Source organism: Apus apus, chromosome 5 (genome assembly GCF_020740795.1).
Source record: "Apus apus isolate bApuApu2 chromosome 5, bApuApu2.pri.cur, whole genome shotgun sequence".
Lineage (NCBI taxonomy): Eukaryota > Metazoa > Chordata > Aves > Apodiformes > Apodidae > Apus > Apus apus.
The window spans coordinates 29,529,291-29,673,469 of record NC_067286.1 but is presented as its reverse complement, the minus strand read 5'-3'; the positions used below and the strand labels follow the sequence as shown (position 1 = coordinate 29,673,469).

General features: G+C 42.6%; 2 protein-coding genes across 3 annotated transcripts; one reads left to right on the top strand and one right to left on the bottom strand.

Moving 5' to 3' along the window:
- The first annotated feature begins 17,646 nt into the window (after positions 1–17,646).
- On the top strand, positions 17,647–46,883 carry TTC9 (tetratricopeptide repeat domain 9). Its single transcript, XM_051621243.1, has 3 exons — positions 17,647–18,007; positions 40,566–40,748; positions 45,749–46,883. Exons 1-3 carry the CDS (start codon positions 17,647–17,649, stop codon positions 45,826–45,828), a joined length of 624 nt encoding a protein of 207 aa, XP_051477203.1. The 3' UTR covers positions 45,829–46,883.
- Positions 46,884–74,750: 27,867 nt separating this feature from the next.
- On the bottom strand, positions 74,751–138,038 carry MAP3K9 (mitogen-activated protein kinase kinase kinase 9). 2 transcript variants are annotated; one of them, XM_051621292.1, is made up of 12 exons: positions 137,623–138,038; positions 131,870–132,283; positions 109,148–109,328; positions 101,637–101,785; positions 97,350–97,525; positions 94,660–94,900; positions 92,832–92,954; positions 91,945–92,098; positions 88,615–88,727; positions 86,386–87,201; positions 84,819–85,156; positions 74,751–80,564 (listed from the first exon to the last, which is right to left on the bottom strand). In XM_051621292.1, exons 1-12 carry the CDS (start codon positions 137,921–137,923, stop codon positions 80,535–80,537), a joined length of 3,036 nt encoding a protein of 1,011 aa, XP_051477252.1. In that variant the 5' UTR covers positions 137,924–138,038; the 3' UTR covers positions 74,751–80,534. The 2 variants fall into 2 exon arrangements, 1 of the variants encoding a protein (XP_051477252.1); XR_007889685.1 differs by having other exon boundaries at positions 80,531–80,564; positions 84,361–85,156.
- Between the last annotated feature and the right edge of the window lie 6,141 nt (positions 138,039–144,179).

The following is a 144,179-nucleotide window of genomic DNA, read 5'->3' as shown; positions in this document are numbered from 1 at the left end:
GCTCTCCTTTTCTTCTGGAAAAATGCCATGGGGAAGATCGAACTAAAGTGGCTGCAACGATGGCTGCAGCTGGTGCCCTCTTCCAAACTGGGTCCCCGCCCTCATTGCTTTCAGCTCTGTGCTGCAAAGAACAGAGAAACTGGGAGACAAAGAATGATGTTCCTGGCATCCTCAGAGCATCTCCTAGTGCTTTGTTAGAGTCACCTGTTTGAAAGGATGGGGTGGGAAAAAAAGATAAAATCTTGCTAATAGTCTAAAAGCTTCCTGAAAACAATTAATCTTCCAATAAACCCCAAAAGGCTATCTGTCAAGAAGCTAATAAAGATGAAATGTCAGGGTGCCACATGGCTGCTAACAACTGCAGGCAGGAGGGGAAATGAGCTCCCAAGCAAAGAAGCACCAGCTAGGTCATCCCGTTTGAACATCACCTGTTCAAACTCCACGGAGGCTCCCAATGCTGGTTTTTGTGTTTCTGCAGGCATGACCTTACTGACCTTAGTATCTCTGCTGCTGAATTGACATTATCAATGAAAAAGCCCACAACAGAGAAGGATCTGCAGGTGTTGGATCACCCAGAGGGAAGGGGTGGGAGAAGCAGAGCTGCTGCATGTCCTACAGCTGCACAGGTCAGATGCAGACCGAGCTGTCAGGTAACCCCAGAGCTCGGTCCTCATCCTGCATGATTCTACTTGTCTGCAGTTGTTTGCTGGACTGGGAGTCAACTGGTGTTTTATTTCCACCCAGTTTCCAAAGGGCAGACCAGGGCCCTTGGAGCAGAGCCCCAGCCCCACTTGCTGCCTGCAAGCAGGCAGGGAGTGACCACTTACAGCCAAGGCTTGCCTGGGAGAGGGGAGGGAAGAAAAGCAAAACCGTCGCCTTCCTGTGCATCCCCTCCATTGCACGTTCCTAACAATCTCATAATCCCAAACTCCTGACTGCACTACAGTCTTAGCATTTGTAAGAATACCTCTCAGTAAGCTTTGAATGCTGTCATTTTACCAAGCTTTATAAACCCTAATATGACCAAACTGCAAAGTCCTTGCTTTTTATGCCCTTAGTCAGGCACTTGGCTTATCCGAAAAAAAGGTTTTAATAAAATAAAGAGTATCTCTAGTCTGGTGAATGAAATCAGGATTTGCTTTCCTGGTTTACTGTATTTTCTATTAAAAAACAGGGCTTTGGTTTGGCAGAGAGCCCTGTGCTACCCAGATGGAGGATGCAAAACATGGCCAGGCTGACCAGATCAGGAAGTGAAAATAAATGCTTAATTTCAGTGTGTCAAGATTGGAAAGAGCTGCAAAATCAAACAAGCAGCAGCAGTGGCAGACCATGAAAGAAATCACAAAAAATCTCTCTACTTGAACAACCCCAGGCCTTATAATGCTTAAAATGCAGGATTTTGTTTCATTTCAGTGAAGAATTTTCATCTCTACTCTGTCCATTTAGTCACATATGTTTTTTTCCTGCACCCTCTGTCTACCTCAAACAGATTTCCTCACCTGCTATGAAATCTTAATGTGCTCACTCCATCACTGTCTCAGGTGCCTAATAACTGGTCAGGCAGGTCCTTGATTGGATCCTTTCTTCCCTGCTCTCATTTCACAATATTTTTTCCTAGTGGTGGTTGCCTGGTAACCCTAACACCTCTGCTTCCCTCCCAGGAATTCTACATTGTCCCCTCCAACAGGTGGAGATCAGACTCCAGTGTTTCCATCCTGACTGCTATGTCCCCTCTTCATCTGTGCCTCCACACTACACAGTGTTGAAGGCAGACAAGTCACCCCAGCGTTGACCCCAGGCTGAGCTGTCTCTGCACAGCCCCAGGCCCACAGGCAGAGAGAAGTAATGGTAACAACTGAGCTAACCTAAGGTTGGGAACTTGGCCCATTTGCTGGGCCTGTGAAAAATGAGCTACAGCAAAGTGTTCCTTCTCTGTCACATCACACTGCATTATCAAAGGCTTTTTGTGAGGTAACTGCAAACTGTTTTGGGCTGAGGAAAGTTCCAGTTTGCTAGAGGTGGCACAAGTTTTCAGCTCAACAGCTACATGGGGCTTTTCTCTGCTTAGTCTGCACAAGGTATTTTCAGATTTACTCATTCGTGGCAAATGTGCCTGAGAAGGTTTGGGTTTCTCTTCCTTTCAGTTTGGAAGCTGTTACAGAAAGTAAGGGTCCACCTTGTTACCCTATAGCCTCTAGGCTACAAGATCCTCTGTGGGATAGGAGATTTCTATTGAACTAGTGCTCAGCATGGGCTCTGAGAAGCAATACCGGGGCATAAATCTGCTCAGATAGTTCTGGACTGCAATTTGCAGAGGAGTCCTGTTCTCAGTAGCATCCATCCCTTCTGCAGGAATAGTAAAATTCCTATCACAGGCTTCATTAAAAAATGGTGGATTTTCCTCCCAAAAGATGGATTATCTCATCTTCAGCTTCAGTATGGTGCCAAAGAAGGAAAGTCAGTCCCTTGGGTATCAGAGCAATACCACACCATCATGGTGGTGCTGCACTCTCCATCATCAGAGACTGAGATTAGTTTTGTTATGGGACTTCACAGAAACTTGGAGGCTGTATTCATGACCCTGCCCTCACAATGTACAAAGCTGGAGACAGAACAGCTTGGCAAGAGGACACTTAACAGTACCTTTTGAACATAAGACAAACCTCCATCTGGGGATATTCTCTTGACCAGACCAGCCAGAAGTGGGCCACTTGTATTTTACATCAGGCTTTAACAGGAAAGAGTAGGTTAAGTTGATCAAGTTCACATCACAAGGATTCAGCATGTGCTCCAAACAAGTGACAAACCTGCTTTCATACCAGAGCTTCATCTATGTAACTGAAAGCACCATAGCATCTCTCTGCTCTGTACATCATACTGAAGTCAGTAGGTTTGTGGCAACTAACAGAATAGCCTGGGATGGGTGAACATCCAAAGAACAAGTCATGTTTTTCTATCAGTGCAATGGAGAGTGGAGCAAGGACACTTACAGATTAATAAGCAGAAGATCTTATTTGATCATTCCTCCCACTCTCTTCTCCCCAGTGTTTTAAATATCCACTTTGTTGAACAGGAAAAAATCAGGATAGCAAGGCAGGAGATACATGAATATAGCTGGTCTACTGGAGAGCAGCCAAAACAGCAAAGGCATGTGTTTCTATAGTACTTAGCACAGTGGGGCTCTACTGGGACTCAGAAGCTATCATCCAGTGATAAATAATGTTAATAGGAACATTAGAAGATTAACACAGGCAAGCTATATGGCCTACAGATCTGTCCAAAATTTACATTTACCATCAGCAATACACCACATGACTGACCTTCATAGCTGGATTCAGTGCAATGACGTATAGACTGTTGTCTGAGGGAACAGGAGGTAAGGCAGGGCCATGAGCACCTTCCATCAAGAGGGCTGTTTCTTCAGGACAGGCTTCCCTAGTATGGGACAAATCAGCAGCAAAGTGTTTCACTCCTCTATTTATCATCACATTTGTAAAAAAAGGCACCTCTAAGAAAAAAAAGAAAAAAAAAAAAATTGCATCTGTAAGAAATTGCACTTCTGCCCAACAGAAAATGCCCTCACATCATCAGCCTGGGCTCTGTACCGAAAAAAGGGCATCATGAGCCTCAGCAAGCTGTATGTTCTTTTTCATCCAGTCCCAAAATGTGTCATTAACCCTTGTTTACTCTCTGCCACTTCACCACATCTCTCAATCATGTTAAATGGCCTTTTTGATTCCAAGTTAAATTATTTGGATGTAAGGAAGGTTGAGCTAAATGAGTTTCCTTGCCTTCGTAAATTCACTGTGGCAAAAGCACTACCCTTCTGACATACTGCTCTTTGAGACAGATCCTTGGACTCCATTCCAGGCAGAATAACTGATTATTTCAAACTTTTTCTACTTTCTCATCCACAGTGGCTTTTAGGGAACATCAAACCTCTCCTCTGTCTTGAACATTTACAATAGTGGATGTAAATGTTCTGTATGAGTCTCATTTGTTAAAATTCCTGTCTGTGTCTTACAGCCATTATTTCTCAGATTTATCAGTATGGTTTACAATATCTTTCAGGCTGTCTACAGGAAAAATAAATATATTAAATGGTGTAAATTCTTGGTTTTCACCACAAAGTTCTCCGACTCTTCATGCCAGGAGACATTAACTTTCCCATTTGTGAATGCTACATTTCTGAAACCTGACTACATTTCACTGCTGACAGAGTGGAAGTGATTATATACAGCATTTGTTTTTCAGACATTAACTGTATCATCTCCCATACATAGGTCGGGGCAATCCCAAGCACCAGTACAGGCTGGGTGGAGAATGAATCAAAAACAGTCTGGAGGAGAAGGACTTGGGGGTGATGGTGGACGAGAAGCTCAACATGAGCTGGCAGTGTGCACTTGTAGCCCAGAAAGCCAAACATGTCCTGGGCTACATCAAAAGAAGCATGGCCAGCAGGGCCAGGGAGGTGATTCTCCCCCTTTACTCAGCTCTCATGAGACCCCACCTGGAGTACTGTGTCCAATTCTGGAGCCCCCAACATAAGAAGGACATGGAGCTCCTGGAGAGAGTTCAGAGGAGGGCTATGAAGATGATCAAAGGGCTGGAGCACCTCTCCTACGAAGACAGGCTGAGAGAGTTGGGGCTGTTCAGCCTGGAGAAGAGAAGGCTCTGGGGAGACCTCATAGTGGCCTTCCAGTACCTGAAGGGGCTACAGGAAAGCTGGGGAGGGACTCTTTACAAGGGGTTGTAGTGAGAGCACAAGGGGTAATGGATTGAAACTGGAGGAGAGGAGATGTAGGTTAGACAGTAGGAGGAAATTCTCTAGTATAAGGGTGGTGAGACACAGGAACAGGTTGCCCAGAGAAGTTGTGGCTGCCCCCTCCCTGGAAGTGTTCAAGCCCAGGTTGGATGGGGCTCTCTGAGCAACCTGGTCTAGTGACAGGTGTCCCTGCCAATGCAGAGCTATTGAAACTAGACCACAGAATCACAGAATCACAGAATATTAGGAGCTGGAAGCGACCACCGAAGATCATCGAGTCTAACCCCTCTGCCAGAGCCAAGCAACCAACCAAACAAAAAAACTACAAAAACAAAACAAACCACACAAACCCACCAATTAGAGCAGATCACTCAGAAAGGCATCCAGACAGGTCTTGAAATTCTCCAGAGAAGGAGACTCCACAACCTCTCTGGGCAGCCTGTTGCAGTGCTCTGTGACCCTCACAGTGAAGAAGTTCTTCTTCACGTTGAGGTGGAAATTCCTGTGCTTGAGTTTGAATCCACTGCCCCTCGTCCTATCACAGGGCACAAGTGAAAAGAGCTTGTCCCTGCCTTCTTGATTCCCAGCCCTTGTGTATTTATAGATATTAATTAGATCCCCCCTCAGTCTTCTCTTCTTTAGACTGAAAAGCCCCAGGTCGCTCAGCCTTTCCTCGTAAGGCAGGTGTTCCAGTCCCTTAATCATCCATGTAGCCCTGATCTTTAATGATCTTAGATGATCTTTAAGGTCCCTTCCAACTCTAATCATTCTGTGATTCTATGATAACAATTTCCAATGCAACAGCTTGCCTCAGTGATATCCAGAATCTAGGAACTCAATTATATCCTTTCTAGGAACTATGTCTCTTATTTCCGTAACCCTGAGATCTCAGTCAGTCAGGCAGATAAACACTGGATTTATGAGTGCAAGGTTATGTCAGAACATCACCTTTCAAACAGAAGAAATAATAATCTATAAAGCTACAAAGATGTTGCTTCTTGTCCCATCTGACTACACAAAAAAACTTATCATAAAATAATTCTGCAATATAGAAGTGACCTGCTCACAATCTACAGATGCTGAGTGTAATACAATGATCTGATTTGTAACGTGAGCATGACACTAAGGGATTACTTAAATTCCTGTGTCCCTAATGCAGCTCAAATATCTCATTTCAGCATCCATCCAAATGTTAGTGCACTCTTAGTGCATGTGGCAAATACTTAGAAGTGAGTTTTTAAGTCCTTTGTCCATGCCTGTCATCTCTTCATTCCCTTATTCACTAGAAAAATGCTGAAAACACATCAGACATTGGTAAGGTGGCTTCATACGTACACTGATATTGGCCCTAATCCCCAGCCCCCTGTCAGAAGTGCAGCTGAGAAGCTTCAACTCAGCAAGTGTTTCTGTGGGACATGTCAGAGGGTCTGGATCTTCTGGAAGACGTAGGAGAGACTCCAGTAAGAGAGGTGGGAAGGTAATTTGGCTGAGATGCACAAAGGTGTTGCTAAGAGGTTGGACTTAAACCTTGAGACCCTGTCATCTGTCCCAGATCACACTCCCAAAGGTTACTGCCCTGTCACACCACAGGGGTCAGTCTCTGAAAGCAGCTTTGAGAGCTGCTCATGAGTGTGTGTTTGCCTGCTTGGTGTTATCAGCTGGTGGGTTTGTGGCAGTGTCTCCTGTTCTCATGGGCACCTGTCTACAGACAGCATCACCTAAAAATAATTTGAGTAAACTGTGTGGCTTACACAGAGGCCTTCACATTTAGTAACATAAGTAATGTACTTACATATGTGAGTTAGTGGAGAAAGAACCCTTAAACACAGAGAAAAAGCAATAAACTAAACAAAACACTAAATGGGTTAGCAAGGAAACAACACAAGGGCAATTGTGACACACCCCATTACTCCCAGCAGACTGGCCCAATTCCCACCATCCCCAAAGCCTTCCAGTACAGAATGAAAGATCCTGCTAATAAGATCAAGCATAGCTTATTCCCTGGTGTTTGTGAGCCTAGCACTGTGATGAGAACAGTCAAATAATTGTGCAACTCCATAAAGGAAGGCAACAGCCCAGCGAGAGATTTTTCTTGGCTGGTGCTCTTGAGCAAACCATCCTTAATTGAAAACCAATGGACTACGAATGAAATGAAATCCGGATACTGAAGTCAGTGGGTAGTTGACAGGAGATGCAATCAGAGAAGCAAACAAAGGCATGGTCAGCAGGTCATTTCATAAATCTGTACCAATACAGATATTTTCATTTCAGAGGAAAAGTGTCATTTTTATTCAGTTCCGTCAGTGTTAGATTTGGTTCATAGAAATTATTACAATAATGAGGGAAAGAAAAGCCTGGTTCTGGATCAATTCCTTGTACACTGCACCTGACCTCAGCATCAGAAAATCCCACAGAGCTGCAAAGTTTGTTATCTACTGTAGATCTGGCAGGTTTGCAGACAGGCTCTCAGAAAGTCTGTCCCATAAGCCCACGTGCCTCATTGGCGTATGCACAGACCTGAATTTATGCAACAGGGATTTTGTGAGTCCATCTTGTAGAAGGGGTGTTGTACTGACTTCAGCTGGACCAGATCAAAGCTCTACAACCTTTTGCCCCTGTTTAGAAAATGAGTCTTCTCCTTAACCACCTTTCTCCACTGTGCTCCAAGTTTGGTTGCTCATTTGAGAACAGTTATCTCCTTTTTATTTGAAGAGAGCCACACCTTTGGAGTCTTGGCCACAATCCACCTCTGGTGGAATATGGAAAACAATCAATGCATGTCATTTCTCAGATGGGTCTGAAGAAAACAGTGAGTCAGGGCTCACACAAATTCTGCCTGCAAATCCTCTCACAGGATTACTTACAAAAAAAAAATAAAGAAAGCTAGCCATATTTTTAATTAATGTAGGATTAAATTGGCTTCTCCCAAGAACAGTCATCTAGACACTAAAAGCTACCTGGAGGCTGATGACAGATAAAAGGGTTCTGCACATTTTGCCTGTTTATGCCTTAACATGTATTTTTCACTGCCACTGACATTTATTTAGCTTTGCTTCCTCACTCCTGTGCTGCTGTGGCCTCTGTTTGTCTGTGCTCTAGAAATTCTGAATTGTACAGGTGTTCCAGCCAACAGCTCTTCTTTCCAGAAGCTGCACCAGATCCATTTTCAAACATCCATTGCTTCCTCACTGAAGTGCAAAGGTGCTGTTTTTATTGTAGTATTTTCCATCTTCTTTCTCAACCATGACACCCTTTTAGTTAATCTTTTCCTGTTTCCAGTCTGCCTTTGTCCTTTCATATTCTCACTACCTCTGATTTCAAAGCTCCTGCTCAGCTCTTTCACTGGAACATCCATCTGATTCTACATTTTTTAAATCCCTGATAGAAATACATTTTCTCCTTTCCCTAGCTAGCATTTAACTGCTATCTGCTTTAAAACAATGCAGTATTTTACGGAAACATTGGATTGGAATAAAAAATTATTTCCAGCCTCCACATCCAATATTAATCAGGACTATATCTATTTTTAGTAAATACTATATTGTCTATACATTTTTTAAAATACATTTTATGATTATATGATTAAGAAGGAGGAAACACATTATTGATGTATCAAGACAGGAAGCTCAGAGTTGCTTTCCAAGACAAAGGAATTCCCAGCTTTAGATGCTCAAAGTAGCAATTTCCCACAGTTCACTGACAACATGTGCTGTATTTTTAAATGATTTTCATTATCTGATCCTCTAAGGCAAGCACAGGATAGGGAAAGAGGTTCATTAATATAGCTTACCATAGCTCTCTTTTTTCAGAATTTTGGAAACATTGCATTGAAGCTTTATATATATATATATATATATATATATATATATATATATATATATATATATATATATATATGTGATATATATATGTGATATTTTATTTATTTATTTGTTTGTTTGTTACCAGGTATGTTCTGATGAAACAAGAAAATTCTGATCAGATATATTTTATATTGCCTAACACTATTTTGAACTTCGTGTCATTTAACCTTGTATTACCTGAGGGACACACTGCCTGTGTCTATACACACACACATACACATACAGGGCATGTGTAGTGTGGAAGGGTCTGGAGGGGATGACTTATGAGGAGCAGCTGAGGTCACTTGGATTATTCAGCTTGGGGAAGAGGAGGCTGAGGGGTGACCTCATTGCAGTCTATGGCTTCCTCAGGAGGGCCAGAGACAGGGCAGGAACCACCTCTTCACTCCTGTGACCAGGGACAGGACTCAGGAAATGGCAGCTGAATCAGGGGAGGTTTAGGTTGGATATCAGGAAAAGGTTTTTCACCCAGAGGGTGGCTGAGCACTGGAACAAGCTCCCCAGGGAAGTGGTCACAGCACCAAGCCTGCCTGAGTTCAAGAAGTGTTTGGATGATGCTCTCAGGCACATGGTGTGATTCTTGGGGTGCCCTACACAGGGACAGGAGTTGGACTCTGTGATCCTGATGGGTCCCTTCCAACTCAGTATATTCTATGATTCTATGGCTCTATACATAGATATATATACACACACATATAACATACATTTTAGATGGCCTAATTTAGAAAAAGCCCACATAGAGCTGCACAAGAGGAATGCTGAAAATTATACTTTGTGATGGCAACTGTTTATTTTAAGAATATAAGTCTTTGGATTGTATTCCCAGTGCTGCTGATTTAGCTAAGGATTCCTGTCTGTGTAAGTACACAGGTATGTATGAAGGACATGTATTTTTGCATTCACCAAGTACATTTCATTAAAAGTCTTCACAGATTGGCTGTCAATGATGTCTGGGAGCCAAGCCACCAGGCCAATGAACATTTCACCATCACACGAAATGCAGAAGTGACTTAGGAAATCAAAAAAGGCGCAGAAAAAGCCCAAGGCAGGCATGAACAAGGCAAAAAAAAAAAAATCTCCAAACTTTAGAGAAAACTCAAATGCCAAGACAGCAGCCAAAATTTGCTCAACACCAGCAAGTCTTCCCTTCCTGAGCTGCCAGGACAGTCCTGCTCAGGGCTAAGAAATTCTTGTGACAGCTGTGTGCAGACAAGTAGGGCCATAAAGGCTGCTGCTCTTCAGACTCTTCTCAGGGTGATCGTGTTAATATAAGCTGTGTATAACAGCTTATGGGGGAAGAAATACCTTTTCAAAGGATATAACAATGCAACAACAGTGTGTTGTTGTAGGAACCACTAAACAGATTTTCTGCAGTGGAATCCTCAGTGAGCTTTCATTAAATAGTCATAGTGGTAACCTCTACGTATCCACACTTGGGATCTTACATTTGCAGTATCATGTGGTTCCTCTAAAGGAGTTTGAAAGGCTTTCATAGATCAAGGTCCATTAGAATTTCTCTTCTCTTTGCAGGATGAAGCAATGATGTTTCCTCACTTAAGGTTCACTTAAGCTCCTGGTATACACAGAGTTATACTGTTATCACCCCATACTGGCCACCTTCCACCACTGCAGTGCCCTGGGAGATGAGGTCCGGCCTGGAAAGCTGCCTGGATGGGGGAACAGAACCATTTTTGCAACAAAAGAAGAAAGCCAAGAAGCTCACATGTGAACTGCAGGCCTGATGCTGCTAGGATCATGCCAAGATGGTGTGCCCACCTTGCCTGGAGCTTTGCACTCACCACACTTCACCAATTTGTTTCTAGCAAACCTGGGATAGCATGTCCTCAAGGAAAAGCCCACATGCTGCAGGATTATGAATGCTGGGGATGCAGTAAGAAGCATTCCTCTTGCAGAGCTTTTCTCCCTTTTTCTACCTTCTTGTGAGCAGATAACCCATACCTGTGGTAAATGGCCTTCAAGATCTCCAGTTTTCACTGCAGCTTTCACTGAAGCACTTCTTTAGACACAAGAATCCCCATGCTCAGAAATGGATCTGTCTCTAGGATCAAGCGAGCCACCTGCTTAGCTGTGCACTGCAGCACCCTCAGCACGTTAGGCTAGAGAGAAAAGCCAGCATAATGACTATATCTGACTGGAAAAGCAAGTGCAAATGCATTTAAACTGAAATTTGACCCTGGCCCTGCAGCTCACACTTCAAACTCAATAACAGCACAAGCATATTAAAGGTCAGGAGCACAAAACACCTTCATCTCACCCCTCTTCCAAAGATAGCACAGCTAACTGAGCTGCAGGGCCTGCCAGTCTGCCCATACAGTGGTTAAGTACTCTCTTAGGGGAGAGTACCATTTACTGCATCATCTGCCACACTTCCTGAAATAGCCTGTTTCTCCTTGGAGGCCACTCGTCTGATCACCATCTACAACTTGCAGGGCCTTTTGAGACCAGACAGTAAAGCAGTAGAAACTTTCCATTTGACATCAGCCCAGTCAGGGACATTTAGCACAGGAAGAGCCTTCCCAGAGGCCAGGGTTTGGTATCCATTGGGCACGACAGAGTTGGTAGCCATTCAACCTTCAACTCAGAGAATTTTGCCCCATAATATGTCAGTAAAAACAGATGCCACATGTGAGACAATTCATGTCAGTCCTGGCTTTCAAAGATGTAGCCAAAAGAGGAACTTTCCAGACAACTCTGCCTGTGAGTTCTTAACCCCTTTGCATGTCAGTGGGACAGATATTAAAAAGGCAGCCACTCCTCTAGAAGGTCTGCTTGCTCTGCAGAATTAGGGCTCACAGTTTTCCTCTTGCAGTTCAGCTGTAGGATGGGTTGGGAATAGCTGTGCCTTGCATTATCTGGCTGTCACAAAAAGCAAGCAATTTGAAGTACGGGTGTCCCCATTTGCTCCCATGCTTCATTTTTTGTCTCATAAACAGAGATTGAGGCACAAAACTGAGAGAGGGAGATATTTTTTCACGCTTAGGGATAGTTAGATGCACATTTGATGTGTGTCTATCAGTTACCAGGGAAGAATTCAGCTGAATGAGGATTCAACCCAATGGTGCTGGTGTTAGTTATGTAGGTTATGGGCAAGTCATGATCTGCAGATAGCCTGGAGTGCAGTTGCAATCATGACTTGATTCTGAAAGTATAAGCATGACTAGGTGATAGTCCTAATATGGACACATAAACTGAGCAGGTTTTAGTGCTGGTGATCACTGGATGGCGTTTCTCTTCTGAATGCCAGCAATTCATGGGGACTCAGTGCATTTTAGGATTCTTTTTATGCTGTTCAGTAATTCAGTTTCCAGTTACACTCACATGCTGTCTCATTGGACTCACACCCAAGTGACTTACTCCACACTCTGTACAGCTCTGAATGCCAAGTGTTGCTTGGTCCACCTCCTGGAGTTAAGTGATCTTTACTAACTTTGACCTACCTGCCATTCACCTGGGCAGTAAGAGGATGGCAGACACGAGCAGCCCTGCACTAACTGTGTCTGTTCAGTCTCTTATTCCCCACTAATGCTGCACAATATACAGTCTTTCGGTGTTACAGGAATGAGTGTTTTCAACTTCACAAAGGGACAGAGCAGGCACCCTGCCAGTCATGGTGGAGCAGCTGACACGCAGTAACTGGAGTCCATATAGAGCATGAAGCAGTTCTGCAGGTCCCCTTGGGGCAGTACTAAATGGGATGACAAAGTGAGGGTCTGCTTCCCTAGAGTCTCAGTAAAAGCATTATTCCTAAATCAGATTTAGGTTGCTGCTAACTCAAAAACCTCACACCATGCTCCTTCACCTGGTGTACGTATGCCTTCAGAATTAGGACAGCCTTGGATGCTGGTAGATAAGATAGAGCAAAAATGATAGCTGAAAGATATAGGAGTGCCTACTTTGCAGTTCTCACTGTCTGCCTGATAAGAGAGATGTGGGTCATTTCTTTCCCATATCTGCTCTTTTCACACACACGAGAGGACTCAACCTCGCTGTTCTACAGTCCAGTTCAAGTAAAGTGCAAGAGCTTTCATAGAACACCAAGGTTCACTTGACAGGCTGCAGCCTGCAGATGGGATGTCAACAACGAATATTAAGAGATTAAAAGTGTTTCTCAAACTTTTTCAGCAGCATTCTCAGCCCATCTGCAAATTGGAGTAGTCATTTTTAACTAAAGTGCAAAAAGAAACACTGAGAATAATGACAAATGGCTTTGATTTGGCCCATCCTGGCTCCTTCAGCCACCATGGCTAAGCCTCTTAGTTAGCAATTTGCTGTCATCTTTATGAAAAAGAAAGAAAGAATCCAGTATGTTAAAAACAGAATTTGAAACAGCTATTCTGTTTAACCATCTTCTTCTTAATATTCTTTATCAGCAAACATTTATGTGACAAAGATAGTTCTCATACACATGCTCAAGGAATGGCCTGTCACAGAGACAGTGCCTTATTTTGCAAACACTTCTGTTGACTGTTCTTCCTTGATTGCAGACTACTCCTGGTAAATTCACAGTAGTCCTGATTAACCATTCTCAACCAGGCAATTAGCAGGCATCAAACAGCCCAGCAGGATCAACTGACTGATCACATAACCAGGACTGAGGACGAAAACACAGGCACAATACCCTTTAAGTGAAGTGTCTTGCCATTTGATAAACACTTTTAAACAAAGGATCTCTTGTGCTAGAAGAAATTGCAGCTGCAACAAATCATATGGAGAGATGAAAGGAATTTGTACAAAGGTGGTAACATTTTCTTGCATATTATTTTATTTCCCTTTCCTCTCTTCCTTGGGTATAACTACATAAGACAATCTCCCAAGCAAAGAATTTCTCTGCTTTTGTTTTCCCACCTCTTTCAGAAGCTCTTCTTTTCCCTGTACATGGACTAAAGGCTATGGTGCAGAGCTTTACATACAATTTGGAAATAAATAATGGATGATTGACTAAGCTGGTGACAGACTGTAGCAGCAGCAGCTGTGTATGCTTGAAACTCACTGCAGCTTGGGAGTTCTCTTTCCAGCTGAATGAAGGCAGTGAGGGATCTCTTCTCCTGTCCACAAGGGCTTGACACCATTTTCATCACAATCTGGTTTTGGCCCATTTAGAAAGACGTGAGGCTTCTGGTTTGCCTCTAGGAGTACTCATGAAGGACTTAAAACAATTCTCACATGGCCAAAGGTCCCACCAATGCCAATGAATGCACAAGCAGAGCTGGACTGAAGCCGTACAGCCTACACAACTTTCCAGATACATATCTGGTTTTCAGTGTATACAGACTTGGGTCCTCACAGTGGCCCTTAAAGTTTCAATTTCTAAAAATCTCACCCAACAGCATAAATGCTGCAGCTAATTCACATCTAGCTAGAAAAATGCATCACCAGTGCCCAGCCTCCTTCACTCCCCTCAGAAACCTCTCCAGCTTCCTTATAACACTGTCCTGAAATGAGAGGAATCTGTCCCACATCTGTCTGTAAAATAATCACCCCGGCGCGCAGACACAAATGACCGTGGGTAGAGGAAGGTCTGAAGATCTCACAGATACGTGTCTGGTATCTTTCTCAATATTTACAGCTTCACCCAAGACCACATCCCCACGGCGAACAGGACCCCACAGAAACCATTTTCTTTAGGTAAGCCATGATCAGGGAAATACGGTTTAGTGAGTCACAGATCCTAAAATATCGCTCTGAAGAGTGTGTGACAGCTGTACAGTAGTAATAACAATTGAGCAATGCAAGGAAACACTTTGGGAACGTGCTAAGGAAACCTCAGTGTGGAGGAGGAGAGACAGGCATACCCAGGCAGTTTTAGACACTCATGGCACCTAGGGGCATCCAGACAGAGAGGTACATCTGTTATGGAATGAGACAGGTAAGCACATCCTGCTTCTTCAGACAAAAAACCTCACCACTGGACAACGACAGGCACATTTAATACTGACCAATACCATGATGTCATCTCATAGATAAGGACTGCAAACTGGCTTAATTTTATCTGAATGTATGCCTTATTTCACATCCTGGTCTCTATATGCAATAGATAAACCTGCTCTTTCTGATGCTTGCATATTCCTGTCAGGTGTTCAAGTTGGATATCATTACAGGTGTCCACCATCTGCAAGGCTGCATGGGAGTCTAGTGGGTCCAGGCAGCTGAAATCTGAATCTGGAAGTCACATCATCATACATTAAATGAAATATGAGGCATTTTCAAGTACAAATCTTGTCTGACTTGGGAAGGCAATAGCTTCTCATGTTTTACCTCACAGACCACATTCCTTTGAAAAAACAAAATCAGTTCCTTACAAGAACAGTCTATGTGGTGATCTGATGAGTGACACTGTGATGCTTCTCATATATACAGCGCTTAGCTCCTCTCTGGGAGGAAGAAACCAATGGGTTAAACCCTTGCCAGTCATCCTGCACAAATCTTATGGCAGCTTTAAATTTTCTGGCTGAGAGATCCACCTCTACACTGAGGGATATTGTTTGATATCAACACAGATTCTAAGTTGGCCAACAAATGACAATCATTCAGACACTTCTGTTATCATCTATTTTGGGATTTACACAGTTGTGACTTTCCTCTTCATGTTCACCAGCAATCTGTCAGGAAGAGAGCTTGGACATTTCTGGAAGAACTGCAAGATGTAAAACTCACTTGGATGCTAAGGCAGTATTTGGAACAAAACCACAGCCCAGCATATTCAGTACGGTTAAGAAAGCAAGGAACACTCAGTTTTGTCAATATTTTTTTACCTTTTATGACCAGATCTGCACCCATGTTTTATTCTTCTGTAAGAAAACTTCATCTTTGCAGAGCTTGTTTCAGTCATCCACTGATGACCAGTAACCAAAGGAAGAAATCTCCAAGACTCCTGTAAGGCTAATGCACAGGGGAGGAGAGAAGGGTAAGTGACCTGTGTCTCAGTGCCCCCTGTGACATGTACATCCGTGGGCTCAGGCAAACTCACCATGAGGGAAGCAACATCACCTCCCAATCTCACTTTGCCACACCACCCTCCAAGAGACCAGTCTCTTACTCAATTGCTTCTGCAGCTGTTCAGATCTGATAAATTAATCCTCTGTGGCAATCTCCTTTCCTCTGGCAAAGTCAATGTTCCAGCACAGGAGACATACATTGTCCTTGTGAATGCTCCTGAACAGCAATCAATAACGGTACAACAAAACCTCTCGAGTTGCTTGAACTTACTTTGTACAATATGACTAGCAGACATTAAAAAATGACCCAGCAGGAATTTTCCTTCCTTAATTTTTATATTCCACACATCAATTCCACTCTAGCTTCTGTGACTAATATCCACCACCACCACCCACGCCCCCCAGGATTTCCTGATTTCTAGATCATGTATACTTAGAGCAAGACTTGTGCATAAGTCATCTTACTCTTAGCTTGAGGTACCTGAAAATGCTGGGCATCCATTGTCCATTTTCATAAAGTAAGATTTCATGAAGATGTGCTTAGTTGGGCACTGGGAAATCAAAGCACTTGAAATCATATAATCGTTGCTGATTATCTTTGCTTTAATTTTTCTCACACAAGTAGTTTCAAAATTATACTTCTATCACAAGTATGAGACTATCTGCTTCTCCTTGAGGCTCTGGCTCTCAAATTCAAGTGAGTAGATGTATGTCTGTACCACATTGTGACCACCACCTCAGCGAGGTCCAGAAGCCCAGCAGTGACAGAATCACATTTCCAACACATGAAGCCCAACTTATCAGTCCTGCCAACAAGGAATTACCCAGGCACCAGTTTCAGACCAACATGAATGCCTTTACGTGGAGCTGTGCTGCACAGCTATCCCAGTTTGCTCAACACTGCACCACCTCATGCCACCACACTAGGCTGGACATAACTCAAAGATAAACTCAAGTCTCCATTTTAAAATGTCCCTCTGGTTGCAGAGGGAACTTGAATACATTGTACCACAGCTGCAGCTTTACCAGGTAAAAATGACATAGGTAATGAAAAGGCACCTCCCAATGTATTATTGAGAGAAAAAAAAATCCCACTATATTTTCATCCATCTTTTAATTTTTAAGCATGAGGTATGACCTACAAAATATCTTGGAACAACAGTGTACCCAAAATACATCAAACTGCTCTAACGCACAATGCAGAGGTGGTGCTTGGCCTGGTAAAGCACAGGCTGGTGCTGACAGCAGTGCTGTCTGTCTGCAAGAGGAGAGCCACTCCCTGCCGATACCCCCAAACCAGGCAACGTTCCAGGCAGCTGTGAGCATCGACCCATTTTTCAGCAGCAGACAGGAAAACCTGATTCAGGAAAGTCGAAGTCCCCGAGTGGCTGGTGCCAGGTAGTTGTCCGGCCTTCGCTTTTGCTGCCCTGATGCGAAGGACAGAGCAGGCTGCTTTGCCAGGCACGCTGACTTGTCCCGTGACACGGAGTACACAGAGCAAGACACCTTGAGGGGCCAGGTGGGGGTGGCGGGTGGCCACTGGTGGGATCTGGAAGAGGTGAGGGAGCAGGGAAATGGGGGTGAGGAGGGGAAAAGGAGGAGAAGGAGGTGGGATCCCAGCCTGCAGGCAGGGACGTGAGACCCTAAGGTGCAGGAGGGCAAGGCGGAGGGAGGGGAAGGGGCTCAGCTCCCTGGGGCTGGAGGGAGCCCACTCTGAGGGAGAGCGGGAGGGCGAGGGGTGGTCGGTGGGGACGGCCAGTGCGGGGAGCAGGGCAGGCGGGCACGCACCCGCCCGGAGCGCGGGGAGCAGAGCCGGTGCAGCCGCGCAGCCCGGCCTCGCCCCCGCTCGGCGCTGCGCGGGGCAGGGCTGGCGGCGGCGAGGGGGCGGCGGTGGCCGCGGCGGGCGGCGGGGGCGGGCGGGGGCGGGGGCGCGGCGGCCGCCGGAGGATGGGAGCGGGCGGCGGGGCCGGGGCGCGGCGCGGGGGCCAGGCCGGGAGCGCGGCGGCGGGCGCCGCGGCATCGCCCGCGTAGGGCGGCGCGGGAGGCGGGCGGCGCCGCGGCCATGGAGAGGGCGAGCCCGGCGGCGGGGAAGCTGAACGCCGGCGGCCGCGGGGCGGGCGATGGGCACGGCCCCGCGGGGGGAGCCCAGCCGCGGGCGGCGGCGACGGGCAGCGCCGAGCCGGGCGAGCTGATCGGGCGGGCGCTGGATTTCAAGAGCGAAGGGGCGCAGTGCTACAAGGACAAGAAATTCCGGGAGGCCATCGGCAAGTACCACCGCGCCCTGCTGGAGCTGAAGGCGCTGCTGCTGAGCCAGGAGCCGGCCGGGCAGCGCCCTGCCGCCGCCGCCGCCGCCGCGGGGCTGAGCGAGGAGCAGCGGCGGGCGGTGGAGGCCATCGAGGTTGACTGCTACAACAGCCTGGCAGGTCAGCGGGGCCGCGGGGCGCGGGGCGGCGGGGACCCCCCACCTTCGCCGCCCACACCTCCCTTCCCCTGCTGCCTGGCTTCTCTGCCCGCCTCATCTCCTTTCCTTTCCGTCGCCTTCCATTTTTGTTTCCGTTCTCCCGTTGGGCACAGAGGTGCTGCCGATGCGGGGCTCGGTGCCCAGCGCTCCCCGACTGCCGCGGGCAGCGCTGAGGAAGGGGGAGCGCAGCCAGGGGCTCCTTGCTCCAGGCTTCCTCTGCATCCCAGCCGCCCCCAAGCCCTTCCCCAGCCGCCACCGGTCAAGCCCCGCGTCCTCTTCCCCCGGGAGACAGGTGCGGAGGCAGCGGCGCGTACGTGGGATGCTCAGACTTAGAGACATTGAGGCTCACGAACCAGCCAAGATTGCGTGCTGCGTTTTTCCCTCAGCCCGAGGTGTCCTTCGCTCCCTTCGCCACAGCTCCGGTTCTGGAGCCCGTACTTAACGCTATCACAGAGAGGGACTCCTTCTACCACATTTGATGTAAGGAACGGGAAGGGTTTGGGTGCTGCTGCAGTAGCTACAAATGGTACTAGCTATATTCATAATGTTGGGGTTTCTTAGCTAGGGAAGTTGGAAACAAATATTTTACTGGCTTCTTGTAACGGCCACTGTGGTCAGTAGACATTCAATCCTCACTCCCTTTGCTCCCTGCCATCTGTTTGGAAGTGCTGCAGAAGGATGGAGGGGAGGGGTGGGGGGGTTTAACTACTTTATAGGCTGATTCTGAAGTCCGTACAGAGGCAGAACCCCTGTTGACTTCAAGGAGCTTTTACCCAAGCAAGAACTGCAGGATCTGAGGTTATTTTCTGTCCTTAGCAGCGCATGGATTTTTGCTCTCCAAGCCTGAAAGCATCTCTCAGACAAAAAACTTGTGCCTAGGTACATCCTGGGAAGTGAGTGTTCTTAGCCTGAGCAGGGTGCACAGAATGACTGCATTAATAAAGCTCTGCTGGTTTTCAGCAGGGTGAAGGGACACTCGTTATCCTTTATATTCTCGTGGAGAAAAATGATGAAAAACAGGACCTTAGTGTGTCAGTTGTCACCATGACTTGGTTTTTGGCTTTCTAGACAGAGTTGGTTATCTTTGTTTCCTATAGTCTAGTGCTAAAAAATATGCCGAATAAAGCAAATGGTTTGAAACACGGAGACAGAATCTTCACTTGTCTTGAATCCATGCCAATCTGTTAGACTCAGTATGGCTTTTGGGATGTAATGGGGGGCACAGTTTAGCCCCCTTTCATCATGTTTTCAAATGCTCTTCCTTCAGAAGCATGTTGAAATCACAGAAAGGGAAAGGCAGATGAGATTCTAGAGCGATACCATAATTGCACAGCTGTAATTTTGTCTCTTTCTATATTTCTGTTCACAGGTTTATTAAAATTCATTGTATTTGGCAAGAACCCTTTAGACTGGCAGTGGTATAAAAAGAGCCCCTAGTACTCTGAACAATATACCACGGCGAGTTCTTGGGCTTGAAAAAGCACTCATAGGCACCATCTCTGCTAGATACAAATGAGATGTGGTAGGTAGAAGGTAAACGAAGTGGGAGGGATGCAATTTGCTTCTGTGGCACTTTCTGCTGAATACACAAGTTCCACTTGCTAAAAGTGCTGCTGACGGAGTTGTCCTGTCCAATGGTCATTGCCCAGCTCATGTATTTACTGTTTCAGGTTTTTGTGGGGAATTTTTTTCACTGTTGGTTGTATTTGATCTTGTCAGCAGTAGCAATCAGACAGTGTGAGAAACATGCTCCAACTTTAACCTGGGTTTGAACAGATTTTTTTTCTAAATTTAACCAGTGTGAACATGGGAGGAGATGAGTTGCAAGCAGTGCTTTTCCTGGGATAACCTCACAGCAGGTCAAGGTGTCATTTTGCACAGCCGGTTGTCACATCTTTTCAGTAGGTGGCATGCACAGAGCAGAAAACAGCATTTGTCTTAGAAATGTGTAGCTTTGTGCATGTCTGCTGGGCTGTCTGCAAGCAATTTTAAAGAAAAGCCCTGCATGTTGGAGAGGGGAGTGTGCAGTTAAACTGGAATGGTGGTGGTGCTACTCCTAGCCCAGTCCCAGAGCTCCCATTCTAGCAAGAGCATCTGTGAATTCATGTCTGAATGGAAGACTAGGGAAAGACTTTCCCCGAAACTATCCTAATAATTAATATACCTTTCTAATAGCAACTTCAAGAGGCGCAGCAGCAGGAATTTATTTTCTAAGTGTGGTGCAGCAGAAGCCACCAGTTTCTTTACACAGTGGGCTCTAGCAGAGGCACCAGCAGCATACTGCTGGAGTTGAAGTCAGTGCTCTTCAACATGGGGAGGAGAGCAGATGCAGGGAGTTTTGCTTCTGAGCACTGAATGGGTGCCTAGAGCTGTTCTTTAAGATAAATAAATCTGCATAGTGCAGGAAGCATATCAACAGTACATCTTAGTTCTGGAGAAGGCAGTTTTTCACTTGTCTCTGATTTATACCCAGTAGCATTAGCAGCTGTCATCTGAGTGTCCTTATTATCAAGTTTTTTTAGCACCTCCGCTTACTCCCTAAGCTTAGCATTTAAGAAGCCCACCTTGCTTCTGCAGTGTCATTTTTCATGTGGCCACCACACATCCACCTGTCAGAGATGCTTTGCATCACAAATAGAGATGCACGCGCCCACAATCACTTGTTTAGATGCAGCATACCAGTCAGAGGAGGGCATCAACTACAGATAAATATGCACTTAGACAAATAAGCAGATGAGAAATAGATATCCAAAGGGGATGTGGGACAATGTCATGGGTAAAGGGTGGGGTTGTTTGTGGGGTTTTTTAATCCAACTGATCATGGGAATAAGTACCCTGTTGTGGAGCTGTGTGGCACCTCCATAACCTAAACTATTTAGCCTGTTTCAAAGGATCTCAAATCTGCTGGGTTTTAAATTCTTGTGGTTTGTTTTATTTTGTTTTAAATCAGCCTAGGATTTTTACTGCTTGCCTTTGGCTGTGCTGCTCACGTTTCTTTTACTAAGCTCCTAGCTGGGCTTCAGTTTAAGCTCCAAGAGTTTTGCCTTAAAGGGACTCCCCCTCACATCTGCAAAATCCAGTGCTGCCATGTTCTTGCATGGGCCTGCTGATACCCCTTCATTTTACCACAAGTCTCTCTGATAAATGTCACGAGATGCCAGAGCAGCAGCGTGGTTGGGGCTCTCAGAAGCTGCTGGAGTAAGCAAAGAAAAAGCCTCCCAACAACACAGAGCCTTGCAGAATGAATGCAGGGCTGTAAGGCAAACAGTCCTCTCTTTATGACTCACTGACGGTCTCTGACCTTGAGGAAGTCACTTGACCTCTTTTTTCCTCTCTCAGCCCTATTGAAAAGTAAAGAACAATCTCATCCTGATGATGCATTCATCTTGGTTTCCCCCAAGTCAGTGGTTTATGTTCTTTTAAAAAAAGCTGAGTGTCTGAAGAATGCCTGCGGGAAGGCAAACTGTCCTAATATCCCACAGGTCTTGGTCTCCTTTCCACTCCTATAGCATCTTTGATCTTGAAGAAGCTTAAATGCTTTATGTACTGCAGGTAGGTAGGGATCATTTACCTACTACAATGCAACCATTACTCTCATTAAATGCTACAACCATTTTATTCCAGCATTACTGCCTAAAAGTTTACAGGATCAAAGGACTGTGTCTCCTCTGCAGAGAAAAACAAGTCCTGGTCGTTCCACAGCAGCAGAATGCTAAGGCTAAGCATAGTTTTAAGCTGTTCTGGTGAGAGAATGTTGCAGTGCGATAAGCAAACCTTTGTTGGTTTTTTCCAAAGCATGCAGAAATGCTAGAGCTAATCCTGGCAGGACAAATGGAACCAGAGGGAGAACTGGGGACAAGGAGTGGCACTGGGGGAGCTGGGTTTGTAATCCTTCCTCTCTGTGCTAACCAGCTGTATTACCTTCACCAAATCTTTTCTTCCTTTGAATCTCAGTTTATCCATCTGTGTTTATGACTTCTTGGGAGTACAAGAATGTTAATGACATGAATGTAAATTAAGTGTAATGCATTTATATACCTGTTCATTTATGCTTATTTTAGTGTTGGAGTCCCGACAGGAGGGCACGTTACCTGCACAATGTATTACAAAATGTAGCCATCCAAGATACATCTCAGCTTGGATAATGAGGTTTGGCCTCCTACACTGGCAGAAACCTGCCCTAATACTATTCATGATCATTTGAAGGTCACAAAAGTTCCACAAAACATGGCACGTCCAGCAGTGTAGGAAACTCCTAGCACCCTCAGGCTTCTGGCCCCCAACGTGTCGGTACTAATCCCAACCATCACCTGTTGCCCAGACATTGGTGAATAGTCCCAATGAGAAATCCAAGTAAAAATAATTATCCCAAGTAAAAATATAAGTAAACATGAGAAAAGCTGGAAAAAATTGTCTCCACTGACCACCCACTGGGACTCCTCACAAGGAGTCCCTGCTAAAATCCCATCCCAGTATATAGCCGTTGACAAGTACAGACTCTACCAGGACACATGGTGCTGTGGGTGTTAAAGCTGTCTTGGGTTGTTACTTGACGTGAAGCTTTTTTGTATGTGCTGCATCAACAAAAAATGCCCTTTGTAAGCATGCCATGCAATGGAAAAGAGAGACAGCAGCAAACAGAGCAGGATGTGGTCTGCACTTTCACTGATTGAGGTGAGAGTTTCCTGGTGCTCTTGGTTTAGATGCATCTGCCCAGCCAGAGTGCATGGGAATATCTTGTTTTCCAGGCCTGATGCAATTACTGCTCCAGGTAGGTGCAATTGCAGCAGCGACTAAAAGAGACGGCTTGTGGTTTTTTAGTGATAGGCCCAAACCCTGACATGTACTTAAGAAAAAAGTGGGATTTGATGCCATTGTCATGAATTACTCTTTAGAAATACTCTGTGTTTACCTATTCCCGTTTATTTTGCATGTTAAAATTGTCCCTCTTCAGGGAGGAGTTCCTAGTTCATTGAGAGAATGGGATGGAAATTCATCCAGATGCTGGGGGCAGGGGGGCGGGAGGGAGGAAGAGAAAGTATTGCAAGCTGCCTCCAAACCTACTTTGTGCTACGTGTCTGCAGCATCTCTCTTGCTGAGGCAGGAGATGCATTTTCCTCTACAAATGTCACTGTTCTTCCCAAGCCTTTTCAAAACCTGAGCCTCTGATGGAGATTTTTTTTGCAGCCACTTCTACTCTGTGTTTAATTCCCTTTGCATGAGAAGAAGCCAGTGCTGGCTGACCTTGTCGTCACTTGCCTGAAACATAGACTATTGGGAAGGTAGAGAGCCCCTTCTCAGACTGCCCCAAGGAGCTGCAGTCTTGGTGAGCTGAGATCCATCCAGGTCTAGCTACAGCTTACCATGGGAGAGGAAGCAGGAGATGTCAAAAATCAAAAAGCTTCCTCAAGAACAGAGTGGTAGTTAATTTGTTTACCTAAAGAGTGCTGGTTGTTCTCCACCGTGAGAACACTGGTATGTTTTCTGAGAGTTCTGTAGTAGCATGTCCTGCCAGCTTTACTCCATCCTCTTCTGAAACACTGTCCCAAAGTTCCCTCTGGTAAAAGTCTCACAATAAGTCACAGCCCCTTATACCTCCTCAGGTTTCCAGCAGTGTTGTGCTGAAGATGGTTCAGCTGGTTCAATAAAATCAAAGCCGGTTCCCGGTCTGTTGCTAAATACATCTATGAGCTCCATGGTTACCTCCTTTTCTGGGAGCTGGGCCACCTCTGCATGGTTCAGCAGGTGGAGCATCCTTCTCTTGTTCACTTAGGCTCAGACCCAGAAATGTCTAGTCAGACGTGTTTCTCCTAGAACTGCTTATCAGTTCAGCAGCACCTCCCCAGTTCCTCATCAGTGTCCTCTGAGCAGTGCAACTGATGCTCCAAGAATGGAAGGTCTTTAGAAGTTTTCACATTAGAATTTTAGGATGGGATCTAATGCAGACCTGTTAAGGAGGTTGCTGTGAGGAAAGGAGCAGTAAAAGTAAACAGAACAAATAAAAGGGGAGGTCTAAATATTGCCAGGGCCCAGTTTCTTTTTGACATTGTGCCATCTTATGGAAAATATCATACGAAGGACTGTGAAGCTGAGGAAACAAAAGGAAGAAAGGGAGAAAATATGTAATGAGAATTTGAGAAAATTTATTGGCTATATATTTTCTGCTTTGTTCTTTCACTTAATGGATGAGAAACGGATATAGAAGGAAGACAACTCTTTATTAATCTTGTTTTCAGCTTAGTCAGGTGACCATACCAGTGACTACTACTGAGGGTTAAAAATGCTTTGAAGAAGAATTGATATGAACTGTCATTAACTAGAAAGTTGTTACTAATGGCTGTTCAGGAACCTCTCTCCTTTTGTTCATTTCTGCACTGCATCTTGGATGGGAAACAACAAGCTTAGGACATTGACTGATGAATGCAGGCGACTCTTCTTGTGGTGGTTCTGTCCTCTTTAAAAGAGGTTATAGAGTCTCATACAGTTTCTGGCAACTTTGCTGGGGTTGCTGAAGGTAGCTTCGGCTGCGGTGCACTCCCTTGGGTGAGGCTGGGAGGTAGTGGTAGGACACTGTAGCTTGCCCTGTTCTTACATGCTTGCCTTGGCATTGGCAGCCACTGAAGGTGGGGTTGGAGCAGAAAGTGTGTCTCAGTACAGCCGTTTGGAGTTCAGGACATTGCTGGAAACAATACTAAGGCAATTTATGAAAATTAAGTAGTCACAGTCACGTTTTCTGTCTGTGATAACCCATGGTAGAAGTGACAGCTGGGAGCAATGATCTTTAGCTGTCATGGCTTGACATGCCAGAGCTCATCTGTTACTATCCATGGGCAATAGCTAATGTCATGATCTTTGCATCAAAATCCACTCCATTCTCCCCACTCTCCAAAATTCTTGACACGCCATTGCCCTGAGGCTCATAAGCTGCATAGCACCATCTGCTTCTCCTTGGCTTTGTCCTGTGTACCCAGTTCTCCCATCCCATCTCTCAGCTCAGGACCTGAAACTGCTTTTGCAGTCCGTGTCTTTTCCTGTCTGAATTCCTCTACTTACTCTCCCAGTTGCAACTCGGCCACGTCACACTTTTTGACCTCCCAGGCAAAGTTTTGTCCACTTGCAGGCTTCCCCATCTCTGTTCTGCCAGTGAGGACCTCTCATCCCCTTTGTTCTCGTACTCAGCCCCACAGCACCTTGGTGTGCCTGATTCCTTTGAGCTAATTTTGCCGGCAGTGTGTTAGTTCAGGCTGGACCTTCTCTCACTTCCTGGCGCTCCTCAAGGCCCATCTCTGCCATGACACCTAAGTGTCCTTTGGTGCTGGTTACCTATCTAGTATAACAAGGAGGAGCACCTCTCCACAACAATGTGTACGTGTGCAAGCATGTGACTGTATTCCATACTTTCACATTGTTTGCCATTCACCTTTACAGATTACCAACTCTTCCAATCAGGGACAGGAATTTTAACAAATGCTTGTCCTGTGTAGCCATGATCACAACTTTGCCTGTTGCAGAACCGTGTCCTCATTTTTAAAGCCCTAGGCTGTGTAAATCACCATCCCAGAATGGTTCTGCAACAACCTCCCAATGGGAGTCAGGGGAAAAAGCTGTCTCATGCTGTTTGCAACTCTAGAAGTTGTGAATCTCTTTGCCAAAGTACCCCCAATTGCCTGACAAGTCCTATGTCCCAGGCTCCTGACTTTATCATGACATCTCCATCATATTCACTCAGATGTACCACCAATGAGGCAGGAACTGCAACTCTGTAGACATCCCTAGGTGGAGAGAACAACCATCCTTAGGTTGCTGCATGAGCCTTTTAGGATGCAGGACACCAATCACTGGTTGCAAAGCTACAGCACTTTTCCTTCTCCACTACATCCACATGTGACGAGTCAAATTCCTGCCCTATTAAACTGAACACTTTTCTAACCACTGCTCAGTATTGCCTTTCTTTCTTCAGCAGGAGCAATGCCCATTGCATTTACTTGCTTCCAGTTTAGGGGGCTGTCAAGTAGATTGTTCTGTGTCGATGGCAACAGCAAATCCTTTCATATCAGAGTGGCAGGCAGCAAAACTCTGCTAGTCTAGCCGTCCGTCTAGTTGCCTGGGAGCTGCTGGAAAGGAGCAGCTGGGTCAGCCAGCAAAGAGCCACCAAACTACTGTGCCTCAAATTTTGATTCCAGAGCTCCTGTGATGCCCTGATCACAACTGTCAGTTTGCACATTTCTGGTGTTACTGTGGCCTGGCAACACCAGGGACAACTAAACAGCTCATTTCCTACTTGAGAAAACTCAAGTGAGTGGTATCAACCTCCCTTTGGCTATTCTTGGGCTGACATGACTAACTGCCTCCTTCCAGGGTGCTGTGCTATCCCTACAGTCACCATCTGATCCACAAACTCACCCTGATATGAAAAGCATCTTTATGATACAAAGAACAATCTTTCAACCAAATGCAGGGACGAAGCTATGAGAATTTGCATTCCTCTGCTCCACTCCAGCTCCCAGAGAGGAAGAGGGCAGAAATATTTATGTTTCATCCACTCTTTCAGAGAATAAATGGACCCAATGGAATGGCCGTAGCTTCTCCTGAACATGAGGTGCCTGGGGATGTTATCACCCTACCCAGTTGACATTGCAGAAGCAGAACCATGAAAGGAGGAGTCTTTCATGATACTCTGGAAAATCATAAGTCAGTCCTGGCCATTGCTCTGCAAAGGAACCTTTTTTCTTGTCTAGTGCTTCAGAAAGAATCAAATCAGCATCTCTGCCCCATGTCTGTAGCAATGATTTTCTCATCAAACAGTGTGGTGCAAAGTTAAACCTCAACTCCTTAATACGAGAATAGTTCAAATCCTAGATTACTGTCCTTTTGAGTGCTTTGCAGTGATTAATTACTTAAGACACAGTAGTGTGTTCAAGTTGCAGGGAAACCAGAGCAGCATAATATCCTCACCTATATAGGAAGTACAACAAAAATGTATTAGTTTTCCTTTTTTTTCTTCTCTAACTACTGTGATGGAACTCAAATTGAGGCAGCTCAGGAGCTTTGCTCATGGGGTGGTGAGGAAATTAAATTAATAGATTAATAGAAAATAATTTTTAAAACCCAGGGCTGATTAACTTGGAGTACAGTGCCAGAAGGTATCATGGAGTTAAAGAACCTAATAAGGTTAGAAAAGAAGGCTTAGACACACAACTAATCAGAATATTCACTGCTGTATTAGATAGGATAAAAACTGTAAAGCAAATATTACATTTTCATGCTTGAGAACCACTGCTAACTGGTTTGGATTTATGAATAAACTTATCTGAAATTTTCATTTCCCTGTCCATGGCCATGTCACATAAATGACACAGTCATCCTGTGATCAGCTAGCATATTCACATACTTTTCCTCTTTGGTTGTTTCCAGCTCATGAGCTCACAGATTCAACCAGAAATTCCTATTAGTCCCAAAGAGCATAGTCTTTTATTTTCTATTCTCAACTTCCACCCCAAATAAATCTACTGCTGTCCACCAGGTCTTATTCTTTTTATATGACATTTCTATGTCATCCCCATCCCTTTTATCAGTGCCCTCCAACTTCACACTCAGTCGGGCTTTTGCATCAGGGACTTTTAACAAAACCACTAAACAAACTGAATTATGAAATTAATTACTGAGGTACTGTACTAGTGATCTCTACTTACAGACTAATATGCTCCTCAGCAGAACTCTTTTCAGCTTCTTAAACCACCACATAATTCCTTCACTGTATCCTTATCTTCCCTAGCTTAACTGAAAAGGCACCATCAAGGCAGAGATTTGTATTGCTGACCTGACCCAGTACAATCACAGAATCACAGAATGGTTTGTGTTGGAAGGGACCTTAAAGATCATCTAGTTCCAACCTCCCTGCATGGGCAGGGAGACCTCCCACTAGGCCAGGCTGCTCAGAGCCCCATCCAGCCTGGTCTTGAACACTTCCAAGGATGGGGCTTCCACAGCTTCTCTGTGGAAGCTTCCTGTGCCAGTGTCTCACCACCCTCATAGTGAAGAATTTCCTTTTAATGTCTAAGGAAATGGAAGGGAAAGAGGGCAAGAGGGAGAAAGAAGGGAAAGGAGAGGAAAGCAAGGGCAAGGAAAAGCAAGGAAGGGCAATGAAGGGAAAGGAGGGCAAAGAAAAGTCAAGGAGGGTCAAAGAAAGTCAAGGAAGGTCAAAGAAGGTCAAGGAGGGGACAAGGAAGGGAAAGGAAGGGAAACAAATAGGCTCAATTTCACGCATTTCAAAGGTACAGAAGCAAAGATGACTGAAGGGACCTGAGCAGTGCCACCAGGCAACTGGGGTGGGAAAAGAGGCACAAGCAGCAACATCTGTGACTTTGGTCTCTGGATGTTTGTGGTGCCTGAAAACAAGCTCCCTAGTCAGGGTGAAAGTTAACCCTCCATATGCTCCAAATCAGACACACACTCCTACCTTGGTCCTCCACTACCAGCCAAGCACTGCACAGATGTGGTCTATGAAGGGCTTGGGAATGATTGGAGATCTTTACCTGAAATGCTTTGCCACAGTTTATGTTAAAGAAAAGACATCTTATTAGAGACCTGGTTTATATGCTCCTTCACAGTTCAAACCTTGACTTTTTCAAGCAAATAAATACAATGAAACATGCCTCTGGTCTTTAGTTTTTCTTTTTCAGACTGATTTCCAAAGGAAATGAGTTATAAGCAGATATGTTTTCTGTGGTCTGCCTGTCAGTCCTCTCTGAATACCTTTCAAACCTGTCAGCCAGCTAGATTTGATGGAGGGACAGAAGTACTAAGTTTGATATAAATGGAAAGCAGGGAAGAGGCAAGGACACTAGAGACCCAGCTCACAAAAGGGTGATGCTTAAGCTCACTTTACATGGCCTATCAAAGCTCAGCCAGGTGACACAGCCTGACACAGCCAAAGTTAGCTGACTGTTGCTGACAAACAGTCCTGTGTAAGTTTTAGTGCATTTTTAAGGAAAATATGATTTCAGGAGCTGTGTTTTGTACTTCTCTCTCTGCAATTAGAAAACAGTTGATGTGGGCATCCTCTGCCTCTTTGATTCTGTCTCGTTCTTCTCTCCATCCCATCCACAGAGGCCATAAAGGTTTATCTGTGTTTCAAAACATTGTTAAAATGGAAAGGCTTTGGGCTACCCTGGACCTGGATCAAACAGTGCATGGGTTATTTTTTTTCCTTGAACTCTTCCTACTTGACCTCTCTGTCTTGCCAGATGAGTCTTTTCAGCTAGGGAGAGTTCAAGGAAAAACCAAAAGCATTTCAGTCCCTATCAGTTATACCTGGCATGAATACACAAGGAGGTGGCCACAGTCAGCCTGCTGTCCACCCCTTAGCAGACTCTGCAGTTGTCAGCTCCTTCTCATGTCCTGTGAGGTGAAGTGTGAGCCCCCGCAGGGCACAGCACGCAGATGTTGGGCAGCTGCATCACCCTGCTCTGTGTGCGGGACAGGATCGAGCACTGGCTTTCATCCCACATGGAACATGCTGCAGTAAGCCAGGCTTGAGGCAATTGTGGTGTGCACAACTGTCAGTGGCTTCATTTAAGAGCCTTCAAGCTGTTCAAGCTACATTTCACAGTACTGCTGTCAGTTGTTTCAACCACTGTGAGCAAAGGATGCTTTACTCTTCAGTAGAGAAGGCAGCTTGAAATCCATTGCTTCCTCCAAATTGTCTCCCTACTTACAGAAATCCTCTCCTTGTCTCAGATAGGTTAAAAAAAAAAAAACACACACACACAAAAAAAACACCAAAAAACATCATTCCATTAAGACCTTAATTTCAGTATGTAATACACTCTGGTAATAATAATAATAAAATGTATAGCACTTGTTAGAGTTGGATAGCTGTTGAACTCCAGGCGCTTAGCATATGGTTGTCACCATCTGAAGTTGCTGATCTCTGATAAAATTATACATACTTTTCCCTTGTGAAAATGACTCAAGAGACCTGATTCCTCAGTGGGTGTCAATAGCAACAGGAGGCCAGAGGAGGAAAAGGTACAACATAGAGAAGGCGCGACAGTGGGAGAGTAAAGCAACACAAGGTGAAGAAGAACAAACAGCAAGGAAGGGGTGGTGGAGTAAATAGCAACTGGAAGAGTAGATCTGAAGGTCAAACATATCTAAAGTCATATCAACTGGACTAAACTGGACTAGATGAGTAGTGATTTTAAAAGATAGAAACAGGTCAAAGATTACTGGGTAAAATCAGAGAAGAGGAAACCTCCAGGGTATTTAACCTTCCAACCTTAACCATTCCATGATTCTGTGATTCTAACCTGGCAGATCAACCATAATAACAGCCTTGGCAAAAACAAACAGAAAGGAGTTCCATCTCTTCTAATGTGGCTGCAGGAGGAACTAGCATTTATGGATATTATACAAATTGATCCAGCAGTTGAAAGCTGACTGAAGCTCTTGCTTTGCTAGGACTTTGCTCCTACCTCTCCTGGCTGGGAAAATCAAAGGCATGGAGTTTAGAACATGCAGTATGAAGATCATCTCCACCTTAAGCTCTTTATTTTGGTAGAACAAATATTTGCTGGTATACAGCTCAGGGCAGATTTTGGCTTCAGGAAACAATTCTTGTTTGCTTGATATCTAGGTTTTAACTACTTCTTTAATATTACTACTGCTAAGAATTTTCAGTAAGCCCCTGGTTTTTATTTGAAAGACCAGTAACTGCAGGAACTGGTAGATCAAAATACTCCTTCAAAACAGAAGCTAAGAGGATCAGATTAAAAGTTTGATGGAATTTCTTGCTTCTCAAAGCTTTGGCCCTTTGAGGGAGAACTGCAATATTATATCACTAGCTTTGTGACAAAAAAGAAGCATAAATCACCACAAACCTGCCTTAAAGTAGATGAAGAATCATTTAGAAATAACACTTCTGAAGAACTGCCCTCTTGACAATTAGAAAAGTCTGAAATACGGGGAGATAAACAGCAAAGGTAGAAATCACCCATGTGTGCTCTTACTTAAGTGCTTACATATTCACATGTCTGGCTGGGATGTTGCTCTGACAACTTCCAATAGGACCTTCTGATAGCAATTAGCACTAAGTGACAGCCATTGAGGATCGTTTGAGCTCTGAGAGTTAACAAGATGATCAGTAATGGGACTGCAGAGCTCAAGAGCAATTCAAGAGCCTTTTATCCATACACATGCATGGTACAAAGATACAGATGAGATGTATCCCAGGTAACACTTGCTTAAGCTGTTCTTAAACACTTCCAAAGCTAGGATGCTGCACAACTTCCCCAAGCAGTCTCTTTCAATGCTTCGCCCTCTTCACTGCTAGAAAGTTCTTCCTATCTGAAACGTAAGCCCTCCTCTTACTTCCCAAGTGCAAGAAGTACAGTTTGTATCCTGATTATACTCTGCATTACAGGTTGTTGTTGTTGCTTTTTACACATATGAATGCTGTTAGGCTATCTTCCCTCATGGTCTTGTTGAGGGCTTATATTCTGTATTCTCTGGACCACTTATTATTGTCAGGGTCCTCTTGTGGTTTACACCCACATTTTTTTTTCTCAAGACTGGCATCCAAAATGACACACAGTACTTTCACATGTCTTGCAAACTGCCAGTGTGCATTTTTCTTCATCAATAGTATAGCCTTGTTGACTTCAGATAGTGATCTACTTCACACTCCAGATCCTTTTCAGCAGAATTGCAGAATTGCTCTCCAACCAACTGCTCCCCTGCTGTACTTGGGTTTTTCCTGTCTAATTGTAAGACTTTTCACTTGCCCTATTGCATCCTATTTTTATCAGGACACCACCAGCTTATGGGAATTATCTGGAATTCTGCCCCTGTCTTCCAGCATACACCAGCTCCTCACATCTTGGTTTTATCTGCAAATTGACCAGGGAGTCTGTCACTTAGGTCTTTATTGACAATAGCAAATACCATGGGGCCTAGGGCAGATCAGTGCAGTACCCTACTTGATATTGTGTTTCACTTTGTTAACAGTTACATCTATTCATTTAGACTGTTCTCCTTATATTTGCTTGAGAAAATGTCACTAGAATTTGTCATTTAGCTAGTGTAAAAGCCAAGATACATAACATCTACTGTTTTCCCTTTCTCTTCAAGATTGATTACCCTGTCACAGACTGAGGTTAAACAGATTTGTTCTGACAGCTCACATTAGCTGTTACTTATCTCATTATCAGCCCTGTGCACTCCAAGGGATGGCAGTAGGCAGGGTCCTAGGGTGGGCTGCCAGCCACAAAAAGCCTGACACACAGGCTTAGGAGCTCCTCTGAGAACTGCTAGGTGCCTCTTAACATGCATGGTGGTGGAAATACCAGCATTACTTCAGTCACTACTACTGTCTCTCTCTCCTAGAAAAAATAATTGGGACTCAGGGAAATCAGGGTCTTTCTTCTGGAAAGGATGAAGGATGCAAGAGCAGCAGAGAACCAAAGGAGGTCATGCTATGTATTGGGAGGAAGGCATGGCCAAGAAGGCAGGAAAGGAAGAAGCAGGGGAGGGCAGCTTGGAAGAGGTGGCTATCTTTTGGTTCTCCAAACATTTGTGGATCCACACCTCATTTAGCATTAATCCCTCCCTACAGAGAGAGACAACCTGTCATGCAGCTTGAATTTTAATTTTCCACACTTTCCCTGCAAGCAGAAACATACGGGCATATTTAGGCCTTTTTGGTACCTGGAGAGGAATAAATGAGAAGCACTGGCTGGGAAGTTGTACTCTCATTCTCATACTCCCTCTTGATACCATTAAGGTTGTATGGGAACTGGAATCAGCTGATCAGATTATTGCCAGACATTATCATGCTGTCTATAATTAGCTTTTTATTGGTGAGAAGCCAGAAAATGCTCTTTGTTTGCAAGCTTGTACTATAGAGAAAGAAAAGAAATATTTCATGGAAGAGATTGTTTGGAAACTGCAGATCCTAATTAGTGTCTCAGACTTGTAGTGAAACTGCACGTGGCATTTCTCTGGGGGAAAAAAAAAAAAAAAGCACTTTAAAAATGCTTTAAAATCCTCTTTTGAGGAATGCTGGGTTGCATTCTGAAAGGAACAGCACACATGGGGCTTGGTGCAGATACGGAGGCTTTACCCCCTCTGCCCTGTGCCTGTGGTGCAGGCTTCTTACATCCCAGCATGTTACGTGGCTCCTTTTAGTGCCGATCCAGGCGGAAAATTGAACACAGGCTCAAACATAGGTTAAAATCTGGACTGTGCTACCCACATGTAACCTGTGCAGTCTGCACACTCAGGGTAATAACTTCAGAGAAATTTGGATAATCATTCCAATAGTCCAGATCTTTTAATGCTGTATATTGAAATTACAGTATTTTAAGTCCAAGGTGACTTTTATTCTAAGGTAACCCTTCACATTTTACATTAACCCTTTTCTGCCTTCCAGTATGTGAAGAGGCCTACAGGAAAGCTGGGAAGGGACTTTTTATAAGGTCATCTAGTGCTAGGACAAGGGGTAATGGCTTTAAACTGGAAGAGGGGAGATTCAGGTTAGACATTAGGAAAAAACTCTTTACTGTGAGGGTGGTGAGACACTGGCACAGGTTGCCCAGGGAAGCTGTGGATACCCCCCCTCCCTGGAGGTGTTCAAGGCCAGGCTGGATGGGGCTTTGAGCAACCTGATCTAGTGGGAGGTGTCTCTGCCCTTGCAGGGGGATTGGAACTAGATGATGTTTAAGGTTCCTTCTGACCCAAACCATTCTATGATCTCATGAAATGTTTTACCCTATTCATGTTAAAAGTTAGTTACTATGTAAATTACTAACATATGACTGAAATTTTCCACATCAGGTAGTAAAAGGAGGAGTTAGGAGTTTGGAACAGGATGCTATGGACATAGAGACACAGTGCAGCTAGCCTGATGACCAAGAGGAGCATTTGTAGCCATAAAATCCTCATGCTCTTTTTCTCTGCTGGGTGTACTCACCAAGGGACACTCACCTGCAGTGCTTAAAGCCAGCCCTTGCAATATCCCCTGGAGACTGGAGCAGGTGTCCTATGCAAGAGCTAACAGTAAGTCCTGTGGTTGAACCACTCTCATATACCCATGCCAAAGGGTCTGAATCCAAATGATTGGATCCATCACTGGATATGAATTCTCCCTTTAATTCCTCCACTGGACACCATAAGCTCCATGTGCTTGTAAACATCATTTACACAAGCTGCAGCACAGAGATTAGTGATACATCCATTGGTGTCATGGTTAGAAGATCACTGTCTATTGCAAGACAAACGTTTTTCCTTTTTTAATCTTTTTTGTTGTTGTTATATCCCAATAATTTTTCTTCCCAAACACTTAAATCAAACCAGAACTTATGGCTATCATGTTTTCTCTTTTCTGAGAAAGAGCGTCACCATGAAGGCTGCCAAGCCTTTTGAAGTAACAGAATTATGAGACTCTTCTAGTCTGCCCTATTATTTTAAGCCTGAAAGAGATAGGAGACAAAGCCTGTTCTATGATATATAAAGGTCTTAATCAAATGTCTGAGTAAAACCCTGAAGCAGTTATAGCAAAGCATCAATCAAGTGTTTTCTAAAATAGAACCAGAGCAAGAATATGCACCATCTTCCTGCAACTTAGTGAGCTGCTGTCTGCTATACTTAGGGTGAAATCATATCAGAAAGCAAGGTATTTTGCAGAGCTTAATTGTGGTTATTTCTGGGAATGACACTGCTGGTTTGTGAAATACACTTTTGAGTTTGTAGTGCTTGGACTACCTGGCACTTACTAAGGAGTAATAATCCACATGGGCTGTTAAACTCCAGTGGTAGAGTCAAGAATAAATACAGTAAAGAGGGAATATCCACATCAGGTTTAAGCAGTAGAGGGTTTAGCTACTTCCCTCTGGTTTGCAACAAAACAAAATCAAACAGGCTGTTGGTTTTTTTAAACCACTGGCTGTCTGGAAGAGTCTTATTAGCCTTGCTCACCTCGTGGAGAACTCCTCAGTGAAACTGGGCCAAATGCACTAATACATTTTTGGAAGGCAAGTCTAATATTGCCTAGATTTTCTGGCTAGGTGGTGGAAAGCAAAGGTCATTTGGATTCAGACCCTTTGGCATGGGTATATGAGAGTGGTTCAGCCACAGGACTTACTGTTAGCTCTTGCATAGGACACCTGCTCCAGTCTCCAGGGGATATTGCAAGGGCTGGCTTTAAGCACTGCAGGTGAGTGTCCCTTGGTGAGTACACTCAGCAGAGAAAAAGAGGATTCAGAGCAGGAATGTGATTGTGGTTAAGTGATCTGCTAGAGGTGCTGCTCTCATACGCACCCTAGGGAGACTAGTTTCCTTTGCTTGGATTTCACAGGCTAGCTGCACCCTCTGTGTCCTTAGCACCTTGTCCCAAATTCTTAACTCCACTTTTTGCCCCAGACTTTTCTTCCTCCATAGACCTCAACTCCCCACTCATAAACCCCTTTCACCACCCCAACAGTTCTGTGCCTCTGTCCCTACGTGTGTTTCAGCCCCAGCCTTTACCCCCTTGTAGACATCTCTCTCCCTGTCTTTCTTACCTATCTAAAACAACCCCTCTCAGCTTGGTGTTTACTTTCTGCTCTTCTTTCCTCTTGTGACCAGTGACCCACTAAGATAATTTTCTTGCTCTCTAAGTTTACAAATCTACATTTTCTCCTAGATCAGATTGTGCCCAGGGTGGACCAAATATTCAGTGCTTTTGGGTACCAAATTCTAAGGCATCTCTACTGAGTGCAGTGCTATATGCAGTACTATAGTGGTTTTATTTTCAGAAGGTTATCAGTTGGCCAGCTATAGATTACTCTGGGGATAACAGAAGGCACCTGCTTGACACAAACGATACCTGCCAGATTTCAGTTCACAAAGCCAAACAATGAGAGGGCATGAGACAAATCCAAAGAGACAGTCATCTTTAACAAGAGAAAAGTAAGATATGTTTCCTTAGCCCGTTTTTCAAAAATACCTGAATGGTCTTGGCCGACATTTTCCAAAAGCAGACATCAAAGCCAGCCATGGCACATTGCATATTTTAGTCCAAAAACTTAAAAGACCAGTCAAGTTATAAGCAGCTGACTCTCTCTCCTACAGTGGAAGGCATAAGGCAGCACTACCAGCTTACCTGGGTGATAACAAGGTGCAAACACAACGGGAGTATGTGAAATACCAACTTGCAACCCAAGATATTCCTGTAGGGCAAGGGCATTTTCATCACCCAGAACAACAGCAAATGGAATTCCTGTTATGACTAACACAATTGCTGAGCCCAGAGAACATGCCACAGGGTATTGATATGCCAGTGCTGTTTGCAGAGTAATTTGGCTCACTCTCTGTAAGTGTTCTGGGCCTTGCCTACAGTGGGAATTCAGCCACTGGTATAAGCTGTGTCTGGAGGATTGTTCTGGCATGGAGAAAGCCACCAGGTAAGCCAAATTCCCCATATTCAAAATCTCCATGTTAAAACCCGTACATCCTACTTCCTGACTTAGTTCTTAGCTCAGCCAAAACTAGAAGCCAAAAGTTGGGGCTAAAATGAGCTATTTGCATAACCTGCAGGGGTGGGTATTCACACAGAAGAGGTTTCTCTGGTAAGATGCTATCTGACAGCACTTTCAGTTGAACTTCATTCTAAAGGCTCAGAGAACAGCTATAAAAGTGAGAAAAACTGAAAAACACAGGTTTTTAGTAAGAGACTCCAGGCAGTTCTTTATGCAGGCTATTAAAGAGAAGATGAAGGACTGACTTGACCAGAGTCTCAGAGGCAACAAGCAAGCAGAAGCTTTTCAGGGTAGCAAAGGCTGTGGCTAGTTATTGCACTAGTGTCTAATAATTACAGCTGAACAAAAAAATATGTAGAGAAACATAATGAAGTTTCTTAAACAATGAAAGTAATTAACCTTTGGGATAAAAGGACTGTCATGGATTCTTTCTCCCTGGCACCTGTCAAACCTAGATATCTTCCTGAAAGATACTCTGGAATTCAAAATTAAGTCAGGATACAGTAAAGTATAATCCAAAACCCACAACTGGTGTGGTTTTAGTTACAACTTCCCACCATTGCTAACCACAGCTACTGGTAAAGGCTAAAGGTGTAGATGTATTTTTTCTCTACAGGTGCTTTAATATTAGTTTTGCATAACTTGGTGCCAAGCAGGGTCACATAAGTCAGTTCTAAAAGTACAGTTATCTACTGGTACCAGTTCAGTACTGCACCTCTCAAATTGTTACATCTCATGGAACTGCCTGACATGGGTTGAGTATGCAAATGAAAATATAGAAATCTATGCTTAACATTCCTCTTACGAATAAAAAACAGCCAAACTTCCTATTTCCTTGCATAAACATCAACAGTCAGTTGGGAAGCAAGATGGACAGGGTCCCTTCCATTGGAGCTAATAGCATTAACCTTCTCCTCATCCCCGTTGCACATTTCACTCTGTCATTTCAAAACAGCTTATTTTACAGCAGATGGAGACTCTTCATCACCATGTGACATACATGGTTTTTAAAATTAGGAGTTACTGATTGGTTAAGCTGACACAGATCAGCTGCCAAACTGAGAATGATAACCATCACAGCTGCAGGGAAGCAGGACAGCCTACATTCTGAGCAGGGGTGGAATGTAGACACCAGATGCTTTATTACAGTGACAATGAGACCTGCAGTGAATGGGTGACTGTAAGTTGGCATCTGCAAGTAAAGGGCACCCTTCCCGTCACCAAAGAGATACCAGAGATGGTAGCAAAGAAAGCAGGAGGAGGAGGTGGATAAACCTCCCAGTTTGGTCTGTTTGAGACAGCTCTGTTCTTCAGAAGGATTCTCTGGGCGCCTGTTAGGAACCAAGAAGGAAGGTGATGAGGTGTTTGATGTGGTAAACAAACACTCCCAGCCAGAGATACACGTCGGTTAGGAAAGCAACATGTTTTCAAAACAGTTCCCCCTGAAAGCTGAATTACTAACAGCCTCAGTATTTACATTGAATCACAGTCCATTAAGATCATTTTGGTCCACCAAGAACTGAAAGCACACACCTCTAAATATTTATAAGGGAGATGCTCCCTCTAGGCTCAGTGCTGGCTCTCCAAATGGCCAGCTCTTCCAGCAGGACTGTTTCCTGCACATCCATCTGCTCGCTTTGGTCAGATCAACACGTGTCTCTCCCGCCAGCCATGTGGTGCTGGCTCCTCTGCTGCCTGCACAGCTACCGGGGATGCCCCTGCTGCATCTTCACTGTGAGGGTGACTCACCAAAAAGAACCCAGCTGCATATCTGGAAGCCCATTTGGGCTTATGAATTAGCAGGATGTGGGAGAGTTTTTCTTTTAAACCAATCCATGAAGCAAGTCTGATATGGAATTACTGAGTTAATATCCATGAACAGACTGCCTGTCATTTTCCATAGCATCATTTCTATTACTCTAACTGGAAATACCAACTAGTAAATGAACAGAGAGACTGAGATCCAACCCCTCACCCCCACCCCCAGTTGCTCTGAAAGGCAGTTTCACAGAATGTGAAAGGCTGGATCAGATTGGCAGCCTGCAGAAAGCTACTGCCACTGCTCTACATGCTCCTGGCCAGCAGGTAAACAAAGCAATCCCATTTCCAGGGCTGTGAAGCCAGCAGGAAATTTACACAGCCATTTTTAATACCTTTGAAAAATAAAAACACAGCACAATCATCTCAAGCACCATTAGAAACAGAGTGAGAAAAATGAATGTTTGACAAAGCAGAAGGGACAAATTCTGAATAAGGAAAAGCTGCTAAGGTTTTCAAAACATCTATGGGTTTTAACTGGCAATCAAATAGTGAGTGACCAGATGCCTTTGAAATACCTGTGCACTTTAATGAAAGGATCTGTTAAAATATATTCAGAGTCCATCATTAAAGCAAATGGGACAAAGTTTTGGTTAGTAATTAGTGTGTCATTTGAACAAACATACCAGCAGTGGGGCTAGTTCTGCAGTCCTTGCTCAACTCATCCATATCATCAGTTTTCTACTGGTAAAAGCCTATTCATGATCGGTCCCAATTAGCTATTTAAGTTTTAAATGTGTATTTGAATTAAGAATGTATTCTGTCCATGTTAACTCGTCTTAGACTAATTTCAGTTGGAAGGAATCTCTGGAAGTAATCTAGCTTACCTCCTGCTCATGAAATGTAGAAGTGGGATAGAGAAAAGGTACAGGGCTTACTTTAGAGGTGTAGGGGAAGGGCATCAAGAACTGTGTCATATTCCTAACCCAGCCTCATATCCTCTCAGCTGCAGGCTGCAGTTACCATGCAAAAAATGAAGTCTGGCTGTTCATTGGTTACACCTGAACTGTGACAAATCGGATTTCCAAGAGCAGTGAGTCTCCTCCTTGCCAGAGACACACTGAGTAACACCACCTGCCATGGGAAATTTCTCTCCATGCCCTGGCACTTGTCATTGCCAGCCTCTGAACTGATCCTTGCAGTGGCATCTTGCCTTCCTTCCCTCTCCCCCAGGCCATGCCATTCCCAAAGCTGCCTTGAGTTGCAGCCCCTGGTGTGCTTGTGGACAGCATGACTTTTGTCATTTCCCCAGAGCCTGTGACTGCGCCATTCTTGTCAGCATTCCTCAAACCATTCTTAATACCCAATACACCCACCAGAGTAAGCACTACAGTAGATCACCATTGGGGCTCTAGAGCATGTCTCAAGGATCTTGCCCTTTCTTCATTTCACTCCTACATGTGGGAAACTCACTATGGGGATTTTCTTCAGCTCTTTGACATTTATGCAACAGTTGTCTTTCAGCACAGAGTCCTCAGCATGCTGTTTCTTCTTTGTATTTACCTTTTCCTTTAGGAAGTCAGCAGAACTGACCTCTTGGGCTGAGCCTGTGTTACCATGCCTTGGAGAAAGCATAAAGCCTAGCACATCCATTCCCTGTGCTACAGCTCCAGGTGCCTCTGCTTTGCTAGCAGCACACTCGAACCGAGCAGAGCACCTTCTTAATTCCTATAGCAAAACTCCATGCAGGACCTCCTGGATAAAAGGCAGTTACATATCATTTGTAAATCTAACAGCCTTGGTTTAAGACAAAGGCAAAATGTGATCCAATTTAATCCCTTCTTTCCGTGTCAGATGGCTGTTGGACTGCCTTTTTGTACTTTGCTGAGCTCCAGCCCCCAGTCTGGGAAGCAATTTTACTACAAACTGAGCCAGTGCTGCCATGAGACCGTACATTCCTGCTCTGCGGAGGGATGTTCGTGTTCCCCCACTTTCCCCTCAGAGCAAACACAATCCCTTTGCTTTGCAGTGTCAAAAATAGAAGTGTTGGTATTTAAATTGCGAACAATCGGGTTTGGCAAACAATGCGTACAACTGCTCCCTTTCTGAATCATGGGACTGAGTCATTTCCCTCACCTCAGCTGCTCTCTTCCCCCGTACAGAATGCAGGAGCAGGGACACGGATGGCAATAACGTTCCTCTCTCTGTCTGTTGGTCTGTCTCTCTCCCCATCCCCATCCCCTGCAGCCTGCCTGCTCCAGGCCGAGCTGGTGAATTACGAGCGAGTCAAGGAGTACTGCCTCAAAGTGCTCCAGAAGGAAGGCGAGAACTTCAAGGCGCTCTATCGCTCGGGAGTGGCCTTTTACCACCTGGGTGACTTCAACAAGGCCCTCTACTACCTGAAAGAGGCAAGATCCCGCCAGCCAACAGGTATGGGGGAGCAGGGACAGGGCTTTGCATTGAGCACCTTTGCTCTTCTTTTCATGAGACCTAGCCTGGCCGGCTCTGATTTCCACAGGGATGAGCATGACTCACTCTATCCTAGCCGTACTCCCTGTAGTGCAGCAAGGTTGTGGTGCCCAAAGATTAACCACTGCTGAGGCTGCAGCACAACCTGGAAGACGACAGTACTGCTGGGATGCTGGCTGTGTGGAGGGGATCCTGCCTGTCTGTCCCCCCTCAAGTATTTTTGAAGAAGAAAGCAGGATGGGAAAGAGTGGCCTGCATTTTCTGACTCTTTCAAAACAAGCTTTTTCCCCACAGTAAAGTTAGGGGACTATTTGTAATCTCCAACTGCCTTCCACCATCCCAGTAAAGGGTTAGAATTGTAATCTGATCAGAGACACAGACATTCACTCACAGAGTATTCATAAGGATGCTTCAGCTTTTGCCCTGACATCAGCCTAGTATTTGTCATCCACGTGTCAAAATCCAACAATTAATTCTAGGTCAGCAAAGATGTTATGTATTCAAACAACTTAGCCTTGCCTGAGCAACCACTTTTATGTTAAGCTACCCAACCTCAGAAAGCAAGTAGAAGGCCACGATACAGAGATGGTGCTTTTATTTTTCAAAGAACCACCTAATAGAGAGGTAAACCCACACTATTGTTTAAACTCTTTCAGCTAAAAGAAAGAAATTCATAATACTCAAAGAAAAATTAAAGACTCATGAGAAAGCAAGACGGAGGCCATGTGCAAAGAAAACCCTACAGGGCAGCTCTTCCACCTGAACATGAGAGGAAAGAGTTGAGAACTGGGCATAAAACAGGGTGAGCCTGGGCCCTGGCAAAGCACACCAGAGATGATGTGCATGGAACCAGAGGAGGCAAGGGAGGCTGAGCAGGCCCTGCTTGGTGTCCAGCAGGCGCTGGGTCCCTGTGGGGGCTGTGCCCTGGGGTAGCACCAGAGAGGGTGCACTTAAGGGTGTGCTTGGATCTCCTTCCTCTTCCACCTCCCAGAAGGGTGCCTGGTCTCATCTGTCACGCTTGGCCATGGGCTCTGGGCAGTCAGACAGCACAGCTGTGCACCCCACACTCCCTCAGCAAATGTGCTTAAAAGTTCAGTTTAGCCTGTTTTAGTTTACAGCGTGCCCTTCTGCTTTCAGCCCTTGCCAGAACCAGGAAATGGAGAAGCCTATGCAAGAGAAAAAAGAGTGGAAAATAAGTTATCCTAACCTTGAAGTTCTGACTAGGCTCAGATATGAAAACGTTCTTTTAGCTGAATGACTTTGCTTCCTTTTTAAAATATGTATTTCTGTGCTTCCCCCTCCCCCCACGATACTATTTATTTGGTATCCCTTATTGCTCCTTGAAATAAATACTAATTTATTCAACAGCAACAGCTTCAAATACCACAGATTGCTGCAAAAACATACCAGAAAGTGTCCCCAGAGGCCATTAATGTATACAAAAGCCAGTTCTGGCCCTCAGCTCTGCATCAGAGACTCTTCCCTGTTATTGTTCGACCATTCAAGGCTATTGTTCTACTGTTTTATTTATGATTATGGAAAACTTGAAGGGTATTCAGGGGGAAAGAAGTGAATACATACAGTAAGAAAGGATGTGGCTGTTAAAACACAGCAGTAGGAATCAGGTAACACTATGAAGAATTATGAGACCTGGAAAAAGTCAGTGTCTCCACTTCAGTGTCTCCATCTGCAAAATAGGATTCTTTTCCTTTATCTGAGGTTTCACTAGGCTCCCTGTAAAAGCACTTAATTGCTGCTTTTTTTTCCCCTTTTTTCTTTTTCTAATAAGGTATGTTTTGGCACAAATCACTGGCAGTTTCTTCTCTTTGGTAGGGGAGATTTTAAATCGTAAAGTGGAATGAGCTAGCAAAGGGTTTTGCTGTTCTAAAGGGCTGTCAGCAGAGCAAATCCCTTATGGCTATATACTGCCTGTCTAGGGTGAAGGTTGGGTTTGGCCTGATTTCTTATGTGACCTCCAAACAAAAATCACAAAAGCAGAAGGAGATAACACACGATAATTGTATAACCCTCCTTACTAAGGGAGAGGGAAGCTGCTGTTAAGTTGTGCAAAGCAGACATGCTGCCTCCATGAACTCCATGTCCAGAGCAGCCAAATGTACATGTGACCTTCAAGGCTTGCTCAGCTCTTTCCCACTGGTGGGGCCACGTTTTCGAGATAGGGACTGACTGATGTTAAGATGGGACCATCAGCTGGCCTGGTAATGTCAAACACCTGCAGTTAGTGTCTGCTGGCCCTGTGCTGAAAGCTCACGTGTGCAGACTGCACAGCCAAGGCAGATTTCCCGTGCTGCCATGGAGCGGGCTCGCGGCAGAGCTCATGAGCGGCCGTCCAGAACACCTGCGATTCACAAGTCCTGGCAGCAAAACCAGGCCACAGTGTCTGCCCAGCAGGTAAGCAACTGGGCTCTGAAGATACAGGAAGATCAGAAATTACCTGTAAAATGGTAGGAGGTCACTCTGAACCAGGCCACTGGCATGGTCCTAAAGTGCCCAGAAGCCTGTTCCCATTGCAGCTTTGCCAGCATCTCTTTGTATGGGTCTGACACCTCATCTGAGTTGTCCTGTAATTCCCACATCAGCATCTCTTCCTCCTCACTGAAAGGTGAGAGCCATCTCTTCATTAACATTTACATTTAGCTTTTAAATACTTCTGCAGGCAGAGCTAGTATGCTGCAGTATTTGATGGAAAAAACCTGACAAAGACGGGGTTCCACTTCTGAAAATAAAGTACTGCTGTCGTTATTTCTCTTTGGTAAAACCTCAAAAAGGAAGCCCTCAAAGAGGAAGCAAAACATGCCAAAACCTGCCCAGGAGATTTATGACTAGCTTACAATGGGAATATCTCCTATCCTCTCTCAGGCTACACCTTATTTTGCCCCTGGCTTCCCAGACACATGGAAATCTGCCAGGTGAGAGAATCTGTGCCATGGGCAGCTACCTTACCCACCAGCCAAGGGGCCCAGTTATGCACTGAAACCAGCTCCACCCCTCAGCCAGGTGCCGAGTCCCTGCAGGCCCAGGCAGGTGTAATTCCCTAGCACACCGACATGGTTGTCACCTGCACTGGGCAGAAGTTCAAAGAGGGAAGCTCAGCAGCAGGGACATTCTCCCAGGCTGCAGCCCATCAAAGCCTAGCAGGGCACAGAGCAGAGAGACTGCAGGGAGGGACAGGCAGCAGGACCCTGGCTGGTGTGAGCCCTGCCTTTGCTCTGCTGGGCATTAGCCACCTGCCTGCCATGTCTGCTGGTTTTATTTTAGGCCTAAAAGTCAGGGCTACCCCACCCCCTCCCAATGAATTTCTTTGCTCCAGGAGACTGCACAACTAAAACCAATTATGATTTTTTGAAAAGTTGCTTCATGATTTGCTAGTCTAGTATGAAATGCTCATGAACAGCCCAGGATGCTGGTGAACCTTGTCTAACTCTGGTGGAATAGCAGAACTTCTTGGCTCAATAAGAATGCTCCAAATGGGGCAAGTTACTTAATCACCGAATCCCAGCCTCTGGACTGACTAGGATGATGAACCCATGGAAGACTCAGCAGAGAGACCTACCTCACCAGATACCACTTGAGAAGTCACAACTGCATTGCCACAGCCCACTGCTACCCCATGGCATGTTTGTGGAAAGCTCTGTGTGATGGGAAACCAAGTCATCTGCCACTGTTTCAGTTCTGACTGAGGGCACAACAGAGATGTCCCCTGCTCATGTTTAAAGGGCACTTTGCACCCACAACTGCTTTGGTGGGTGCAATACTCACACCGGTTAGTGCCGGACATGTTACCAGTAATTTGCTCATCTCTTTGAAAGCTCAGGTATTTGTCATTTCCCTAGCTGGTGTGGGGCACATTTCTGTTTGGATGATGAGGAGACAAAATTATCCTCTGACTGTGAACTGCAGTGCACTTCATGTTGGTTTCTCAGGATCTAGTAACTGAAATGGACTAAGCTGGCCCTGGTTGGCTGGCTGAGTAAGGCTGTCAGCAAAGAACCATTTTTCAATCAGTATATAAGTGAAATAGGCCATTTTTTTGCATGCTTGCTTCTGATAGCACATGGCTTTTGCCAGTAGGTGGGTGCCGTGTGTGCGGGGAACTCACTCTTGTGATAATAAATCAACAAGATTTGAGAAAAGTCTGGCCATGACTGCCCATCTCTCTGGGGATTCATCTGTGCTTCAGGGTGAACATGTTCCCTCACTGCTGAGGCCAGGAGGTAAAACAAAATTCACATGTTTTGTGTGCTGGAAGTGCTGGAAGGAAGAAGAGGGCTCAGCTTACCACCTGCAGAGTACTGGAATCTCACAGCTCTTCACAGGAACGAAGTGCTGGTTCTCTGGCCATAGGAACTTCATTAGATAGGGTAGACAAGACAGTATGTAGCCTGTCACATAGGACAAAAATGCAGCTAGAGTGTCATGGTGGAAAGACTTCCAAATACAAAATTTAAGGAAAGCAAGTGTACAAAGTTAATGTGAATGATGTTCTTCCCAATTCAACTCATGGAACAATGTGAGAAGAGTGAAATGGGCTGTAAAGGGGATAGGAGGGTCAAAAAGTAGAGCATAACTGTACACAAGATATCTTTAGGGGCTTGCATGCATGCACAGAAGCTAGGGAAGCCAACGGAGGTGCCATTCCACAAGAACAGGCAGGGATGACCTGGAAATTTTCAACTGTGTGAATTCAACTGTGCTAACCAAGAGTAATCAGAGAGAAGGTAAAAAATAGCTGAGGCAAGATTGTGAGCAACAGGGAGGGTAAGTACAAATCAGACCAGGTTCTCCCAAACTAAAGCAGGAGAGTTGGTTCAGATGCAGTTCCCGCAGGCAGCGCTGGAGCCATGTTGCTCCTTGATGATGCGCTAAGGTTGAAGGTGAAGTGTGTCTGTCTTTCACAGAGAGTTGTAACCCCTGTATGTGTGTGTGCTTTTTCTCTGCAGACACCAATGTCATACGATATATCCAGCTGACAGAGATGAAGCTCAGCAGATGTTCCCAGAGAGAGAAAGAAGCCTTGTGAAAATGAAGACACTTCAGCTGAAGTGCCCAAGGGGGAACATTTCCTTCCTAGAAGCCCATTTGGTGGATTTTCCTGTTTGCTCTGCCTCATCCTCATCTCCTCATCTATCCACTCTCCCTTGCTCTTCATTGAATCCCAGTTTTGAAAAAAAGAGACTCAGATGCTGGATATGGCTGCTTGCCAACCATGGTAACACCCCTTCCCTGTGGCAGGAGAGCACAATGGCTACAGCCAGCCTTGTTCCAAGACAGTGTCACACACCTGGAGTAAGCAATGCAGGGGGACCTTTCTAGTCCTGAGCTGCCTGCCTATTGCCCTTAGGGAAGCAACCCCCAGGAAAAACAACTTCCTGACCAGGCAAGTTGGAGACAGTTTCTGCTCTGAGAGGTCACTGGAGCTTGGAAGAGCTGAGAAACCAAGAGAGCCGCTGGTCTTTTCACAGGGGACAGCAAATGCCTTTTTACCATCAGTTCCCTCTGCCTGCTTCTCCAGTGTGTGTTATCAGTCTCCAGTGAGAGCTCACATGCTCCCAGGCTAATGCCAGTGAAAACTGTTTCTAAACATCCTCTTAATGAAAGCACAGAGCACCCTACAAACCCCCTGCAGAGCTGTCCTGGTGCTGGAGGAGAAGGCTGTGGGCTACCACAGAATGCTGGATGGACTGTAAAAGCATGGTGTACAGAAGGAAAAACTGAAATAATTCATTAAAAGCAAATAAAAATTATTAATAGGCAACAAGTCCAGGCATTGCTTTTCAAAGGCACCTCTTGGGTTCCCCGTGTCCATATGGGCAACATTGTCTAGTGGGGGGCAGCATGGCTGGGGGGGCATCTCCATTCTTATCTTGGCTCTGCCAATGCCTTGCTGTGTGGTCTTGGGCAGGTCACTTAGCCTCTCTGTGCCTCACTTTCCCCACCTGTATCCAGGGATAATAATACTTCCCTACCTCGCAGGGGTGTTGTGAGGATTTATTAGTTAATGTTTGTAAGTAACAGTACAGTGATGTACAGTGCTAGTATTATTAGTACATTGGATTGAGGTCTTGATTCTCCCACCTTGTGTCAATGCTTCCTCTGTCCTTTTTTTCCTTTTGTAGGAGAACATGTTGCTGACAAACAGGGCAGGACCAACAGCTTTAGAGCCTATTTCAGCAGCCCTTAAGGCTTGTTTGGACCCCCTACAGCAGTCTGATCACTTCTAAGAGCTCAGGCTCCTTGGCTGAAGGGTGATTTTCTGAAACTACCAGTAACGGGATCAGTAGGTGCCACAAACACATTTCCAGTGTTACTGCCCCATCAGTGGCCCACAGGCACCTGCTCCCAGTTACAGGATGTACACGACTGGTCTTATCCCATGGTGGTCAGTGTGAAGTAAGTGTACCCAGATCTACTTTACCTGGCCTTCAGCTGAAACATGGAAACTGAAACACAGAAAGGTGAACAAAGTTCAGCCAAGTGTGGCATGCTGTGGTCCCAGCAGACGTGGGGAGTGCAGACAGTTGGCTATAGCATCCCACATTCCAGCTGTGGTATCTTGCCACATTTTTCTCTAGCCAAAATTTGAAAGAGTTGATAGACAAACATCAAGAGAAAAGGAAAATCTCTGTCATTGGCTCTAAAAAACCTTAAGAAGTATTCATTAGTTCAGGGGCACATCCAGCCCACACTGGGGCCAGTGGTTAAGAGATCACGATAAAGAGGCACATAAGTCTCAAGGATAAGGGCCTCCATCATCTGTGTGAAATTTTTATTACCTGGGATGGCACCAGAAGTTTATGCTCCTCAGGTGGCTGGTGGAAAACAGCTGTTTCCCAAAACTGGGAACACCGTGTATAGCTACAGTGAAGGAAGGGGCTGTGTCCTGGAGGCAGCACAGTCACATTCTTCAGATGGCCCACATTTCATGCATTTGTGCTAGAAGTAGCAAGCACCTCTGCCCACCACTATGCATGTCTAAGCAATAAATGAGGCTACAGCTGCTGCTAGGACAACAATAGAGTTAAAGACAAAGAGGACAAATGAAGGAGATTCTGTAGGTGATTGTTAACTAGACCAGAAAAAAAGGTTCAGCAGAGCTGTGCTTGGGTGTATGTAAGGTGTTCCTGGTACTGTAAAAAACACAGAGCTAATAAGATTCCAGTTGTCAGGCAAATGCTATCCTTCATTTCCTAAATAGATCACAGCAGGCAGCAAATTCAACTAGAGGTGAAGCCCTCATACTTCATATTGCCCATGACAGTTCATCCCACAGCTGCGTGTCTCTTCACTAGGAGTGAAATGAGAATTCATCCTGCAGGCCATGCAGGAGGAGAGGACACCACCTACACAAACAGTCTCTGCCCCGGGAAAGCTCAGACAAGCAGAGGCAGGCTTGTTACTCATGACCGTAATGTAAGAGAAAGGGCATTTTCCAGTCACTGGATATATAGGTCCATGGACTGTCACTTTGTCTGGAAACAATTTTAGCCCTCACAATGGCTTCACTGACATCCTGTCACTGCATCAGTCCCATGTATACATTAGTATAAAAAGGGCACAGCAGACTCCAAAACACAGTCTCCTCAGTTCTCAGTCTCTTTCCCTCCAGGAGCACTGCAAAGTGTGGGGGAAAGTGGGAAGTTTATGAATGTGCATATGAAAAAGATATCAGAGAGCCTCCAGGTGATACACAGCAACCTACTTGCTGCAGAAAATGGTTGTCCTTACATACTTTGATACTCATGGTACCTGCAAGCAGTGCACATTCACACCAGGAGCTGGAGGAAGGAAGTCACCAAAGAGAAAACAGTCAAGGATCATTTTGCCAGCTATGTAGCAGCTGTATGTTTCCACAGTGGCACAAAGCTTGAGCAAAACATGGACAAAACTCCAGGTGGGAGCCCTCCACATGTCAAGAAGAAAGACAGCAGCAATGCCACCAAAGCCAACAGAGCTCCTATGAATTGCACTCTCCCCATGGTAGCCAACTCTGCCTTGCAGTATCAAACATCCCAGCACAGTTTACTGTCTAGTTGGAAAGATGTATAGACACATCACCACTTCTACTGCATGCATCAGGGGAGTAGAGAAGGGGCTTGGAAACTTCCTAAAAGGCTTTGTCTTCTGCAGAAAGAAAGAAAAGGCATATTTGACATCCAATCTATCATTAACATCAATGAGCTTTTCAGCTCCTGAGGAGCAAGGTCCTGATAGACCATGGGCAAGCTCATCTCCTGCCACTACTAAATTTAAGAATACCCAAGGGAGAAAACTGGGAGTTTGTCCAAGAACTGCCTTAACAGGAAACAGAAAAGTGAAATAAGGATTGACCATGAAGGGGAGAACCTAGTATCGAGCCCCCAAGAAAGAGGTCTATGTATACAACAGGGCTCTCCAGATTCCCTAGTTAAATAGACTTTTCCAGTGAGCAGTCCTTAGCAGTCAGATGTAGAGGTGTGGACAGAGGCCACCCAGTCCCACCCAAGTTACCCAGCAATTGCTACAGGGAGTTGGAAAGACAAAGAAGGACACTGTTGGAGGTGGTCACATCCGCTGCAAGAGAAGGTATGTTTTCTGTGGAGCAGTCAAATGGCAATGTGAGAATACACATCCTGGAAGCCAAACCAAGCAAACCAGGCTTTAGCTCAGCCAGGTGACGTATGTGTATGTCCTCAACGTGCATACACAGGGGAATGACCGCAGGCCCCCTTCAGGTACCCAGCAGGGCTGAAATGTCTCCAGCCCAAAGGGTTGTGAGCCCATTTGCCCATCACAGCAGGAACAAAATTACATGGCAGATGCCAGGCAGAGCAGTAGGAAAGCTGACAGCAAGCAAGAACTGAGGCTGAAATAAGAGAGGGATGAGCTGATCATAGGATGCAAAATACAAGCCAAACCCAAGCCACACACCTCAGTTTAGCTTTCCCAGAAAGAGAACTGAACCAGAAAAACAGTGACCACAGGCTTAGCCACATTAGTTGCAGTTCATAACAAAGCCCAGTTTTAATTGGCAGGATACATAGCAGGAAAAAGGCCAGTAAGATTAGAGGTGATTTTCCAGCTGGGGAGGGCAAAGGAGGGGGAGGTTTCCTTCCTCCAGCACAATCATTTTTTAAAGTGTGAGGAGAAGACAAACACATGCTGGCTGCAGGATTTTTCCAAATATGTGTTAACCATTGCAGTTGGTAAAAGTGGCCAGGACAGGGTGGAGAAGTCTTTGTTTAAATTAAGAGGGTATGACTGGTTTCCAGAACTGACAGGAAGGCTATTCTTGCTTGCTAGTGAACCCAGAAACCCATAAGATGAAGAGGAAGACCTTGAGTGCAGAGCAACCCCCTTAGCCATTCATCTCCGTTCACCTTTCTCTGCAAGTTTCATCTGTGTAAATGTTCTCCCCAAACTACAGCCCAGCAGGCCCAGGGGTGCTTCATGTGAGATAGAATAATAGAATGTCTTGGGTTGGAAAGGACCTCTAAAGGTCATCTACTCCACCCCCCCTACAATAAGCAGGGACATCTCCAACTAGACCAGATTGCTCAGAGCCCCATCAAGCCTGACCTTGAATGTCTCCAGGGATGGGGCCTCCACCACCTCTCTAGGCAACCCATTCCAGTGATCCACCACCCTCATATTAAAGAACTTTTTCCTAATGTCCAACCTAAATCTACTCTTCTTTAACTTGAAACCATTATCCCTTGTCCTGTCGTTACATGCTCTTGTGAACAGTTCTTCCCCAGCCTTCTTGTAGGCCCCTTTCAGGTATTGGAAGGTTGCTATAAGGTTCCCCTGGAACCTTCTCTTCTTCAGGCTGAACAACCCCAACTCCCTCAGCATGTCTTCATAAGAGAGGTGCTCCAGCTGTCTGATAATTTCCGTTGCCCTCCTCTGGACTTGCTCCAACAGGGCCATATCCCACTAAGGACTTCACCTGACTGCCATGACTTTTCAAATATCATGGAGAGTGGCTTGGCAACTACATCAGCCAATTCCTTCAGGACTCTGCGATGCATCTCATCGTGTCCCGTGGACTTGTGTATCTACCTCTCCAGAGGTTTTGTCTGTATTGTTTTCTTTAAGCTCAATCCCTTGATTATACCTTTTCTCTCATCTTTTTCCAAGGGACAGGAGAAGGGAAGGGGAAGGGCAATGGGAAAATCAAACCAAATTCACACAGGACCAGCTGACTACCCCTCTTCTCTGCTCATTTATTCATCTTTTCTTCTGCAATCTGAAGCACACTGATGCTCTTCCCAAGTTTCTACTGGGAAACTCCTTGCTCTGCACAGTAGTTGGGTAGAGGCTTGGGCATGGGTTACTTAAATAAGGAGGACAGTGGTGGGTCAATGTGCCACCCAGATGGGATGCTTGGGAGGGTGCAGTAAATGATCAGGGTCCTTAATACTATTGGTGGGTTTGCATAACCAATTAGTAGGACTTTGTATTGCTGCAGCTGGTACAAAATGGTTTCCAGAGATTGTTCTGAGTTGATCTTCTTATGAGTTCCTCAGTTACTAAATGCTGCAGACTGTGCTACCACACCAGCAACAGCCTCGATGCTGCCTCAGTGAAGGTGATGAAAAGCCAAGACACCCTCCTGGCTCCTGTCACAACTACAGTTTAAGGAAGGTAAATTCATACTTGCTAAGAAGATGAGAGGAAACCTGTGGCAATAAACAACTTTGGCAGCCTGCAAGATGGAAGGAGGTGTAAGTGGTACACCATAGATGTAGGGAAGGGAAGAAAATCTCACTTTTGCTTTCCAGAGACAGATGCTCCTTCTGCCTCAGCAGCAAGGGGCCAGCTCAAACTCTGCTCAGCCAGGAGAGCTCTACCTACAGCAGCTGTTTCCAGCAGTGGTCGTGGTGGGGAATCAGGAAATTACTTGTTACCCTGCTTTCGTGCTCATTCCTTAACCTCTGGCAAGTATCTGTTGTTACAGGGACATTGAAACGGCACGTGCAGCACTACTCAGTCACAGCCGTGGTGAACGAAGCTGCTCTCCAAGACAGGCTGACTTCACAGGCCCTACCCACAGCCTCTCTTTCCTTTATCGCCAGCCAAGTCTTATAAATAGCAGCAGCTCTGCAACAACTAACTTCCACAACTTTTGTTTCCTTCCAGAGGGCTATCCTTCACTCCACTTTGCCTGCCAGGGTGTGTGAGCCTGTGCCAGCTCGTAGCTGCCTGTGGCAGCTCCCCATCACTGGCGAGGAAACAACCTATAACTTAGCCAGGTGGAACTGGCAAGGGAATTGGGGAATAAGAAGAGGAATTTGGCTGGGGCTCTGGAGCCAATACAGATCCTCATACAATTAGTACCACCAGATCTGCAGTGCTAAGGTGTGCCCAGATGCCTGTTACACACCACACTTACAGCAGCTCCCTGTTGCCCACTACAGCCCGCAAGGGTGTTGGGAATGAGCTCAGAGGAAGGGTGTATCACCAGCGTGCTCTCTTCCTTATACTATTTTCTCCTGAGAGCTGAGTTAACAGAAGCATATGGGCATATGTTCTCATGTCTGTTGTCAGAGCTACAAATCAAGACTGTCATTCATATGAAACTGTACATTTTCTGTATTGGACTCCAGCTTACCTCAGTACTGTAAAGGTTTGGTGTTAACTACTGTGAAATACCAACATCCAAAATGCAAAATATAAGCACTGAAAATGACAGAAAAGCTTTATACAAAGAGCTCTGCCAAGAAAAAAAAAAAAAAAAAGAGTCACTTTGAAATGAAAAAGACCTGGCTACTAGTAAAAGAAATTAGATTTAATATTAAATAATCTCAACCAGTGACTTTGTCTGCAGCATTTACAGAGTCATTCCTCTGTCTGTGCATGTGTGAGTGTGTGTGCATGCAGGTGCATGTGGGGTGCAGCTCTGGGAGCAGAAATGTACGAGACAGAAGTGGACCAGACCTTGTTCTGCTGTCCAGTCCACCCCACAGTAGGACCTGCTCTAGCTCCACCAGTCCTGACATCTTTTTACTGACCATTTCACCCTCTTGAAATGAGGAACAGAGGAGAAAGAGACACAGATACCCACAAGGCCTGGCAGAAGCTCTGACTCCATGGTGGAGGGAGGCTTTTTGCAATGGGAGTGACAACAAAGTGAAGCAGAAGAGAAAGAGGAAACAGAGGAATGGAATATGGTAGAGAAATGTAAAAAAAATAATTTGAACTGGTAGCAAGTATTTCCATCTGTGACAGAAGTAGGACTTGTGCCAAGTAGGATGTGCCAGCAACATGGAGGAGGGTGGGGGGACAAGGACAACATGCATAGGAAGATAATTTTAAGACCTGTATTAGTTGGAAGTAGTAACCCACCTTCATTATGTGTTCTGGGGACAGAGTTGTTTTGAGGCCTGAAACAAAGCAAATGAGAGTTTTTTTTCCAAGTCTGATATGAGCATTTGATTTTCTTGATGACTTCACATTCCATCCCTTCTGCCAAAGTTTTCCATAAAGCAGGCTGCTCTTCCACTCGGGGCGGGGGGGGGGAATTTTTGCTGTCAATCACAGAATAATAGAATGGTTTGAAGATCAGCAATTCAAATTCAGATGCAGTCACACTGTGTTTCTTTTGCAGCAGCATCTTAAACTCTTGTTCTAGACAGAAACTGTTGCTAACCACATGATACTACAATTAAAATGTATTTTAATAGCTGATAGGAAAAAGAAGTACATACTCAGAATGAATAGAGATGGACTAAGTATTTCGCTTAGCAAAGACAGCTGGGGGATTTACAGTTGGGGACACGAAGATTTTTACTGTCTTACCCAACAATGAATGGTTTTTTGCAGGTCTGACTGTCAGTGTTATTCTCATTTTGTGATGGCAGCCCAAATAAAGTAGCTTAGTATGGCCTGGAACAGCCTCAGGGGGAAGTCACATGCTGGATGAACTGTGGTATCAGCTCCCTGAAAAGGACTGGTGATAAAGCTAGAGAATTTGCAGATTTCCTCCACTTCACACAGCAGCAGCACTTGGTTACAGCACATCTTTTGGCATCAAATAAAACCCAGCTGTTTCATATTTCCTCATACAAACTTCTGGTTAGAAATATGGCCACATGCAAATGGCATATTCCTTCATGCAGAGCTGGTCTCCTGCCTCTTGCTGGGGCTGAATCAGATCCAACTGACAGCTTGCTGAATTCAGTAGGTTACCTCTGAGGCTCGGCTGCCTGCTGGCAAGCTCTGAGCATTGACTCACTACATAAGTCCATTCCCTGAAATAGGCTTAGCAAGCCAAGATGCAAGCCCTTTCACAGGGTCCTTTAGATTCTGCCTAGGCGAGATAGAGGGGCTGAGCCAGGATGCTCACAAAAAGTGAGGGCTTGGCAATGGCCAGGCATAACAGACATGTGACCCATTTGTGGTCCAGAGGCCAGGCTCTGACATCTGCTCCTCAAGCTATGGGGGTGGCTCATTAAGCCAGGGCTGACTTCAGACTGGCATATACCCATTGCTAACAACTCTCGTGGTTTTTGATTCTCCCAGTCTTGGGTGCTGGGGCTGCACTGTCATGCTGAGGCACAGGCAGGTCCCTGATTCTAAAAGCCCTTTAAAACCTGAGTAGTAAGGGCTCCAAACTTCAACAAGCAAACTGTAAAAAGCCTCGAGGTTTTTTTTAAGCTTTCATGACTCAGAGGGGCTCAGCCTACCACTTCTTCATGTTTGTGCAGGCAATGCTGCCTGCTGGTGTGTCACACAGGCCTGAGCTTCCATTTAAGCACAGGAAAATAGCTATCTGGTTAGTGGCTTCCTACACTTGTCCCCAGCCCAGCAAGATGGAAGGGCTGAGCAAAAGAAAAGCCTACCCTGAACATCACCAAAGCAACATGTCATGGCAGCACCCCGAAGTTAAGTTTTCACTTCAACCTGGCAAGCTCCAGCTACTGTTCAGCAGACTGGGAGATTTGTCTCTTGACATCAGGTTGGCAACGTTGAGGGGCTCATACAGCTTGCTCACAAAGTCCAGCATCATCCCCATAGGGAAAACCAGTAAGAGAGATCACTGTCACACCTATTTGCTCAAGGAAGAAAAGTAACATTTTACCTTTGGAGTCCCTATTAGCTGTGTTGGGCTACCATAGCAAAGGGAGTCAAGCTTTACTCTGTCTTAGCTGGTTTCTGGAAGATTACTTCCATATGAGTGATGATGAAAAGCTGTACACAAGAGCAGGGTCTAAATCTGCAGATTACAGGTAAGTGCACAGCTTGACTCTCAGATCAGTGGCTGGGAATACAACACTGTCAGTTAGGAAAATCCTATAATTTATAGCATACACAGCCAGAATTCAAATCAACAGAAAAATCAGGAACTCCACAGTGGCAATGCTATGGGTTCCCATTATAAAATGAGCTCAGTTTTTCTTTGCAAGCAATGCATCTTCTATGAAGAAACATGCTGCTGTTGAGAGACCTCTCATTTTCAGTGTTCTGCAGCAGCCATTTCCCACCCCACCTGTTACTAGTCTAGAGACTGACGTGGAGCTCTAGGGATCCCAGAAGTTTACATCTCCATGATCCAATGTGAGGTGGACTTAGTTAACTAACAAAAGATGGCTGTCTAATAAAAGATGGGATCTCTCCTTTTCACTCATCACCAGTACAAATATGGATTTCCTGGAGGAACTGCACAGCTCTGTTCACAATGAGCAAGGCAAGCTATGTCATCTCATGCCATAAATCCAGGTAAGTAACAACTCTGAAAACAGAACTGGATAAGATCCTTAAGAGAGCATCTGCATTACCCCATTGCCTTAAGGCAATTAGGTCAGATTAAGTTAAACTGCTTCTGAGAGATGTTTATCGAACCTGTTCTTAAAAGCCTCCTATGACAGAACACCACAGCCTTCCTAGATGGAAAGTTAAGAGACTTTTAACTAAAGCTCAAACTAAGTCACCTTTACAGAGATTTAAACCAATTACCTCTTCTTTCAACTACAGCAGAGATGACAAAAATTTATTCTCTTACTTTGCAGCAATTCCTGATCTTTGTGAAAGGCTCTTCTCCAGGACTATGATCTTTTAGCTTCTATCAACATTTCTGCAACTCAGCAACTTCTCTGGCTCCTTTGCTGTTCTCCTCATTCTCCTCTGGATTTCTTCCAGGTGGTTTACATCTTTACTGGAGTGCAATGCTGAAAGCAGGACAGTTTTCCAGGTGTGGCCTTCCAGTGCAAGACAGAGCAGAGGCATTATTTCAGAAGTCCTATATACGATAGGTCTACTTATATATTCGTTGGACTAGCAAGACATCATTGACTCATGTTCAAGTCTCACCCCACACTGCTTTCACTCATCCCAGTTTTTATTCTGCTGTGTCACCATCAAATCATTTTGTATCCGTGCACATCAACACTCCTTACTGAGTTGCATCGTATTTGATGGACAAATGATTAGATTCCAGGAAATATGAAGTCACAATTCTTTTTCCACAGAAAGAACAGATCTGAATCTCTCTGCTTTTTAAATTATGCACGTGGTCAAATTTTAAGACAAACAAAAGTAAGATTCTGCACGAAGTCCCAGCTTTTGGGTGCAGGTAAATCAATATATCTGTTCTACTTTTGTAGTATTGCTAACAAGTTCCACAGCTGCCCAAGCTCTGCAGTGCTTTAGAGGCCAAAAAACCCACTACCTGACAGTTGAGAATCACAGGCTGTTGTAAACATCACTCACACTTTTGTTTTGCCTGGCAAAGCAACTCCTTCTGCTCTTTCAGATTACCTTGCAGAGTCAGGCACAGGCAGATAATCCAAAACAAGTAGGATTAATAACACCTGAGCAAGATGGGAGTATTAATGAACAATGGAACAAATATCAAGAGCAAGTGTGGTGTTCACCATATCCTGCAAGTTTTTTCCTCAGTATCCCCCAGTCAGGCAGAAGATGGGTATTTCTTTCAAAACCTTCTAAGCAGAGGTCACAGGCAATGCAACCCACAGATTTGGATCCCCAGCTCTCCTAAGAGTTTTGGTTTTTTTAGCAGCTCATGCACCTGACCATGAAAAGAAAACCAGAAGATGCTCAACAGAAATAAGAAAAAGGGCAATCGTTAATCTGTGTCCAGTTTTCAGTGAAGATAATGTTTTGGATACTTTTCTTCATGGATTTTTATGTTGTACTTACAGGAAGTGAGTTGCTCAGTGTCCTCCAGAAAGACATTTGTTAGCTGTTTGCTCTTTCCCAACCGGAGGAAGCATGTGCAACAGAGGACTTGGTTTGATTGGTCATGGGATTTTGAATGCACACATTCCAGTGCTTCCTGAAGAAACGTGTCCCACACAAGTCGCAAGAAGTATGAAGTTACTGAAAGCATTGAAGTGATGTTAGTGATCTCCTAATATCCCTGAACATCTAATTCCAGGGCAAAAACAGCTTTGAATTGGATCTGATACTCTATGGGTGACCTGGGGCAAGAGCAGAATCAAATCTGTAGCTGCTTGGTTCCATCAAACAAGGCTGTAGGATGCTGCTAGAACTCACTACCCATTGCAGGCTCCAAGCCCAGGTTTGTATTAAAAGGCGTTAATTGGTGAGACCAGATTATTGCTTGCAGAGTAGGTAGGTCCCTCGCTCTCCAAGACCATCAGTGATGGCATAAAGCCTGTGATGCGTGCTGTTACGAGAGAGCTTCAGGCAAGCACAGGTTTCAAGTGTACCTTTGAAGTGCAGGTGAAGTGGCCAGGCACAAATATGTAGCATCCACCTTCACTAAATAGTATGTTGCATATACAAATTCAGCCTGTCCTCATAACCCAGCTGGGTGGGGCTCAGCTTCTACCGAAGGAGGAAACAATCCACGCACTCACCACTCCTTGATGGCAGCAGTGAGTTTAGACATCTAAAATAATGTTAAGAGCCCATGGGAAGTCCATGGGAATTTAGCCTGAAGATGTGGGCTGGATCCAGACAAAGGCTGGCATCTCCCCAAGGCAGTGAAGGAAATCATGCTGATTAAAGTAGCTGAGGATGTGGCATGTTGCTACATTTCTGAAAAGTACCTCAGTGGGGAAGAAAAGTTGAGTAGAGCAGTGGAAGCTCAACATCTATGTCTGCAGCTCCCTGTTTTACTTGGCCCATGTCAGAGAGCTGTACTGAGCCTCATTCCTCCTTGCATTGATCTAGCCCCATCTTTGACTGCTGGATGTGGAAGAACTGAGCAAGTAATGTTTCCAGCACACTTCTGAAGGGGCTCTATGAGCATGAAGTATTGCTGCTGCTGTTAGAAACAAGAACACAATCTGCTGCTGAATAATTCATTTGATGTGAAAAACAGCCAGCGAGTTGTTGAACAAAAATGCTGTGCAATGAGACATAATTACAGAGTGGTTCTGGGGAGTGGGACAGAGATTGAGCTCTCAGGTTGGCTGGCAGTGATGTCAGGCCACACAGACAGGCACGGGTGTGGGTCAGATTGCATATTTAACTTTCTGAATTATTAGAACACTTCGCTTTCAACCTCTGAGGTATCAAGGGACTATATGATTTGGAGGGATCACCTCTGGTGGATAAAAGGAATTCACTGTCCCCAGTTTTTTTGCTATTTGACCCTTCTGGTAAGAGTGTAGAAGCAGTAACTAGTGCCAACTGGGAGGAACTGACCTGTCACAGCAATTGCATTCTTCTTGACAGGAGGAATGTGAAGAGCTGTTCATTCCCAACAATTGTGCCATATTGTGAACACCAAAGCTTTGTGTGGCAGTTTTTTAAAATGCCAAGGGGATTCTCTACCTCAGAGGGCTATTTAAGAAAAGATACCAGGAAGCGCAGGGACCATCCTGTAGCATGGGAGCTCTGGAGGCAAGTCTGTTTTCTTCATCAAAACACACAGAAAACCTCCGTCTGCTCTGGCTTGGGAAGAAAACCCATACCTTTCCTTAAGGTTATATCCTTTCCTCACACATGATCAACCACTGGCTTGAAAATGGATATGAGACTTCAAAAACGGCTGCAAAACTGTATTGTCATTTACATGCACAGAGCTGCAGTGCCCCGATTCTCATCCAGGGACTGTGAAAGCTTTTAGTGTTCCAGGAAAAAACAGGCACTAAATCAAAAACTAAACCAGAAATGGCCCCACACAAGACCTACTTCAGCTCACTTATCATCAGAGTAAACAAAACACACTCCAGATACTACTGATGGATTCAAGCCTGGCTTAAGACACTGAAAGACAAAAGTCCCTACTGCATCCCAGGTCTCTGGTTAATTCTGGCCTGTGAGCCAGATTCAAGGGATGGGGAGCCTGGAAGTTGTGGGTGGCTTGGAGCAAGGGAGAGAAAGTGGAATGGGAGAAGAGGCTTTATCATGCATTTTTCCTTCAATAGCCAAAATACCCTTCTGGTCTTTCTCATATATCCTAGAGAGAGCACAACTGAAGTGCAAAGAACTGTTTAATGGATTTAGTAATAGTATTGATCTTCTGTCACTTAAGAAGGGACTTGGAGCTTAATCAGATCTGCAGAAGTGTCTCACAATTTACTTTGCCAAAGTAAAGGATTAGATATCAGAGAAAGAAAAGGCCCTTCAGTTTGCTCTGCAGGATGGAAACCCACCCCTTTCCTCTTACCATGTATTTAAATGGGAAAGAATCCAAAACAACTTGCCATGAGATTCTGCCTGGAGGAACTAATTCAGCAGCAACAAACAGAGGTAGACTCAGCAATGTGGCAAGACAGCCCTTAACCTTTTTAACAGCCTGATTTGGCTCTGTAATCTGGTCACTTAAGCATTAACAGTAGAAATTACATTGCTGGTAAGTCAGAGACAGACTGAGCAAGTTTTCACCTTCTGAGATGTCTTCCTGCCACTGAGATGCAAAGCAATGTTTACATGCAAGCTGAACACAACTGACTTGGAGGCAACACTGAGAAACAATGAACCAGAAACCCTCTGATGCTGTTTTTATAGCCACCTCTGAGACAACAGAAAATGGGGCTCATCAAACCATTGCCCATAACGCTGCCTCAGGAGACACTGAGATAGTTTCATTTCTTTGACACCTGAAGCCATAACTCCCTGAACCATCTTTCAGGGTGGCTGCAGATCATAGAAAGCCAGGTTGGAGGGGACCTCAAGGATCATCTGATCCAACCTTTCTAGGTACTACTATAGTTTATATGAGATGGCTCAGCACCCTGTCAAGCTGAGACTTAAAACTGTCCAATGTGTGGGAATCTACCACTTCCCTTGGGAGACTATTCCAGTGTTTGACCGTTCTCATGGGAAAAAATTCACCTCTTGTGTCCAACTGGAATCTCCCCAGGAGCAACTTGTGCCCATTACCCCTTGTCTTTTCCATGTGATTCCTTGTAAACAGGGAATCTCCATCTTCTTAGCAGCCACCCTGTGAGTACTGGAACATGGTCATAAGGTCTTCCTGAAGCCTTCTCTTCTCAAGACTGAACAAACCCAGTTTTCTCAGCCTCTCCTCATATGGCAGGTCCTCCAGTCCTCTGATCATCCTTATGGCCCTTCTCTGGACCCTCTCCAGCCTGTCTCCATCCTTTTTGTAGAGCAGGGACCAAAACTGAATGCAATATCCCAGGTGTGGTCTGACCAGCACCACGTAGAGCGGGATGATGACTTCTTGATCTCTGCTGGTGATGCCCTGGTTGATGCAGCCCAGCATCCCATTGGCTTTCTTTGCTGCTGCAGCATGCAGATGAGACAACTGATTTGTGTATCAGTGTTGTGGCACCACTGAAGCCGTGCTGGCATGGGGCAGAGGCTGGAGAATTGGCTACTCAACGTGACTCTACCAGAAGTGAGCAAGGTATTTCAGGTTCAACCTTAACAGTGACTTTGCAGTGAGAAATTTCTTGTTAACATCTCAGAAACTCTGACTATATGCTGGGACAGGCACACACAAACATATACTTGCATGATAACTACGATGAATAATCTGGTTTGATTTGGCTTGCATGAGATACTTTAAACAGCTAATCCAATTCCACACAAACTCTATACCAGTTCCTACTACTGAATCCCACCAACAACAGAGGGAATTCAAGAGCCTCTGCTTCCCATCATGGAAAAGATTTCTCATTAGTTTTCTTTCATGTACTTCTTTTTGGAAACTTTTACTTAAAACACTTCACTATTTCATAGAGAAAGCTTGCAGGTGACTTGCTTTCTTGGATCAGTATTGATCTACCTTGATCAGCACTGCTGGATGTTATTCATCCTGATCCACAATTGCACTTATGTCTTGGGTTTGCTATTGTCCTAGCAGGTTTGCAGAGATAATAGAATGTTATTTGGGACCTGTAGTTCCCCTGTCTCCCCAGCATGTATGTGAGGAAAGGAAGGTGCACAAAACCAAATTACCAGGAAGGGTCAAGCCTTTCGTTTTCCAACAATAAGGAACCTTCTTCCAGAGCAGAGGTGGCTTAGCAGGTAGCAGGGAATCTGCCTGGAACAGCACAAGCAATCCTAACATGGCCTTCAAATCATGGGAACATCACTCTCTGAATCTGAGACAACTTCAGTGTGGCAGGAAGAGCCACTGCCAAACTTAAACAGAAGCTTGAAAGCAACTGTCAAGCCCACAGCCCATGCCAAAGTGTCAGAGGGCAGCAGTGGATGTAGGGCTCAGCCACAGGAAGTTCTGGCTTTGAGAGATGTCCCCCCAGGCCAGTGGCATGTCCACAGGGTGAAAGGAAAACAGGCTGGGGAGGTGGAGGGTGAGGAGGAAGGAAGGGATGGTGAGAGTGAGTTCTCACTCCTTGCATAACCAGGGGATTTCAGCCAGCAGCCACTGATGGATGACAAATTTAGCAGAAAAGGAACAGCATTTTTTTTACTGTTCCTATTAAGAAGGTGACAGCATTGGAAAGGCCCTATTTATTATTTACCTACACTGCAGAATGTTCAATATTTTAGTCTGACATTAGAGTCCAGCATCTCAGAGATATTTTAAGAAGCCTGTACCTTTGAAATTCTGATGGAGATCCAAAAAGCTGGCATAGGCAGCTACAAATACATTTTCTGATTACAGGAGTCCCAAGTGAAGAGCAGCTTTGTCTAAAAAGAGAACTTTCCCCTTATGCTCAACCATCTATTTCGTACAATAATTGAATGTCTACTGAAAAAACTGTCTTGTCATCTGTTGCAATAAAAATGTTTCATCATCACTTGGCTGTGCTTACTGAAATGCTGTAACCCACAGCCTCAAGGGCAGAAAGCCTGACAACTCCCTTTAAAGAACACCCCTTGTTCACACACATAGGTTTTTGATCCTCTTGCACATTTTGGCTACAGTGTCAGAGCCCTTCCCTTCCTAAGGCAAAAACATCTTCAAGCTCTGCTTCCACTGTCTGAGTATTTCTTAACAGGGTTCCCTGAGCCTTCTAACAGATTTGTGACTTCCTCCCCATATTTCATGCTCTGTATTGTATCCAGAGCCAATTACAAAAATAGACGGCAACTTCCAGAGCTCAGTGTGAACCCTACTGACTTAGCAGGAGTGGGGAGATGTGGTGAATTTGTACCATCCCTGCACTGCACCTTTTTGTCTGTAGGAGTACCTGCCATTTTATGAAAGCAAACTACTGCAGCAGGATCCAGAAAGCTGCTAAATGCTTTACTTCTAATTTTTTTCATTTGGCATCACATTTGATCTAAATCAAGTCTTAAAGCCTGAAAATTATTCCCTAGCAGTGTAGAAAAATCAGCAAAATTAAACTGCCTTTTTTAGAATTGTATTCTATAATAAGCAAGTGTTATTAGGAGTGCTAATATCATTAGGAGTGAGGAGAGGATTTTGGTTTGGTTTTAATTCGTTACTTCGTTGTGCTGAGAAGAGCACCACAATTGTTCTGGATTGTTCTCTAGCAGCTGCTGTGACACCAGCTATTAACTCCCTCTTGGGCACAGTAAAGAAGGTATGCTCTGAGCTGGCTGCAGATGCCTCCCCTAACACACATGTGCTTGGATGCATGTGTGTGAAAGATGTGAATGCATAGGCACATACACATTTTAGAGGTCATTTATATTTCCATCAACCTTATCCCATCGGTAAAAGGAGACTGCTGAACCCTGGCCTCTCAAGCTCAGTGCACAACTGGTACAGACTATCTTGGGTTATTTCCTCTCTCACTTAAACCAATTCTAGTTCTACATCAGACTTCCCCTCACGTACATGAAGTTCATCAATTTTCATTTTGACCTGGGGGACCCAGCAACAACAGCAGATCCCTGGTCTCTGGCATGGCCCCTGCTCTCCATCTCAGATGTGTGTTTCTCCTCAGCCATTTTTCACCAGCTCACCTATTCCCACTCTGCCCTCAGTCCTACCCCTAGGCAATACAAATGCAGTGACAAGCCTTTTACATTTTCTTATTCTTTGGAATGAGCCCAAGGTCATTGATTGGAGTGATGCTCAGAATATCATCTATCTTTTTTGAAGGCACATAGGTAAGAAAGGGCAAGAGCAAAGGGAGAGAAGGACATGCCAAAGAAATCAGAGGTTCTCTTCATACCCTTGCCATTCAAGGCGAGATAAGTCTCCTTTCCTTTAATTTAAAGTTGTTCCAGGGTCTTGACTTGCCTCTCTCTTTCTTACCTATAGGAGAGAACGTTATTTAGCATGCCAACCATCTGTTAGGGGAGGTCAGAAATAATTTTCCTCTCCTTGTCCTCAGCTGGAGCTTGTACAGCAAAAAGACTGGGTACAAGAAGGATGCATACACCCCATAAAGCCAATCAGAGGGGTATTAAATGTGATCAAGACTTAGAAATCAGCACAGAGTAGCTGCTTGGAACACCTGGTACTTCACAAAGTGAAAGCCCATCTACAGAGCACCAAAGACCAGCTTCCAGGGAAAGGACAGTTTCAGGACATACTGTGCACAAAGACAAAAGCATCTTTTGTTCCCTGGGCTCCTGTCCCCTCACTCATTTGCCCTTCAGTGGAGGACATTAACTTACATTTACAGCTTGCAATTTAAGTCCATCTGTCGCGTATAATTCACCTCCTTTAGCTGCTCTGCTGAGCCCTAAGTGGTGTTGAGCTGTAAGGCCGAGCAGAACTTTTCTTCCCCAGATGATGAGGAGAACTCTGCCCCTTTCTCCACCAAATAGTACTTTGCCATTTCCCCTTTTATGTTAGCATTCAATGTTAATCCAGAGGCAACTCTCTTTCCAGCCTCAGATCCTTTTCTGAGGTTCTGCTTCTCAACCAGCATATCCCTGCTCCTTTCATGTCTGTAAAGCTTATTCCTTTCCTTTGAATCAATACAGCTTTATTTTACAATGGCATCTTTCATAGAAACTGCATCCTCAAATGCCTGTGAATAACTCCAGGCCTTGACCTGTATCTGGGACAAATTACTGCAACCAGTAAATATTGCATGGATTGAAAACATTCAATCACTATATTTGTTTTGCTAAACCTCATGTTACTGATCTCTTACCTTTTTTGCAGCTCATAGTTTTCATATCTGCATACTTTTCCTCTCCCCTCAAATGCTGGTGTTACCCAGCTTTGTGCTTTGTGCAGGTCTGATTACAGCTACATAAAATCCTGAGGAAGGAAGAAGCTTTTAATTAAAATATGTGTCCAGGCTATGTTTTCATTGGGCATTTGAGATGCCCAGCTAGATAGCTCTCTACCCCCCAGTATATCCAATCTCATTAGTTCCACCTAATTTATCCAAAGATTGCTTTTTCAATAGAGGTTCTGAGCATCAACCCAAAGATATCAACCAGCACTGCAGTGCATAACATGCTACTTCAGATCCATCTATATCCTCTCTCTATACATCTTATGGCAACTTTCCAGCCCCTGCCAGGCCAGGTTGGATGGGCTCTGAGACCTGGTCTAGTGGGTCCCTGCCCATGCAGGGGGGCTGGAACTAGATGATCTTTAAGGTCCCTTCCAACCCAAACCATTCTATGATTCATTCTACGATCCTATTAAGAGGTACCAATACTGACTTTTCCAGAGGCATCTCCTGTATGCTGAGGATTGTTCCCCTGAAATGCGAGCAAAATAAAGGGCAAAATGGGAAGAAGAGCATTTGAAACTAAGAATCAGTTAATTTATATGACAGAGTATGTGAGAACAAGGGTTTAAAAGTATTAGCACATGCAGAGAAAACTAGAAGCAAAGACCCCACAACTCTGATCGCAAAATAATCTGGGTCCCCTCAGGACTCACCAATGTTAAGGACAGGTCGCTTGCCCTGCCCACCAGATTGTGTGGCAAAAAACCACCACCTGCCACAAATTACCAGCACCTGCCACGAATTACCAGCACCTGCCTGAATCCCTGGGTCTGGCAGGCTCAGAAGGCCCAATGCACTTCTCCAAAGGGCAAGGAGACACTGCCATCCCCAACATGGGGAGGGGGACAGAAAACACAGCACAGAGGTAATCTCTGGTGGCATGCAGAAGGGCTCAGATGGGCTCTGCACTCCAGCATAGAGATGCTTCATGCAATGTACAGCACTGCTGAGGGATGCTGACACTTGCTGGATATTTTAAGCTCTGACCAAGAGACATGTTTTATCATCCTGCACTCACACACCTGTCTGTAACTTCCCTCTTATTAGCTAAATCCCACACAGCTCACAGCAAAACATTTGACTGATTCTTTGGGTAGAAAGCAACATTTTCTTAGGAAACAACTATCAAAACCCCAAAATAGCCTAAATTTCTGTATGCCATTTTTCTTCTTAATGGGCCATTAAAAGGCTGGTTCTTGTGCTACATTACACAGTACCTAGTTACCTCATTCACCACGTTCCTGGTAGTGCTGCTTTTACTGGAGCATCCTGCAATTCCCTGTAGACCTCTAGAGATGTCCAGCCATTTTGTTTTAATATCATTATCCTTGCTAACAACTGAATGTAATTGTCCAAGGGAGCAAGCTAATGCATACCTCAAGCAAAAAACCACTTGTAGAAAATCAAAGAGAGCTGTGGACAGAAAAGGGAATTAAGAGGCAGGACTCCTGGGGTGTACTTCCTAGTCCTGCTTAGAGCTTGCACATTGGGAAAGATTTTTTTAACCTCTTTTTGCCTCAGTTTCTGAATTATATGATGACCCATGAAAGAGGCTTGTTTGGAATATTAAAAGTGTTTGCAAAGATCCTGGATTTAAGGTGCTAAGTGCACACGCAAAAAAGTCACTCTGCACTTTCTATGCCCCTTAATCACAACACTTTCATGCCAAAAATGGCAATTCCACCCATTTCCTTCTTCCACCCTCCATCCTCAATTTTTTCTTGTTATGAGTTTTTCCTCCTTATTGGTTATTATGTACACTCATTTAAATTGCAGCCAGAGACATGTGTAGTGGGTGTTAGGAAAGCAGTTCCAACAGGAAAGACAGCGAGGTGATGATAATTTTCCCCAGGAAATAAGCATGTAGACATGCTTGCCCCACAATTATCCTGCGTGATTATCAAGTGCTCCTGCTCCTCAGGCCACATGGCTGTCAGAGTTGCTTCACTTCTGTCTCTCAGCCTTCCTGCCTGCAGCATATGCCAGTTATCTCTTATCCATCAGCACATGGCTTTTCTTGGCCTCCACCAGCTCCTGTACCCGAGGCCAGGAATGATGACACGCTGCTTGACCTTGCTGAATCAGAGACACCATCCTCATGTAGACGTGTGGGTGCAGTTCCCTTCCGTGGAGGAATGCTACTTGTTTCCGCAGTCTGCACTTATCTTGGTCATTCCTTGCATCTAGAGAACACTAAAGTTCTTGGTTTTGAGATGGGTTATGGCTTTAACCACCTTTTGAGGTTACATTGATGTATAAGGGTAGCCAAAACACCATTCACAGCTCTCCAAGGTAATTTAGCAGTCAACAGCCTACAGAAACCAGAAGGGCCAGGAAGACTTTTTGGATAACTGGAAGCACATAATTTGTACATAATTTTGCATTTGAATAATGATGCTCACTGCCAGACAAAATCAGTAGAAACCTTAGCCTGTGCCTGGGACAAAACTGACAAAAGGATGAGTGTTGATAGGGAGAAAAAGAAGTAAATAAGAAGAAAAGCCATTACTGAATGAGATGTAAGCAGTTGCAAGAGCAAAGCTCAGCTCTGTGATCGTCATTTGGTCATCATGGTTATTATTTTGTACCTAGTTACCAGCCTGTGATCAGTGCCTATAAATACAAAAAGTCATCTCAGCTGGAAAAGGATGTGATCTACCTCAATTAGCATCTCATCCATTCAAAAACACAGAAAAAGGCATAGCCACATCAGCTGCAAAACAGAATGCTAGCAGATGAGGCTCTGGAAACGCAACCAAGAAAGTTGAGTGGTAATCAGGAAACAGAATGGGTATGCACAGCAGCAAGAGGAGGATAGAAAGAGTACAGAGGGAGCAAGTGGGGAGGTTGTAGCTCCCAGGGTTAGCAACCGAGCATAGGGTTTCACGGTGGCCAGTCACCAGACCAGGATGTGCAGGCACCCTTTTGTCTGACCACTCACTCTTGACCTCCATGTAAGGCTGCTTTGGATGTGAGAACAGGGAACATCAAAAGCCTGGTGGCACTTGAGAGAGGTCATTTTTCAGCTCTTCCAAGGCAGTAGGTGTGTGCCAAAAAGTCGCTGAACACCTACTGTAAAATTCAAGCCCTCAGTGAAATGCAATTTCCATACAAGTTCCATGCTGCAGCATGAGAGGGCAGCAGGGTGCAGGGACTGAGCACACACCCACTCCCTGCCCACCAGCAGCTCCCCACCCTGCCCAGGCCACACAGGCCAGAGCCCTGCTGATTCGTCCCACAGATCCTTTATGACATTCTCTCTTCTCTGTGAAGCCCCACTCCGGTGTGGTGCCAGCTGCAAAACCCAGGCAGCAGCTCTGGATGTTTTCCTTTCTATGTACAGAAGCCCTTTTATCTTTCAGCTGCCAAAGAGGCAAGTGGATCCTGACAGGAAAACAATCAGCAAGTCTCTTTATCAGCCACAGCCATGAGGGACACAGGCATGTTGAAGCCTCACTCCTGGTCCCAGCCCGTATTGCCCCACATGCAGCTGTGTGACTCTTGGAGAGCCCAGGCTGCTCCCTCACCCTGCACTGTGGGCAGGGTTGGGATCAGTGAACTGCCCAGATCCACTGTGAGACTAATGAACAGCCCTGCCTTTTCACCAACCACCTTGAACAAGTGACAAGGGGTGTTGTTGAACAGAGTTGTGACACCCAAGGGGCCCCTTGCGACTTGTCACCTGCTAGTGCAGTTCTTCCCACTTCTCCTTCACCTGCACTGAACTGGCACCAAGTGAGCCACATCAGAGACTGGGTTTTGGCTGATAATCATGCCAGAGACCTTTTATCTGTTTTTAAAATAAAGGCTGAGTCCTCTGAAAGAGGAGGGACTAGGGCAAGGAATATAATGAAAAATTTAAATCAGGAAAGAAAATACACACATTTCCAGGATGTTCCAATACAAGGTCCAGAAAAGTTAAGCAAGATGGACACTACAGTGTTCATATCCACTTTCTGCTGCTGTTCAGAGCTACTGCACAGTCCTGGAGATAAGGAGCTTTCTGCCTTGGGACAGATGCCTTCAGCCTGTTCTGCCCAGGAGTGAGGCAACTAGCAATAAAAAGAGCATATAATCAGCTGTAATTAAAACCCACCAGCACCACCACATGTACCAACAAAGGGAAAGGCTTCAGAGACAAGAAGTCCCCTGCTCCCCCAGAGAAGTCTCTATGCTCGTAAGACTCCTGGGAGGGAGCAGGAGTCCTCTGCTTGCAGGGAGGAAAACTGAAGGTCCTGTGGGTTACCAAGCAACTGAGTGGCTGGGCTGGGAGCCATTCCCCACATGTAACACCCAGATAAAACATCCTGTCCAACAAGCCTTGAACAGAGCAGTGGCTTCTGCGCTGTGGCTGACTAGTGGACCCAAAATCTATGTAGCACAGAGTCACCCAGTGCTTGGTGGCTAAGAATGGCTGCTGGTTGCCACCTGACCTGACAAAATTGAACCAAATTATCTGTCTGAGCACAGCTGCTTTGCCAAGATGTCTAGTGCCACGCAATAAAAGAAACTGTTTTATTTTTGGCCTGTCCTTGACACAGCCTAGCGTTGAGAGGCAGATGTGGTAAATTTTCTTGGGCATCAACGTGTTGAAATGAAACAGTCATTACAGCAAATTTTGTCCTTCAAGTTCTTAAGCAGGACACAGACCATCACAGCATGAGTCATCCAGCCTCACAACAGCACAAACTTGCTGTCTATACCCTGGGTTGCCTTTTTACAATAAATCCATCCCCTTACCAGCCTGGCGTGGCACAAAGCATTTAGCAATTAATAATATTTCTGCACTGGTTTGAAGATGCAAAGAGGTTCTTCCTGGCAATCTACAGTGCAGCTAGCAGAGGCTACCAGTCTGAGCCAGAGTCTGGGTATTATTTTAAGCACTGTTCCCAGCTGCAGCAGCACTGTGTTCACCAAAACCCTTCCTAACCCTTCCTTCTAGAAAGGAAGACAATTAGCCAAGCCATATAATAACTTTCAGGGAGACCAAGGGTTAACTCTTTCCAAGCATGTCATGAGGATAAAATTAATCCATGCTTTAGCACAGCAGGTGAAGATACACAAGCTTGGTCATGTGCACACATACTAAGAAGTATGTGTATTATAAACATCCCCATTGTAAAAGGGGTGTAATGACCCATAGAAGAAACATCAGGGAGATGAATTTGAGCTGTCAACCAGCTTTCAGGTCTCCCAGCTTCAGTCTGCTTTCTTATGGTGTATCTCAGCAGTTAATACTAGCAAACTGATGAAGAAAATGGTGGTATGAGTTCTAGGACGAGAGATGCTGATGATGTTGCTGACCAGTGTGCTTTGCTCTCTGATGGCAACACACACTCAAACCTTTGGAGAAGAATAAGTTTAAGAAGATTCTATCACAAGGTTAAGGCTGTCAGTCTGAGACCGAGCTCAAAGCAGTAAGAACTGCAGTTCAGACATGTCATACAGTCCTGAGAGGAATATTCTGTTGGATGAGAGAAAACAGAAGTTGCCAAGTTGGTCAGGTTCTCTGATTTCCTTAGCCACATGGTCTCAATGCTCTGCTCTTATTCTAGAAAGCTTGTGTGCAAACTTGCCAACTGTTACCCAACCACTGCACAGTTTAGATAAGGAAAGGAAAACCTTCTCCAACATGCTTACCAGTTGCTCATGCAATACTTAACATCATCACTGTTCAAAAGGCTCCCATGGCAACTTCTGCCTTGTCTCTCCCTAGTTCCAAAAACCCTGTTGTTCTGGAAAGATATTAGATAGCACTTATATCCTGAAGACTCTGTAGATACAAGTCCAGAAAGGATTTGCATAAGAAGCAGGTTATTACAGTAAAATTCCTAGGCTTTCCTGACACTTTCAGTTTTTCATTGTCCAACTTGTTTGTTTGTTTTTAAATCTATTCCAGGTTTAGTTGGATGGGAAAGAATTTGTGATCAAGAGATAGACAACAGATTTTGTGATGGCTGTTTCAGTCGAGGTACCCCAAAGACTAAATTGGTGTGATGCTGTTTCAGAATTAAGAATGGACAATGTTGATTTCTCCTCATCCATGCTTCTAAGCAGGAGGATTATGGACATAGCTGGAAATAGCACTGCTCAAAGATATGTGTATAATCAGGGAGAAAAAAAGTGGCTGCCCTACCTTGCATGTGATTTGTGAAGGGAAAAATACTTCAGGCTAACAAGAAGAGCTGACATGTGGCTGCAAGAACAGCATGGTCCTAATGTCAAAATTGTATATAGGTGAGAAATCAGTTGGCAAACACCATTACGACAGGTTGCTCCAGAGAAAGCTTTCTGATTGCAGAAATGGAACTTGGATTATAAAGATGGAAAATTGCACAGAGGAGTAGAAAGCCAGCTGAGAATGGTTTTTAATCTCAGCTGTTTATACTGGAGACACTAAGCACTGAGGCTGCAGGAGTTGCTTCTTCCAACAGACTCGGCAAAAACAGGTTCTGAAAACCCCAGCAGTACTGACAGCTCCTGGGTCCTGCCCCTCCTCTTTTCCTCTAACTGCACTCAATTACAATGGTGAACTACAGAACTAAACAAATACAAACCAAGATAATAATGAACAATAGTGGATTTGTCACTGAATAGGTGTCTCCCCCCTGAGTAGCCAACAGCCTCTGTAACTTCTTTTCCCCCTTCTACAGATTTGGCTACTTAGGCTTACATACAGCTCTGAGAGATGCAATTTAATTCAGGAAACCAAAATGTTACAGATATAACCTTGATACCACTGAAGATAGTTGCCATAGCAGTTATGGCATAACCAGACTCTTCAGAAAACCTTCACTTGCTGTGTGACTATACAGATAGTGTTACTAGCTGAGTAGAATGAATTTTTTAAAATTAATAAAGCTATTTATGTACACCTGGAAGTTCTGCTCATGATTTAGCAACACTACTAGTCCAATACCTGCTAAAGAGGGAATGTAGTTTTGCCTTGGGCAGGTCTGAATTTAAAACCCTTTCATTGTTGATGAGATAGTCCTGAAACCACTCCAAAACAAACAAACAAACAAACCAACCAATAAATGCAGAAGTAGCTGAAAGTACAGCTGTGTTACAGAGCCTGCTAGATAGGCTCTTCCTGCCCAGCGACACCACTGACATTTGCTTGTTTGGAACATGCAGTAAGAGAGCTGGCTCTATAGAGACCAAGTTCTCACTCAGTTTGGCTGGAGCGGAATCTGATGCTGGAACATCTCTCTCTGCTGCTGTACTTGTTCCTTGTTATTCTAGTAATTTACCCTGGCCTTTCTAACCTCCAAAACAGATGAAAATTCTACCTCTCTCACACCAGGTAAGATGTTGAAAACACTCAGATTGGTCTTCCTTGGAAACCTCCTTTGTCTGGCTTCAAAATCACCCTGAGCAGACCAGTACTTCAGAGTTGGCTTGCATTTGTATTCCAGCAGAGGGAGAAGTGGACTTCTCTCTACAGATGCTGCAACAGAGAGCAGGTACCTCACCATAAGGAGACAATGGCATGGCAACAGAGGCAAGTTCAGACACTTTAAGGCAAAGGACCCAGAAGGCTCGTTTAAAAGGGCTCTGGGAACAAAAGCTTGAGACAGGGCAGAAGGCAGGATATTTGAACTGAGTGAGTGAGGATAGTCCTGGAGAAGGACAGAGAAGCAGACCTTGCAGAGTGAGGGCTCCCTCTTAGGATAAAGAAGGACATTGTACTGAATCAGGAGGTCTTCAAGACAAGAGTAATTGGAAGTTAGGACCCCAAATTCTGTTTTGCTGGCAGAAACCAGCTGCATGATCAGATTTCAGCCAGGTTCTCTCCTCTTCTGTAACATTGCTGGTTTCTCCTTATTTCCTGTAGCATCCCAGCAAAGCTCTGACCGACATTCTCCTTGGTGCTGGTTCCTGTTCCACCCAACCCTTCCCTCCCATGGGCAGATAGTGAAAAAACCTCCTGTCTTTTGCCTCCTTCCTCATCCCCTAGTCTGAGACCTCTTCCCTTTGCTCCAGCTTCTCCAGTTACACATCATCATCATCACAAGCCATTTCAAGAACAATTTTCTTTGAACACACACAACCTTATAAGAGTCTCTTACCTCTGACTGGATCCTGCAAGATCTGGGGGTATCTGTAGAAGAAACTGAAGAGTCAGCTACAACTGCAGGAAGATCACCAAAACAGAAATACCAGACTGCTGCAAAAAGAGTAAGTTCTTAGTACAATGATAAATTGTACAATTCTTTGACTGCTGGCTCAGGGTCCCACTGGAGAACACGATGGCATAAGATGTTCACATCCATCAGAGCTGGTTCTTTAATATTAGCTGCAATCTGTGACAGGTAACCCTATGAACGCTTTCACATTCCAACCCATGTTTTATTACTAAAGTTAAGATGCTAAAGCATGATTTTGGGAAAAAGAAATACATTTCTGAGCAAATTTTGTAGGCAGTGTACTGGCTTTGGTTATATTTAGTAATGCAATTATGGTTTTGTTCTACTTTTTGTTGGAGTGGTATCAGTTGAGCCTGCTTCTTTTCATTCCACTTGGATTTGTTCTTTTTCAAATAATGAGGACTTAACAGAAAGTAAATCACATGCCATTTAATAAGATTTCAGATTAAGCAGTAAAGAGCCACAAAGCATGCTGGAGTCTAGTCAAAAGCCTCAGAGCTTTGCTTATCCTTAATCACAATTGTTTCCTCTTTCCTTACCAGAGCAAACTGTAATGTTAATTGTGTCCAGGCATGAAGATAAAGCTTCTTAACCCTTGTGAAGTTTCTCTGATGTTTGTTGTTGCTGCATTCCCTTTAGCATTTTTTCTAAAGCCTTGTCTGCTTGAGCCCAATATCAATATACCTGCAAACTTTGCATGTTACAATTAATTAGGTTCTTGCCTAGCTTTAGGACAGCTTCTCCCTTTTCTTCTGTGTGAAAAGGACCAAGCATGTCAACATTTCTCTAGAAATAGCTTAATTTATCATATGAGCTGCAGCTGCATAGGAAAACCTGCCCTCTTTCCCCTCAATTTGCTTAGCTTTGACAGCTACTAGAAGTTTCATCAAGGTATTGCAAGGGGCTTCCAGAGCACCACTTACATGGACTGTTCCAGCACATGTCATCTGAGGAACACAATGTAATACATTATTATTTCCTCACTTGAGCATATTTACAGCTAAATATGTAGAATTTGCACTGTAGAATTTCTATGCCCAGCCCTTGCCTACACATCAACAAAACAAAAACTAAGCCGCTCAGCCTAAAGCATCTGCTGGTGTGTTCATTCTGCCTCCATGACCCCAGCAGCTTTCATTTAGGATTCTCCTCCTCTGCTGGAAGTTGTTAGATTCTCCTGCTTATAAAAACTACTAGTTTTATTTTTGTGCTCTTCCCCAGTGCTTTCTGTTTCTGCTATTTTCTGCAAAAGCTACATTTGCTGGCAGAAATGAATCTGTTACGATGCATCTAGATTTTCCTTCCGGATGAGGCCAGCTTAAACATCATGGTAACCTTGTGGTTGTGACAGGTGATTAAACTCAGTTAGGAAATCTGATTTTTTTTAGGACAGAATCCTACTCTGCAAAACATTACAAAAGATATTAGTACTGGTTTAGTCTAAGGCAGTCAGGATCTGGGCAGAAGGAGTGAAAAGATAAAGCATCAGACATCTTTTGGTAAACAAGTGAAAGGGTGATTTTCTGCACGTACCCACATTAGAGAAAAGTCTCTTTTCAAAGGAAATTACGAGACCTAAGCTCTTGTAGTGCACAGTCCTTCATCAGCGCAGCTACAGTTCTTAGGAGAAATGAGCAATGATGGCTTGGTGGCAGAGAAGTGCAAAGCCACAACCTAGGAACCAAACACAACCTTGGAATTAAAATCACATTGTTCTGGCTTTGACACTGAAGCAGATGAAAGACAGCTTGGAAAGATCTTTGTTCAAGCAATTGTGTCTCTCTGAATGATGTGGCAGGGACAAAGGCACAACATCAGAAATGAATTTAAGCCATCTGTTAAATGTCATCATGCACAAAACGTGTTACTGCATTAACTCCAGATGTAGGCATTCAGATTCCCATTCTGGCTGGGATACTAAATAAATAGTAGAAAAATCTTAAGATAACAGAACAGTAACCTTAATAAAATTTGTATGCAATTAATTACCCTGTTCGGAGAAAAACCAGAAGGGAGTTAACAGACAGGTACTGTGTGCAAAGTCTGATACTACGCTTTCTGGGGTTTTGCACAAACAGATGTCAAAACCTCTATGGACTACCCAGAGCTGGATTAGCTGATGGGGACCAAGATGCTCAGTAAAGAAGAAAAAACTTCTGGTAGCACTGGGAAAAATTCTTACTTCCTCGGAGCAAGGTAACTCCACTGCTATTCTAAATAGCTGCTCAAAATTATTTGAAGAACAAAACCAAGAACTCAAGGCCTAAAGATGATCACTTTTATAACAGTTTTATTCAAGTCTGTGTGCTCTAGTGTTGAGACAAGGCCTAGATCAGCATTACACTGTAATACAATAATTTTAGCCATTGAACCAAGCCTGCTTGGCATCCTTGGTTTACAATTTACAGTACATCCAAAAAAAGAGCAAAGAGAAAACAAATCCCCAAACGCCAACAACTTTCATTAGCTCTTTGCTTTGCTTAAATATTGTTCTATAACATAAAATAATTTAATACAAAAAAGAACTGTAATCCAAATACACATAATACATTGACACAGAACAGAGGAAAGATACAGTAGATTATGCACAAGAGTATTCAGTTGATGTGTTACCTACAGTGAAACAAACTGGACATTAATATAATTTAACTATTTAAGCCCAAGAGGGTCAGAGGCAACAAGTCCAGGTCACAAATAAAGCTTTAAAAAATAATGCAATCTTCTTTTCCTCTAAGCTTACTGCTGGTACAGAAGTTAAAGGAAGGCTCCAACAAACCACTTAATTTGACAACATTTCATCACACAAACAAGAAAAACTTGGTGGCCTCTGTCATTTTACGTAACTCTGGGGTACATTGCCATTTGCTAATGTAACTGCTTCATTGCAGGTTCTTCGGGCACTACACACCTTCGGGTGCTTCTTCCATAGCAACAGACTTTTGAACACCTTGACTAGACGACACACAGAGGTCTCCAAAAACAGACTGAAATGCCTAAGTTGTAAGATGAATCCCAGTTCTGCAGAGTTTGGAGTTCCTTACAAAGTAATCAACACCCTCCACACAGTGATTTCAACACAAGCAGGAACTATCCCATATCTTAAAAGAACAGACATGGGGGCATTGATCTTACACTAGAGTAATCTACTCACCTGGTTCTTCAGATTTGCAAGACTGTACCTAGGAAAGTCAGGTCACTGATTTTTGCATCTGGCTTTAAATAGAAGCAGTAGCAGATCCGCAATTAATAAGGCAAAAGAAAGAAGTAGCTTATAAAAAGAGGGAGGAAATACATTCTCTGGCTGAGAAATTCTTGGACTTTCAAAGCCACAGAAGAGACATTGTTAAAAGCACAGGTATTTTCCCTGATTTTTCCACCACTGTTGCCCTGCCCACTCCATATAAGCCTCTCAACTTCAGTCAGGCAAAAGATCTCAGATATTTCCAGCTTGTTCTGAATTTATGACAAAGAATTCATATAAACCAGCATGAAGTGCTCTGCCAACAGCTGACAAACAAGAACTCTAGTAACAGTGATGGATGTTGATCACTGCTGAACTCGCCAGGTTTGTCCACCTGTGTGGAGGGCTGCGTTTTTGAAATGAGGAAAAAACCACCTGACAAAAGGCCTCAGGTTAAACTGACAGATACCGCCCCACACCACTTACTGCCCCTCTAAAGCTAGCAATCTGCTAATGCAGAAGTCATTGCGCTTTCCTCCTCTGTCAATAAACATTCTCAAAGCTCACCCTGTTTATGGTAAGAATCAGCAGTCAAACAGGCATGGCATGTGCAGTCATGGAAAGGCCACAAGAGTCAGCAATCAAACCAGGATTTACCTAGAGGCTTGTGAACAAACTCTTCCCTCACGTAAAATGACTCTTTCCTCCAAGAATCAAAATTAATTAATCATGGACAACCCTGCAATTTAGATTAAAACAGTTTGTTGAATTGAGGTCTTGTGCATTTTGACCCAGAGATACATTCCACTGACTTTAGTAATGCTTAAGTATGTAATGAAGAGCTTTCTTGGACTGAAGTCTCATCCCTTTTAACTTGAAAGTTTATTACCCTAAATATGAACTTGTACTACTAAATGTTCTTAGCTTTATGTGATTTCTTATTCTAAGGGCAATGAAGGGCAATGGTGCCTACTGACTTTTGGTGGATCTAAGGGTATTCTCCAATTAGAATTTAGTCATCCTCCAAAGAGACCTATGTTGCACAAAAATGGATATTACTTTCTGCAAAGACCACTGGCCAAACTCAACCATTGCACTGGCAAACACTGGTAGGCTTTCTTTTTTTCCTGTCCCCATGCACCCCCCCGCCGTTGCTGTTGTGGGTTTTCTGTTTGGTTTGTTTTTTTCCTTCCTGTGGCTTTGTTCTTTATAGTCTAGGATTTCGCATGTTATGGTTGTCACATAACCTTGAAAACAGAGCAATGGCAGAACTGATGCAGTAACATCTGCTTGAGATGCAGTGTGAAAAGTCAGGTCAGAGGTATAGAGGCCATATTCAGATACAAATGATAACCCTGTTGGCATTAAAAGCTACTCACTGAAGAATGCAAGACAGAAAAACAAGCCTACTATGAATATCTGGGCAATCAGTTGAGGGTGACAACTCATTTCATGACACAGACGGCCTGGGAGAAAACATTTGAGAAGTGGCCATATTCACAAATTCCAGAAAAACCCAAGGAAGAGGCTCAGTTCCCCCTCCAGGTGTAGTTAAAACTCAAGAAGCTCAGTGGTCAGGTTTGCTCTGAAACTCAGTGAGGAGAAACCAAGTACAAGGGTTCCCACAGAATTTGATCATTTATACACTGAAATCTGCTGTTAACTGCATTCCTATCAGTGAAGCTTGGGAAAACACCAGCATGTCTTCCTGTTCCATTATAACCTCTGCTGCTAAGACAGCGAGAGACAATGGCATCAGGACAAGGCTAGAACAATCTGTTCTTGAGAAAATACTAAGCTGGAACAATCAAGGTAAAGCAGGAGACAGTGGCAATCACTCTTAAATAGCATATATAAAACGCATTATTCTTATGTTGGGGTTTCAGCCAACAACCTCTGAACAAAATGTAGGTTCTCACTGGCTACCCTGGAAGCTAAAATTTGAATATGGACAAGATCCTATAATAGTATTTCTGAATAATGAAGAGCCCTTCCCCTCTCCTCCATGATTATTTTTTGAATAATTTATTTTAAGCAATTAAAACTTTGGCATTCCTCCTGCAGATTAGTTCTAAGCCCCTTTTTGCTTGCTAACTCTGCATCCATCTGACCCATCAGCTACAGGCCTAAGAGTAGCCCATTTCAAGCTGAGCTTATCCACTACACATTTAAAAATGTCATGTTTTCTTAATATTAGCTGTATTGGGCTGTCTGCACATTATTAGCATTCAGATACAATAAGGACTGCATTAGGATCCCTTAAGTTAGGAAAACAGTACTGCAAAGACAGGGAAACAATCAGGATTGTGTGTAGGTCCACTTTAAGAGCACACAAAATTATTTTTTAAAAATCTGTTTTCAAAAATCAGACCTTCACAGCAGTAGTGACCTGTATGAAATCACTACTTTTCAGTCTGTGGACAATCAGCTTGTCCACAAGTCAGAAACCACCAAGAAAAATGCCCTGCTTTGTCATTTATTCTTTATTTTGGAGACTTACGTAGTAAAGGCAAGTATAATCTTAATTTATAAAACTGAATTGCTGGTTTTATTTTTCCATCAGGAATTTGCACGTCAAAGAGCCAAATACAAGTGTTTGCCTCTGTCCTTTCACCAGTCCAGCCTCAAGTGCCTACCTAGAGCCAAAACCTGTGCTTTCTTCCCACTCCATTTCTATAAATGAGGTAGCTCAGAGTAAAATAAATCAAACCAACCAGAACTTAGGTAACTACACATTCCTCATTCTTCTTTAGGACCCCATTTACCTATGATGCCAATAGATTATCAAGCAGCTGGTGTCCCTGTCCTTTGACTGCTTACTACATTAAGAAGGATGATTTTGGTCTTTTATTCACTATTTCCTGCCAACCTCCTCTTTCACTTCTCCCAGTTGAGCCTTATGCTTCTAGCTTGGAAACATTTTAGGTCAAAGCACACCTAAAACATGTTTGTTTTCTGTCTTTGGTCTCCAAATACTATGGTAACAAGCATTAATAACTGATAAAGTTGGGATAGAGGCAGAATGGTAATCAAGAGATAAGGAGAGCCAGCGATAGCACTTTTTTCTGCAGGGTTGTACGCACATCAATAAATGGAAGGGCATGAAGTGTTTACTGTGCTGGTATTTGGCTTGATGTGTGATGAAGTAAGTACACTACAGTACTGAAAGCTACAACCAGGAGTTCCCTCCAAAAAACAAACTCAGGCCCTAGCAAGGAGGCATGTGATATAGAAGGCACCTAGGAATACAGGATGCACCTAACACATACCCCTAAGTATTTCACATGCGTAAAAAAATCAAACAAAAAAACCCCAAAATTCAAACAGTCCAAGAAGCCATTCTCAGAACAAAAATTATGTTTCTGGTTATTTAGAATCAAAGACAAAAGTTTTTTTCTCTCATGTACAGAAGGAGATGAAATGTTTTTCTTGTATACAAACACTGATGAAATAAATGCTGAAGACCCACCAGTTGCCCCCCCCCCCAAAAAAAAAATATCCTTGTCAGAGAGGAGCAATAATAATTCTGGTAGCTGTATCAGACCCACCACCCAGGCATCAATGAGAAACTGCATTTTAATCAAGCACACAGACCTCTTAGTCTGGGAGTGACTTTTTTTAACATACAAAAATAAAGCTGATGTAGGCCATTTCAGAAGCTGTATTCATCGTGGACCAATGGCAAAACTACTTTAAAAAGCTGAGCATGAGAAAAGAACCAAAAGCAAATGCACATTTTAACTGCAGCATGTGACTTACTACTAGAGCATTCAATAGAGGGAGCAGCAGAATAAGCCATAAATGCATTTCCATACTGCCTTGCAATACTGGGAAAGCAGGGCTGAGAAAACAATAAATGGAAGTTCTTCTTAAGACTCTCTTGTGAACCACAAAATAAGGAAAACCTAAATCACAAACTGGATTGAAAATCAAAACAAAAAAGATAAAAATTTGATTGAAGATCCTTTCTGTCCAGCTAGATACAATGCAACTGGCTGTGCAAACCACTGTATTCTAAACTTACAACAGGAAACTTTAAACAAAAACACACAAAGGAATTCTTTACTAAAGGTATCTTAACTGCATGATCAACTGAAGGTTTATTAAGTCTGAAAGTTATCCTCTGTGACAGCATGAGTATGTTTTGGTTCTCTTTGCACATATATGCTGTATTTATTGCTTGCTGAAAAATACGTTCTAACACGTGCCTCTCTTCTCACTCACTCTTAATGTCCATTTTTACCTAAATTATAGCCTTAAGTGAGTTGTAAATAATTAAGCTAAGAAACTGTTCTGCAGCAACAGGATAAGGATCAGAAATCTTAATTTCCAAATATAGGCATTCTTGTTTCATATTGAAAAAAGTGAAGCCAAAAGGAGGACCTGTATCACCATGTAAGATATAAGCCTCCTTATTTGCCACAGGGTTGGTGTTCTTGAGAATATTTTAAAAAATGCATGGAAAATGTTAGAAAGCAATAAGCACTTTTTCCAAGAAGAAAATTCAAAAATCTCAAAAGAAACAAACCCAATATTATTAGCTTAAAATTACTACAAAGTACCAAGCAATCACTGAATTTGGGATACAGTATCAGGTTTTGTACCATACATCTTATGGAACTCCAGCTCTCATATTCATCCTACAGAGATGAATTAAGTTTCAAATGAAAGTTAAGCTCAAAATAGAAAGGTGTCTCAAGATGGGAGGTTTCCTTTCATTTTTAATTTAACAGAATACTCCAAATGGCAAAGATCTTTTTCTTTACTTGACCATTACTTCCTCACCTTCAACAGAATGAGAGGCATCCAGTTTCCTGACAAATCGAAGTAACATCTCTATGCAGTATTGTCCATAAATTCTTAAGACAACAGCATGCTATGAAGAGGAACGCAAATACTCCCATTCCTAGAGGTACAGAAAAATATTTTATCATAAAAGCATGCCAAACCAGAACAGGTCTTTCCACACCAATAATGAAGTTTTCACTTTGAAAAGTTCTCATTTTGTTAGGAAACCATTACAAAAAGAATATTTTCACTGAGGTTCCCTGCCCCATACTGAGTATCAACCCACTGCAATAATATTCTGAAGGGGAAAAAAAACAACAAACCTACAAAAAGTTACACTTGCACCTCTGAAAAGGACTGAAAGGAGATAAGACCTACTTGCTGGTAAAACCACTGTGCAGTCCACAGGAAGCAACAGTATTAGAAAAAAATTCTTTAATATTTTGACACAAGATTTTCATCTCTCTATCTGTCCCACACCTAATTTCTGTGAAACCAGTAGAAGTTTATACCAAAATTTGTCATTTTTACACTGGTTGCTATGCCTGCGCTTTCCCCCCAGTTTTACAGGCTACAAGAACAGAAAGAATATTCTGAAGGGCTGGCAATTTATTTTTCTATCTGCTCAATCAGCACATCAGTTTCATAAATTAGTGATACATCTGCCAATACATACTGCCAACCAGCTTTTTAAAAGAATATATATACGTCCAGACCAGAAATATTTCTCTCAGCAACAACCTTATTACTATTACTATCAGTTACAAACTTTGTCACTTCCACTTTGGGGGCCCTGTAATTACCTTAACACATTTAACCCCATTCTTTTGCCATTATGTTTTAGACTGCTGAGTGATTTTGTGCTCTCATTTTATCTTTTTCTTTACTAAGAAAAAAAAAGGAAAAGTGCAACTTTTCCAGCTATTTAGGAAACAAGGCATTTATTAGAAATTTTTTATAGGAAGATTTCCACCATCCTCCTCAAGAAAAAAGGTATGTAAAAAATATTCTGTAACTTTTGTTTCCCTGAGAAATGGGAACAGTGATAGCCAGTAGAAAAAAAAATAAATCTGTGAGCTGATGGGGCTTGTATCTTCTCAGTATCTAGTGGACTACAGTGAAGAACTCCTTTGGAAATTTGGAGCACCTCAGCTCCCACAGCTGGGAAGAAAATAACCCAACAGATTAAGAAAGGAAGAAAATCAAGTCAAGATGGGATAGATGGATATAGGGAGAGGTTAAGAGCTAGCTTAAACACACATAAAGCCCCTGGGCCTCAGGACACCACTTCCAGCAGCTTTTGGTATACATAAGGTAAAACACCAGACAGCTCTGCCTTGAGAGCCCCCTCTGCCTGTCAGAGAATACTCCACCACCTGCTAAAGCAAATAGCTTTGTTTCTACAACTGACTCCTCTTGCCTGATCCCTCATGGTTAGTCACAGGGCTCTCACCTGGAAGACAGTTATGAGTTGATGCTCAAAGGCTACCTCATTTTATTTCACATGTTCAATTCAATGAAGATAATTGCATCCAAGAAGTGTTTTAAAAAAAAAAAAAAGATGCCAAACATTATGCTTCTACCTAGTCTTTCTGGCAGCTATGTAAAAGAGAATAGCTAAGTTGGAAACAGAGTATCTAGTTTGGAAACACTGATCTGGATCCTTGACTCCTTGTAAAAGGAGCAACTGGCCAAATATCAGAAAGTTTAGTGGGCTGAGTTAAAACAATTTGATCTAGACAGGTAATCTCCCATTCCAAGCAATTTAATTAAAGATTTTTTTTCAAATTGAGCTATTCCAGGTGATATCTTTGCAGAGCAGACAATACTTCCTACGACATTTGTAATTATATGTTTTGGACAGAAAACATTGTATTTCAGAACAGCTGATCCAGTTTTGTTTCAGACTTCTTTTTTAAATGGTAAGGGAGGCTAACAAAAATAGATACTTTTAGTCTCCTGTTTTTAGGTCCCTCAACACAGACTCTGACTGGCCCTGGAGTTTCTTTCTATAGCACGATTAAAATTAACCATCTGTTTGGACAGGTTTTGCCTGGTTTTTGTTATCTGGATCATAAAAGGAGTTTCCAGAAACGTAAAGCAAAAGGACAAAAGCTTAATAATCTACACATCTACAATTAATGTAAGTGTCAGAAATGTAAGTTTTCTTTTTAAAGTATCTAGTCCCACATCAGAATACCTTTCCTGCACAGTGACAGTCCATCCAGCTTCAGCAGCTAGTGCAGCATCATTAAGGCTGTCTCTGGAGCTTTTAATGGGGAAGGGAGCAAAAAGTAATTCTGCCATTAAACATGTTTAATAGAATGTGATAAACAGGAAATGTGTCATCTTTCTACACAAAAACATACTGTAATTGCTTGAAAAAAATGGTGCACTTGACTACTGGCAACATACTGGTTTTAGCCCTCAAACAGAACTAAAAAGCCCTAAGTACAGTCCTTCCCCACATGTGCTGGTTTTTATCATCACATTACAAACCTAAACACACAGGTTTTCTGTGCTGACAGCTGCGAGAAAGTACTCAGCTGCACTGCCTTCACAACAGGACTGGTCTGCCCTGACAAGCCGAGCACTGCATCAGCAGCACTGCCAAATCAGCTACAATGGTCAGCAGACTACCAAAATCAGCACAGGTCTGTACAAAGAGTGAACAGATATGCTGTACCCTGCATTAAAGCAGACTACCCTATTACACTCATATAAAGGCCACATCCCTTATTTAAATAATGCCAAAACTGGGGAAGAGTGAAACTCTCTTTAGAGCCAGTAAGATAATCCTGCAGAGGCACAGACACACTTGCAGCCTCTGTACAAAAAATTGTGAGCATAGGCACACTCTGTTTGTGTCACTTCTTCAAGACAGGGGTCTGTTCTTGCTCCAGAGTTAGGAGTTTTTACATATTTGAAAAGGAGTAATATTTTACATGTCTATAGTGCCTTTCACTCAAAGATCTCAAAGGACTTTACACCTAATACACATTCCAACCCCTCCCCCTGTGAGGTAGGTATTAACCCTATTATTTACAGATGGCAAAATTCAGGCACAGAGGTTATATTATTTGCCCAGGGTCACACAGTGAGTCAGTGACAGCATAAAACAGAATCCAGAGGTTCTGATTCCTGTTTGCACTATCCAACTACTAACAACACAAGCCTCAGTTTCAAAAGAGCCTTAAACAAGTATCAGTGCATGCAAGAACAGTCTTGGGTTTCAACAGCCACTCCTAAAAAAGCGTAAAAAAAGAGGAAAAACAGGAAGGGAAAAAAAAGAGAAGGAGGGATATGTAACTTCTGCAAGCCAACACAGCTTTAAAGAAAGAGTTCCTGCTAATCCCCTTTCCAAAGCTGTGGCAGCTTCACTATAAGCCTGGGAGACAGGGGGTGGGAAAAGAAGGCTGATGGAATCAAAGTTTGAAACAAAAAAGCAAGCTAGAGTAAACTGCCATACCATAAGCCTTCATCTGTTTGAAAGCACAGGGTCAAAGAAAAACAGGGCTGAGAGGGACCTTAAGAAATTGTTGAAGTCTATCCAAGCTGCCCTGAAGCCAGGATCAACTACACCTACTTGTTCATAACAGTCTGGTTAGCCTGTTCTCAAAGACCTCCATCAGTGGAGATGCCATGCCCTTCCTCTGCAATCTGTTCCACCTTCCACTATCACATGAGCAAAAGAGGACGAGAGTCTAAGCTACTTCTGTTTCTTCAGTGGGGGTACCGTGATTCCCAGGCCTATTTAATGATCTGAACACATTTCAGAGAATGTAGTCTCCAGATATTTACTTTTTTCTGTCCTGGATTCCTTGGGAAAGCCTCAAACACTGATGTTTTCTGTAGTGCAATATTTGAGTTTTGAAACTACTGATTAACGCCAGGATAGATACCAATATACTTACTGCAAGTGCCAAATCCTACAAGGTCAGTAACAAGATCTTTTATATGATAATTTGAGCTGACTGCAGATTCAAACTGAAATAACAGGGCAGGGAAGACTACAGAAAAACTCCACAGCAAAAGTCAGCAGCTCTGAATTGCCAAGTTACATTCAACCGCAGACAAAAATCAGGCAGTTGAACAACGTATCTCCAGCAGAGGCAGCACCATATGATCTCTGTAGCATCCCTCCATCTCATCTGTCTTCAAAGTGCATTCTCAGTGCAAAAAGTAGAACTGAATTTAGAGGGGCTCAATGTCCCCAGTGGATTTCATACTAAGACCAGAATTCTTGCTTGAGTTCATATGCTGCAGCTTTGTGTGTGTTAAGTTCACTTCTGCATAGCGGAATGGTGCTGTCCTGGCTCTGCCCCTCAGCATCTATGTCCAATAGTGTCCGCTCCTCTACAGGAAGACCCACCTGGAAAGGAAGCAGTGCAGGCAGTCCAGGTCTCTCTTCTACAGTGCTGCTGCTACTAGCAAAACAAGAGTCCAGATTGCTTGGAGTATCAGTACTTGAACTGTTTGCAGAAGATTCACCCTTGGCATTGCTGGGTGACACAAACCACCAGGGATCAAGTCGCTGCCGACTGGCTGCAGGACGTGGCCGTGGCAGGAACTCCAATGTCTTGGGTCTTTCCAGTGTGGGGTCCTGCTGAGCATTCCATCGTCTTGGGGTTGGAGGATAAACAAGGTTGGGGTCTGGCAGGCGAGGGACCTCACTGGGATCTCTACTTGGACTAGGTGTTTTTAGTACACCTATCAAAAACAGGGAATGCAAGAGAAGAAGGGAAACAACAGATCTTAGTTTATTGTATGTACACTCTAAAAGCATTTTCAAAGCAGAAAGCCTCCATTCAAAATCTACCAACTCTGTATGTATCTTCAAGATTTCACCAGTCTGAAGGGAATAACTGGCTTCTTTATCCCTACACTGTTCTCAACACAATGTAAGACACCTGTTTCACTGACAGGCAGAAAGTTTTCTTCATTCGCTCATTTGCTTTCTTCCACTTTCAGACTGCAGAGCAGAGATTTGACCTCCTACCAGAAGTGAGGATTCTCCAAATCCTTTAGAGGGCACATTACCCATTAACAGCTTGCATAGATTGGGGAGACACTTGCACAGCAGAATGTGACACCTGTTTGCAACAAGCAGGACCAACTTTCTGGAACAAGACATTTAACACTAACCACCATGGATGTTTTTCTGGGTTTGTTTTCTTTTGGGCATAGAATGGGGAATTATGTTTGGGATTTTTGTTTTGTTTTTTTATAAAAACAACATAGCTTTACATTTTCATCAATACCACTTTAATGAGTATTCTCAGCTGCATTAACCCACATTTCTATTTCAGACTGCCATTCAACAGACAACTTCACATCTTGCTTTACCATTGGGAAAACTCTAATTAAATCAGAATTTAGAATTCTAGTCCTTTTTTTCCCCCTGAGTTACTAGGGCAAGAAAACAGGAAAGCAGTTTATCAAGTCACAGTCAATCCTAAAGACTGCAACAGTAAGAACACTGCCTAGCCAGGAAGATCCTTCTTGCTTGCAAAGGAGTAAGAGCAACAGTGGCACAGCCCCAAACTGTTTCAGAGATCCAATTTTCTCTACCTTAAAGACCAGATTTTACTTTGAAAACGTAACAGTAATAAACACAAGTGTGTAAAGTCAATGGAGACGGAACCCCAGAAACTGCTAAATATTTGCAATATTTGTACTTTGGTACCATCTGTCTCTAAGAAACAATGCTATGCTCTGCCTCACAGCACAGGGGAGAAGAGAGAGTTCCTTAGCACAGAGATACTGGAACAGAAGCCATTACTGTTCATTATTTGTGTACAGAAAGCATCCATACGCTCTTCTCGTGGGCTGGCCATCACAACGGATCCTGTATAAGCAATATATTTACTTCCTAAAAAGCAATTACACTGTTTGGGTCTTTATTCTGAAGAGGAAAAAGAAGATAGCTGAAAACCCACCTGCTCCTAGTGCTCCAGTTAAACAGCTACTGGAAGGGCATCCACTGGTTGGGCACCCATTGACAACTAGTCCACTCCCTTTGATGGCCCCATCAGAAGGTGTGCGCCTGTGCCCACTTTGCTGGGTGTGAGAAGAGACCGTCACATGCGTGGGAGTCAGGGACTGGTTGGGGTCTTGTTTGAACCTCTCAATCTGGACATTGACTAGTGGGTTGGTAATGGCTGGCAAGGGAGCCTTTACTGTCACTGGGCTGACAGGCATTTCATACACCACAATCTCATCACTGTCTGAGCGCAGCAGGGACCGGGTGGAATTACATTCGGAAATGGAAGACAGGGAAAGAAGGGTGAGGGATGTGGATGGCTCGCCTAGCAACAACATGGGATCCTCTTTCTTGAAGATCTTTCGGGAGGGTGGACTAGTGCTCCTGCGTGGGCGTCCTGCTCGCTGGAAAATACTGTCACGCTTCTTCTTCTCTTCCTTGGGTGCCTCTGGCTCCTCCTCAATTAGCAGCTGACACTTTCCTGCTTCTAACAGATCAAAACCCAGGCCTGCAGCAGCCAGCACAGCTCCACAGCCAAGCAATGCAACCTCGCACCGCTTGTGGTGGGAGCTGCTACGTTTGAGGCTGTTGGTGGGTGTCAGCTGTGGGGTACTAGTAGCAGAGTTCACAGGGGTGGCCTCCTCATTAGCATCACTAGAAGGGCCATCCCAGTCTTCATTCTTCTGAAATGGGATGCAGAGGTATGACTGATTGTGCCCAGGTGAAGGGTGCACTTTTCCCTCTCCATTAAGACATTCACTGTCTTCATCATCTGGAAAGTGAATGAAAACAGACAGCATGGATGTAACATTTGCACTGGCAAATTTCACTCTCCTACAAATATACATGAAAACTAAGCTTGTCCTCAGAAGATGCAACTGTCCTTCTCATTGCAAGCATTGTTCATCAATTGCAAAATATTCACAGGCTATTGTCTCTAAGCAGACATGCCAAAACAAGTAACTGGAAACACTATCAAAGTGCAAGAAATTCAAGAGACGTGTTCATCTGTTTGGGATCAATTGCAGAACAGCTTTTCAGTAGCAATCTTCACCTCAGTTAGGTCTAGAGTAAATACTTATGTTTGGGAGTGAAGAGCAAAAGATAGGAAAGTAAGGATCTCTCACGGAATCACAGAACTGTCAAGAGTTGGAAGGGACCTCTAGAGATCATCTAGTCCACCTCCCCCCTGCTAAAGCAGGAACACCTAAACCACATTACTCAGGACTGCATCCAGGCGGGTTTGGAATATCTCCGGAGAAGGGGACTCCACAACTTCCCTAGGCAGCCTGTTCCAGTGCTCTGTCACCCTCACCATAAATAAGTTTTTCCTGATGTTCAGATGAAACCTTCTGTGTTCTAGCTTGTGCCCTTTGCCCCTTGCCCTGTCACTGGGCACTACTGACAAGAGTCTGGCTCCATCTTTGTTACATCCACCCTTTAGATATTTATAGACATTGATAAGGCCTCCTCTCCAGGCTAAACAGTACCAGCTTTCTCAACCTTTCCTCATAAGGGAGATGCTCCAATCCCCCAGTAATCTTTGTTGCCCTCCGCTGGACTCTCTCTAGTAGTTCCCTGTCTCTCTTGAACTGGGGAGCCCAGAACTGGACACAGTTCTCCAGATGTGGCCTCACTAGGGCAGAGTAGAGGGGGAGGATATCCTCCATTGATATACTGGCCACACTCTTCCTAATGCATCACAGAATACCACTCGCCCTCCTAGCCACAAGGGCACATTGCTGGCTCATGGTTAACTTCCTGTCTACCAGGACTCCAAGGTCCTTCTCCTCAGCGCTGCTTTCCAGCAGGTCAACCCCTAACCTATACTGATGCATGGGCTTGCTTCTCCTCAAGTGAAGGTGCTCCTCTCCTCACAAGTGAAGGTGTAACCATGCTGCATGTATGAATATCAATAACAGGAAAGGAGTTAAGAGATAGCATGGAGCTAGAGGGGAATTAAGAGAAGCTTAATAGCATGACAGATAAGAAACACAAGCAGGTATGTAAGCAAAAAGAAAAGCCAAGATTAGGAAGTAGTTACTTCACAAAAATAAAAGAAAAAGAAATACCACCAAAATGAGAACATTGTTATAAGGTACCAGGTGAAGCTCAGGAAAGGACAGTTTCATTCAAATGTGCATTGAAGTGGGGATGAAATATAAAGTCCAGGGAATTTCTTTACCCATCTCTGCTAAGCTGGTGAATCCTGGAAAAGCCGGTGCAGTTCTCTGGATCTTCCCAAGGTTTGGTGCACTGGATGACCATTGTTTGTATCCTTCTACCAGAGCTTTCAGACTGAAACAGGAGAAAGATGGGAGAAAATGTACCATGCTCACAATCAAGTTTCATTCTCCCCTTCTTAAATGTCTATCGCTCTACTTAGGGTATGCACGTATCCATCGTAGTTACATAGATTTGAAGTCCTCCCATAGAAAGACATTTTGCAACATCTTTACAGCACCTTAATATTAAAAAAAAAAGTCAACAAGTTCCTCCCTCATTTGTTAGACCACTGCAGTCAGAAGACCTCTGCTGATAACCAACAGCTAGGAATGCAGCATAAGAGAAAACACTACATAAAAAAATCAGATGAAACATTTACTTTTTAAACAAAGGCAAACGTACCATGACATGTAAAAAAATAAAGTGTTCAGCAAGAGGAGGGAGAAATATCTCCAAAAACATTTCTGTGTGAAATACAAATAAACAATGAAAGCCAAAGATCACTCACTGGGACAGTAATATGCTAAAGTCATTGTAGTAGCAAAGTCATGCCTCTATATTATAAGCCCTGATGTCTCTCCTGTACAGAAAACACTGCACTGAAATCTACACAATTAAAAGTGTAAGTTCTAGATTATGGAAAAATAAGTAACTAAAATAATAAGTCACGTCATTGTTTCTTTTAGTTACAGACTAAAAAGCCCAAACAATACAAGTGAAAAACCCAAAACCAAATCCCTACTTTGATGTGACCTTCACTTAAAGGTACGTCACTTGGCATGTTGTTATTATTATTAGTTTCCCTATTCACAGGTATTCATCACCATCATCCTGTTTGTTCCCTGCAGTAATTTCATTACATCAGAAACAGCTTTAGTAACTGGCATAATTTTCCAACATATCAACACTCACCAAAGTTTTATTTTTAGTTATCAATATTGTCTGAACTGGGAGATTTGTGGTGCCTTTCTCCAAAACATAAAACACATGGTAGTGTTGGTGAAAAGCTAATAGGTACTTACGACAGTCAGAAATTGAATGGAAGGAGGAAAAATATCTGTGGATAGTCTGAACGATCTCAACTGGACAAAAAAGAGCATCTACTTGTTATTGAAAGGAAATTTAAGAGGTGAGACCTTTTCCAGCTCCATTAGTAACTTGCACATTTCTTTGATCAAAGACACATACCTTCGGTAAGGTCCTATCATTCCTTACAGAGAAGGGAAGGATTCTAATGAATTAACTGTCATTATTCCCGTTTTCCACCAGAATTATTCTCCATTTCTAGGAAGGCTTCCATTACCAGATTTCAAAACTCAAAGTTTTATTATATCGGGGGGGTTTTCTTGGTAGGTGTTTTCCCTCTATTCTCTATCTAACTGGCAGGCTCTATTTGTCACCAAACTATACTGCTATAGCAAGGTCACACGGTCTGACCTTGATTCAGCACATGTTCAGCTGGTTGATGACCACACACGCTACAGACATTACACTGAAAGCATCCAAGACAGTTCTCAGCTGTCTTGAGAGTTCATCTTTTTCCCCTCATTAACCATTCTGGCAAATGCAGAACCCTGCTATGAACTTGACTCTTGAGAGCACAGTGCTGAATACTACTTGTCAAGGCAGACAACCAAAGGGTTTTACAATAGACATGTAAATCAATGCGTGGGTCTCTGTCCTGATTTACTCCCTCCATCCTTTTACTCAGCTATGTAACACAATCCACCAGGTAATATAGGTTATATCTAAATTATTCATGTGTACAACATGCATAGTTAGGATAAATACTATAAAAAGAGCAGTATATTAAGGGAAAGCTGCTAAGTGAAATCAAACCATGTCAGCAGTGTGATCACCTCCAGAAGTAAATGTCAAAGCTCTTACAATATGGGCAGAATTAAAAATTACTGAAACGAGTCCCTGATGTTTGCTGCAACTCTGCTCCTTTAAATAAGTCTGCAGTCTGGCATAATTGCAGCAAAAAGCAGTAATTCATTGTATGTTAACCATACTGCCCTCTCAGCAACATCACTGTATTTCAGACACTCTGCAAAATGCCATAGTTGTAGAGTTTCCCTGGAAAAGGTGAATACAACATCTAAGTAGTAGAGAGAACAGGATCATTTTAAGAGCAACTATGGCTAGCAAGCAGATCCCTTCCAGCTGTCCGTGCCCAAAAGCAGTTCAGTGCTTCAGACTGTACAATAATGAACGGAAAACTGAAGAATTTTATTCCCAGACTTCCAAGAACATGATTTCAAGGTAGAAGTGCTTTTAGTGAGCTCCCACCCTTTTATATAATTGATGATTGTAAAATGTGACACCTGTTTTAATTCTGTGGAATGTTATACTTCATCTGTGGAATACGTAATGCATAGGAAGCAGCTGAAGAAGTTCCTCCACATTTGCCCTGTTAACATGTGATGAGGATCTTTGTAGGAGAACATATTTTTATGTCAATAGAATATTCAGTTCCAGGCCCTCCTGCAGAGGGCTGCAATAGTGATAAATTATGAAACATCTGTTTTTCAGGAATTTCACACCTGCACACATAATATTAAAGATAAATTATAACCAGTTATTTTGTTTTCCCTGCAAAAAATATGGCAAGAGTAAAACTATAAATTTAGCAGAGGAAAAAGCTTCAAACTCCACTAAAAATCACAAGGCATTCAAACACTTCATTAGATCAAAATACTCCTATGCTTAAAGAAGCATTTCAGCAATGATTCATTTGAGTCCTAGTATAAATATTCATACACATTAAAAAAAAAGAATCTATAGAAATAGAGGTACAACCTGTATCTCTGCAAAAATCCCTTTCAATATGTACTCACTGAAGATTCATGTCCTTTGCAAAAGCTTAAAGAGAAGATTATTTGCCTGGCTCTAACACACACTTTTTGAACAGCATTTAAGACAAGAAAAAGCATAGCTGAGAACTGTAAAAGGGAAGTATTTTCAGGTATTATATGATATTACAGGAAGCTGAACCTGAAAATAAAGAGGAGCTTTGAGAAAAACATTTTTGCACAGCAAAGAAGTTCTGCTTACAAATGCACATTACAAGGTAACAGCAGACTATGGAAGCACCAGGTCACTGCTGGACCTCTAGCAAGTGTTTGAATGCAATGTAGTTTTGTAATCTGATCTGAATCTCTAATATCTCTGGTACAGCAAATAAGTTTGGAAAAGCATTTGCAAGAGGACAGGCAAATCTCCTGTGAGCAAGCTCATAACCAGTTTTAGAACCTGGAAAGTAATCTGGTTCCAGGCCCTCCCTTACCCATCTTCTCCTGCACCTAACTCCTTGTGACAAAGTGAGCTCGGTCCCCAAGTCCGTCCTTTTTTCTTCTGGCCTCTCTTCTCTTCTTCATCTCCTTCCTCCTTTGGAAGGACTGAGCTTCGTCCCCACGTTTTACTGCTTTCAGCAGGAGTTACTTCACAAGTGGGAAGAACAGTGGAAAATGGGAAAGAAAAAGAGATTGATAAGAATTGGTTCCAGAGCAACATAAAGAATAAAACATAAGAGTGGAACCGAAACAGTAATGAGAACACCCACTCAGGCTTCTTTCCTTCAATTCCAGCCACTTATCAACACAGATCTAACCAGATCCCTTCAAAATCAGTATAGACAGGCTTTACAGCTTTATTCCACCACTGATTTCCCTGTTAGAACTATCAGTTTGATACCAGACACACAGTATCATGATATCCATTACAAGCACTACACATTAACATCCTTTTCACACTTCTAATACATGCTTGTCTGCCTAATTCTGTTTTGTTATGGGAACACTATTTTCATTACAAGTGCCCTTGTTTTCTCTCCTTCCAACAGTAACTTAATCCACTTTGGTAATGTTTCATAGATCTACTCTGCAAATTAGTATTTTAAAAAAATAGTGTTATCAACTAAGGAATGCCTTTTCTACAAAAGCAAACAGCAGTATTTCAAGAACTTCTGTAAGTAAGGTTTGGACTCCAAAGAAGGTGACACTGCCCCCATCACCAACACACTCAATTTGTCTCACTAAATGCATATATGCAGGGCACAAGACAAATATTTTAGAACATTTTTTTACAGTCCTGTCCTAGATATAGAATCTTGGCATCTTACCACGCTGACAGACTGCAAATTTCCCAAATTCAATACTATATTGAGCTCCTTACACTGTATGGCCCTGAGTCTGGGAATAATGGTAGGACTTGCAGGAGGGCTGGAGCAGCTACTGATCAAGCTTTTCCTTTTATCCATCGTTGGAGAAGCCTGCACAGTGAATTTATGCTGGAAATCTGTTTACCAAAAGAAGAAAAATCAAAACAAAAGCAGAAAGACACAGTTAAAACTATTTTTTTAATATAAGAAAAAAGAAATAATTTATAGTAACTTTCCAAGAGTGTAATTTACATTAGCCATGTAGAAACGAAGGTTTACAGCTAATTGCTATCCCCATCATACAGCAGCTACTTCAGAACAAAGATGTGGGCTCACACTCATGAAGACAGATCTTCTTACTGTATGTGTGAGATACATACACACATAGATTCTTATGTGTTGACTGACATTTATGCCAAAGTATATCCCTGTATTAATTCCTTTCACCTTATCTCTCAGTTTCTTAAGATAAGCAAAACCACCAGCAATAGCTGTTTATAGACCTAAAGCAAGGCATAGTCAACATGCACGCTTTAGCATCACTGCTCTTCTGAGCAGCCAGTCTCTCTCAGAAAATAATGTAGTGTAAGCCATCATCCTTGTGTCAGCCATGAGACTCAGGCGATCTACAAAATCCATGCCTTTACAAATTGGAATCTCCATACAGAATTCTCAGCAGAAATGCTAAGGATTCACAGAATCACAGGATGGTTTGGGTTGGGACTTTAAAGACCACCTAGTTCCAACCCTCATGCTATGGGCAGGGACACCTCCCACTAGATCATGACACTCAAAGCTTCATCCAACCTGTCCTTGAACACCTCCAGGGAGAGGGCACCACAACTTCCCTGGACAACCTGTGCCAGTGTTTCAACACTCTCAGAGTAAAGAATTTCATCCTACTGACTAATCTAAATCTCCTCTCTTCCAGTTTAAAGACATTACCCCTTGTCCTACTGCTACAAGCCCTTGTAAAAAGTCCCTCCCCAGCTTTCCTGTAGGCCCCTTCAGGTACTGGAAGGCCACTATGAGATCTCCCTGGAGCCTTCTCTTCTGCAGGCTGACCAAACCCTGCTCCCTCAGCCTGTCTTCATAGGAAAGGTGCCCCCTGATCATCTTTGTGGCCCTCCTCTGGACTTCCTCCAGGAGCTCCATGTCCTCCTTATGTTGGGGTCTCCAGAACTGGACACAGTACTCCAGGTGGGGTCTCATGAGAGCAGAATAGAGAGGGAGCATCACCTCACTTGACCTGCTGATCACTATTCTTGTGATTCACTCATTCACTCTTAAGAGTGACTTCCCTGATACCTCACCAATATTTAGCATTTCTTCCAGAAGGGTGGTAGTAGAACTCCCTTGTTAAAATGAGTTCACATATGAATATTAGCAATGTAGGGCTCTAATATCACAGCTATCAATGTATTTTTGATGGTTTTTAGATTCCTGCACCAAGAAGTCCAGTAGATTATGGGTTCTGCTGCAGCATTATGTAAAATATTTCCAGAGCAAGAACCTCCATCATTTTTATGTATATCCTTTATTAAACTGATCATTTTGAGTATTAGACTGCAACACCAACATGTTTACCATGAGCCATATACAGTCACTGACTAACAAACATGTGACATCTCAAATTTATTTTTGGCCTTCATACTTGGAACTTTGGGGAATGCTAGCCACAAGAGCATCAAATTTAGCTTCTTGATCCCAAAGAGGCATTTTTTTTTTCCCCAGAGTACATCCAGTACTTTCTAATGCATAGGTATCAGTAGAAAGGAGCTACCAAAGCTACAGGTTCATCTGTTCCTCCCATTTCACCTGACACAGCCAACCATCACCAACCTGAAGGCAGGCTGATATGGTTGCCATCTTTTAACTTGAGCCGGTTTCTCTTGAACTTCCCCATGCGTTTCTTCACCCGAGGCTTCTCCTGACACAGCTGGTGGATGATGATGTTGAGCTCCCTTTCCAGGATGTCAATCTCACGTTCAGCCAGTTCCTGCTCCCGCCTTCGTAGCAACTCCTCATGGTTCTTCTGTTCAACAGCAGCACGAGTCAGCTCTTCTTCCCATGTGCGCAGCTCCTGCAGGGAGATGAGAAAGGAGAAAGTGAAAGCTATTTTGTGACTTGTGGGTTAAGACTAACATTATCTATTCTGAAAGTAGAGAAGCAATGAATCATTCTCACAGCACTGCTAGTGCCACTGTTTAAAGGCACAGTTGAAAGCCAAAAACCTAAAACACTCCTCAAGAATTTCTGTGCTTGTCATTCAAGTCCCTTCATATTAGGATTAAAATTTGGTCATTGGCACTTGTGAGGTCACACCTGGAATTGTGTGAACAGTTCTGGGCTCTCCACTCCAAGACAAACAAGGACATAGTGGACAGACTACAACAAAGGTCCTAGGAGATGATTAAGATAATGGAGCACCTCTCCTGTGAGGAAGAGCTGAGGGAGATGGGACTGTTTATCCTTGGAAAGAGATGGCTCAAGTGGAGGGAACAGGGATCTTCTGTTTTTTTAAAAAAAACAGAAGTAAAGGTGCAAAGAAGATGGAGCCAAGCTCTTTTCAGCAATGCTTGGTGATAGGACAGGAAGCAATAGACATACACTGTAACATAGGAAATTGCCTTTAAACACTTTTTTACTGTGGGCATTACTGAGCACTGGCACAAGTTGCCCAGAGAGGCTGTGGAGTCTCCCTCCTTGGAGATACTCAAAAGCCACCTGCACACAGCTGTGGGCAACTGGTTCTAGGTGACCTTGCTTCAGTAAGTGGTTTGGACCACACGACCTCCAGAGGTCCCTCCAACTTCAACCATTCTGTGAGTCGGTGAAAAGACACTGGATCCTAAATTCAGTGTCAAAACATGCTGAGTATCTGACATAAACACGTCTGTAAGAGCCAAAGAGTACCATGCATATGGGAACCCATTTTGGAAGCTTTCTTCTTAAAACAGAAAGCAATTAATACTTGTTTCCCTGTTCAGTAAGTACCTGTGTTAACGTCAGTATTGACTTAAAACTGTTTAAAAATAACATTGCCATCTCATGCATAATAAAATAGCAAAAAACACAGATCTAACAAAAATTAATGAAGAAAACCATCAAGAGGTGATTCCCATCATATTCCACCAGGCGTGGCTGCCCTTTAGGCATAAAGAGGTCTAAAACAAACTTTTCCATCTTTCCTTTTTTGACAAAACCAATCAACTGACACTGTCCTTGAGATCTCACTATGTCTTCTCACTGAACTCCTGTCACCACAGGGATAAAAGAACTCTGCACTCAGAATAATCATCTCCAGCTGGCTAATTCCACTGCAGAAAGTAAAAACTGAAGAATTCAGGCTGAACTTCAGATAGATTTTAGGTTAGCTTTTTAGAATTGTTTTAAATAACATTGTTACCTGTCTCATCTCCACTGTGATTTGGTGCATTTTACTCATGGTTGAACAGCACATAAAATTATCTTTCCCCATTGCTACAAAGGAATACAGTACTCAAAACCTAAGGGCAGTCTAGCTACTGCTGTTTTGTCTTCTTTCTGTTGAAGTTTCTGGTTTTCAAAAACTATTTCAACACATAAATGTCATGGGACAACAGCAGCAGGCCAATGCCTACTAGTTATTTTATTTTTCCCAAAACCTACTATAATATATTAAATAGAAATGTTTTAAGCATTGCTGTAGGACTTCTATCCCCTGCCCCACTGTCTCGTTTTCTTTCTGCCTCCTAAACCCAACCTCTGAGTTCAAATCAAGTCGGCTGCTTACTACAAATTCATTTTTAGACAACAGACCATGAACCAAATACTATTTCTGTGATTCCCCTGCAGTATTTTCATACCAACAACTGTAAATAGTCTCTGTAAGGACCTTTAACATAGATACAGTAAGTTGTGCTTTCTGCAAGCATGCTTGAAGAAAACTTCAGATTTTCACTTCTACTCTTTGAAGCTGATGGTCACAATTCCTTTTATTCCTGCTAGCATTTTGTTTCCTGCTATTTACCCAGATAACTTCAGTTATAACAGTTATTGGACCATTCCCTCCTGGTAGCACTCACGTTTATTATAGCCTATCCACTTTGGCTGTGGTCAAAATCTGTAAAATATAAACCCGACAGAAAAAATGCTGCATTGTTTGCTGGAGTACATAGGCTGAAGCTACCTCTCCTACTTTTACTGTTAACAGTTATCAATGGGCTTCTCAATTAAGACACTAATAGTGAAACAATTATCAGATACATTAAACGATGAAGATAAGTCATCATAGCAGTTTGCAGAGTGTGGAATTGAAGCTCACTACAATATCAGAAAAAGTAGCAAGCTCAGGATGCAGGTATTTTACTCATGATTCTGCCCTTGTGTGCATCATAACCTGGCATTGACTTGGGGACTTATTACAAGCTCCAGTCAAGCACATACAAAATTAACTCTGGGATGCACTAAATGATGATCCCTGTTTGAACTATGAAACGGGAAAATCATACTCCAGAGAGCACAAGAATGGAGTGTTTTTCCCTAACTACCTTTTCTTTGGCTCTGAGCTGATCAAACATCTCTTGGATCTCTTGTTTCCAGTCTTCCTGCAGGGAGTGGAAGGAATCTTTGGGCATTTCAAAGAAACCAGACTCTTCTATGGCAGTGAGATGGTCTAGGATACTGGCAAATGAAGGTCGTGAGTGTGGATCAGGATTCCAACAATCTAGAATAGGACAAAGACAAGCAACTGTTAAGCATCCTAGTATGGAGGTTTGAGAGGATGAGCAGTACTTTACTGATCCCCAGTGGCTAAGGCTGGCATGCACACTATGTGTGTTATCCCATTTGTTCCCATTTTCCACTCACATTGCCTATTGTCCAATAATAAGTCAAGTATGGAATTCAGGCTTTCGTGCTTATAAAATATCCAACATAGCTTAAGATGTTGAACCACCTGGTCTCTCGGTTGTATTGCAATAATATGCCAAGTAAAATAGATTTACTAATTTTACAGAAAGTTGCATTTTCAAGCTATATTAAAAGTCATAAATAATTTCCTTAAATATTTTAAGTTGTATGTGCTCATAGAGAGGAAATATTGTGCAAGACTCTTGTAAACAGTTATTTTCTCACACTTACACTTCAGAGTTAACAGCCATACAGCAGGAGGGAATCCAGAGTTCATTCTAATGCCAAACTCTAATACTACGCTGAGTCATTATGAATCTCTTTCACAGAGCTGAAAATCAGTCCCACAAAGCAGACTGGGCATAACTTGACTGAAGACAGGAGATTTGAGTAAATAATTACACCAAATAGTACATTTTGAATTTTCTTATTTTAAGTGTTCTTTTTTATTATTTGAGAAATCTGTCTGATCAGGCTTTTCTCCTTTGCTTTTAAGAGAAACCGTAAGAAAAAAAAAAAACAACTTTTTCATTCACAATCTAATGCAATGACTTACTCAATATTGGACTCTAAAAACACACAGTTTAAGGTACCCATCTTACCACACGAGACAACTCAACTAGCAATAGTACAAAAAGGTACTCCCTTTTACAGTGATAGGAATCAAACATTGAAAACAGAAATGGAAATAGAAAGTGGGATGAAGTAATATCTCAATGAAATAATTAAGAACATGTTTTTTAAATACCATTAAGTCAAAATGTTTGACTTAACATTTTTTAATAGGAATTTTTTGTTTACTCAGTCTTCCCTCTTAACTTTTTACTCAACTCCAGTAAAAGACTTCACTTTCTCATTCTGTATTGTCCCATACTGGCACTTACACAAGTTCAAAAAGTATCCTTATTCTATTTAGTACTGCTAGACTACTGCACGCCAAAATTTGAGAAGAACTAAACAGTAAAACTTGCAATTCAATTATATTTCTAAGATATAGATCTTTTGCATGAATGGAAGAAACTAACACATGGGTCTCTCTCAATTTGCTCATATTATCATTGCTCTAAACGATCACTGCATTTAAGACACACATTACTGCAGCACGAGGCAAGAGTTATAAAAATGTTCTAAAGTTTCCTAAACTTTACAGTTGGAAAAAAAGGGAACATTCTTAAAAAAATTTCTGGTCATGTCCTAAAAGACATTATTTCATCAGTTGTATGGATTTAAATATACCAAGGAGCAGCTGCAATTAAAAATAAATCATATTTCAGAAAATCTGTGCAACTGCTGAGGCTTGGTTTTGTAGGTCTTTTCTTTGATTTTAGCATTACTGAGATTTTGCATTTGGGCGCTTTGGTTTCAAAACTGATGGTATCAAGATGCTGGTATATAAGCAGCTGATCAGGCTACAGGAGGAATAAACTTGAAGACATTTGTGTTTATGGATTTAAAATTGCTTCTCTTAATAAAACAGAGAATGCGACGGATGCTAGAGTGCTCTGAAGGTCCCCTGCTGCTGACCAATTAGTAGCAATGGGCAATACAGCTGGACTGCCAGTGCCATAATCCCTGCCTCTTTACCCCAGGTTTTAAGCATGGCAAAAGCAAACATGACCCAAAGTAAAACAAAATGCTGCAGCCAGCCAAATGCATGAATGAGTGAGCAGGATAACTATGCAGGTGGCCCGTGGCTTTAATTTTCCCAGGCCTAGATCTGCCATTGTTTGCACTAATGAGGACAGTTGTAACATACAAGACTCTTCTGTTAAGAGAGAAAGTTCAGCTTTGTTGTCTCAGTGAAGACCACCAGGGCAGCAATTGAAAAGTAAAAGCAGCATTAGGGGAACAAGAGTTCACCCAAGACGGGAAAGAGCCTGTCTGAAAAACAGTTTTGGTAAGGGGCAGAAAGTAATTGTTTCCTTGTTCTTTTCTCCCCTTAAACTGGGAGAAGCCAAGCGTTCCAAAGCTGTGTGGGTGCTCACCCCTGTGCTGCTGGGTTCAAGCTCAGGCCATGTGCCTCTACCTGAATTTCCCAACAGAGGGCATTACTTTTAACCTCAGCAGCAGATACCTCTGTTATATTTTAGCAATCTGGAGTCTTTGTTTTAGGGAGCCATGATGAAATAAACTGTTCTGGCACAACATTGAGCTAGTAGCTCCATTAACTCTTTCAGATGCAGTTTCTTGCTTTACATTGCTTCAATTACTATACCTGCAACTCTGCAGCTGTTTACTATCCGTAGAGTATTTCTCTTTTAGCACAACAGTACATGACATTTTTTATTTTAACTTAAATCTGTAACTTACAGGGAAAAAAAAACAACAACAAAAAACCCCCAGAGAAGTGTAAAAGTATTCTAAAAGCCAAGAAACTCCACCAGAGGTGACAGAACATCAGTTCTATGTTCAGACTTATTCTTTGATCATCAAGACTACAAAACATGTTTGACTTCTCTTCAGTTTTTCTTTCTGTCAGATAGGTATAAAAATGTTTATAAACACCTGGAAATCTTTGGAAACAGGTGCACTAAAAAAAATCAACACTCGAGGTCAACTTCTTAGCCCTTGTGGCTAAGAAGGCCAATGGCATCCTGGGGTGCATTAGAAAGGGTGTGGTTAGTCGGTCAAGAGAGGTTCTCCTCCCCCTCTACTGTGCATTGGTGAGGCCGTATCTGGAGTATTGTGTCCAGTTCTGGGCCCCTCGGTTCAAGAAGGACAGGGAACTGCTTCAAAGAGTCCAGCGCAGAGCTACAAAGATGATTAAGGGAGTGGATCATCTCCCTTATGAGGAAAGGCTGAGGGAGCTGGGTCTCTTTAGCTTGGAGAAAAGGAGACTGAGGGGGTGACCTCATCAATGTTTACAAATATGTAAGGGGTGAGTGTCAGGGAGATGGAGTTAGGCTTTTCTCAGTGTTGACCAGTGATAAGACAAGGGGTAATGGGATCAAATTGGAGCACAGGAGGTTCAAGGTGAATATTCAGAAAAATTTTTTTACTGTGAGAGTGACAGAGCACTGGAACAGGCTGCCCAGAGAGGTTGTGGAGTCTCCTTCTCTGGAGACATTCAAAACCCACCTGGATGCGTTCCTGTGTGATGTGCTCTAGATGACCCTGCTCTGGCAGGGGGGTTGGACTAGATGATCTTTTGAGGTGCCTTCCAACCCCTAAGATTCTGTGATTCTGTGATTCTAAGGTACTACTGTGATAGAGGGAGGGAAGGAAGGAGAAACAACTGAATATCAGGAGATGTTCAAGTAGTTGCACTAGCCAGCAGAGCAGGTCACATAGGTGGCACCCCAAAAGCTACGTGACAGAGTCCTTTTTAATAACTACAGCAACTCTGATAACAAACTCCTGCATTTCCTTCATCCATATGTAGCCCACCTTAGGAATGACCTATGTCCACATGCAAAGCAGAAAATCACAGCATTCTGACTGAAAATTTGGGGTGTTTTCAAATTCGGGTTGTGTCAAAGCCATATTTAAACCCTCTCCCTGAAATCTCAGTAGGATAAAGTTTAATTCCAAATCAATCTGACATTGTCTAGCAAGATGCTCAAGCTATGAATTTGAAAACAAGTTGAAGACTTCAAAGGAGAACAAAATACACCAAGTTTTGGTGGTGGTGAGTCTTCACTACCAGAAAACAACAAGCTAGATGATGACAGCAATAGTCCCCATTTTCCTATAAAGCCAGTTGATTAAAAAAAATGGTAGGGACATTTCTTTCACTTATTACTCTTATAATAGAGCAACTGTCACAGCACACCAGGAGCCAAGCCTAGCTCTCATAACAACTTGCAACACTGGATAAAGCCATTTGAGAAATCTGTGCTTCAGTTGGTCAAAACCAACACAAGGAGGCAATACTCAGGAACATTCTATAAACAGCACAAACCATACTCACACCACAGCTGGCTTACCTTCCATGAGTCTGGCAAAAGGCTCTGGACAGGTGGAAGGGATTGGAAGAGCAAGTTTATTCATGGCAACACCATATGCTACTGCAAGACCATCAATTCCTCGGAATGGTACTTCTCCTGTTAGCAGCTCCCAAAGCAGCACACCGTAACTAACAGAAAGAAAACAGAAAAGAGGTGTTTGACTTTAACACTCTGTTAAGCAACAAGAAAGTACCTGAATCTACCAGGGTGGTCTGGTATACTGAAGAAATTGCAGTTTTCTGGACAAGCCCATCATGGCTGGTGAAGAGTCTCACTTTACCTGCTTTTTTAAATAGGACTGAAATAAGATGCCATTTTCACCTTTTAGGCAAAAATAATTTTCTCTCTAGAAACTGGGAACAATGTGAAAAACATTATTATAAATCTTCTAATTACTTTGGCAAATTTCGAACCAGACCCTGGTGAAACGCTCACAAATGTGAAGAAATGTTTCATGGGTTGTGATTTTTAAAAATAAGTGAAAAATGCTTCTTCAGAAGTAAGATGCTCTTCAAGATTTTCTAAGAAATATTAACTATGAAGTTATGGAAACAGTTCCAGGACTGTTCTCCCTCAAGGTATATGACAAACAACATATTGTCAGGACATTCCTTCTGCTTCTAGGAAACCCAAGTCAGCTTCTTCATACTTAGTGAGCCAACAGCTTTTTCTTCCATTGATTTGTCTTATTCTCTTCTGAAACTATTTACCATCCACTACGTTCTGAGGCAGTGGGTTTCACAAATTTGATGATGCATTGCAAAAAAACACTTCCGTGTGTTTTAAGCTTGTTACTTCATAATTTCATCTGCTTCCCTGTAGCTCTTCTAATACAAGGACGAGCGAACATATGTTCCCCATTAGCTCCTTCCATGCCATCCATGATTTCATAGGCTCCCACTACATCCTGCTGAAGGAGTCTTCCTTCCAGCCCCCAAAATCTTAACCTAGCTAAATCCTAATCTAGTTACTCTCCTGAACAGAAGCCTTTTCATGGAATCATAGAATTGTTTGGGTTGGAAGGACCTTAAAGATCATGTAGATCCAACCCCCCCTGCGTGAGCGAGGACACCTACATCTAGATTAGGTTGCTCAGAGCCCCATCCAACCTGGCCTTGAACCTGACATCTTCTGTACCATCTCATTTCACTTAAACCACAAACCCTATAAAGTTTTTAAGATATGGGCAGCAACACAGTATTTCCTCTTTTTTCCTCTTTATTTCTTTCCTATTAAATTTTAATTTACAAAATTAGCTAGGTCACCCACAGTAACTCCACTATCTTTTTACTGAATCATAACAGTAAAATTTAGAGCCCATCACTGTACATGTGAAATTGTCCCATGGGTATTATTTTGTACTTATTACCATTACATCTATTTTATCATTCAGTATAATGAAACTTTTCCTCAACACTCTGCAGGAGATGAATTTTTCTTATCCTGAATAACTAAGTATCACCAACAAATGTTACCTAACCGTGCAATGCTTCTTCAAATCACTTATGATTCTCTTTAACACAGAATTCCCCACCAAGAAAATGGATTTATTCCTTTTTTCCCCCACCAATTTACTTATTTAGAAGCTTTTGACAAAAGATTTTATTGAAAGCTTTTATAAATCCAAATATGGTATAACATTACCACTTATCCAGTTACTTATTCAGTAACTCCTTGAATAATTTTCATTTTTTCACAAGATATGATTTCCTTTACAAAAGCTGACTCTTCCCCAGATACGCTCATAGGTCCACCAGCTTCACACTCTTGAGTGCTGTTTCTATAATTTAGTAGAACTGAAAAACCAGACTCATGGATCCTCAGGAAACTCTTTTAAGACCTGTCATCATATTTGCTGCCTTTCATTTCTCTGATATTGAGGCAGCTTTAAGCAACAGCTTAATAGCTATTAACTCAGATGGCTCTCTCCCGTTCTTGTAGAAATCTTGGGTGTTACTGTACATCCCAGCAATTTGTTACTGCTCATTTTATCAGTCTTAACATCTCTGTGGATAGTACTTCAGTAGGAGATGTCCTCCAGCTCGGCTCTCTTAAAAGAGCAATTTTCTCCTTTAAAAGCCTCTCTTTGCTCTACTCTAGCAGACACAAGTCACTTTTACTGTGATTCTTCCGCTATAACCATAGCTTCTTTGCACTTGGCCACCTACAGGCCATACCTTTTCCCATGGGGTTTTCACCGGTGCTGGGCCTGAAAGCAGTATTCGTTTTTATGCTTTTCAAAACACTCTCCTCAAAACCCTTTTAATCTTCGTGAGTGTTCTACATGCAACTTGCCAGCACTTAACATCATGTCTAATTTTCCTCATCTGCATACAGGTTCAATTTTGAAGGATGTCTTCCAGGTGCCTCTTCTACATTGCCTGCTTCATTCATTTAAAGTCTTCCCTATGCATTTATTCTGAGCTTCAATGTAGTGTTCTTAAAAGAGACAAACGTTGAAAGCTTCCTTTTTGTTGTTTTTATCCCAAATTCTTCGATGCTGTCAATACTTTTCTTGAGATTAACCACTACTGTAATGCATTAATTTTTCTTAACTGCCCTTGCGAAAGTACCAAATCTAAGTATATGTATTTTGGCCATAGTCATATTGTACCATTTTGAAGGCCTCCTAAGCACACCTGAAGACCAAATGAAAAACTGCTTTTCCTCCTCAAAGTTCCCCGAATAGCTGCCCCATAAAACAGTAATTTCTGAAGTTAAAGATTAAACTCTTCTTGTTTTAAAGCAACAATTGCTCTACTCATTTGGGAGTAATAAATAATTGTTGCTATCACAGCCTATATTCTTGCAGCCTACCCCCCACCCTGCTAAGTCTTTAACATTCTTTGTAACTGCTGCCACCTTGGTTAAGCAGTCTTAATACTAACTTTTCCTATTTAGATATGGAATTTCAGTCACTAGAGATTCTACCTCTTCTGCTAACACATCTAATTTATTTTATTAAGCAATTTTTTTCCACTTCTATAATATTCTGCATTTTTCCAACATAATTCATACTCTTGATATTATAATTATTACAATTATAATTTATTATTTCTTTCCATCAAGATTGTCCATTTCCTACTGCATCAAGAGCTTCTTTTGAAAAAAATAAAAAGGAGTTTAAGGATTTCCCATTTTCTTTCTGGCATCATAGGATTCATAAGACACTTGACGAAAATGAACACTGCACTGAATATATATTTGGTCTGTCTAAATCTGATTGATTGTTCATATTAGTCTTCAGTTTGGATGCCAGCACTGATATCGAAAGGTAGGAAAAACTACCAGAGACCACTACTACAGGATAAAACATGTATTGGATATTTCTCCAATGGTCAGAAAAGCACTACTGATGTGCTCAAAGCATTTTTCCACAGGGTAATTTTTAAAAGGTAAAGAAACAGACAGACTGGTGCTTCTTCTAACATGGCACTAGAAGTATATATTTCAGGAAAGGCCAAATTGTTTCTGGCAAAACAAAGTCACCTTCTTCTCACCTACTTACAGTTCATTGCTGAGAACGCTGTTTCATAGAACAAGGGAAACCCTGCTTTGTGGCATTTGAACAACAATCATCCCAAGTGATTCAACAGCAAGTGTAGTGCTGAACAGTTATCCATTAACTCTCAAGCAGGGGATTGGGAATTACCAAGGGAGAAAGTCAGCGACAGAAGGGCTTTATATTTTAAAAAGCATAGGAAAAAATAATCAAGAGCCTCTCCTCATTTTCAATAGGGAGGAAGAAAAACTGGTCAAACTTTTTTTTTTTCAGCTCCCAGCAGTAATTTTTTTACTTTAACTACAAAATAAACCATATTATATGGAGCATGCCCACAAGTCTACTGACACTTGTATGAATATTTAACCATCTTCCAGAGATCCAGTAATCACTTAATTAGTTTAACATCAAGTCCAGTCCAGATTCTTGGGGAGAGGGAGGCTGGTGGTCTGCAGGATTTCACGTTAGTTTGCCACCTCCCTTGTAAGTCTGTGAACTTCAAAAAAAAAAAAAAAAGTAAATTCTTCTCACTGTTATTGTTCAATGGCATTTGTACCATAGGTTCTTCTTCTTCATGTCCCTAAATTGCTGATCTCTGCTAAAGTTCAGCACTTCCCATGAGAAAGGCACTATCAGCCCAAGGAGAATATTCCAGCAACAACAGAAACTAGAATATTACTATTGTTAAGAAAAAAAACCCCACAACTTCGTGGCATTTTAACAGCTATTAACATTTTGCACGTTATTGAACTGGCAGTTTCAGAGATGACATTTCCTGCTTATTTCACAACAGTCAGTTGTATACAGTTCTCCCACATGAACTTCTACTAGTATTCCTAGTCACTACTTACCTGCCAGGTACTGAAGCCTTGCCAGTGCTTCATTTCACACAGCAGACTACAGAAGCCTGCAAGCAGTCAGCTGTGGACGGAACTGCTGCCAACACTTGATTTACATGAAATATTCTAATGACTAAAGTTCCTACACTCACCACTGAACGTCTGAAACATCTTGATCTACTAATCAGATATTTTAGGTAATTCTGGTATTCTACTCCGAAACAAAAATTAAAATCCTAATTATTTCACTGGTCTTAGAAGTAGATACATCTTAAAAGCATCTAAATTAAGTAGCACAAGGAACTCAGATGAAGGCTATATGGTGGCTTTATCCTCCACATACCAATTATATTGACAACACAATTGTATTTTAAGCAGTACAAATCACAAATGAAGTGTACAGCAACCAAGAAATACATTTAAGGAATTAAAATTACAGGGAAATTTAAATTATATGCTTACTAAAATCAGTTTGCTGTACAGTACTGGATAAGCACTATGCTTCAATTTCACCCTTGTAAATTCAAAGTAAATATCTACCTCTCCTCTCAAAAAAAACAGATTTACAGGACTTGACATATTTAAACAAAACTGTAGCTTTTTTGCCCTTTGTTCAATTTAAGTACAAGCTTTCTCCTGTATATTTAAAATTTGTGGGTGAAGCACAGCAAAATTCATAGCACTAAGTTTTCACTAGCAAGAATGTACTAAGCACTGTTATTATCAGCAAGCTTTACAGTCACCCAGACCCTGGTGATAGACACCAGTGTGTGGGAGCATTCCTCAGCCTAAGTTCTTTGTCAACCCTCCTTCAGAGTGGGACAAAAACCAAAACAAACAAAAAAAACCAAACAAGCAAAAAAAACCCCAAAACCAAACAAAAGTGAAGCAATCACATGAAGTAGTTATTTATTATGAGATTAAGACTGATTCAGGAAATTTCAGTTCTGGCAAACATCATCTTCATCTGTATGTGCAGTTAGGATACAAGCAAAACAATATTCTTGTTAAAGGGTTGGGCAACAATTCAGCTAGAAGTATTATTTTAATAAGCTTTACAGAAAAAGGTGTTTAAATAAAAGATTTGTGAGTGTTAGGGACAAAGACAGCCAATTTTGCCAATGCTGCACAGAATAACTAGAAGGTTATCAGGCAAAATACCCCCTCAACTCCATTAATTAACCAACAGGCTGAAGAGGGCAAGAGGAGGGGCAAGTCTAAAAAGGTCATCCTGTCAGGAATTTCATGTTGCATCCTTGGGTGGGGACAGGTTTTATCACACATGTCCATGACTGCTTTTGTAAAATCCAGTGCTTACAATCATTGACACACTAGTAGTGATCACACTGGCAAGTCTTTGTCCTCTGTACACATGCCTCAAACACCATATTCTTTTCAGCTTATATAACTATGACTGCAGGTTCTGGTCACCAGAGACAGAAGGCTTATTCAGAGATAATCTAACAGCTCTCTTAGTCATGGCGATCCTGTTTCAGGAAGAGCACTGAGAGGAACTCAACTTGTTTTCAAGGAAAAACTGGTCACTATAAAAAGAAAGTCATAAAGAAACCTTAAAAAAATAGAAATACAGTACTCTGAAACACTGACAAATAATTTAACTGATTTCCAATCCTCAAGTCCTGAAGTGATTTCTAGTCCTCAAGCCAATGACCAAATTGATTTTTGCACAGGTATAGAGGCACCTGAGCTACCTTCATGAAAATCAACAAATGACCTATATTAACTGTTACCTTTTTAATTTTTTTTTTTTAATTAGGTCACACTGGTACAGAACATCAACTAATTTGTTCTCAGCATGCCTAGATTAGTCAAGTTCCAATCACAGGGAAATTGTTTCCCCTCTTTATTTCTCCCTCTTCCCCAGGTTATCCTTAAAGGCCATTCCTGGCACCGCTTCAGAGAACAGCAAATTGAGATTTGAGCTTAACAAGCTGTATACAAATGGGTACTGTCAACACGTGAACAGAAAAGGTACACAGCCTTGAGGTTTTCATTTCTGCCAGACTTCACTCAGAATAAAAGGCTGGTTCTTGCTCACTTCATCTCAGATTAAATACAAAGGCAACTACATTCAATTACAGAGTCAGAATTTTATCCTCACCATTAGTGTGCAAAATACAAGTTCACGGACTTACCACACAGCAATACATTATATATTCAGTAAAACTGGTTTAGGAAAATTTAAAATCCCACATCAAGTCTCTGCCATAACAGCCAGACAATTCTGCCAGCTGGGATACTTCTTTATCCTGACATTTCAATAACTCTTTCTGCACAGGAAAAACAAAATTCCTGCTATGTCATCTGTTTCAGATGTTTAGTACTGATTCTATGTCACATAATGTCGAGAAAAGTCACTGTCCTAGAGCTATTTACTGAATTCTGGATTTACCAAGTCACTTAATGATCATGCTTAAAATCAATTTCTGGAAGTCCATGAGCCAATCCTTACACTTTCCCCATCAAAGTAGCTCTCATTCTCACAAAAACCCACTGCATGAATGGAAAAGACAACAAACACATGCAAATCACTACTTCTGTATTACATACTCGGACCTAGAGAAGGGATTATTTTATATGAAAGACTTGTGGGGTGGAAATAATTCGTAAGATTATTATGAAAGTGAAAAACATTCAGGCTGAAACTGCAGGGGGAATTAGATTAGATACAGTGTGTTTGTGTACATATACATCACTGAAAAATAACTACCAAAACATGATATTATCTTACAGTTGGCAAAACAATAAAAAAGTAGTAATTTTAAGTACTTCACAGTTTTATGTTTTATGGCCTTTGATTATGTCAGCCAATAGCCAAATAAGCAAAAGTTTTAGATAATGCTGAGGGAACTGGGATTATGAATCCTAGGATAATCTGAACGTAAATTTATAGAACAAAAATTCAGAGCATGCAGGAGATAGTCCACTGCTTTCTACAGTAAAAAAAAAGTTTACAATTAATAGAAAGTAATCTGAGAGTCTGATAGATGTAAAGCTGATGGATAAAGTTTTCTTAAGACCTGAATTTTAATATTTGGCTCACCATTACTCATTCTTAAACATAAAAGCGTTTTCCTGGCAGGTCTAGTTACTCTTTAGTATCCAATCACTTAATGCCAAATCAATACCTCCACACATCGCTGCCTTTGGAGAACATGGAGGAGCGGATGACCTCAGGAGCCATCCAGGCATATGTCCCAGCTGCGCTCATTTTGGTAGTTTTATGCCATTCCCTGGCCAAGCCGAAATCCGTGATCTTCAATATCTTGTTGCTTAGATCTCCATTTTCCACCTTTTCGAGTATCAGTACTGGAGAAAAGGGAGAGGGGGGGAAATAAAAGGTATGCAGAGTAAAGCTAGTATTTATACAAAAAAGATCCTCCTGGAGATCTCCCAAATTTCACATCTCTCCATCTCTCCCTGATTTTTAATCATTCAAACATACCATCTCTATTACAATTTATTTCAAGCTGATCCCTTCACCTGACAAGTGAACAGCTGTTCAGCAAATAGCTTCAAATTTAACCAAGACACCAAGCCCCAGAGAACAAATAGATAATAACACAATTATTTAATATAGCACCTAATGTTATTTTATATTATAATTCTCTGCTAAGAGGAAGTGAACCACTGTAACTTCTAGAAATCCAGATAAGGGAAGACATTTCCTAATTAATCCTCTCTCAGCAAGCCAGTAACAGCATCTTCTTCTTGAACTGCTTAGAGGGTTTTATTTATTTTTTTAAATCCAGATAAACACAGAGGCGACAAATATCCTTCATGTAAACATGTCAGGAGTGGAAGCTCTGTGTACACAGGTTTTTAAGAAGGCACAATTAAAAAGATTGTTTATTAGTGGTAACATGCTCAAGTCAAGACTTCATATATACCATGTTACAGATTCCCTCACCCATCATTTTGAAACTACTTTTTAGCTGAGCTGCCAAAGTTTCTACCACGTTTATACTCGAAAAAAAAAACAACCCACCCTGAGGCAGAACTCAAGAGTGCTTTGGTGTAAGGCACATACTCTTCTTTACACAGAAAGCTGTACTGTCACACCAGCGTGAGATAAGTGTACACCAGAGGCCAAAAGTATCCACTCTGCTTCAGCAGCACCTCATTATCCTCTTTATCTTAATGTAAAGTGACCACACAAGTTGCACCAGCAATCTAACATCAAGCAACAGAATAGGCCGTTAAACTTCCATAAACTAATGCAGTCATAAGCCTGAGAAATTATTTTCAGCCACTTTGTAAAGGGCTGCAAAGAAAAAAGATTTGTATTATCATTAGTCCAACGACTTCCCAGCAAAAGGCACTGAGCTACTAATACATCATCACTATGAAGCTACTTTGTTTTTAATGTCATTACAGACACAGGTTCTTAGAAAACAAGAGGGTTTTTTTCCCTTTTCTGTGTAGGTGTGTGTGAATTGCAGTCATTCAGGGTGTGAAATACCAGTCTCAAGCTAACACAGCCTTTTTTTGGGGAAAAAAGTATCTTATATTAATTCTCCTACTCCCTTCCAATAATCAAAACTATATTTCCTGTTAAATAAAAGCCAAAAGTGTTATTTGAACCCTTCTGCATAGTAAGTAATACACATCTACATGTTAAAATATTACATTGCTTTTAATAAAAGTCTGTTCTCTGCATATCTTTTAAAAATCAGCCACCCTTTCTACAAGGCTTCATAATTAGCAAAATATTACTTCATTAAGTATTTTTGTGGGTGAACTAAAGCTGTGAATTAACTACTTGCCTCTTTCACAAAACTACTTTTTAACATTACTGAACATGCTGATTTCCTAATCATAGAGGAAGGAGTTTGAGGCCTAGAATTATTATTCTCTTATTTGGGCAAAAGTGTATGTAGAGCCACACTTTGGTGTGGAACAGAACCACCACAAAAAAGGAAGGTACAGAAGAAAGCTTCCTTTGTGCTTCCTCTTCTAGCACGCTTTTTTCCTTCTTTCTAGCAGCTGAAGAATTGCTTAGAGAAATGGCTAACAAGCTGCTCATTGATTGCAAGAGAAACTTTCTAGAATTGACATTCTACGTTTATTCTTCTAGCACGTGCCTACTCTGCCTAAAGAGCTGGCAGACTAATATAAACTAATTTTAAATTCAAATGTTGCAATATAGAGACATACAGTAAAGTTGTAAAGGTAAAGGAAAACTTTGAAACAAAAAAGAACATATTTGGGGTTGTTTTTTTTAGCTTTCCTCCACAAGCACAAGAAGCAACAAGCAAGTTTGTTGTTCACAAGGTAAACCAGATTCTGCCTGAATGAGCTCAACAGCAGGGCGGAGAGCCAGATATCACAGTTAAGTTGCACATATCTTCCTGGCAAAAGGTTATTTAAATCTAATTACCCTGGTTTGTATTAAGTTCTAACAAAATAATCAGTACTTACACAGATCTTTTGTATCCGAGAACTTGTTCTTTTGTCAGCTGTAGGCTAAGTGAGATGAATTACCATGACAAAAAGACCACAGAGAAGGACAATGAAAAAGCCGAATTTACTGCAAGTCCTTGATTCCTTAGTTACATCCTTGTTTCCCCTTCTATTTCCTTATAATAACTGCTTGGGATAACAATCCTGCAACTCAAAATTATAAAAATTAATTTTAAGAATCATGTCCCTAGAGCTTCCGTTTCAGTTCTCCTCATCTTGGTCAGTATCAACAAGCTCACTTGTAACAGGGAGGAGCCTGGTTAGCCCATCTGTCAGATTTTCAAGCTGAAAACGTTGAGTGCTCCTCTTGCTTTTTCTCGGATTTCAATGAAGAATTTTGTAAAGAGATGAAATATTAATTCCTTTCAATTTCCTCCTGAAAAATCTAATTTATTGAGAACACAAGCCAGGTTGCTAGGACACTGCAAATGCATTTTTCTCATGCTAATCAACACAGTCTCATTTGATTGTGAGCTTTATCTACAACCAGTTATTGCCTCCTGTTTAATACTTTGAGTTCCAGCTCTCTTCTGGAAGTGCTACTTCTTCGGCAATTGCATTAGCCTATCACAACACAAAGCACAAATAAGCAACATACTTCCTACACCTACTGAGTTAACATACCACTCTATTTTTTAATAGATCTGTAGAGCTAGTAAGTGGCCAGATGATAAACAGTTGCTTCTAATAAATGAGCCTAACAAAAAAATTCAGACACAAATATAGAGCTGCCACAGCAAAAATGCAACTAGTCTACCAAGGTAAATCTCATTCTGGTCTGTTGACTTAAAAGACCTGCATGACATTAAAAGGCTTAAAAAAGTGTGGAAAATTGAATTTAGAATCTTCCACATTCCCAGCCTTAAAAAGATAAATTGTTTGGCAGCCAGGATACTGGACCCAGTATTCAGACAACTGGTGAAGAGCAAGAGCAGAATCAGCAGGGAAGTGCAGAATGCGCATTGGCTTTTTCATGGTGGATCACCGTTTCCCTATTCCAGTAGTGCTCATGGAAGAAAATTCTTCCTGTGTGCAAAGAGCCAGCCAAGATGTAGATGAATATATGCTATGTACTGCTGGTCCTAACAACTCAAAACCACCTTCTTCCTCTGTAGCACAGGCTAAAAGCTGATCTTAAGTATCACAGGTAGGAGGCAACTGGAAGTTTGCAAAAGGAACAGGAGAAGCAAATTGGGTTTTACAAGCCCTTTCAGACAGCTTTGAGTATCCAAGTGGTACAGCAAAATAACTTCATAGAGAAAATCACCAATACCATCTTTTCATATTGCAAGTGTGAAGCAGAGCATGGTGGCTTAAACTAGCATTAAAAATTCTTAGCCACATTAGGTGAAGGGAATGATATACGTGTGTGCTTACAGGAGTAGTAATCCAGAAGCGTTCGCGTATATTTTCATATATTCCTGAAAGACCTGAAACTTGTCCTCCAGAAAATAAGCATTTGACAATTAAAAATTAATTACACCTAAGAGTAATTCTGTCCAGCAAAGCAGCTCGTCCATATCTCAAGATGACCCAGCTGAGGCAACATGAAAGGAATATTATCTAAATAGGCCTTAGTATCTTCTAGCAAGACCTTCTCTCGATCAGGCAGTCATTCAGATACAGGTACGTATGATTTGGATGTGTGATTTCAACTACTAGGAATTTATGAAGAACATTATTACCACAGGGACTCTCAAGAATCATTACTGGTAATGATTCAGAGCCACTGTTTAATTTCTTAAGAGCCAGGCAGATTGCAAGTGCTGAAAGAAAACAGTCAACTGAGACACATTAGGTTTGAGCTTAGATAAAAAGGCAGAAATTAGCGCTGGGCCTCCTCTTACGTAGGTTATGATGAAGAGCAATGTATTTTATTTGAAATTAAAATGTGTATTAAGGTTCCTCCACAATCTTTGAGAATGCTTTTGGTGCTGTGCAAGAAGCATCAAGGAGATGTTCATATTAGAGTCTTGTGAGAAAGTTTCCGTAAGTACAGAGAAAGAAGTAGGCACCACATAAACAAAGGAGTGGGTTAGGTAATCAAAGGCAATAAGACAACACTTAATGGATTGATGAGAAAGACTAACTAGTAGAATAGTGTAAGACAGAATTCAAATACCACTTTACAAGCCTTGGTGTGGTGCAGTCCTTACGTACACTGTCTGACATTACTGCAAGTAAAAGAATAACTGTGTATTGCCAAAGATGAGAAAACCTGTCATCATTATATTTTCAGCACTTTTGAACACTGGATTCCATCTATGTGATGCTTTGGCTTCTGCTCAGGACAAAACAAGCTGCAGTAACAAAAAAGAAATGCAGCGCTGCATGGCTTGCCTTCATCACCAACATAACATTTTCAGTCTTACTAGCAGTTCAGAGCTAAATGTGGCAGCTGAAAACCTACCTTCTGAAGACTAAAGATACGCTATGCTATGCTGGGGACTTGGATACTTCATGGATGAATAACCATCATGTTCACAGTACTAACTGCAGCACCCCAGCCTATAAGGCCATTGCTGATACCAGACAGCCTTTCTTAATTGTGTCCTTTATTTTAACTTTGTTGCTATGAGTGAACTCGCAATCAAGATGTGCATTATCAGAGATTTAACCTTAGTCAAGAAGTCCCGGCATTTACCCCTTCAAAATCACAGTAATGTAGAAAAGTATCATTTCCACAGGTACAAGCCCAGTTGCTTAAGATACAGGTTGATTTAGTTGTTTTGACAATTGAAGTAGTAGTTAATAGCTGAAGCAGACTGATAAAGTTTACAAAGAGTATCTTCAGTATATTCTGCAGATCCCTGAATGCTGGCCATTAACCACACCACAGACCAGGTTTAATATTCTTCAACTAGTAGGCAACACCAGATGTCAAAACAGAAGTGTCACTTCCTGATACAACTGAAAGGTTCTCATTCCAGCCCCAAGTTGCACAAAGTGTGATGGGAAATGAACTCTGCCAATGCTGGTATAATTTAGAGATGGTTTCTTAGTAAGGGGGAGAAAAGAACTGATGATGTATACAAGATCCTCTTATCCTTGTTTTAGAAAATCTAGCAGCTTTTCTAGGAGTGCTAGAAGTGGTGGAAATCAACCTCCTGAGGTCAGGTGAAGCCAGTTTACCTTCTGAAAATTAAGTATCATCCTGTATGTGTATTAATAGCTAGCTGGGTTTTGACAGAATCCAATGTCAATCTTATTGAAAGTAAGCACGTCTTTAGAAGTACACAGATCTCAGTGATAAGAGATCCCAAAGCAGATAATTCTCAGTTTCATGAGTCACCGCAATGTACCAGTGACACCAGGAAGAATGAGGGCTTTTTTTTCCAGAGCCAGGGCAACTCACACTTTTGCTGTTTAAACAGAGATATGTACTGAAAATAGACTTCACAGAAACAGACCAACTGAGGTATGACTGACACAATGGTATCTGACACTGAGTCAGCTCTTCCTCCCACTCCACCACATTCCACGTTATTATGCTTTACCAGAAAGACAAAAGCATCTGCTTTAGTATTCAAAGCAATACAAAAAGCAACTTAAGATTTCTAAAATGCCATTATATCCTTCAGCCTTCATGTAGCTGCTACTAACTGGGTCTTCAGTTCTGTCTTGTCATCACAAGTCATTAGGGAGATGCCTGCTGTGTGGGGCACTAGACAGTGCAGGATTATTTAACAGGACAAAGTTAAGGCTGATGTTGCTCTAATGGAACTGTCCTTAAAGGTCTCAAAGGTGGAGCTTTGTGTTACAACACTAGACTTTCATTAGCAACTCATTAATTTTCACTAGCATGTTTAGGATAGGGGCTCATATGTTTAGAATAGGTACTAGTATGTACCTAGAACTATTCTATGTCCTTTCAGAAGGAGAAATCAAGGCGGTGAAAAAACACTGAAACCTGCAGCTTTAAAATTTCGTTACTGTGGACACCCTGCACTAGCACCCAAAACAACCACTGATTAGTTTTAAGTAGGCAAAACAGAGGATCAAATTAATTCTGAAGGAATAAAGACTGGAGTTTAAAAAATTAACAGATTAAATGCTGGTCAAGTTTCAACTCTGCCATTAACTATAAAACAGGACTACAGAAGGGATTCCTAGGAGGCAGGTGATAAATACTTCTATTCAGATGAAATTCTGTCTTTTATGCATGAAACAGACACACACTTACCACAGTCTCCCATGTTCAAAAGGCGAATTTCTTCCTCTTGCTTCCCTCCACCCTCATGGATCATTATAGTGAAAGCTGATTTGGATGAAAAACCACTTACAGCATCTCAGAAGGCAGGCTTCCCAGGCTCCCACCACAGTCAGAGAAGCCAAAGCCTCTCTAGAAGAAGTTTCCAAGCCAAGCGTAATACACATGCTCTGAATTACTCTCTACAGGAGTGTCTCTTGACTAGAGGCACACCTGTGCTAAGTGTCCAAACTTAAACCACATGAGTCTTTGTGGTCTGGTATAAGAAAGCAATTTCAGCTAGCAAAATTCCCTAACATACCAAATGTTAGAGAGCCACCTGGTGAAAACCAATTTACTCATAGTTGCAAGACTGCCTCCAAGCTCTGAATTTTTTGTTTAATTAAGTTTTCAGAAACATACTGTTCTATTAGTAGGACAGCTAATCTAAGTCAACCTGGTTTTACTGTTAAATTAGTCTTAAATAAAACCGCCCCTTGGCCCATAAAGGCAGCTGAAGGTCATAATTTCATTGCATCTTGCACCACTCACTTCAATGGTCACTGAATCAATTGAAAAGTCAATGGTCAGTACCTTTTGGAACACAGAAAGGCTTACTGCAAGGAGGACCTTGTTTTCAGATATCAAATGGCTGTATTTTCATTACTCACACATCTACCAGAAAGACATGAGATCAGCTACACAAATATATTATGACAAGGTAAAGACAGAAGTAGAAAGCTGTATATCCTTTGATCCACTTGTACCTACAGTTTAAGAAAACCCTAAGAGTGCTGGATAAACTACATCTAATATGCCAGTGTAACTCCTGCTTCTTAGACTTTGAAGTGAGAAGTTTAAAACTGCTGAGCAAGCTTTGCTTTGGGAATATTCTCAACTTTATTATAGCATTCCAAAGCAAACAGTGGCATTGTTGATCTATTTTCAGTCTGCTTAACCCAACTTATTTCTTATCACAACATGTTTTTTTCCTCTTTCCAATCATGCTAGAAGCACTGATTTGTCTGGATCTCATTTCTTCTGCCAGAATAAACTCATTTCTATCCCTTTCCTTTAATTTTCTTCTTCTCAAACCCATCTACTGTTCTTCCAAATACACTCCTCTACCCTACATAAACAGATAAACCACCTGCACTCTTCCAATCCAATCACTAAAACAAACATGATAAAGCTTTACTCAGGTTCTAAATTGGTCACTTTATAATATCTCAGTAATAAAACTCTTTTTCATTCAGCACCCTGCCACCTGCAGTACAGGTGAAGAGGTAGTTTAAAGCAAGGTCATGGAACAGATCCTCCTTGAAAGTCTGCTAAGGCACATGGAAATAAAGAGGTGATTTGGTCATGAAGATGATGATCAAAGGCCTGGAGCACCTCTGCTATGAAGACAGGCTGAGAGAGTTGGGGCTGTTCAGCCTAGAGAAGAGAAAGCTCATGGGAGACCTTATAGCAGCCTTCCAGTACTTGAAAGGGGCTACAGGAAAGCTGGGAAGGGCCTTTCATCAGAGAAGATAGTGATAGGACAAGGGGTAATGGTTTTAAACTGAGAAAGTGGAGATTTAAGTTAGATATTGGGAAGAAGTTCTTCACTAGAAGGGTGGTGAGGAACTGAAATGGGTTGCCCAGGGAGGTTGCTGATGCCCCATCCCTGGAGGTTTTTAAGGCCAGGTTGGATGAGGTTTTGTGCAACCTGGTCTAGTGCTAGGGTTCCCTGCTCATGGCAGGCGGGTTGGAACTTGATGTTCTTTGAGGTCCCTTCCAACCTTAACGATTCTGTAAGGAGGTAGATTACTTTCACAGGAGGAAAACTTCTGCAAGGGAAATCAGGAAAACTTTTTTTGGCAACAAAATTAACAGCTGCTGTTTTAATCCTCTGTTCTGCTCATATTATACTAGCAGAGCCAGCAGGCAAGTTATAACCTCCTCTCACAAAGACACACTTCCCCTGAAAGGCAATAACACAGATTTTTTTCTCATTTGGGAGGGTTATTTTCATTTTCAGCTACACTTTTGGACAGTTAGGACAGCATTTTTAGTCTCCAGTGGGCCAAAACAATAGGGGAGAGCAAGTAGGGACAAATAAACACTCTAACCAACACAGATTCATTTGCTAGTAACATCAAATAATTGGTAGGGGGTGCCTCCTCATTTCATCTCACTGTCAAAATGAAGTGACAAGGCAGCAAAATATGGTCATATACTTGCCTTTTTCTGGTTTCTCAGTTTAGATAAAGGATTAACTTTATCTGCATAGGGTAGTGTTGAACAGAATATTCCTTTGCTTTGCTTGCGCTAAAAGCTGACTCATTACTTCAGAAGCAGAAAAAAATTCAGGGAGGAAATACTACAGTGTGACCACCCACAGCAAAATTAGCTCTTGTTTTTTATACGAAGGTACAGGAAAGCGGCTGTTGTCTACCAGGCAAAATAGTATAAACAGCCAAGCATATAAAAATTTTCTGGCAATACTGGCTTCAGCTTCTTCAACTGCTCTTACTCTGCTGTTGTACGCCCAGTTTATTTAGCATCCAGCACACCAAGAAAATCAAGAACTTCCTTACTTAAGAGGCAAAAATTGGTAACAACAGAATACCAAAGAAAGCAAGATTACCCTGCAATATCACCACCAAAGTTATCCGTATTTCATGACAACAGCTGTCTTTTTTTCCAAGAGAGTATGTGAGAACACATATTAAGAAACAGGGAAAAATAACAGCAAAAAAAATCCAAGACAGTCTCTTATATGGTCCAGACACAGCTCACGCCAGGTCATTTACACGAGTATGATGCTACTCAGTAAATCTGGCACCCACAAACAGAAATCTATTAGCTAATGAACATGAGGCCTAATGGAAATGGTTACAACCATTAAGTGAAGGGAGAAATATAAAAAGAGAGACTGAGTGCAATGAGAACTGAAAGCATACCGGAAGAAATATGAAATGGAGAAGGCTAGAAGACAAGGAATCCTACTGTAGTGGAAAAAAGCTGTATTTGTTGTCTGTGGTACACTTGTATATGTAACCCTGACTTGATGGATGATTGATGGCTTCACATTTAACTTCCATACAACTTTTCCTCCAACTAAGACAAAAGCATCAGCATTTTAGTGACAGAATACCCACCATTCTTTCATTTCAATACTATAGTTCTAGGCAGGTAACAAAACAGGGCTACTACCTAGTGATAAAGCAACATTAATTTATTTGTTCTATTTTTATATTTTGAGGCTTTATCAATTCTTCATGGAGATGCTTACCATTAACAGTGTTTCTAGTGTGATTGGACAGACAGTGGTGCATTGAAACTGATTAGGAAAACTATTTGAAGCAAGCATCAGAAGCTTGTTTGTTGAAAATGTAAGAAAACCTGATTATGAAGGCATTTCAAGTTAGCCTGAGCTTAAAGGGAGATCCTGGACCTAGAAACAAAAAAGGAGTGATGTAAGTCCCAGGTGAGGTCATGACTGCAAACTACCAGACAGAGCAACTTAATAATGTAGTGTTGAGAAGGCCTGAAAAACCCAAAGGTGGTGGAAATGTACAAACACCTGTAAATGTCAGTGAACTTCAGTAGTTTTGTTTCAGTTTTCACCAAGGTCAGCACTGCTGTGGGTTGAATGCTTTGCCATCCAAGATTCCAGGAATGAGGAAAGCAGTCATATCAAGAAATGAGGAAAAACTCCAGCAAAAGGATTTAGCCTGCAAGCACAACCCACTCACTCCCATTCCCAAGAGCCCCTACACATTTTGTGGTGTATTATGTCTCCCTTGGAGTTGTATCAGCTGGTTACACAGTTCGAGCTACAAAGCAGCATAAGTGATTGGTGGGTGAGAAAAACAAGAGGAACAACTATAAATGGGATAAATATGTAATCTTTGATATTTTGCTCGGTGTAGAAACATTTAATTCTACTATTTAATTCCTTAAGTAGCCATCCCTGGAAGTATTTAGGAGTCCTATAGACATAGTACTGTATTAGGTTAACAGCTGGACTAGATGATCTTGAAGGTCTTTTCCAACAAAGGTAGATCTTTGATTCTGTGATCCAACTACCTAAACAGACTTAGTGAAGTTTCTTCCCTAGTGTCCCATATTCTTATCTGGACTCTCAAGTAGATTCCTCCTTTAGTCCCAGTGCTTCACCAGATCTATTCCCATTTTGTTAGAGCGAGGAGAAGTGAAAAGACCACTACTTAAGACCTCAAAGGATGAAAAATGGCAAAGGAACTCAAACTCACACAGAATGACACAACTCTACACAGCTTATCTTTTCTTTCCCAGAATATGTCATTCATTTTTGCTGCAGTTAGGTGTTTTTACAAATCGCACCAAAGCAACTGAAAAACACCCATGGACATAACAGACTAGAACCAGATTTGTTTTCTCACAGGCCTTTGCTCCTCTGTTACTGTGCAATCAATCACTCTTTCCAACAGCAGTAAGGTCGACAAGCAGCTTTGAAGAGGGAAACACCAATGCTCACCCGGTCATAGCCAGAGTGTAAAAGACCATTGCTGCAGTTGAGTACTCACTGGGTGGGGGCAGGGAACTGGACACATTTTGCTTCTTCCATCCTGCAAACAGAACAGCTTACTGTGTCTTCATTTACCAAAACGCAAAATGGCAAAAGTTTTGTCAGATAGTGGCTATGCATCAGCCCATCCAATTCCTCCATTTAGGTAATTCAAGTACTGTAAGGAGATCTGTCAGATACTGAGTCTGTCAAATCACATGTATAAGAGCTTTACAGAAAGACAAAAACAGTAAAGTGGAAACCAATGTTTTTTACTCAGAGATTTCAAAACGCAAATCATAAGCAGGGTTTCAGTTCTAAAAGCTGCAAGCCTTTCCATGGTAGAACTTAAGATCAATCTGGACTTGTACAAGGAGACAGTACCATTAAACTCCTCCTTGACAGCAATACAGCAGAAGTCTCAAGCACAAGAATTGAAGGAAACAGAATATTTCCATTTCCAAGTTTACTGAAAAATTGCTTTACACAAGTTTCAAAAGTCAGATAAAGACTTCCTGAGGTGCACCAGAGAAGAAAAAGTCTAATTAATATCACAGGATCCAGATTCTCCCACCCACTCACAGCAGAACATGTCCAAAATCAAGCCAATCTGTTACAGGAAGCCACATCTTGAACAAAGAATCTCCTCACTCAACCTTGTATGTTTTCTAAGGGTTGTTTTTCAGACACAGTATAGACCTATTTGAGCTACAATACCTATGAAAGCACTTTCTAAGAAGCCAGAGGGTCCATGAACACTAAAATATTAATACTACATTGAAATGTGAATTTCTTCCCTGACACACACCCCGGAATTTCACAACTGGAACAGCCAATTTCAGTTAACAGTATTTTTTGTACTCAACTCCCCACAATCTAGGTATAGACTTTGTTTAGTCCAAATCCCTTTGACTGCCTTATGCTTCTATTTCTAGCCCAAACACTTTCAGCTACTGGAAAGCTGTTAGATTTACACAAATGTGGGTTTATTTTTTTAATGGAGACTAATTCCGAAAAATGAGATAAGAAACTTTTGCCTCTAGCATGAGCAAATTATTACTTTTTATATTGGCTTTTAACTGAAAAGTGAATAAAAACTTACATTGTACTCTCAGGAAACACAACGCATTCTGAAATCTTCAGTCTTTTTACTTAGGAGGTATGATAGTAATAGCAAATATTAATCACAGTCCTATAGTTTAATTAACAGTCCTTATATGACGGAGGAATGTATTCATAGATCAAACAAAAATGCTTTTGCATAGAAGACGATGGATCTACTGAACTTCCTATGATTGTTCCAATCCTGTTTTCCCCTCCCACAAATAAGCAAAGCTTCCCAAGATACATTTCAGCTCAGACAATGATGGTAGGAAATACTGAATGTAAGATAACAAAATAGCCTTAATATATTGCTTCATGCCACTGCACTGAGAGTCCTGGTCTCAGAGAGCCAGAATCTAGCTACTAAGTCTGCCCTTTACCTAACAAGTCAAAAAAAGCAGCGTTATTGCAAAGGGGACAAGGGACTGAGCTTGCCAGGTTGTCCTTTTCTTTAACTAAGTCTTATTGGCAGTACACGGGCATACTGCCTTAAGGACAGAACTAAGATTTTGGGAAAGGATTTAAAAAACTCACTCCAAAATGAGACCTCATATTGTAGTGGTTTGCCAAAATCTAATTTGCAATTTTAGCTCTATCTTCCGTAGTCAGCCTGCACAGCTTTGCTTCACAAGTATCCAGATAATGAGCAATCTGCTCTTGATCCTGCATTCAAAGTACTTTGAGTGATTAGCAGCTCTGTACATGGACCGAGTCTGGGCTTTCTGCATGCAGCCTTTACCTACCTTGTGTTGGGTACTGTGCCGTTCATTTCAGTAGGACTGCAGCCTGCATCTTTACTCTAGTGTTTGTTTGTGGTGCAGAAGGCTAAATGTTGCATAAGATCCTGTAGAGCACAGAATTTAAAGACTCACTCAAAATTTAACATCTTAAAAGGAAAACAAAGAATACAAATACTGTCTCTAGTAACAAGCAAATATTTTCTCTTTTATTACTAACTATCCAGCAACAACACATTTAAATACATATATACACCTGGTGGTAAAACCTTTTCATTACTGGGTATGCGTGAGAGTTCAGCAAATCCATAAAGCTGGCCAACTGTCCTCTTCTATCAACCTAGAGGAGGTGATGGATGTGACAGCACAGCAGTCCTTGGATTTTAAGCCGTGCAGCACACTAGCTCTAAAGAGCTAATGTATAATGGGGGAGGGCATAGGAAAGGTCTCCAGAGCCACGATATATTTAGAATCGATCCTTTCACCCAGCCAAGCTGAAAAAAAGTCTTACCACATTAGTGATCTGGTACAGAACACTTTGAATGCTTCTGGAGAACACTTCGTGAGTTTCCTAGAAAAATGGAGCTGTTCAGCTCTAGTTTTGCATTAAATCCTGCCATGCTGCTTACATTGGAACAACCTTGTATCTCAGGCATGGATTATCTTACTCTTCATAATCTGTTAAATGCTTCAAGGAAAAAATATAATTTTATCTGTAACCCACACAGTGCTTTACCAAACCATCTCAGTTTGAAAGCTTGCAACAAACCAAGAACAGTATTGGGCAACAACAAAAAAGGAAAGGGAAAAATAGAATGACATGAATGACATTCATTAAGTGTCACTTAAGAGACTATCTGAAAAGAGATTTAATAATAATACTGGTTCAGTGGGAACCATTTCCAGGCAAACAAACATTAAATTCATTATGAAAGAAGTAGTGCAGAATTGTTTTGCACTGGCAGTCTGCTATGAGACAGTCAATAATACCAAACATCATTCATTCCTGAAGTAGGCTGGTACTCCACAATCTAGAAAGTAAGAAAGACATAAAAGCTTCACAGGCAGCAGCACAAACCACACCAGAAGCTGTTTTTTCCTTTTTTCCTTTTATGGTTTGTGGTGCATTTTTTAAAATCATATACTTAAATAAATCTTAGGAAAAGGAAGAGAGATGTATTTCCATTCATCAGAACAAATGTTTAAAGGCTCCGAGATGTACAATTAACACCAAGCTACAGCTGACAACAGTGAAATTCAGACTTTCTTGAATACTGCATTTTTACCTCAAGCTGAGCAGAACAAGCTGCCAGCTGCTGAGAAAGAGGCTAGGCCTTGCACTGTTGCACATGAAAGTCCATGGAAGATAATAGGTCATGCAGCAAAGCTAACAGAAAGCTGTTCACTTTTTGATGTGTTAGATTTCTGTTAGTCTTCTGACCCAGCTCACTCCGTGATTCAAGAGCTTAAGTGACTACACAGTGCCCTGATGTAGCATCAGGGATATTACCCAGTTACCAGATGACCATAAACATCAAAGCCATATACTATGCAACTACCTGGTAACATCAAACAAGAAAAAGCAAATTGAGAAATCCAAGGGCAAGACTGATAACACTTCAAGCAGAGTTAGGCATATTTAGTTCTATTAACTGAAGTGACAAGACCTTTCTTATTTTCAGGATCCTTGAAGAATAAAAGTCAAAAGTAATAAAAAACTATTCTAACATCTTTCCTAAGAGGAGAAAGAATAGTAAATACTGTAATACTTTTGTGGGAAGTGGACCACATGACCTAGTTCACATACATCCCACTGCCCTTACACATACCAGCTTTGCAGCAATTATCCATAATAGCACTTCTTTACCTCAAGAACCCCCTAGGAATCCCCAGCTTAAGGACAGCAGTAATTGCAATATGCAAAGTCTTAGTGGCAGAATGGCACACTATCATGTGTCACATATCTGAACAGTAAATTTATAGAGCAACAAGGTTGAAGCTATGCTCACATTTTAAATGAAGGTTTCCAATTGTAACATAAACAGCAAACCTTAACATTTCTCAACAGCCAAAGAAAATTCCAGAAGCCTGTTTGATGAAGCATTGGAGGGAGATGTTGTACAGCACTAGGAGCTTGGCCTGTAGCTCTAAAAATCGTCTAGGATTTAAGTAGTTCAGCACATAAAGCTCAAAGAATTTCAGAGATAATATAGAATCTGTATGTGCACTACATAAAGTTTGGCATTTTTGGGAGGGTATTTTTTATTTTAATAAAAAATGGTGTTTTAAATGCTTGAGTAATATAATAAAGCTTTTAGAAGGTTGAGTAGAAGGGCTGTGAGCAACAGTAACACAAGCAGCTCATAGGAGGGCTGTCTATCCTCTGGCTGCTTCATTCTGAAGAGAGCTCTGAACAATGCTGCACAATCCTGCCTGTCATAAAGACTCTTCTACAGGCTGGGACCCAAAAATTTACTCTATGTGAGCAAATCCTCTTCTGCCTGATCCTACAATCACTGATGAAATCAAATCAAACAACATAACTATAAATCCTAATATGTTGCGAGAAGTTTCTCTTCTTAGGGCATGCAGTTCTGTTTCTAATTCTTTTTCATATCTGGAAAAAGGAAAAGGTCTGAGGAAGGCTGGATTTACCTTTCCACTAGCAGGCGGACAATTAAGAAGCAATTATCAGATATGTCACTCCACTTTGGCAACCTTTTGGAAATCAAAGTCACACCAACGCTAACTGAAAGTATCCTAGAATCAGAAAATAAACGTGTACCAAAAAGCAGTTCTTAAAATCACGTGCAAATGCTGTGTTCTTTCCAACAGCTTATGCCTTTCCTTGTCTTGTCATCAGGGAATATGTGCCATCTTCAAAATGAGATATTACTTACATTAAAAAAATCATCTTGGGTGATGAGTTACCACTTCAAAGCACAAGACTACGCATGACTTCTGATGCCTTAAGAGTGAATTAGGTTTTTTTGGGTACTTTAAAATTCTGAAAGGAATTGCTTGATGAGAAAAGCAAAAGTGAAGCTGCTGACAAAAATCTCAAAATTCTAATTAAGTTTATTAACATGGGAGCAACACGCATACAAGAAGCGGACCTGAACAAAATTTGTTCTAGCTTCCCGGAAATCCCACAACAAGGCTGTTCTCACTCTTAACTCAAAACTTAAAAAGTTCAGAGAAACACATTTATCCCAGCTCTGTCACAAATGGTCAGACAGTGAATTCATGGGAGTGGCACAGAGATGCCTAGGTACACCTCCTGCATGATGGTGCTTGGTTCTGCTCATATCTGTTCTATGGTTCCATATGCACAATTTGGCGAAAGTGTTCAGTGTCATTGTTCTTGCTTATTTTTTTCTTAGAAGCAGAAAAAACCCTGCAAAATCACATATGGAGTAGCCCAAAAACACTAAAAGTATATTGGCTAGGTTTTTAAAAGTCTAGATGCAATTCCACTTCTTAAAAATCAGAGGAACTCTTTCCATCCTTGTCTAGAAATATAGGGATTTCCATTTGTGAAGCTGGATTTTTGCTAGTTGGTGTAGACAGGAGAATATCAAAGTGCTCTTATGGACATAAAACTTTATGGAATAAGTCTTTCTATTTTTGACTTGCAATTAACAGCGAAGACATCAATTCATACTCAACTACAATAAACCATTTACAGGAGTTGTATTTTTGTTTTGGAACTCTCAGAAATCTACTAAAACACACTGAAAATAAGACTGCATCATGAAAGCATCTGTCAAACCTCTCAGAGAGAAAAGCAGCTGTCCTAATTTAAACATGGTGAACAAAAAAAACCCCAAAGTAAACTACCACCCTAGTTTTGTGAATTAATGATGTCTTAGCTTAAAAGTTAGCATCACCTGCAGGCATAATTTACATCTTCTGAACTAATAACACATGAGATAAAAATATTTTTTAATTCTGTTCAACAAAAAGCTGTAGTACTGCTGGCATGAATTTGATCATTGTATTATTAAATGCAAAAAAATTAGTTACTAGGACTTTTTTTTTATCTGCAAGTCACCAAGATACCAGCACAAAAGCTAATACCCTGGGGAGACAGAGAAATAAGTAACCAGGAGTTATGCACTATTAGCAATATCATATAGCATGTCTATAGAATCAGGTAACTGCTTAAGGGCAGAACCTGAAAAGTCCTCTTTAAACTTAGACATATTCAGGCTCTTTGAAAGCCTCAATTTCTACTGTACAGACTTTTGTTTAGATTCAAAAAGAGGTATACTGATTTTATGCTCCCTGGAAAACATCTGCATAAAATTAATCTCACAGTTGTTATCCCCAAAAAAACCCCATGATCTCACATATTTATCACCTTCCTCTGACAGGACAAGGGACCACTCAACTAAGTCCAGGTCCATTATGAACTGAGTGTGAAGCATTCAGATGCCACTGAAATAGTTCAACTATACTTTTTAAATGAAGCGTTACCCACACTCATTTAACTGCACTGACAAAATAAAGACGTTCTGATAGAAGGTACAACATTGGAGAGGTAGTCAGCAAGTTACAGTGAAGTACCAGAAGCAGCAATAATAGTGCAGACTTCCAAGCAGCTCTGCCAACATGCTTTAAGAGGACCCTGGAAGAGCTCTCTACTACAACACTGCAAGACAGAGGTAGAGGTTTACATTAAGTACTTCTCCTTCTCTGAAAACACCAACAGAAGAGTGTCAATTATTAATGGATTGAGATGTAAACACTGCAACAAGGAATGAGGTAACTAATCACATGTTATCAAGACTGATATGTAACAGTCAAGTCCTGCTGTCCTTGGGTTGGATTTGAACTAGTTGCAGTTAATCCGTGCTTCTAAATTCTGCCCCTACTTTAAAAAAAAACACACACCATAAAGAACCAATAATATTAGGAATAGCTGTCCAGAGATCATGTGAAACTCAGCTCTATTAGCATTTTTATTAATAGAAAAAGGCTTAACAATTACATGTAAAAAATAAACAACGCTAGAGCAGAGTTTGGAGTTCTTTAGAAAGCTAGAGCTTTGAATCACATGATACCACAAGCTTACCTTGGTGGTTGGTCCACAAAGTAGGAGAGGTGAACACCTTCAAAGAACTAGAAAGGAAGAACTACTGACTTGACTTAATTAGAATTGTTTAGGTTTATTTTGAGCTCTGTCTTTACTTCTTTCTTTGACCTTGGCCATGTCACTTTACTGCTAAACTACCATGCCATTTTGCAGAACACAAACATGGTGACTCCTACAAAAGCACTTTGCTAACTGGCACAAACACCCTCAGCAAAATCTTTCAACGTATCACAAATAACAAGTGCATTTTGCTGAGCCAGTCAAAAAAAAAAAAAAAAAAAAAAGAGCAAATATGCTTTTGCTAGTTGCCTGCAGCATTAGTTAACTGGCATTCTTCCTTTATTCCTACAGCAATTCTGGCATATCTAACATTGGCAGATAAATAGAAACAAACAGCTTCATTCTTTACAATACTTCACTAAAACGAACAGGACTGCTCTTTTTGATCTTAGGCATTATAAAGCACCTTCCTCTGGCCCTAAATGAGACTCAAATCACAAACAAGTGACAAGAGAAAGGAAACTCTTAAAGAGCTCAGCTAAACCCAGTGATGGTGACTTCAATGGAAATTCCTAGTGGCTTTTTTTTCTTTAGCTCAGCATTTAGATTATTTAGGAGCCTTCACATTGGAAAAGGCCTGCTACCAGTTCTGTAACACACTGTCAGTGGAGGACCAAGATGCAGCTGAAGAGGAAAAGCCTAGCAGTATCACCAGATGAAGAGAAGATGCCAGAGAGGATTCTGTCAGAGCAGTAAGATTAATTTTCATATGGAATAAATTTAAACTCTTGAATCAAATGCAGAAGAGATAAATACCTCTCTCCTCAGACAGCAGGAAAAAATGGTTTTCCTGGGTTATATCCTCTCTTGTGTAGTTATGTACCAACACACAAGTTGGTAATGCCACCAGAATGCCTGCCTACCAGGTTTACTGCCAATTGAACTGGCACTCAGCAAAATAAGGATTTCAGGGTTTCTAAAAATAATAAATAAATAAATAAATAAGAACCTTGGGTATGTGATTTGTTCTGCAAAGATCTTAATATAAAGAGCTCTACTTCCAGATAGTATTCCAAAGTAATGAAAGAAGCTGCCCTCAGAACCTCCAAGATTTACAATAAAAATCTGCCTCAAACAAACACAGCTCTCAAAATGTACAGGGCGCTCTTACTACACTCTAAATGTATAAGCATCAAACACAAACATATGATAATGAAAAGGGGAAAATGAAGAAAAAATATGGAACACCTTTTTGCTTAAAAAAAGGAAAACAAACAACTGGTTTGGAGTGTGCTTTTTTGACAAGTAGAATCTCAAGAAAAAGACACCACCTGCAATTTTCAAATAATCGTCTGAAATTCAGTCCCTATACAAGACAAAGTCACCTCCCAAAGCAACCAAAATCTTATGTTCTTTACTATTCCATCAGAAATGTTGAGAACTATTCTGAGCATTGTTTTGGTACCTACTACTTGATACCACAAAGCTGCAACTGTTTAGATTAAGAAGGATTATATTTTTTTCAAATCCTTATATAATTGGGTGATTTCTTAGACTTGTATCAGGGTGCCCACTTGACTTATTTTACGGTTCAAAACGTAATGTGACCTTCTTAAAAGCTTAATCATTAAGTACTATCCTTATGCATTCTTTATCTGCCTAAATACAGGCAGATCACTGAAAGGAAGGCATCTTTGTTTTTCCTCTATTGTAGTAGAAAATTTGATTTTAAATAAGACAACATTGTTCTTTCTTACTCTCCTATCTTATTCCCCAACTCCCAAAGTAAGTTATCATGCAGCTTCAGATAGATAGCGCAGGTCCCAGCTGGTGCTGGAAGGCAAGATGAGATGCAGGAAAATCACTGTGTATTACTAAACATAGGCAGCACCAATCAGATCAATACAGCTGATGCTCTCATGGGAGCTCTACAGTACTAGGAAAGAAATGTGTCTGCAAGAATCTTTTCCAAGCACTTGCAAGCAGAAGTTATTCCTTCCCAAGAGACACACTGCCTCTCCATGGGTGGTAACTTGTGCAAAGAAAATGCTACAAGCTTGAATTCTACTCACACAAAGCCAACACTGTAACCTGTTCTAGAAAATCCACAGTAATTGAGAAAACCAACATGAGGAAAAAAATGGAAAGGGGATTTCAGTGACACAGTGACAGAGTATTCAGGAAAGACATGACTTGGGTTAAGTTGTTTATCCTACAGATAACCATGAGTTAAGTCTAGGTGCAGGTACACATGGTATACTCTTTTAGGAATCAAACAACAAAAAATGCAACCAAAAAATGACAAACAGAAAAGACCAACAGTGTCATCCCCCCCCAAAAAAAAAAAGCCCCACCACTTTAATAATCTAATACTTATATTCACTTTATAGACATACCCAGAAAAGAACACATTTTCAAATGTTAAAAACAGTTCAGTTTTTTTTAATTTCTCTTCCACCATACTGCACACAAAGAACTCTTTTTGTATTGCCAAACTAAACAGCTGTTGTAATATGTCAAGCCCATACTCGAGGTTACTAATACATCTTATTTCAAAACAGTTGCACAACCATGAATTTTGCATAAAATATCTGAAGTCCTACCCTCAGTACCAGCTCCTACATGTATTTAGTTCCCCAAATATAATACTGCTTTCTGCAGACTCAGCTGGGCTAGAATTTTCCTGTATCTATCATTTCTGTATTATATCTGATGGTATCTTTGGTCAAAATTGCCACGTAAATCCACTACCTCTTCCCTCCAAACATAGGACCTCTTTGAAACCTTCCACAGCCATTCCCACTCATTCTTCCTTTATTATTGCTTCCTCCCAAATGAGGAAAATTCTAGTAATATATGTAGCAAGCCCCTCAACTTCTCACTGGCAATTTACAGTGCAGGACACCTGTGTACTGCTGATTCACCGTGACAACAGACATGCGCTCTTGGTGCAAGCATCCACATCTGCGCTTTGTTGGCGACGTTGGGCACTGGTGTCCCCTCCAGTTGGGCTGGTTCTCAGGTTGATACATTTCCCTTTTAAAACTAGCAGTCTCTAGTCAGAATAAAACAGTGAACTATCAGGAGCTAATAGCTCTTTATCTTATAAATTACCTTCACTTTAAACCTTAAAAAATGCTCAGATAGTAGTAAGCAATGAAGTCTTAATGGCCTGTTAGCAAAACAAGCCAGTAAGTCTTTTCTTAGGTAAGGAGGAAAGGCCCAACACTTAAAGGCACGTATTCTTTATTCACAGATTAAGCCAGTCATCCATTAACCAAGCCAGTGAATCCTTCATTTTACAGCATTTACCAATATGCCCATATTTATACTGTCATATGTATAAGGAAGGGGAACGTTTAGATATTAGGAGATCTTTATAGACATTAACATTGCCTTTCTCTAACAAAAAAGCAAACTTTAATTGTATAAGAATACTGTCATAGAAGTTCATTTGGAATCTCTCATAGTCCCTATTTTCAAACTCACCAACAACAGTTAATAATACTTTCCTTCAGAACAAGCTATTGTCAATTCACTACAAGATTTGAGGCCAAAGAACCATAGGAAGATTCTGTAAGGCTTGGACATTTACAACATTTTAATGGTTAACACTAGCTCTAGTGAATCTATTCAAGATATTAAAATTTCCATCTGTCAGACCTCTTTACTAGATGTTACTGCCTTCAAAAAAAAGAGAGAACATAGGCTTGCATCCCACACACTCAGTTCCCTGTGCTTCTTATTAACTCAAGCCATGAATGCTCATACTAATACACCAATATAAACCACTGCAGCCAATGTGCAGGTACGCATTTGCTCTTGCCATTTGGACACACACGAGCAGCAAGAAAGGCTAAACAGCTGCATGCAGGCATCAGGAAAGGAGGGGATGATCTTTAAACCACTGCAGCAGTTTGCTTCCAACACTGCTAAGTAATGTTCTATGCATGCATTTGACTTCAAGTCAACTTTCATTTTGGGAAAACAGTTAATACTACAAAATAACCAAGGGGCATACAATAATGCTTTTAGTATTACAGAGCAGGTATTCACCATGATTTTCAGAATCGTAACTACCAAAGTACAGTCCCCATGCTCTAGTGCGACCGCAGCATTCCATGTGAAGCACCACAAACATCAGCTAAGGTTCTGGGTGTACAAGGGAATCCAGTGGGACATGTCATTTTACCCAACTTACTGTTTAACACCAGCCCTAAGAAGCTTCAATTCAACAAGGACAGGTCAAATCTCCCATAAGGAAAACAGGCTTGCATCTCATCCAAACAGCACAATATAGCAAGTAAATTGAAAGCTTGGAGGCATTTATGGTTCTAAAGGAGCATTTATCCTTCCAAAAAGTGGAAGGAGAATACACATCTTGAGCTCAACAAGACTTCCCAACGTACAGGAGTCAGCTGAAATGCCAATATAACTAAGACACTGAATATATATATGAACTACTGGAGAAGCACGCTCCATTTGTAGTTGCTCTTGCATTTCATTTAAGTTGCTTCTACAAAGTAAAAGCATTCACACATTGCCTGTGGTCCATAGCACCATACTGTTGAAAAATAAACCCCTCTAGGATTGAATTAGAGGATACAGTGGTTCACAAGAAGGGAAAGCTAAGTTAACATTACTACCCCCCCTCTGTCCTTTGTACCATTTCTTTCAAAAAACCTATCCCAGCACCCTGGCTGTTCACTGTGTAGCACTTACTGTTGCTGGACTTCAGGTCACGGTGAATTATAGGAACAATTGCTTCCTCGTGCAGGTAGTTCATTCCCCTCGCAATTTGTACTGCCCAGTTCACTAGTATGTCAGGAGGTATCCTTTTACCAGACAACACTCTATTTAGTGATCCTCCACGGGCAAACTCCATGATCAAGCAAAGATTAGGTTCCTTCAAACACACACCCCTGAGGGCAATGATGTTGGGATGCTTTAACATTGCAAAGAGCTTGGCCTCTTGGCGGACATTCTCAATGGTCTGGCTGATGTCCTCGTCAGGGTCATAGCGAGCTGCCTTGACAGCAACCTCATCTCCTATCCACACAGCTCGGTACACTTTTCCGAAGCCCCCTATGCCAATAATTTCCTCCAGAACAAGCTCTGAGAAGTCGATCTCCAGGACTAGGGAAAGAGGAAAGAAAAAGATGTAAACATTTTGCAACTATGCAGTCCGTACATCAGCTGTAGATCCATGTTGCCCAGCTCACCCTTACCCTTGGAGGAAGGACCCATTTTCACCCCACAACAAGACAAATGAAAGCAGCAGTCCCTTCTGACAATCTTTCATTGCCAAATAGTGTAGCAAAACAGATCCTGCAGTATCACAAAACCTGTATGAAGTACTCACAGTGAATGGTGATGAATTTGACCTAATGGTAGCGAATGACACACTTAATAAAATAACCTTCTCTTAACACACTTGAACACTTATAAAACTGACACCCCCTTAAGGATAAAACCTCATTTCCTGCCCTCAATGACAGTATGAGATTCCAAAAAAGAAAAAAAACACACCCACAGACTAATCTTCACTACAGTGCTTAGTGTGACATAGCTAAAATTCAACATAAAATGCATCTGTTCCTGCAATAAGAGACGTTCAACTGTGGCTAATGATCTTTTAGTCCTTCCCAAATCATGCTTATTCTTCCCCATCTCTACAAGCTTTGCAAATTTGCTCCCCCCAAGAGATCTGCTAACCAATTCTGACACTACCAACAGCAGATGGGTCAGACCACATAGTGAGTATGCAGAGCTAGCAATAAAAAAATTTTTTTATTAATGCATAATGCATTTTTAGTACAGAAATTACATTAAGTAACAGATTCATCATTTTTCCTTCCCATGCATTCACAGCTGTATTTTACAGTCTGCCATGGTAACTGGTGGCTATTTGGTGTTCTATAATAAAAATCTACAGATGCTGATGTCTTAATTCAGCATAGAAACTGCATCTGGAGCAAAAGGTTTGAGAAAATGTATCCTGTACAACTGTACCCGATATAGTTTATGCTCACAGATGGCCAAAAGAACCCATCTAATACTGACTGATGTAGAATGGAAAACACATACTGACCAAAACATGCTGAAATGGCTGAATTTATAGGGGTAGGCTTTCTGCAGAAAGTCATCAAGACTTTTAATACTCTCCTGCATTTGAAGTGCCAAACCTGACATGGCTCCCTTGCTTTGTCTAGCAGAAAAGAAGTTCAGTCTGTAATGGACTTACTTGATGTAGGTATTAATTCAAAGTACTGCGCTATGTTACTGACTTTTGTATTTATTGATTGTAAACATGAACCTCTCCACTTCTTTTAAAAGAAATTAGGCTGTCATGTAAGTCAAGGGAGTGGATTAGATTCCACTTAAGTATTTCAGTTATTCCAATCAAATCTCTTTCCTACGCCTATATTATAAGATGTCATAAAACTGAATGGAGTTAATATGAACACTGCTGTGCACAAATGGAGGCAGTTTTGTTTGGTTTTCTGTTGTTGTTGTTGTTTTTATTAAGCTCTATCTTCCATGAACATGATTTTTAAAGTCTGACTTATTTTTTTAAGTCAGTCAAACCTATGAGTTGACCTACAAGTTGACTACATATAGGAATATAATTAAACTTTCTACACAGTACAGCAAATAAATCCAAATCCTTAGACAATGTAGTAAGGATGCCTGTGTTCTCTTTTTCCTAGTGTTCCATGAACAAAAGATTAAAGGAAAACAAGACAGAAAACTGATCATGAAAGTCTTCTGAAAGGAGGAAAGGGCAGAACAAAAAAATAATATATCTGTCTGGTACTGTGAGTACATCTTTTGTGTAACACATTGAACTTCAAGTATTTACACAACAAAGAAGGTTTTACTCCTACAGCAGCAGCCTTGGTGTTCAAGTGCTCATGAGCTACAGATTACTAGAAAATATGAAGGAGTAAATTCTAACCAGATACAATGACATTTTAGAACAAGACTGCAATGATGATAACTACAGATAAGAGACTATCCTGACACTGAGGATCATAGAAATGGAGCTTGTCTAGTAATTCTCACTGATAAAATATCTAAAGAAATCAAATGCTAAGTCCCATCACCTTCAGTCAGTAGAAGGCAGAATGCTCACTTAATCTCCTTCTAGGGACAAGGTCAATTAAAAGACTGAAAACAAACAAACACATAAGCCACAAAGCAAGATCGACACACCATCCTCCGAACTCCGGACACACAACATTCCGGTGGGATTCGCCGCCAGTCTTTCCCTCGGGCATTCCAGGGATTCAGAAGGCGTTAATGGCACGTTGAGCAAGCGGTTCCCGCGGGCCCGCAAACCCGGCGGTGCTGAAGGGACAGCTCCGGCCGCAGCGCCCGGTCTGCCCGGCCTGCCCTGCCTGCCCCTCCACCGCCCCCCTCGCCCTGCCTGCCCTGCCTGCCCCTCCACCGCCCCCCCACCAGGCTGCGGGTGCAGAGCAGAAGCGCGACAGGAAGGTGACAAGCAGAAGGAGATGGGATAAGGAAAGCCGAAGGCTGGGAAAGCAAAACTCTTTTCCGTACGCCGTCCCCCGTTGTACTTCAGAAAAAAACATAGCCCTGCTGGATGCACAAATGAACCAGAAGTCTGGGCCAGGAAATGGTTAGATTTATGCTTCCAGGTGAAATTTAAAGTGTTACATTGCAAGTTATTCTGCAAAGATACGCTTCTTTTATTTGCATGCACGACCTTAACTTCACTTAGAAAACGTACATTTCTTTAAGGCAGACTGGTTAGCTCACCCTCATGGGCAGCCTAATCAGAAAAACTCTTCACCTTTAGAAAAGTTTGCTTTGCTTTCGTTTTGTTTTTTTTTTAAGAGATATTTTGTGTTGAATTAGTATCTTCATGTTAATGTTTTCATGGTTTCTTCAGTTATATTAGTGCACAAAATTCTTGTTTTTCTTCACCTTTCTAAACACACTAACCTCTTTTCTAAACTCCAGTTTAATTTGGCAGACATGCTGCAAAGGACTAAAGGCAATGGGAATGTTTAATATGCATTGTTTTGCCTTAGAATTTAAGAACTGAAGTCCTACCATTCCTCTGGGGACTGACAAGGAATTACAGAGCCAGTACACCATGAACCAGTGGCCATGTTGACAAGTGCAAAGTAGCTGCTGTTTAATCAGTATTTATTGTACCATATGGTCAAGCTGTTTAATTTAGTCCATAGTGTGTAAGAGCTCAGAGGGCAGATGAGGGTCCTCCAAGTTGGCCAACTGCTGAAAGCCTCCAGAGAGGACTTTCAATATCCACAGCACCCCCACTACAGTAAGAAGCACACTGTGTGGATGGCCAACAGACAGCATGAGATTACTAGCTATACTACTGCAGCTCTCTGTGGAAGCAGAACCCCTAGAACTTAAGACTCCACAAACCTCCATCAAACATCAAAATAAACTTCAGGAAAGCAACTAAAACCAGCTTCTGTGCTGGGGTGTATGTCTGGAATGACACATTGCATTACTTCTGCAAAACTGTAATAGTTCATAGTCCAACAAGTCCATTCCTCTAGATGGCTATCAAGCTAACAGCACCACCTCTAAAAGTGGGTGTAATTCCTTGCAAAGGGATTTCTAACATAAAACTTGAAAATCCAATTCAACAGCAGCCAACTTTACCCCCTGTCCAAATTACACTATTTTTTTAAGAAAACAAATGTACTTCTTTAGCATATCAAAAACTTATTGGAGGGCAACACATTCTACTGTCATGAACACATGGTTGATGACCTGAGAGAACAGAAGTAGTGTAGTCCTGTTGTGGCACTAGAAGAGCAAGATAAGGATAAAGGGGAAAGGTACAACTCCACAACTGGTCCTGAACTATCAAACCATAGAAAGTGACACAGAAGAATCCACAGCTACAAAGCTTTCACTTAACAGTCAAAACAGGAGGGGAGCTGAGGCTTCAAGAAGTTCTGTAGAAATGGATCTCTTACCTCTCAAAGGCAAGACCTAATATGCATTCATAGGCTTTTCTGCATCTGGGGAGGGGAAAATAAGTTATCTATACTGTTCCAGCATAAAAGCAAGCACCACCACTGCCCAACCTGGTCCCTTCACAATCCCAAGGGCAATACTTGCAAATTACTGAAACCTGAATGCTTTCAAGTGGAATATAGAATAGGAAAAAAGCTATTACTTGTATTCCTTGGAGATACATCCTAGATAGGTCAAAGCATCCTTTTACTCCATTTACTTTCTAGAAAAGCCCACTAGTCTGAAGATTTTCTCTGTCCCTCCAAAAAGAGCTTTACTCTTGCCTGAATTGTCAATAGTGATAGATAAACAGGATCTAGAAACAGTCATTCCACAGTGTTTCTCTTTCCACAATTGTACATAGTGGCTAAAAAAAATGTAGAGATGAAATGGCCCTATTCTCTGACTCCAACAAAGGCTTCAAAACTGCAGTGAAGTTGACAGAAACAAACCAATCTCTTTGTGCCTTCAGCATCACAAGTTAGTTAAGCAACCCTCAGGTAGGCCCAGACATCCAAACGTGGATAACACTCATTTACAGGTATTTTAGAACAGAATTTGCAAGAAGAAAATGGGTTAAGGAGAAACCTGGTAACACAAGGCAACTCACGAATTTTCAAATCAGAAATAATAAGCTTTTGGTTAGGAGAAAGCAAGCTATTGAAAAATTATTATCAGTGAATCGACTCTGCAGAAAGCAACGGCTGCCTATCCAGCAACGTCCTTAAGGATACTGCTAAAAGGGGAGTCACCAGACCCGCCGGTGGCTCTGCCTAGCCACCAGGCTTCAGTCGTTTGGTGAAAATTTCACAGCCTCTGGAAACGCAGGACTTAACAACAGGAAACTGCTCCTGCCGCCGGTGAAACGCTAACACACCGCGCTGGGTTCGGCCTTCCCGGAGGCCGCCGCGCTAGTCTGGAAGACAGAAGGGCACTCGAGCAGCAGGAATGCGGCTGCGGGTGGGCAAGGGACCCGGACGGGAGCACAGGGCCAGGGCGGCCCAGGCCCAGCCGAGCGGGGCCGCCGGTCTGGGGCATCCCCAGGGGTGAGCGGCCGGGCCGTGCAGCCCCCTCCGCTCCCGCGCCAGGAGCCATCGCCGGGCCCCCTCGCCCCTTCCCCCTCCGCCGCCAGCCGGACCCCGCCGGGCCGTGCTGCTCCCGCCGCGGCGGTCCTGGCTGCCGGCAGGTCAACGGAAGGGCCGGGCCGGGCCTCCCTCCGCGCCGGCGGATGTCTCGCCTTCCCTCCGGGACTTCAGAAGGGCCGGGATGCTCCAGGTTCCGGCAGTCTCGGCTCCCTCCGGTCCCCCCCAAGTCGCCTCACGGCGGCCCCAGCACCCCCCATCCCCGGTCCCACAGCAGGAGCGGGACGGGGCCTTCCCCTCGGCTCCCTCCCGCCGGGTGACGGCGCGGCGCCGCACCGAGCTCAGCGCCCCGGGCCCGAGACCCCTTACGTTGTATCGCGGGGGGCGGCGGGTAGCGGGTCCGCAGCTCCGGGCCGCCCCCCTGCACACCGCTGCTCACGTAGTTGCTGGGGAAGATGCCGACGCGCTGGTCGATCTTGCCCGTCCACCAGCCCTCGTCGCCGGACACGTGCGAGTCCCGGGACAGCACCTGCACCACGTCCCCCGGCCGCAGGCTCAGCTCGTCCTCGCCGCAAGCCTCGTACTCGAAGACGGCGGTCCAGAGCGGCCCGCCGCCCGGCGGCTCCCCGCCGCCCGCGCCCTCCTGGCTGAGCTCTGTGAGGGGCTCCATGGCGAGGCTGCTCCATAGGGGGAGGCGCCCGCGGCAGCCGAGCGCGGCGGGGGGCGGCGGGGCCGGTACCGCCGCCTATTGTTCATGCGGCCCGGCGCCCGCCGGCAGCAGGTGCCGCCGGGGGAGGGGGGGGGCCCGGCGCGGAGCCGCCTCAGCCCAGCGCGGGAAGAGGCGAGGGCAGCAGGCAGCGCGTGCCGCCGAGCCGCCGCCGCAGCCCCCCCCTCCTCCTCCGCGCCCGCCTCCGCCTGCCGCCGCGGCCGCGCATCCCGGAGCCACCTGACCCTCTGGCAGCTTCGGCGGCGGGAGGGCAGGCGAGGCACCGCCCCCCCGCCCCCATTGGCCGCAGCCGCCGCCCGTCACCGCCGCCCTCCCCCGGGGGAGCCCGCGCCCCCGCCCCGCCCCGCCCGCGGCCGCTCGCGCTCAGCGCCGTCCTCCTGATTGGCCCCCGCCGCGTCAGCTTTCGCGTGCCATTGGGCCTCGCGCCGCCCGTCAGCACGCGCCCCAAGCCCCGCCTCCCCCGCCGCGTCTCATTGGTTGGGGAGCGCCGGGTGGGCGGGGCGATGGCGGGCGCTGCGGCCGGGGGGCGGGGCGATGGCGCCGCGCCGGGGCCACCCGGGTCTGGCAGCGGGACCCGCCGCGGCTCTGCGCTCCCGGGCCAGCTCCGCCGCTCCCTCCCCGCGGCCCTCGTCCCTTGGCGCGGCCGGTGCCCGACGCCGGGGGCCCCTCCGCCGCCTACGGACGCCCTGCCCCCGCACCCGGCCTGTCCTGTGAGTGCCGGCTTAGGGCTCGGGCCGTGCGTCGCCGGGGCTGCCCGTCCGGCCAGGCTTGCCGCCCCGCCTGGGCCGCCGCCCCGCTACCGCCCCGGCGCCCCAGCCACCCGCGCGGCTCCGGGCAGTCTCCCCCCTGGAGCGGGAGCTTAGGCCAGAAGCCAAGTCAGAGCAGGGGCAAGGAAAGGCGTTGTTGACACTCCGTACTCTTCCATACTCGGTCTGTACTTAGGCACAGGTATATATGGGTTTTTACGAGGTTAACCTGGGTACATCCCTGCCAAATGTCTGTACTAAAAGGTAAACAACATAACTGATTTCTCACTCTTGGTATATGTATACCTTCTTGGCCCTGAAGATAAAAATTCCTTTTCCCTGCTTCCAAAATTTTAAATCTTGGGAAGATCATCAGATCTTGTGAACAGAATCTGTTTGCACTTAGGGATAGAAAAGGGGTATTTTATTTCCAAAGGGATATTTCCATTTCAATCCAGTTTTCTTTAAAATCCTCATTCAATTTTCAGTAGCAGAATGAAAAGTATCAGTTCATGCATCAGTGTAAAATCCCAGGTACCCTAACCACACACCATGTCTTCCCAGTTACAGAATATCTTTGCCTTAGTTTTTTCTGTAGTGTTTTGTAAATAGAGTCACACAACTCTTCTCTGCTAGATGATTATTATTATTTTTTTAATCTTCATTCTCTAGTGAAACATTTGTTTTATGTACAGAGTAACTGCTAATAGTTCTTAAATTCTGTGTAGTGGGGCTTGGCCTGTCCATCCATCCCTGTGTTAGTAATGTGCTGCTGCACTTTGGAAGCATCAGGGGTTCTTAGCTTTAAAAACAACAATGAAGATCTTAAGAACAATGTGCTCTTGAGTGTAAGAAATGATTCAAAATCCTTATTGTTGTTTGTAAAATATTTGAATTTGTCTGTTTTCTGCAAAAACACCTCTACCCAACCAAAACTTAGTAACAAGTATTGCAGAGAATCCTGCAGGGAACTGAATAACTTAAAGAGCAAAATACATCTACTTGAGGCCGGAACTAACATTTCAATGTGATACAAGCAAGATTTGATCCTGCTGCAGCACTAGTTTTCAACTGAACTTGTCTAAGAAATGAGCAGCAGATTTGCTCCTGCGTCTCCATCTCCTCCTGCCAGTGGGAGCCGAGGATGCACCCTCTCCACTATTCTTTTTTTACTTAAGGATGTGTTTTTATGGTTAGCATAAGCTTATCTAATATTACTCTTTTGCTGAAAGGGACTTCCCTGCCCCTTGTCACATGCTTGACCCGCTTTCCTGATTGCAGCAGTAGTGACTGTTTGGCTTCAGAGTCATTTCAGCTCGTTTTTTTCACACCAAAAGCTCGGCTGCCAAGTAACAGCAGCTTGTTTTCAACTGGTTTTTTATGTTGGCCTGACCTGTGTTTGGACTGTACACACAGTTGCTGAAGACAGCACCAGGTAGGGAAGCAGGACAGGACAGGGGAAAGGGACAGCAGACCTGGCCCTTTCAGCCACAGCCCAGAGCTGGGATACCTTGTCTTGCTCATGAAGCCAAGGGGTAACAAGCAGCTGCATTTATGATTTTGGGAGTTCAAATAATAGCTGGTTGAGATGGAATCTCAATGTTACTGGCCCCGGTTAAAACAGTCTAGTTGCATGCAATAATTTTCTGTAAAAAAAAATATTTATTTAATTCACACAGTGGGCAATTATTATGCTTTATGTGAACATTGTGCTTAAAACATTGTAATATAAAATTGTGAGTGAGAAATAAGAAAATAGAGGCCTCCTGTCTTTCAGCTGTTTGACACTTACTTTGATCACTGCTATGGAGCACTGATAGATTTGAAGTACCAAGCTGTATTACCGGTGGTGAAAACTACAATAGGAGAAAAATTACTTGTGTGAAGGCTGGGGTTGCCGGGTGTAGTGATCTGACGAGACAGAACCCTGCCATCTTGTGGAACGCCTTGATATCGAAGTACACAGCTTTGCTTCTCAAAGACATCTTGCTTTTTTCTTCTTCTTTCCTCTTTTTTTTTTTTCTTTAATATTTTTTTTCCCAACCGTTCCTGTCTTTGTTTCTAGGGAGATGGTGTGACTGGCTTAGGAAGCCCAGAGCAGCCAGTGCCTGGAGCTGGGAGAGTGTCCAGGGAAATGCTCTGAAGAGCCATGATAGGATTTTCCCATTCCCACAGACTTCTCTTGGCATCTTTTACCAGCCATGTTAGAGACCGGTTTGTGAACGAAGAGATTTGGCCAGATTGGGAAAGCTGTTCTTAATATTATGGCATATAGAAGAGTCAGTAAATGTTAAGTTCATATTTCAGTACCTGCTAAAAGGCAGAAGAAAAGAACATTAAAGACTGTCAGTATGCAGTCTGTGAAATACGAGATTTTAGCATTTGCAAGATACAGAAAGATTTTTAAACTGGTGCATGCCTTCTGGCACACATATGGCCTAAGTGCTACACTGGAAATTTTTTTTTTTTCTGCATATTCTAGTGAGACTGTATATGTTCCCATTGTTATTCAGCAGATCTGAATAATGTGAATTAGATTCTACATATAATGGATCCAGTTGTCAAAGTCCGAATACAAACTCAGTGCTTCTGTTTGGATACAGAATCTCTTACATCATGTTTAAAAAGGAGAGTCTAACCTGCAAAAGGCAGATGATACTCTGGATGTAGTTCAAACCTGCCCAAAACTGGGAACTTCAGCCCCAGGATTTTAATTCAGGCTCATTTTTGCACCTACATTTAAAAAAAAAAAAAAAAAAAAAAAGGAAAGAAAAAAAAAAAGGCCAGTCTATTCCCAGTCTTTGTTTCAAGAAGCTATAGAAAGTACTCCATTTATTCAATTCCATTATTTGTATAAATTTAGGATTATCATCTCAGCTTTTGCCCTGTCCTTTCCAGATGTTTGTGCAAACTGATTAACTACTACTCTCTCAGTGGTTGCCTTTCCTCTCTCCTCACTGGACTCAGCAGCTCTATAACAACATGCTACCACTATGCCAGTCCATAGTTATAAATCTACACTGGATATCAAAATGTTGGCAATCCAGGCTCCTAGTCTCTGTGCTAGGAAGAAGCAGAATGTCCTGAAAGAAGAAAAAGTACCATGGTAATTCATAGTGCATCTTAAATTAACTCAGCACTAATGCTCTCGTTTGGCTCTCACACGTTTCAAATGATATGTCTCAGCTGTGTTCCATGGTTATATCCACAGGTGTAACTATATACACCACTCTGGTGATGTTTCTTATGCCAGTACACAGATTTGTTTGATAAATTTCTGATAATCTCTCCTCAAACAATGTAAGATTTACTGACAAATGGAGTCTTCTGTCATTATAAATTAACTCTGCATGCCTGTGAAGCCAAACTGTGGTGTTGGGTTTTTTTTCCCACTTCAGAACCATACTGCTTTGCCAACATCACTTCAATGTAGGCTTGTTCTTTATGCAGAGGAGAGAGGTAAGCCACTGGCAACAGAAGCTTCATGAACTGTGCAGTGCCAGCTAGGAGGCAGGCTGTGAAACTGGGTCTTCAGCATCTGAGTCAGTAAAAGAGAGAGCTCTGCTCTGCTTCATAAAATATATATGCTAATCTCCCAGATGGCTGTATTTTCTTTCTCCATAGAACAGATGACCTGGAAAATAAAAGAACACTAAAAATACTGGAGAGTGGAAATTCCAGTCCAAAATCTGGGAGCTTCCAGTAGATTTTACAGACAGACTAGGCTTTTATATTTAGTTGTAATTTTTTTTTATAATAAAATATAGCAATGATTACATTAATATTATTACAGGTCACAGTGTCATTTCACATGTAACATAAAGCATTCATACATTTATTAACAACCCTGTAAGAAAAATAAATCAAAGACTTTCAAATGAGATTTCTGCCTTCACTCAAAGATAAACAGCTAACAGAAATAATGCTTTACTTTGGCTTAGTAATGACTACCATCTGCATATCGTGTATTATCTCAATCCAAGCCACATTTGTAGCTTTTGTTTAATTTGTCATTGGTTGGGTTGCTGCTTAGAGGAACACCAGAACTGCACTGCCACACTGGCAACACAGTGTCACAGTTTTGCAAGTGTGTGGAACAAAAATTAAGCTTACTAAAATAATAAAAGACCCAAGATTAGTGCAATGCAAAATGCTCCCACCAGACAGCACAGACACTACAGCAAACCTTTCAGGTTTTTGAAATCTTTATAGGTGCTGATGGCCTCGATCTTCCTTTTTATGTTCTGCATGAAGAATGAAGCAGCAGCACAGTACCCTTCGTGCCACAACCAGCATACAGCGCAGCACTTGCTCAGAGTGCCCTCCACTGCCTGTGGCACCTCGTCTTCCCTCCAAGGCCTCTGTCCTTGGAATGATCAGGTCTCCCTTGTTTGTGAGGGGAAGGAGGTTTTGTTTGGAAATAACAACAACAACAACAAAAAAAAAGATTGAAAACAAAATATTAGCTAGTCTGTGGTTTTGTTTAAGTTTGTCCAAGAAAGCCTTTCGGCCGGTTTTCAGGTCACTGAAGCCACCCTTGAATAGCTTCAGAAAGACAGCACAGAAATGAAGAATCCTGCATATGAACTCAAACCATAGGAGACAGATGAAAAATTGATTCCCACAACATATGTTAGATACCAGCTTTCATATCCAAATCATAGCTTTATGCCCAAATCATAACTGCTAAATCTGCCATTACACAGCTATGGACATAAAATAAATATAGCCTTTTCATTTAGAGTAAAATAATCCTATTGTTGATTGAGGCTGATGTCTTTTTTATCTAATTTGTATTTAGTAAGTTAACTTACTATTCAGAATAATAAACCTCAATCTAAAATAAGACCAACTAGGTCCGTGCAGTGGTAATTGGTTTTTTCCATGTTGTCTCGAGGGAATAGGCAACATTTGCCTGCTGTCTCTTCTTATTAGAAATCACAGTTTAAATCCTTAGCAGAATCAGAGGAACCTCTTTCAAAAAATGTATTACTTTCTACTGGAAAATTTTCTGTCTTGATTTTTCCGTATAGCCTGGTGACTAAACTCAAATATAATATTGTATTCATTTGGTATTTCATAAGGCAACTGGAAGGGAATTTCCTTGTACTTACATGGAAATGGTCCTAACTCTGGCTTGATCTCCTAGTTAAGTGTGGGCAGAAAGACACATCATGTTTTTATTGTGACACCGCCTCTCAGTACTGTCAGCACCAGATCCATAGCTTGAGACACCAACCATTGAGCAGGGATCTCATGTTACACTCTTGCAACCATCTCAAGGAGTCTGCCTTTACACTCCAGAATTAATTTGCATTATCTATTTATCTTTTTTTTTTTCTCCCCCCTAATTGGCAGTCTTAATTGGTGGGCTGCGGTCCTGCACACTATCAAGGCACTGTATGGTTCAGTGTACAGCTGCAGCTTCTATAGAAGGAGGCAAGCATGATTCA

Bases quoted from the DNA above. Each gene is read 5' to 3' on its own strand.
- MAP3K9 (XM_051621292.1), bottom strand. From the start codon at position 137,923: ATGGAGCCCCTCACAGAGCTCAGCCAGGAGGGCGCGGGCGGCGGGGAG. The intron at 92,099-92,831 runs GTAAGGAGCTCA...CCACTTGTGAAG, and splicing joins CAGACTCAGGGCCATACAGT to TAACTCCTGCTGAAAGCAGT. The intron at 87,202-88,614 runs GTAAAGAAATTC...TTCACTTTCCAG, and splicing joins CACCAGCTTAGCAGAGATGG to ATGATGAAGACAGTGAATGT.
- TTC9 (XM_051621243.1), top strand. From the start codon at position 17,647: ATGGAGAGGGCGAGCCCGGCGGCGGGGAAGCTGAACGCCGGCGGCCGC. The intron at 18,008-40,565 runs GTCAGCGGGGCC...CATCCCCTGCAG, and splicing joins CTGCTACAACAGCCTGGCAG to CCTGCCTGCTCCAGGCCGAG. The intron at 40,749-45,748 runs GTATGGGGGAGC...TTTTCTCTGCAG, and splicing joins AAGATCCCGCCAGCCAACAG to ACACCAATGTCATACGATAT.